At 53.3% G+C, this 142,422-nt stretch overlaps 7 protein-coding genes across 10 annotated transcripts in view; 2 read left to right on the top strand and 5 right to left on the bottom strand.

The window, feature by feature from the left end:
• Positions 1-3,302, top strand: part of LOC100489483 (butyrophilin-like protein 10) — a 7,443-nt gene extending 4,141 nt beyond the window's left edge. Inside the window, exons 4-5 of one of the 2 annotated variants that reach the window (XM_002940978.5) lie at positions 1,167-1,445; positions 2,936-3,302. In XM_002940978.5, the coding sequence (XP_002941024.2) occupies positions 1,167-1,445; positions 2,936-2,970 (314 nt within the window). In that variant the 3' untranslated portion in view covers positions 2,971-3,302. Of the gene's footprint in view, positions 1-1,166; positions 1,509-2,935 lie in introns of both variants that reach the window. The other variant, XM_018090145.2, reaches the window with a different exon arrangement.
• A 20,888-nt stretch (positions 3,303-24,190) lies between these two features.
• Positions 24,191-28,599, top strand: LOC116408735. The gene is made up of 2 exons (XM_031896421.1): positions 24,191-24,984; positions 27,360-28,599. The coding sequence occupies exons 1-2, from the start codon at positions 24,853-24,855 to the stop codon at positions 27,570-27,572; spliced, it is 345 nt and encodes a 114-aa protein (XP_031752281.1). The 5' UTR covers positions 24,191-24,852; the 3' UTR covers positions 27,573-28,599.
• LOC100489320 (butyrophilin-like protein 10) lies at positions 27,982-45,355 on the bottom strand. Its single transcript, XM_031896420.1, has 6 exons — positions 45,272-45,355; positions 34,755-34,792; positions 32,912-32,957; positions 31,553-31,885; positions 30,893-31,171; positions 27,982-29,374 (listed from the first exon to the last, which is right to left on the bottom strand). Exons 2-6 carry the CDS (start codon positions 34,767-34,769, stop codon positions 29,343-29,345), a joined length of 705 nt encoding a protein of 234 aa, XP_031752280.1. The 5' UTR covers positions 34,770-34,792; positions 45,272-45,355; the 3' UTR covers positions 27,982-29,342.
• Positions 45,356-47,127: 1,772 nt separating this feature from the next.
• pwp2 (PWP2, small subunit processome component) lies at positions 47,128-60,146 on the bottom strand. 2 transcript variants are annotated; one of them, XM_031895711.1, is made up of 21 exons: positions 59,699-60,146; positions 59,453-59,565; positions 58,818-58,912; positions 56,961-57,060; positions 56,730-56,873; positions 56,317-56,452; positions 56,019-56,218; positions 55,807-55,950; positions 55,337-55,407; positions 54,367-54,503; positions 52,830-52,978; positions 52,536-52,683; positions 51,228-51,378; positions 50,926-51,106; positions 50,699-50,846; positions 50,496-50,604; positions 50,317-50,382; positions 50,014-50,232; positions 49,628-49,778; positions 49,314-49,388; positions 47,128-47,765 (listed from the first exon to the last, which is right to left on the bottom strand). In XM_031895711.1, exons 1-21 carry the CDS (start codon positions 59,714-59,716, stop codon positions 47,639-47,641), a joined length of 2,682 nt encoding a protein of 893 aa, XP_031751571.1. In that variant the 5' UTR covers positions 59,717-60,146; the 3' UTR covers positions 47,128-47,638.
• A 4,971-nt stretch (positions 60,147-65,117) lies between these two features.
• Positions 65,118-85,599, bottom strand: trappc10 (trafficking protein particle complex 10). Its single transcript, XM_002940976.5, has 23 exons — positions 85,350-85,599; positions 82,740-82,821; positions 82,280-82,415; positions 76,496-76,692; positions 76,221-76,416; positions 75,743-75,854; positions 75,358-75,605; positions 74,594-74,740; positions 73,908-74,022; positions 73,639-73,715; positions 73,477-73,568; positions 72,846-72,986; positions 71,534-71,646; positions 70,909-71,423; positions 70,554-70,695; positions 70,310-70,468; positions 69,436-69,644; positions 69,258-69,358; positions 68,953-69,070; positions 68,649-68,819; positions 68,309-68,486; positions 67,614-67,805; positions 65,118-67,199 (listed from the first exon to the last, which is right to left on the bottom strand). Exons 1-23 carry the CDS (start codon positions 85,435-85,437, stop codon positions 66,958-66,960), a joined length of 3,771 nt encoding a protein of 1,256 aa, XP_002941022.2. The 5' UTR covers positions 85,438-85,599; the 3' UTR covers positions 65,118-66,957.
• A 5,104-nt stretch (positions 85,600-90,703) lies between these two features.
• On the bottom strand, positions 90,704-101,611 carry agpat3 (1-acylglycerol-3-phosphate O-acyltransferase 3; the record flags this gene model as incomplete). The annotated part of the gene is given in 9 exon segments (NM_001008118.1): positions 90,704-92,119; positions 92,395-92,593; positions 92,728-92,803; positions 92,931-93,033; positions 93,497-93,650; positions 94,185-94,346; positions 94,422-94,591; positions 96,647-96,872; positions 101,601-101,611. Coding segments are annotated over 8 exon segments (1,131 nt in total). The 5' UTR covers positions 96,825-96,872; positions 101,601-101,611.
• Positions 101,612-114,263: 12,652 nt separating this feature from the next.
• Positions 114,264-128,748, bottom strand: pdxk (pyridoxal kina). 2 transcript variants are annotated; one of them, NM_001079245.1, is given in 15 exon segments: positions 114,264-115,164; positions 115,404-115,487; positions 115,587-115,985; positions 116,016-118,181; positions 118,467-119,288; positions 120,086-120,152; positions 121,903-122,039; positions 122,861-122,972; positions 123,089-123,134; positions 123,242-123,327; positions 123,820-123,866; positions 124,949-125,032; positions 126,282-126,386; positions 127,317-127,371; positions 128,426-128,676. In NM_001079245.1, coding segments are annotated over 11 exon segments (951 nt in total). In that variant the 5' UTR covers positions 128,525-128,676; the 3' UTR covers positions 114,264-115,164; positions 115,404-115,487; positions 115,587-115,985; positions 116,016-118,181; positions 118,467-119,175.
• Between the last annotated feature and the right edge of the window lie 13,674 nt (positions 128,749-142,422).

The raw sequence follows: 142,422 nt of genomic DNA, 5'->3' as shown, positions 1-142,422 counted from the left end.
TTCCCTTAGACAGTACAGTATGGGGGTACAGCTTATTGTGTGCCCAGAACATTCCTTCTCTGTATATTTGTATTTATACATATGGGTAGGGGGTGCCATAGTGTTTCCCTTAGACAGTACAGTATGGGGGTACAGCTTATTGTGTGCCCAGAACATTCCTTCTCTGTATATTTGTATTTATACATATGGGTAGGGGGTGCCATAGTGTTTCCCTTAGACAGTACAGTATGGGGGTACAGCTTATTGTGTGCCCAGAACATTCCTTCTCTGTATATTTGTATTTATACATATGGGTAGGGGGTGCCATAGTGTTTCCCTTAGACAGTACAGTATGGGGGTACAGCTTATTGTGTGCCCAGAACATTCCTGTCTGTATATTTGTATTTATACATATGGGTAGGGGGTGCCATAGTGTTTCCCTTAGACAGTACAGTATGGGGGTACAGCTTATTGTGTGCCCAGAACATTCCCTCTCTGTATATTTGTATTTATACATATGGGTAGGAGGTGCCATAGTGTTTCCCTTAGACAGTACAGTATGGGGGTACAGCTTATTGTGTGCCCAGAGCATTCCTTCTCTGTATATTTGTATTTATACATATGGGTAGGGGGTGCCATAGTGTTTCCCATAGACAGTACAGTATGGGGGTACAGCTTATTGTGTGCCCAGAGCATTCCTTCTCTGTATATTTGTATTTATACATATGGGTAGGGGGTGCCATAGTGTTTCCCTTAGACAGTACAGTATGGGGGTACAGCTTATTGTGTGCCCAGAACATTCCATCTCTGTATATTTGTGTTTATACATATCGGTAGGAGGTGCCATAGTGTTTCCCTTAGACAGTACCGTATGGGGGTACAGCTTATTGTGTGCCCAGAACATTCCCTCTCTGTATATTTGTATTTATACATATGGGTAGGAGGTGCCATAGTGTTTCCCTTAGACAGTACAGTATGGGGGTACAGCTTATTGTGTGCCCAGAACATTCCCTCTCTGTATATTTGTATTTATACATATGGGTAGGGGGTGCCATAGTGTTTCCCTTAGACAGTACAGTATGGGGGTACAGCTTATTGTGTGCCCAGAACATTCCTTCTCTGTATATTTGTATTTATACTTATGGGTAGGAGGTGCCATAGTGTTCTCTTCTCATTGGATCCCACAGAGGAGGAGGAGCCTCCCGTAGTGATGGATACAGAAGATGACGCTGCGGTTGCGCGCTGCCATTCTGCCGGTTGGTACAAGGTTCCCATAGTAACCTGGTATAACCGCAGGGAGGAGGAGATAAGTGAGAATGCCACCATTATGGTTCTGGAGGAGAAGGAGGACGGGAGTCACCGTATTTCTTCGACTCTGAGCGGAGTGAAAAGCCACGAGATCTATCACTGCCACATCCGAGACGCAAAGAAAGCTCGCCGGGCCCGGACGGTGCACAGAAAGCTCAGTAAGATTTGGCCCCGGGGTCCTGCACTCATCAACCTCACTGGCGACTTGTCATAGCTTTATAGTAAGGACTGTCTGCAGAGCATTACTAACAGGCTCCTCCCCCGCAGAGCATTACTAACAGGCTCCTCCCCTGCAGAGCATTACTAACAGGCTCCTCCCCTGCAGAGCATTACTAACTAGCTTTGTATTATTTACTGCCTGCTCAGTCTTACGTATTAGGCTCCTCCCCTGCAGAGCTTTGTATTATTTAATGCTTGCGCAGTCTTACTTATTAGGCTCCTCCCCTGCAGAGCTTTGTATTATTTAATGCCTGCGCAGTCTTACTTATTAGGCTCCTCCCCTGCAGAGCTTTGTATTATTTAATGCCTGCTCAGTCTTACTTATTAGGCTCCTCCCCTGCAGAGCTTTGTATTATTTAATGCCTGCGCAGTCTTACTTATTAGGCTCCTCCCCTGCAGAGCTTTGTATTATTTAATGCTTGCGCAGTCTTACTTATTAGGCTTCTCCCCTGCAGAGCTTTGTATTATTTAATGCCTGCGCAGTCTTACTTATTAGGCTCCTCCCCTGCAGAGCTTTGTATTATTTAATGCCTGCTCAGTCTTACTTATTAGGCTCCTCCCCTGCAGAGCTTTGTATTATTTAGTGCCTGCTCAGTCTTACTTATTAGGCTCCTCCCCTGCAGAGCTTTGTATTATTGACTTTTTGCAGAGCCTTATTTATAAGGCTCCTCCCGTAGCAGAGCTTTATATTATTTGTTGCCTGTAGAGCATTACACATTAGGACCCTTCCCTGCATAAATTCATATTTTGTACAGCCTGTGATTTTACCCATGAAGCTCCTCCCCTGCGTAGCTTTATATTATATTCAATCCCCACAGCTTTACTTATTAGGCCCCTCCCCTGGTCCTCTGCTTATCTTTATATTTAGTGCTGCAAGCAGAGTGTTGCACATGTGGCTCCTCCCCTGCAAATCTTTATGTTACACACTACATTCAGCACATGACACATTTAGCTCCACCCCTGCAGATCCTTATGTTACACACTATATGGAACACATGACACATGAAGCTCCTCCCCTGCAGATCATGTCAGGGATATGAGGATTATCCTTATATTTCCTGTAGGTTCCAACCTTTTTAGAACACAGTCCTGCTCCTCCTATTAATAAGATTGGCCGCGGGTATCATTATTACTGATTGGAAGCCATTAGGGCTCCTCCCCTGCAGATCTTTATGTTACACAATAGATGCATCACATGACACATGAAGCTCCTCCCCTGCAGATCATGTCAGGGATACCCATGACTTTATATGAAGATTATCCTTATATTTTCTGATGACACAGCGGGTATCATTATTACTGATTGGAAGCCATTACGGCCTGCGTGTAGGAGCTGCCATTGGATATACGAATAGCGGGACTCACTGCTGGGTCTCTGTAGATTTCCACCAATCAGCATCTGACGTGTCACTTCTCTGTTTTCTTCCAGAAAAAGGGGCGCTGAGAGACCACGGCGAATTCTAAATTCCCATTGGAAGTTCTGAGACCCTGGAGCCCAAAGGACAAATATAATAATAGTGTCTCCTCGAGCGAATCACAGCCCTGCCCCACTGCGGGCCCTTCAGCCTTCTGATTGGCCACTTACCTGCCCCTCAGCGCACTGGCCGGGAATGAGTTAATGTAAGGCGGAAATGGCAGCGCTGTATCATTACTTATAGTGGGTTCAACCCTGTTGCTTTTATTCATTGCCAAAATATCACTCTATGTGGGACTCCTGAGCGAGGGGCGGAGCCTCTGAAATGTATGATCTCTGGGCAACCAATAAAAGCAATGGGGGTTGTACCCTCTTAAGCGCCGCTGTTTCCTTCCCACATTGTTGGATTGTGATCCTGTGACCAACTGAACTCTGGGTAATTGGGAATGGAATGTGCTGGGCGCGGCCGCCATATGTGAGAATTCCGCAGGGTCGTTAGAAATCCCGTAAATTCCATCACTTAACGATATAAAGCGGGAATTAGTGTGTGATCGCTTTGCCTTTAACCTACAGTAAAATATTGTGCCCAGAACATTCCCTCTCTGTATATTTGTATTTATACATATGGGTAGGGGGTGCCATAGTGTTTCCCTTAGACAGTACAGTATGGGGGTACAGCTTATTGTGTGCCCAGAACATTCCTTCTCTGTATATTTGTATTTATACATATGGGTAGGGGGTGCCATAGTGTTTCCCTTAGACAGTACAGTATGGGGGTACAGCTTATTGTGTGCCCAGAACATTCCTTCTCTGTATATTTGTATTTATACATATGGGTAGGGGGTGCCATAGTGTTTCCCTTAGACAGTACAGTATGGGGGTACAGCTTATTGTGTGCCCAGAACATTCCCTCTCTGTATATTTGTATTTATACATATGGGTAGGGGGTGCCATAGTGTTTCCCTTAGACAGTACAGTATGGGGGTACAGCTTATTGTGTGCCCAGAACATTCCTTCTCTGTATATTTGTATTTATACATATGGGTAGGGGGTGCCATAGTGTTTCCCTTAGACAGTACAGTATGGGGGTACAGCTTATTGTGTGCCCAGAACATTCGTTCTCTGTATATTTGTATTTATACATATGGGTAGGGGGTGCCATAGTGTTTCCCTTAGACAGTACAGTATGGGGGTACAGCTTATTGTGTGCCCAGAACATTCCTTCTCTGTATATTTGTATTTATACATATGGGTAGGGGGTGCCATAGTGTTTCCCTTAGACAGTACAGTATGGGGGTACAGCTTATTGTGTGCCCAGAACATTCCTTCTCTGTATATTTGTATTTATACATATGGGTAGGGGGTGCCATAGTGTTTCCCTTAGACAGTACAGTATGGGGGTACAGCTTATTGTGTGCCCAGAACATTCCTTCTCTGTATATTTGTATTTATACATATGGGTAGGGGGTGCCATAGTGTTTCCCTTAGACAGTACAGTATGGGGGTACAGCTTATTGTGTGCCCAGAACATTCCTTCTCTGTATATTTGTATTTATACATATGGGTAGGGGGTGCCATAGTGTTTCCCTTAGACAGTACAGTATGGGGGTACAGCTTATTGTGTGCCCAGAACATTCCTTCTCTGTATATTTGTATTTATACATATGGGGAGGGGGTGCCATAGTGTTTCCCTTAGACAGTACAGTATGGGGGTACAGCTTATTGTGTGCCCAGAACATTCCCTCTCTGTATATTTGTATTTATACATATGGGTAGGGGGTGCCATAGTATTTCCCTTAGACAGTACAGTATGGGGGTACAGCTTATTGTGTGCCCAGAACATTCCTTCTCTGTATATTTGTATTTATACATATGGGAGGGAGGTGCCATAGTGTTTCCCTTAGACAGTACAGTATGGGGGTACAGCTTATTGTGTGCCCAGAACATTCCTTCTCTGTATATTTGTATTTATACATATGGGTAGGAGGTGCCATAGTGTTTCCCTTAGACAGTACAGTATGGGGGTACAGCTTATTGTGTGCCCAGAACATTCCTTCTCTGTATATTTGTATTTATACATATGGGGAGGGGGTGCCATAGTGTTTCCCTTAGACAGTACAGTATAGGGGTACAGCTTATTGTGTGCCCAGAACATTCCCTCTCTGTATATTTGTATTTATACATATGGGTAGGGGGTGCCATAGTGTTTCCCTTAGACAGTACAGTATAGGGGTACAGCTTATTGTGTGCCCAGAACATTCCCTCTCTGTATATTTGTATTTATACATATGGGTAGGAGGTGCCATAGTATTTCCCTTAGACAGTACAGTATGGGGGTACAGCTTATTGTGTGCCCAGAACATTCCTTCTCTGTATATTTGTATTTATACATATGGGAGGGAGGTGCCATAGTGTTTCCCTTAGACAGTACAGTATGGGGGTACAGCTTATTGTGTGCCCAGAACATTCCTTCTCTGTATATTTGTATTTATACATATGGGTAGGAGGTGCCATAGTGTTTCCCTTAGACAGTACAGTATGGGGGTACAGCTTATTGTGTGCCCAGAACATTCCTTCTCTGTATATTTGTATTTATACATATGGGTAGGAGGTGCCATAGTGTTTCCCTTAGACAGTACAGTATGGGGGTACAGCTTATTGTGTGCCCAGAACATTCCTTCTCTGTATATTTGTATTTATACATATGGGTAGGGGGTGCCATAGTGTTTCCCTTAGACAGTACAGTATGGGGGTACAGCTTATTGTGTGCCCAGAACATTCCCTCTCTGTATATTTGTATTTATACATATGGGTAGGGGGTGCCATAGTGTTTCCCTTAGACAGTACAGTATGGGGGTACAGCTTATTTTATTAGTTGCTAAGGTATATAAACTTGGCAACCACACAGCAGAATAACACTGACACGACCTGCATCCCACACTGACCTTCCCCTTTAATACACCCCCCCCCCCAGTGCTCAGAACATTAGGCTGAAGGGTCTTTCCCTTTAGTTCCCGGGGCCCCGGGGCCCTCGCTGTGAGAGAGAAATGAAAGTACAAGCAGAGCGGTGAGTGACGCACGGGGGGCAGCATGTGATTTCCAGTCAGTCTGTGCCCCTCGGGGCGACCCCCTCCTCCCTGAGAGATAAGCCCCCCCCCCAGTCTTCACTTCCTCCCCCCCCCCCCCACTGTGGTCACACCCTGAGGCGCTGATACCATGAGGGAGCACTTTCCTGGAACCCTCTGAGTGCGGCACTTCCACCGGACATAGCAACCGCTGGGTGATACATAGCAACCACTGGGTGATACATAGCAACCACTGGGTGATACATAGCAACCACTGGGTGATACATAGCAACCACTGGGTGATAGCTGTGTGATACATAGCAACCACTGGGTGATACATAGCAACCACTGGGTGATAACTGGGTGATACATAGCAACCACTGTGTGATAACTGTGTGATACATAGCAACCACTGGGTGATACATAGCAACCACTGTGTGATACACAGCAACCACTGTGTGATACATAGCAACTACTGGGTGATAACTGTGTGATACATAGCAACCACTGGGTGATAACTGTGTGATACATAGCAACCACTGGGTGATACATAGCAACCACTGGGTGATACATAGCAACCACTGGGTGATACATAGCAACCACTGGGTGATAACTGTGTGATACATAGCAACCACTGGGTGATACATAGCAACCACTGGGTGATAACTGTGTGATACATAGCAACCACTGGGTGATACATAGCAACCACTGGGTGATACATAGCAACCACTGGGTGATAGCTGTGTGATACATAGCAACCGCTGGGTGATACATAGCAACCACTGGGTGATAGCTGTGTGATACATAGCAACCACTGGGTGATACATAGCAACCACTGGGTGATAACTGTGTGATACATAGCAACCACTGGGTGATACAGAGCAACCACTGGGTGATACATAGCAACCACTGGGTGATACATAGCAACCACTGGGTGATAACTGTGGGATACATAGCAACCACTGGGTGATACATAGCAACCACTAGGGGATACATAGCACTGGGTGATGCATAGCAACACCTGTGTGACACATAGCAACAAGCTACTAGATATAGTAATTTCCCCCTAGAAACACAGTTATAAACTGTGAAGATACACTCAGGGTCTCTGCCCAAACCAATATGCACCCTGACCGGCCAACAAATAATTACCCTTAATCCCATCACCCATCAGGTTGTACAGAGACAGGACAAGCCTAATATTAATATTAATTAATACCCCCCCATCCATATAATGAGCCTCCCATTATTGGTGCCTGACATTCCTGCTGATTGGCTCTGGTGCCCCCCCGTGACTCCCATTACAGGGGCTCATTAGTGGTGCCGAAAGGAACGTGGTGTTTCTGGGTTTGGTTGGGCCGGACCCTCTGAGTCACTTACATTGCCCCGCGGCTACAGTGGCTACTTACTGAGCCCTAGGGATGCACCCAATACGCTATTTCAGGACAGACCTTCATTTGAAAAATGCAAAAAGGGACAAAAATTAATTGACCACGCCCATTTTTGCGACCACGCCCCCTATATACCACTTTTATTGTACAAAGATTGGCAGGTTATATAAAGTTTCAACCCATTTCTGGGGGTTTTGGGGCCTTGTTTTATGTGTTATTACAGTTTTGCTAATGAAGGTGAAGTTGCCCTTTAATCTGTTAGTCTCCTTTCCCCCAAGAGACCTGTTTAGCTTATTAGTTACAATTGTATCTCAGTGCAGGGGGGGCTTGTTAACTTTCTGGGTTCTGCCAAAAGCTACTTTTTTCATTAAGTTTGAGAAACATTGTATCTTTTTTAGCGTTTGTCATTTTTGCCTTTTTGTGAATTTGTTTTCGGGACACACGGGACAGATTCGCTCATCCTGCACCTGAGCAGATATACCCCCCCACCTTCCCACTCAGGCCTGGATACATTATATAGTAGCACAGGTTGAAAAAAGACTCTAATTGAATGTGACCAATAATCTCCCCAGGAAGATGCTCGGTTCATTCCAGTGGGGGGGGGGGGGGGAACTGTAGGGGAGGGAATGGGTTAATCAGCAGCTGATAGTGGGCTCAGTGCATCACCGGTGGGATTGTGTCGCACACTCAGCCGCATCATCGTCACAACCACAACCTGAGCCACAAGTTTCATTTCTATTGAGTTTCAGAGTCAGACTCTTCCCCCTGCCGGGGGCCCCGGGCCCTAATCATCGGGCCCTTCATTCCTGGACATGCACAGTTCCCAGGTGTTATTTCTCCTGCAGAGGATCCCATTGGCCGGCCCTCCAGGGGGATACATGGAGCACAGCGCCCCCAGTCTGCCACCCACAGGACTGGCACAGGTATGGCACGGGCACAGGTATGGCACAGGCATGGGCATCAGCCTGTATAGAGGGGTCTGCCTGCCTCAGGGGATCATGGGAAGGGCACGTAGATAGAAGGGTAGGGGCAGAGGTGTTGGTAGTGGGTATTGGCGCAGACTCCCAGCAGAGGCGGCCATGCTTGGGACCTAGGGATCCACTATGGAAAGAGAGCAGTGCGGGTCTGATTCCCAGTACAATAGACCCCCCCTCCCACTAACTATATATGTGCCCCACTCATCCCCCTATAACAGCCAAAGCCGACTGCATTGTGATACCCCCCCCCCCCCCCCATGTATCAATGGGGAAACTACGGTTCCGACTGCTCGAAGTAATGGAACGGCTTTAGTAAATGGGGCAAATTGATAAATATGGGAACATTTTTTAGACAAATAGATTCTTTTTCAGTCGGTGGATAAATTGTTTCTTTGGGCCTAAATCTGCCCCATAGTCTCAGCAGCTGCCCCACCCTCGCCGTGCCGGGCACAATGGCACCTATATATATATTTCCTCCACAGACAGAGGGCAGTTATTTATTTACCCCACAGACAGAGGGCAGTTATTTATTTACCCCACAGACAGAGGGCAGTTATTTATTTACCCCGAGGGCCAATACAATGAGGGGCCTATTTATAACACGTATATATCAGTGCAATTGCCCCACTGGGGCCACAGAAATAACTGGTTTTGCAGAATTCACTCATTTCACTTACAAATTATTCTGCTCTCAGAAACAAATATATTTACCCCCCCGCCAACTGCAGGAAACTCCCCCAGAGGCGCCATTATATAGTGTAAGAATATTAATCCCCTTATTGCCCCCCATAGGCGCCATTATATAGTGTAAGAATATTAATCCCCTTATTGCCCCCCATAGGCACCATTATACAGTGTAAGAATATTAATCCCCTTATTGCCCCCCATAGGCACCATTATACAGTGTAAGAATATTAATCCCCTTATTGCCCCCCCATAGGCACCATTATATAGTGTAAGAATATTAATCCCCTTATTGCCCCCCATAGGCACCATTATACAGTGTAAGAATATTAATCCCCTTATTGCCCCCCCATAGGCACCATTATATAGTGTAAGAATATTAATTCCCTTATTGCCCCCCCCCCATAGGCGCCATTATATAGTGTAAGAATATTAATCCCTTTATTGCCCCCCCAGGGCAGATGACAGAACCCTGGGGGGGGGGGAGAATTAACATGCACTTTAGTAAATAGCAGGACAATTTGTACTTTCAAAGGGGAAGAAATGTGAAAATCCACTAAAATAAATATCTTTTAACGTCGAAAATGTCACTCTTTTTTAATAAATAGAAAAAATATTGACACGGGGGATAAAAAGGGGGATTTTCTACCTGTTTTTGTAATTTAACTCTTACATTTCCCTTATTGGCTGGAATGGGGGGCACATTACTGGGGTAAGTGGGGGGGTTAATAAGGGAATTAGAGACACGGATTAAACTGTGGTTTTGCCAAAAGCAATAAAATGCTGTGAGTTTCCCTTTAAATAGCATTTCAGGGTTTATTTGACCTTTAATGAGTGAATTTCATGTGTTTGAGAAAAGGAAAAAGATTCTATCTGGTTAGTAAATAAGGTGAGTTTCCATGGGGGAATCTGATAGACTCGCTGGGGGGATAAATGCCCCCCCCCCCCCCGATACCATCTCTGTCTCACACCTCCCACAGAGAGTGACGGGGCAAATAATCTGCTTCCCTGAGGCCCCACTCAGCCGGTAACTCAGGTTCCACTGCAATAGCAACACTCACTGGTACCATTGGGTCTGTACTGTCATGTGACCCAGAACCCTCAGCCCCAGGGAATAAAGGGGAAAGGCTGGCCCAGTTGGGATTGGTTACACTGGGGAAGGGGCAGTTAAGGGGGGGTCACTATATATAAATATATAAGGGGGGGCAGTAATGAAATAGAGAAAGTACAGGGAAGAGCGACTAAGCTGATAAAGGGAATGGGCTCAGTTATGGGGAAAGGCTGGCCCAGTTGGGATTGGTTACACTGGGGAAGGGGCAGTTAAGGGGGGGTCACTATATATAAATATATAAGGGGGGGCAGTAATGAAATAGAGAAAGTACAGGGAAGAGCGACTAAGCTGATAAAGGGAATGGGCTCAGTTATGGGGAAAGGCTGGCCCAGTTGGGATTGGTTACACTGGGGAAGGGGCAGTTAAGGGGGGGTCACTATATATAAATATATAAGGGGGGGCAGTAATGAAATAGAGAAAGTACAGGGAAGAGCGACTAAGCTGATAAAGGGAATGGGCTCAGTTATGGGGAAAGGCTGGCCCAGTTGGGATTGGTTACACTGGGGGGGGGGGCAGTTAAGGGGGGGTCACTATATATAAATATATAAGGGGGGGCAGTAATGAAATAGAGAAAGTACAGGGAAGAGCGACTAAGCTGATAAAGGGAATGGGCTCAGTTATGGGGAAAGGCTGGCCCAGTTGGGATTGGTTACACTGGGGGGGGGGGGGTCACTATATATAAATATATAAGGGGGGGCAGTAATGAAATAGAGAAAGTACAGGGAAGAGCGACTAAGCTGATAAAGGGAATGGGCTCAGTTATGGGGAAAGGCTGGCCCAGTTGGGATTGGTTACACTGGGGGGGGGGGGGCAGTTAAGGGGGGGGTCACTATATATAAATATATAAGGGGGGGCAGTAATGAAATAGAGAAAGTACAGGGAAGAGCGACTAAGCTGATAAAGGGAATGGGCTCAGTTATGGGGAAAGGCTGGCCCAGTTGGGATTGGTTACACTGGGGGGGGGGGGGGGCAGTTAAGGGGGGGTCACTATATAAAAATATATAAGGGGGGGTCACTATATATAAATATATAAGGGGGGGGCAGTAATGAAATAGAGAAAGTACAGGGAAGAGCGACTAAGCTGATAAAGGGAATGGGCTCAGTTATGGGGAAAGGCTGGCCCAGTTGGGATTGGTTACACTGGGGAAGGGGCAGTTAAGGGGGGGTCACTATATATAAATATATAAGGGGGGGGGGCAGTAATGAAATAGAGAAAGTACAGGGAAGAGCGACTAAGCTGATAAAGGGAATGGGCTCAGTTATGGGGAAAGGCTGGCCCAGTTGGGATTGGTTACACTGGGGGGGGGGGGCAGTTAAGGGGGGGGGTCACTATATATAAATATATAAGGGGGGGTCACTATATAATATAAATATATAAGGGGGGGGTAAGGGCCACACACAGTTTTATCCCCATATTTAATCCCATTTGCTTGGAACCCACAGACCAAGGGCTGTTAGTAAGTTCTGACCCAGGTTCTGTGAATCTCCATTCTGGGCTGAGAGACAGTACAAGGCTAATGGCCGGGGTATTAATATTGCCCCTCTGTCTCTCTCCCTGTATATTGGGGACCTACCTAGTGAGAGCAGAGCTGCACCCCCAAATCCTCACTCCCCCAAGAGGCACAGAAGTAACAGGTCACAGTTTTCCCAGAACAATAGGAAATAATGACGGATATAAGATATTCCCTTCTAGTTGGGGGGGGTTGGGGGGGGGCAGGTTCTTCTGTCTGAGAATGATAAATCTGAGTCTCACCTGAAATATACGGGGGAAATGCACTGATCCCACACTGCGGTGTTACTGTGCCCCCTGCTGGTCACTATGTGCATTACCACTGCTGAGCCCCTCGCCCCATTGGCTGTACAAACCCCCTGTCTGACTTCTGTATTGTATTAATGGATATAACAGCAAAATGTACCAGCGCTTTACTAGGGAAGGGAATGGGGAGGACGGAACTGCACTGTGACTGCTAATATCCTTATCATTTACAGTAGGGGGTACAGTATCCCTTATAATACATGAGTGATACTCAGAGTTCCCTGTATAACTCAGCCTGCAGCCTTGTGCCTTTATATGGGGGGCACAGAACCCCTCAGTGACTGCTAATATCCTTATCATTTACAGTAGGGGGTACATTATCCCTTATAATAGAGTTCCCTGTATAACTCAGCCTGTAGCCCCCCAATGAGGTGCCTGTGGGCGGAGCCTGTAGCACACACAGTAGGTGACCGCATTGGGTCTGTAGGTATTTCCTGTGTGAACCTAAAGCTTTATGTGGCTTAACCCTCGCAGTGCCAGCGGGGAGTTCTGAGAGGCAGAGGAGGGTCTGAGAGCAGAATTATAAAGGAGAGATAACACAAAGTATATGAAGAAATCCCCTTTTCCACAATACAGCAAAGACAGATCACAAGGTTCAAGAGGCTGATATCCTTAAGGAATGGGCTAACTCCTGTACTCACTCCCCTTGGGGGTTATTCAGCCTCTGTCAGCAGAGGACCCACCAGTAGCGTTAGTATTAGGCAGAGAGAACATTTGGAAAAGATAAAAGGCTTTAGTAGTTTTACACAAACCAATCCCGACCCAGAATATCAGGGGATCTACATTTAACCCCCAACCCCAAGGGGCTTAATACAGACACGTCTACTTGCCATTACCTGCTGGTACCCTAACCTATTGTTTCTCCTACTCCCATGTAACTGGAGGAGTCCCAAGCCGGACTTGGATTTCTTACTATTGAGTGCTATTCTGATACCTACTGGGAGCTGCTATCTTGCTCCCTTCCCATTGTTCTGCTGATCGGCTGCTGGGGGCGAGGGGGGGGGGGGGGATATCACTCCAACTTGCAGCGCAGCAGTAAAGTGAGACTGAAGATTATCAGAGCACAGGTCACATGGCTGTGGCACCCTGGGAAATGAAGAATATGGCTAGCCCCATGGGAAAAACAGATTACAATGCAGGATTCTGCAGATGTGCCAGTGTAATTACCATGAAAAATGGATAAGGAGCATATTAACCCCAGATGTGCCAGTGTAATTACTATGGAAAATGGATAAGGAGCATATTAACCCCAGATGTGCCAGTGTAATTACCATGAAAAATGGATAAGGAGCATATTAACCCCAGATGTGCCAGTGTAATTACCATGAAAAATGGATAAGGAGGATATTAACCCCAGATGTGCCAGTGTAATTACCATGAAAAATGGATAAGGAGCATATTAACCCCAGATGTGCCAGTGTAATTACCATGAAAAAGGGATAAGGAGCATATTAACCCCAGATGTGCCAGTGTAATTACTATGAAAAATGGATAAGGAGCATCTTAACCCCAGATGTGCCAGTGTAATTACTATGGAAAATGGAAAAGGAGGATATTAACCCCAGATGTGCCAGTGTAATTACTATGGAAAATGGATAAGGAGCATATTAACCCCAGATGTGCCAGTATAATTACTATGGAAAATGGATAAGGAGCATATTAACCCCAGATGTGCCAGTGTAATTACTATGGAAAATGGATAAGGAGCATATTAACCCCAGATGTGCCAGTGTAATTACTATGGAAAATGGATAAGGAGCATATTAACCCCAGATGTGCCAGTATAATTACTATGAAAAATGGATAAGGAGCATATTAACCCCAGATGTGCCAGTGTAATTACTATGGAAAATGGATAAGGAGCATATTAACCCCAGATGTGCCAGTGTAATTACTATGGAAAATGGATAAGGAGCATATTACCCCCAGATGTGCCAGTATAATTACTATGGAAAATGGATAAGGAGCATATTAACCCCAAATGTGCCAGTGTAATTACTATGGAAAATGGATAAGGAGCATATTAACCCCAGATGTGCCAGTATAATTACTATGGAAAATGGATAAGGAGCATATTAACCCCACATGTGCCAGTATAATTACTATGGAAAATGGATAAGGAGCATATTAACCCCAGATGTGCCAGTGTAATTACTATGGAAAATGGATAAGGAGCATATTAACCCCAGATGTGCAAGTGTAATTACTATGGAAAATGGAAAAGGAGGATATTAACCCCAGATGTGCCAGTATAATTACTATGGAAAATGGAAAAGGAGGATATTAACTCCAGATGTGCCAGTATAATTACTATGGAAAATGGATAAGGAGCATATTAACCCCAGATGCGCCAGTATAATTACTACAGGAAAATGGATAAGGAGCATATTAACCCCAGATGTGCCAGTTTAATTACTATGGAAAATGGATAAGGAGCATATTAACCCCAGATGTGCCAGTGTAATTACTACAGGAAATGGATAGCCAGCATATAAAATACATACATGTCAGTATAATCACAAAGATCATGCCCAGTGAGCTGATATTTACTGTGACAGAAGCTCCAGTTGGTTCCTGTCACAAAGCAAAGCCCAGTGCTTTTTATCTCTTATATCTCTTAAGGGGTGCCTGGCAGTCCTGCATTCACTCTGGGCCAGCCCCCACTGTCTGGGAGTGGCAGAATGGCATAGGGAGGGCGGAGCTGTTGCCCTGCATCTTCTTTCCCCTCCCACAGCTTTCTAGGCCACTCCCTTTTTTCTTGCAGTGCAAGTTCTGTTAGAGCCGCGTGGGGATTGGATAGACTGGAGGGTAAAGGTTGAACTTCCTCCCCAGCCCATCCAATCCCCACACAGCTCTACCGGGACTTAAACTTCCTGAGAAAACAAGTGGCTGAGATCCTGTGTGAGGGGGAAGGAGATGCAGGAACCACAGCTCCGCCCTCCCCACGGCATTCTGGGAGGTGCATTAAATTCCAGGGGGGGCAAATGAATCACCTTAATTATTTTAAAATAGAGATGCACCGAATCTCGCTGATAAAGGCCAAACCCTGTCCGGATCCCAAACTGAATCCTGGATTCGCTGCATCCCTACTTTATAACACTCATTTTTTTTGGTGTTACTGTTCCTTTAACAGACAAAATGTCATTTTTCAGATCAGAATTATGGCTTTAGTAGTACAGAGAGGGTATTTGCTATTTTGCTTGGGGCGACTAAGGGGGCTGAGACCCCCATGGTAACAACATAGGATACAAAGTAGTGTAGGTAACAGGAGCAGCCATTGGATCAACGTGGTACCAATAAGCCCACCAACCTCTTGGTACATTATCTGCCCCTACAGACAGATATGGGGAAACTGCGCCCCCCAAAGAGACTCCCAGACACCCCCATATATACAGGTTACACCCATGTGTTACTGGGCCAATGTTGCCAATGGGCAAGTTATGGGAGAGGGGGGTGATGGGTGTAAAGGTTTCCCCTTAATGTAACAGTGTGAGGGGCAACAGATACCCCTAGGGAGGTCCCTTATACAGACACCAGTACCTGAGTACCCCTAAATGTCTGTTGCGGGGGGGAGGGTCACCCCATATTTTGCACTCAGGTCTGTGGTTGGCCGACACCAAGAGTTGAACCCCTGATAGTCACTTTGTATCCACCCTCTGATAGAGACTCATTGCCAGCCAATGTGATTGGACCATCGTTGGAGCCCTTCCCTGGTGGGACTATTGCCCCATGTTCCATATTGTTCTATAGAATGAAGGGGGGAGGGAGGAGCCAATGGGAACAGACTGTACATAGGTGGGGGCCCATATGATACCACTTTTGCCTAAAAGCCACCCTTTTGGTACTGAGAGTCTTACTCTGACCCATAGACTTTGTTGGGATCACGTGTAGACCAGTTGGCTTCTCTCTGGAGGTTCCTCGTGCCCCAGTAGGTTATGGAAGCCATTAGTAGCAGAGCCCGGGTGGGGCAGGTTCCTTCTACATCTGCTACAATCATAGCGGCTTATTTATTATAGTGTGTAAGCCAACATTACTGGTTGCCCATAGCAACATCACATCTTTATTTGTTAATAGGTGCTAATTGCTGATTGGTTGCTATGGTCAACATTACCGGTGATATTGGCTTACACATTAGACTAAATATGTCCCTCAGTGCCAGATAAAGATGGTAGAAACACCTGTAGGGCCTGTTGGTGTCACTGCTAGACCCCCATCATGGCCGCCCAGTCCTTACGCCCCCCCCCCCATCATGGCCGCCCAGTCCTTACGCCCCCCCCATCATGGCCGCCCAGTCCATTCCCACTTCCCACTGGTGTGAAACCACTCGGCCCACCAGTTGTGTTTGTGCTTCTGTCTCAGCCTTTCGCCCACTCTTCTCATATCGAGACCAATTTGCCGTGACGCACTGTGTGGTTTGGTGGGAGGTGGAGTCCAACCCTGCAGCCAACAGAACCAACAGGGGCGGAGAGGCTCATTCGGGTCTGAGCTTCTTGTGCATCATGGTACCAGCGCTACTGGTCTGCAGCCTCCTCTCAGGTATGTTGGTGCCCCCCAGAATACTATCCCATGCTGTGTGCCTGAGCCCCCCAATACTCCTGCCCCGATGGTTGGGGGTTTATTATACAATATATTTGTGGCCCCCAATGTTCCACTTTATATACTAATAACATTCCTATATCATAAGTCTTGTTGTTGGGGGGGTTTCCGAGGGCCGTTTAGTGTACCGGGGTCAGCGACCCCCATTGGAAAGCTGGAAAGAGGCAGAAGAGGAAGGCGAATAATTCAAAAATGTAATGAAGACCAATTGCACAGTTGCTGGGAATGGGCCATTCTATGATATACTAAATATTAACTTAAAGCTGAACCCCCCCTTAAATGACTGCAGAGCCCCTGTATGGGAGTTATAGGCTGGGGGGGCACGCTTGGTAGAAACTGTGGGGTACAATGGAATTTCTCTTACTTTTCCTTCTCCATTGGGGTGTATGTTGCCCCCCCAAACTGTAGGGTTTATATCATGTTACCCCCCCCCCCTGCAATGAATGATTGTGTTTCCGCCTACTTTGTGCTTCCAAAAATGATACTTTGACCCCAATTATAACCCCCCCCCCAGTAAAAGCCAATGATTTACCCCGGCCCAGGAGCCAGAAGAACAGTTAGTAAATGGGAAAGGGGCAAAACTCGGGGGAAATAACGTGAATTTCAATTAAATTCAGAATATTCTTATTGGACGAATCGCGCAAAATAGCAAATCTGGCGGGAAAATCCTCCAAATCCGATTTATAGCGAGTATTTGTAAAAGATTCACTGTTAGTATGAGAGCGACAGAGACAATTTGCAATTGGTCTTCATTTTTTATTATTTGTAGCTTTTCAGTTATTCAGCTTTTTGTTCAGCAGCTCTCCAGTTTGGAGTTTCAGCAGCTATCTGGTTGCTAGGGTTCAATCTAACCTGGCAACCAGGCAGGGGTTTGAACGGGAGACTGGTATATGAATAGGGGAGGGGCTGAATAGAAAGATAAGGAATAAAAAGTAACAGTAACAATAAAACTGGAGCCTCACAGAGCAATAGGGTTTGGCTGCCGGGGTCAGTGACCCCCATTTGGAAGCTGCAAAGAGAAGAAGAAGAAGGGAAATAGATCAAAAACTATAAGGAAAAAATAATGAAGACCAACTGAAAAGTTGCTTAGAATGGGGGGGGGGGGGGGGGGGTATGTATTGAAGGGAATTGTCTTGAACGCTCAGGAATCTTCTCCATAACCCAATTCTCTAGGAGGGGTTTTTGGAAATGTTCTGGGGGCTATTTATCAGGTTCTGTAAAAATAAAGGGCAAATATCTTGGTGTTTTTTTTGCACTAAATGGTAAATAGGTCCCTTTCTATTGCCCCCACCCCATGGGTCCCATTGCGCCCAGTCTGAGTGGCACATATCCAGCTTTGCCCATAACTGGTAGGGAGGGGGGGAGATTGTGGCCCCGGGGGGCCAGTAATTGCACGCAGAGAAATCAATGAGAAATGAATGGGTTAATAAGGCAGTGGGTTGTGATTGGCTGCTCCTAAGGCTGAGAGATTTGGGTCAGAGCCGGGGGGGGGGGGGGCAGTTTCCTGTGGGTAAGTGGCGCAAGGTTTATTATACTGTAGTTTCCTGCTTTATACTGAGATATTGCCCCCCCCCCGGCGTATTCACACCCAGATCTCTCTTCCTGTTTGTGCCGATACAGCTCTTATTTATTCTCTGCTGCGTGGCCCCCCCAGAATCCCTATACCCTGGTACCCCAGTTCCATGAGAGTATCAGATGTTACATTCAGGGACCCCCACACCGATAGAACCCAATGAGGAACCTACAGGCACAGTAGTGGGGCATGTAGGGCAGCTCTTGGGCAGTGGGGTTATGCTGTGTTGCCCCCCCAGAATCCCTATACCCTGGTACCACAGTTTCATGAGAGTATCGCTAGTTACATTCAGGGACCCCCACACTGATAGAACCAAATGTGGAACCTACAGGCACAGTAGCTCTTGGGCAGTGGGGTTATGCTGTGTTGCCCCCCCAGAATCCCTATACCCTGGTACCACAGTTCCATGAGAGTATCGCTAGTTACATTCAGGGACCCCCACAACGATAGAACCCAATGAGGAACCTACAGGCACAGTAATGGGGCATGTTGGGCAGCTCTTGGGCAGTGGGGTTACGCTGTGTGGCCCCCCCAGAATCCCTATACCCTGGTACCCCAGTTCCATGAGAGTATCGCTAGTTACATTCAGGGACCCCCACACCGATAGAACTCAATGTGGAACCTACAGGCACAGTAGCTCTTGGGCAGTGGGGTTACACTGTGTGGCCCCTGAGCCCCCCGACACTCCTACCTGCAGGGGGTCTGAACTGCAGTTGCCAGAATGGGAATCATGGGGGGCTGGAAAGGGCATTACAAGCTATAGGGGGGCTGTGGCACAAGGGGGAGCAGGCATTTCAGCCAGGATCAGATTGGGCCCCTGCAGCGGGTGTGGAGGCCACCGTAGAGGTCCCTTGTGGGGTGTAGGGGCCCCTGGGGTGGCAGCCATGGTGGGCCCTAAACCCCCCAAGCCCAACCCCCATGGAGGCAGGTTCTTTTATTGGTTTAAACGGGACATGTTATAAAGGATAAAGGTAAAAAAATAATTTTGTAGGCAATTATGAATAATATCCGGTGCTGGTTTCCCTTTGGGCTAAACATTAACCCTATCTGTAACAATGGCCCCTTTATTGGAGCTCCCTATAGATCCTCTCAGGTCCCTGTCTGGGTTTCACATGAGGGGTGGGCGTGTCCTAACGGTCCCTGCCAGACAGGGCCGGGCCAAGGTATTTTGGCACCCTAGGCAAGGGCTTCAATTAGCGCCCCCCCCCAACCCAACCCACATAACAATTTCCCACCTTACCATTATATGGTTTCAAATTTTTTTTTCTCTTTTTTTCAGCATTTTAGATAATACAATTGCCCCCCCATCTGTACCCGTGCCAGCAGCAGCCAACCCGTCATATTGCCCCCATCTGTACCCATGCCAGCACCCAACATATTGCCCCATCTGTACCTGTGCCAGCACCCAACATACTGCCCCATCTGTACCTGTGCCAGCACCCAACATATTGCCCCATCTGTACCTGTGCCAGCACCCAACATATTGCCCCATCTGTACCTGTGCCAGCACCCAACATATTGCCCCATCTGTACCTGTGCCAGCACCCAACATATTGCCCCATCTGTACCCATGCCAGCACCCAACATATTGCCCCATCTGTACCTGTGCCAGCACTCAACATATTGCCCCATCTGTACCTGTGCCAGCACCCAACATATTGCCCCATCTGTACCCATGCCAGCACCCAACATATTGCCCCATCTGTACCTGTGCCAGCACCCAACATATTGCCCCATCTGTACCTGTGCCAGCACCCAACATATTGCCCCATCTGTACCTGTGCCAGCACCCAACATATTGCCCCATCTGTACCTGTGCCAGCAGCAGCCAGTCCCTCATATTGCCCAATTTGCCCCCAATCTGTATATTTGATAGCAGGCAGCCAATCCAAATTGCATCCAAAATCTGTATATTTTGCCCCCAATTCATATGTACCTGTGCCAGCAGCAGCAGCAGCAGCAAGAATTGCCCCCTTTCTGTACCAGCAGCTTGCAGCATCCCAGCCAGTTCTTGCTCGGGCCTCAGGTTTTCCCCACGCAGCGCGGTGCTGCCCCAGAGCTTCTGCCTCTCAGCACTTCTGTCCCCTTGTTTAAATGACTCGCGTGCGTAAGGACGCGTCACTGCCTACTACGCATGCACAGAGCGCCAAAGTCGACACAGAGGTGAGCGCCAGTAAGGAGAGGGGTGGGTCCCGAGAGTCACACATCTTGCCAGAGGGGGGTTGGGGGCGGCGGTTTATTAAAGGAAAAGCTAACAAAAAATACTACTAATACTACTTTAAAGTGCGCCCCCCAGTGATTGCGCCCTAGGCAGCCGCCTACTCTGCCTACCCCTAGTTCCAGCCCTGCTGCCAAAAGCACAGTAGCCAATCATAGCCCTGCAGTCACACAAGGACAGGCTTCAGTTCCCTATCAGGTCAGCCTAGGTGCAGGTAAATTAGCCCTTCTATTACCACCCATATATCACCCAGGATGAGACTGTACCCCCCAGGGGTGAGCCCTCGCTGGATATGGACGCCGGGTAGTTGTGTTACTGTAACTCTCAATAAATGGGCGCCATTGGTTTTTAACATTGAACCATGAGCTGTTTATTTACACAGCCACTTAGGGGTAATTACAGCACAGAGTAGGTAGGTAGTAGCATCTCACAGAACGGGCAGTACTCACGACAAATGGTCACAATGACTCTCTCCCCACAGGGCACAATGGGTTAACTCCCAGCTTTCAGGTTATGGCTCCCAGTGGAACCTGGGTGATCCCTATAGAACCCTAGGTCTGTACACTGTTACCCCTACTCTGGGCAGTATTATACCCGGGGTAATAATCCCTCTGCAATTCCTTGTCGGAGCCAGAAGCTGCTCACTAGCCCTGCCTGTCTATCACTCCTACTGTGACCTATAACAGGAGCTGCCTATTCTGCCCGGGCCTACCTACACCCAGGTTCCACAGTATCTCCCCAACTGCTTGCTCAGGCAGAGACTTCACAAAATGGCCTCCAGCCTCATGGCTGCTCAGCCTTTAATTACCACTGCACAGTGCCACCTACTGGCCAAACTGTAGAACTACAAAAGGTCATGCTATGACCCAGGAACAGGGACTTACTTCCCATTACATTAAGGACCCTTTATAGCTGTCCAAATACTAGGGGACCACAGAGTGAGAAAAGGTACAATTTACCTGTTCCCTACACAGGTTATTTATGGTGGGAGGGGCGCTGTGCATCATGGGTAATATAGAAACATTAAGTTAACATGGTTTGCTTATCCCACAGGGGCAGTTGCAGTTGGGGTGGTGCAGGAGCCCCCAAGCCTCTCCCTGTCGGTGGGTGAGACGGCGCTCATGGCCTGTACCATACAAGGTGCCCCCAGTAACTGGATCCAATTTATTTACTGGAAACTGAATGGTTCTGATGGCCCATTGCAGAATGACTCCAGGATCAGCATCACTCGGGGCCCCGGGGGCCACTCCAGCTCCCTCCTCATCCTCTCAGTGAGGCCCAAGGACAGTGGGACGTATGTGTGTGAGGCGCTGGGATTGGCCCAAGGGAAACAAGTGTTATACTCAGGGACTGGGACCCCCCTGCTTATCAGCAATGGTGAGACCCCTTACATTTCTCTATTTAGCTGGAATTCTGCAGCCGTAAGGTGATGTGATGAAAGTTACCCCTCCCATGGGGCAGAATGGTGGGGGGGGGGGGGGCAGTGTGAGCATAAAGACCCCCGGGGTACAGGACTAGAAACCATAAGGTATTTCCAATTATATCAGTATTTCACCCCTTTTCACCCCCATATTTGACCTCTATTACAGGTCCAAAGAGTCGTTTCCAGTTGTTCTGAGTGCAGATTTCCTGGGGGGGGGCAATAGAAATGGGGGTGTCGGTGCCGACTGTGATAATCCAGTGAGGTGTCAGTGACCCCAGGGGATACAGTACCGGGCACAGGGTCAGATTGGGGGGTGCATGGCCCACAGGGGCCCCCCAAGGAACCCCCGCCATGGGTTTAGTTCCCCTATAGCTGCCCCCGAGTGGCCGGCATTGTGACCGGTGGGCTACTGGCCCCTAACAGGAAACCCAGCCCATCAGCTGCAGCTCTTCCTTTATGGGGGGGTTCCCATATATATGGGGATGATTGACCCCCATAACTATACAATACATTTTAGCCAGAAGAACAAAACAGTTTGTGTGTTTATTCCCAGTGGCCCCTGTATTGCACCTAAGGGAGGAGCCCGGGGGGCAACTGGTGTGTGAGGCCCAGAGCTTTTACCCCCCGGAGCTGAACATTTCCTGGAACTTCTCAGCAGGGGCAAATCCAGCCCAAGAGACCCGGAATGAGACCCGGAATGAGACCCGGAATGAGACCCGGAATGAGACCCGGAATGAGACCCAGAATGAGACCCGGAATGAGACCCGGAATGAGACCCTGAAGGAGAACCCGGATGGAACCTACACCAAGACTTCCATTGTGACTATTACTGAGGGGCTGTGGGGCACCGAGGTGATCTGCCAAGTGCAACACGTGACTCTCCCCAGGCCCCTCCCACTGCGCCTGTATCTCCCCAGTAAGTAAGGGAGGTGCCCCGCCAAGTGCAACACATGACTCTCCCCAGGCCCCTCCCACTGCGCCTGTATCTCCCCAGTAAGGGAGGTGCCCCGCCAAGGGGATTTGCAACAGCCCCTAAGCTCAGGGGAGTGGCTTGCTGGGTATTAGGGAAGTGGCTTGCTGGGTATAAGGGGAGTGGCTTGCTGGGTATAAGGGGAGTGGCTTGCTGGGTATAAGGGGAGTGGCTTGCTAGGTATAAGGGGAGTGGCTTGCTAGGTATAAGGGGAGTGGCTTGCTGGGTATAAGAGGAGTGGCTTGCTGGGTATAAGGGGAGGGGCTTGCTGGGTATAAGGGGAGTGGCTTGCTAGGTATAAGGGGAGTGGCTTGCTGGGTATAAGATCCCATAGGGCAGGTGTGTGTCTGTACAGGTGGGGGCGACACGGGAAGGGAACTAAGTATCCAGTTGCGCAGGCTGGTGCCCTGCTGTATGGTGCCCGGGGCAGAGGGGGCACAGGGGGTGAGTTGTGCCACAGCCAAGGGGCAAGTAGTAGAGATGCCCGGGAGCCGGGGGAACCGAGTGAGTTGAATCAGTGGGAGGAAATGACTGGGATTCCTTCTGTTTATTCTCTGTACAGATCCAAAGTGGTACCAGTACCAGTACCTGTATTCTCTGCTCTCCCTCCTCCCACTGTCCATTGTGGGTCTCCTGTGCTGGAAGGGCCCCTGGAGAAGCTGCTGGAAAGGTAGGTTACTGGGCCCCGGCAGGACCTGCTGGAAAGGTAAGTTACTGGGCCCCGGCAGAACCTGCTGGAAAGGTAAGTTACTGGGCCCCGGCAGGACCTGCTGGAAAGGTAGGTTACTGGGCCCCGGCAGAACCTGCTGGAAAGGTAAGTTACTGGGCCCCGGCAGAACCTGCTGGAAAGGTAAGTTACTGGGCCCCGGCAGGACCTGCTGAAAAGGTAGGTTACTGGGCCCCGCAGGACCTGCTGAAAAGGTAGGTTACTGGGCCCCGGCAGAACCTGCTGGAAAGGTAAGTTACTGGGCCCCTGGCGAACCTGCTGGAAAGGTAAGTTACTGGGCCCCGGCTGGCTGGCTGCTGAAAGGTAAGTTACTGGGCCCCGGCAGGACCTGCTGGAAAGGTAGGTTACTGGGCCCGGCAGAACCTGCTGGAAAGGTAAGTTACTGGGCCCTGGCAGAACCTGCCTGAGAGGTAAGTTACTGGGCCCGGCAGAACCTGCTGGAAAGGTAAGTTACTGGGCCCTGGCAGAACCTGCTGGAAAGGTAAGTTACTGGGCCCCGGCAGAACCTGCTGGAAAGGTAAGTTACTGGGCCCCGGCAGAACCTGCTGGAAAGGTAAGTTACTGGGCCCTGGCAGAACCTGCCTGAGAGGTAAGTTACTGGGCCCGGCAGAACCTGCTGGAAAGGTAGGTTACTGGGCCCGGCAAAACCTGCTGGAAAGGTAAGTTACTGGGCCCGGCAGAACCTGCTGGAAAGGTAAGTTACTGGGCCCGGCAGAACCTGCTGGAAAGGTAAGTTACTGGGCCCCGGCAGAACCTGCTGGAAAGTAAAGTTACTGGGCCCCGGCAGAACCTGCTGGAAAGGTAAGTTACTGGGCCCCGGCAGAACCTGCTGGAAAGGTAAGTTACTGGGCCCGGCAGAACCTGCTGGAAAGATAAGTTACTGGGCCCCGGCAGAACCTGCTGGAAAGGTAAGTTACTGGGCCCCGGCAGAACCTGCTGGAAAGGTAAGTTACTGGGCCCCGGCAGAACCTGCTGGAAAGGTAAGTTACTGGGCCCTGGCAGAACCTGCTGGAAAGGTAAGTTACTGGGCCCCGGCAGAACCTGCTGGAAAGGTAAGTTACTGGGCCCGGCAGAACCTGCTGGAAAGGTAAGTTACTGGGCCCCGGCAAAACCTGCTGGAAAGGTAAGTTACTGGGCCCCGGCAGAACTGCCCAACCCACAGATCCCAGGGGTATCGGGATGATCTGCCCCTCATTAATGTACATGTAACACTGGGGGGGGGCATCTCCCCCTGCTCCCATAGATTCTAATGCCCCTTATCAACCTCCCAGCATCACATGAGCAAAACTAGGCTCAAATGGCCCCCACTCCATGATGTGTATAGGAATTACCCCTGTCTGGGGCACTAAGGGAATAACTAATAAGTGGTGGGAGGAGCCTAATGTCTATGGATTTGGGCAAAGGAGACACTAAAATGCCAATAACTGAACGTTCTCCCCCTGCAGCCCCTGAAGCCCCCGAGGAGACCCCGCACGGTGCCGGCGCAGGGAGCAGGTCCAACCCAAATGTACAGGTGGGTATTTCAGAACCCGGCACAGAACTGGCACAGGCGGAAGTATGGGGGGGGGGGGACCTACCTATCAAGTTCTCTCTCCCATAGAGGGAAAGGCCAAGATCTGACTGATCTGTTCAATCCAACATTGGATCTCCTACACCAGGTCTGTCCAACTTCTGTGGTACCGAGGGACGGAATTTTTCCAACCTACGTGGTGGAGGGCCGATAATGGAAGCCAGTTTTGACCACTCCCCTTTTTGAAACCACACCCACTTGAAACCACACCTGTGTTATCACATGACCATACCCATATTAATGGTTGCAGTACAGCAAAAACCTGCCATACTCTGCCTGCCCTATGCTGCCTGTGTGTGTGCCATACTCTGCCTGCCCTATGCTGCCTGTGTGTGCCATACTCTGCCTGCCCTACCCTGCCTGTGTGTGCCATACTCTGCCTGCCCTACCCTGCCTGTGTGTGCCATACTCTGCCTGCCCTATGCTGCCTGTGTGTGCCATACTCTGCCTGCCCTACCCTGCCTGTGTGTGCCATACTCTGCCTGCCCTACCCTGCCTGTGTGTGCCATACTCTGCCTTCCCTACCCTGCCTGTGTGTGCCATACTCTGCCTGCCCTATGCTGCCTGTGTGTGCCATACTCTGCCTGCCCTACCCTGCCTGTGTGTGCCATACTCTGCCTGCCCTACCCTGCCTGTGTGTGCCATACTCTGCCTGCCCTACCCTGCCTGTGTGTGCCATACTCTGCCTGCCCTACCCTGCCTGTGTGTGCCATACTCTGCCTGCCCTACCCTGCCTGTGTGTGCCATACTCTGCCTTCCCTACCCTGCCTGTGTGTGCCATACTCTGCCTTCCCTACCCTGCCTGTGTGGGCCATACTCTGCCTGCCCTACCCTGCCTGTGTGTGCCATACTCTGCCTGCCCTACCCTGCCTGTGTGTGCCATACTCTGCCTGCCCTACCCTGCCTGTGTGTGCCATACTCTGCCTTCCCTACCCTGCCTGTGTGTGCCATACTCTGCCTTCCCTACCCTGCCTGTGTGGGCCATACTCTGCCTGCCCTACCCTGCCTGTGTGGGCCATACTCTGCCTGCCCTACCCTGCCTGTGTGTGCCATACTCTGCCTGCCCTACCCTGCCTGTGTGTGCCATACTCTGCCTTCCCTATGCTGCCTGTGTGTGCCATACTCTGCCTGCCCTACCCTGCCTGTGTGTGCCATACTCTGCCTGCCCTACCCTGCCTGTGTGTGCCATACTCTGCCTTCCCTACCCTGCCTGTGTGTGCCATACTCTGCCTTCCCTACCCTGCCTGTGTGGGCCATACTCTGCCTGCCCTACCCTGCCTGTGTGGGCCATACTCTGCCTGCCCTACCCTGCCTGTGTGTGCCATACTCTGCCTGCCCTACCCTGCCTGTGTGGTGCCATACTCTGCCTTCCCTATGCTGCCTGTGTGTGCCATACTCAGCCTGCCCTACCCTGCCTGTGTGTGCCATACTCTGCCTGCCCTACCCTGCCTGTGTGTGCCATACTCTGCCTTCCCTACCCTGCCTGTGTGTGCCATACTCTGCCTTCCCTACCCTGCCTGTGTGTGCCATACTCTGCCTGCCCTACCCTGCCTGTGTGTGCCATACTCTGCTTGCCCTATGCTGCCTGTGTGTATGGCACACACAGGCAGCCTACAGTGACACAATGCTGGCACTGCTCCTACAGTCTGCACAATAACTATATATTAAAAAACTTTTTAATTGCAGTACCACCTCAGTATATGTTCTTTTTGTAGTGTGCAGGGATTATTTGTGGGTTTCTACTGCTCCTACAGTCTGTCTGAGGTGTGAACAGGGGAACAATGTGGGTGATTACAGTCTGAGCCTGAGGTGGGAACCCTGCAGGGGTAGAACAATGCAGAGATTAAAAGGTGGAACAACACAGGGGATTACATGTTTAAACAATACAGGGGGATTACAGCCTGAATCTGAGGTGGAACCATGCAGGGGGGCAGTTAATCTCAGTACTGATACCATTTAAAGCTTACACAAGAGTAAGCCATCAAAGCAGCCAGACAGGTGGGGGGCCACACAGAGGGGGGTCGAGGGCTGCATGTGGCCCGCGGGCCGCCAGTTCGACAGCACTGTCCTACACCATCCAATCACATTACAGAGCCACATCCCATGAGAAGGGAATCTCGGCTGCTCAACCAATCATGGCAGTATATTAGGGACAGGGGCAGTTACACTAATGTCTGTACAGAACAATTACCTTGGCACCTCCCTGACTGGCGCCTGTAGGAATGCACCACAGTGCCCCCTGCTGGCTGGGTCAGTAACACTGAGACACTATAGGGGCCTCATTCCTAATCTAATCTCTCTCTCTCGTTCCTCAGCAGGACACAGAAGATGGCGCCAGTCTTCATTATGCCACCATTGTGCCCAAAGCTGCCAACGCTGGAAAATCTCACCAACCGAGACGCACGGAAGAGATTGAGTATGCCCCACTGAAAGGGGCACGGAGCCCTCTGCCCAGATCTGCCACCGCCCGTACTGAGGAGCCTGAGTTGTTCTATGCCAGTCTCAGACTGTCGCCATCCCAGTGCAACTAGCACTGCCCTAACTGCCCCTGGCACTCAGTATCCAGCCCAGGGGGTCCCGGGGGCACATACAGGGGGCAGTTAGTACACGGGGGGCGTAATACAGATTTGGCCCAACACTGACCAACAATAACTTGCGTTTCTGTTTGAGCAAAAACTAAGATTTGTGTGAAGCTGAATGTGCCCTGTGCCGGTGCAGCGCCCCCTGGTGTAAATGCCCAGTCATTGCATAGAGAGAGTATTACAGCCTTTGCACTTTAAAGGGGAAATAAACCCACACACAAAACCTAATCCCTCTTTGAAATCTTTTATTCGCTTGTGCGACGGTCGGGAACTCCTACGGCGGGAAGGTTCTTGCACCACAGGTTGAGTTTATATATAAATCCCCCCCCCGGTTCCGCTCAATGACACAGTAACGATGAGCAGGTTATTATTATTTTATTATTATTAACATTTATTTCTAAAGGTTCTCAAGCATTTTACCTCCTTAGCACAATGGATCAGTTATTTTTGTTTATATCTAAAAAAGCTTTATTTTATTATTACAACAGAAATGATTTCTTATCCCATTCAGTTTGGCCGACACGGGGCCCCCGGGGGCCACAGCAAGCCCAGCCAAACCCGGGACCCCGTATCCATATAGTCGGCCATTTGCAGAATCCATCAGGGTGGGCTCAGGGGTTCAGTCGATCCCTATTGGAAAGAGAGAACAGAGCCCCCTTTCCCTACATTCCCGTAACCTACAGACACAAGATCATTGGTGTTTATACCCCACAACTTGCAGTATTTGCCCACTTGGAACTGTGAGCTTTAAACTATGTGAAATTCAAAATCAACAACTTTCATTGGCTGATATTTAGCGCCTGCCAAACCAATGAACAAACAACAGCAAAATAACGTGTGTGTATTATTACCTTCACTCCTATTCAGCACATAACTTGCGTGATTAAAGGGGAAGGAAAGGTACAAACTCAGAAAGGTCAATGGAAATACAGCCCTAAGCCCTCACAGAGAGTCCTCTGTCAAAAGAAACACAGGATTTCTTGTCTCTTTGTTTTCCTGTGCCAGAGACACGCAGCTCTCTGCTCTCTCTGCTAATGCTAAGGACTCCCCCCCCCCTTAGGAATGTGGATCTGACCCAATCAGCAGGAAGCTTCCTCACAGGAGCGAGGCATTATGGGAACTTTCTTTTCCTGTTTGGCTTCAGATCATCTGAATGGGAGAAATATGCCTGCAGCTTGGGATTAACTCTTTATTAGCCTTTCCTTCCCCTTCAAAATCAAGGACAATATTACTCCCCTTATTCATCCTGTATGGTTATTGCAAAAAAACATTGTATGTTACTATTGCATAGTAAAGCTGCCGCACCCCCTTAATCACCCCCCAGGAATTGACTTTGGCTCTTGGCTACTGGGCATGCTCAGTTCTTCCCAGCTCAGGTCACCAAACACGCCCCCCAGTCTAGCAGCCAATGAAGAGACGGCATTGCTGTTTCCATAGAAACTCAGCTCTAGCCATCAACTCCTATCTTTTCCTCCTAACCTTCTCTCCTGAGCTCAGCTCAAACAAAGCAGTTCTGCCTGTGTAAGCCCGAATTCTTGATGACATGTAAGCTGAATAAGGGTCTGTGTGTAGGCTGTTTGCAGATATAAATGTAAGTGATGATTGTAGGAAAATATAAGCTTTACTTCCCCTTTAACTGATATTAACACCACAATCCAAACTAAAGAAGCTAAAAGCTGACAATCCCGGTGGAAACGTAAGACTTCTCACTGCCGGAGATCACAGTTCATCATCAACATCGACAGCTTTATCTGAAAGAGACAGAGAGACACCATGTTATCCCGACAGTCTCGCTCCCAGGTGTCTCTCCCCATACCCCCAGCCAATGGGTCTGCCCCCATCTGCCCCACTTATCATACTTTTTGCCCAACTCTTACCCCCATGCGAGGCCATTTGTTAGAAAGGATTTTTTTCAATCTGACCCAGGGGGAAACGTGGCTGAAATTTCTGACCCAATTCCTGACCCAAGGGGATCTGTCTGGGGATCGAGGGCAACAAGGCCCAGCAAGGAGCTCTGCCCTAGAGGGACCGCCCTTGGGACCCCTTGGAGGAGGTTTAGTCAGATTGTAGGACTGACTGTGTCAGGGGCAGTTCTAGTAACGTGGGAAGGGGCAAATCTACAGAGAGCAGCCCAGGGCCGGGGCAGGGAGCGGCCAGATACCTGGGGAGGCATACAGCTGCCCTTGCTTGACCCGCCCCCGAGGATCCGCACCTAAGGCAGCAGAAGCCCCAGGGTCAGCTGTGAAGCAGCCTGTGCTCCACCCAAGGACTGACGGCTGGAGCGAGGGCCCCCCAAGGACTGACGGCTGGAGCGAGGGCCCCCCCAAGGATTGACGGCTGGAGCGAAGGCTCCCCAAGGACTGACGGCTGGAGCGAGGGCCCCCCAAGGACTGACGGCTGGAGCGAGGGCCCCCCGAGGACTGACGGCTGGAGCGAGGGCCCCCCAAGAACTGACGGCTGGAGCGAGGGCCCCCCAAGGACTGACAGCTGGAGCGAGGGCCCCCCAAGGACTGACAGCTGGAGGGAGGGCCCCCTGAGGCATCACTGGCCTAAAGTGCAAGGAGCGCGGTACTGACGGGATTCAGGCCTAGAACATTACTCCCAGAACACTTCCCACTGGAGGGATCCAGACCACTAGCCTTAAAGGGCTAGTTGCTCCTGGTCTCCCACGAGGCCATTAGTGCCCCGGCCAACAGTTACCTACCATGGGGGTGTCACCCCGTGACTGTATCTGACTGCTTATAAAACTGCCTCATTGTATTAACCCTGTGGTGTCCTTCAATGAAACCCCTTTTGTTTGTTTACAAGAACCTCAGGCCACCATCTTGTCTCTACAGAGAGGTGCAGTTACACAACACCTTCCCTCTCCTCTTACCCTGGGCTTAGCTGGGACCCACGTTCTCCCATCACTCGCTGGAAAGGCCAAGGTAGGGTTACATTTGTGTGAGGGGGGTATTGGCACGTTGATGTGGCCCTTGACCAACCCAGTGGATGATGCAACTGTTGTCCCTGAGGCCAAAGATCAGATAAGCCCTGATTGGCCCAGCAGGTAGGTGGCCATGGCCAGATCTGGCTGTAAATTGCCCCATTCATGTATGGGCTGTCCCAGTGTCCGGGGACCCCGTGTCCATTCAGCTCTACTCTATTAGCCCCCCCAGATTCCAGTCAAGGAGGCCAACAGGGTAGAGTCTCCCCCTGTAACGTACTGCCCTCCAGCCTCAGGGCCCCCCAGCAGACCAAGCAAACAGCCAATAACACGGCCCCATTACCTGACTCCACGGCCCTGGCGGATCGTTTCAGCCCCCCCTCCTTCACGTGGCAGAAGTAATGGTGGTTGGGCTCATACGGGAAACTCAGCACCGACTCCACCACCTTCCTCCCATCCCCCGCGTCGGTGACGGTGAGACTTCCATAGGTGGAGAGATCTGTCATTTCCCTGTCGTGCCATTCAACCCGGGGGTCTCTGTACACCCCCGAACTCACGCACTTCAGCCTCTTCTCCCCATCGATGGAAACAACAGTAACGGTCGGATCTTCTGCATTTAACCCTGAAAGTTACATAGTCACATAGTTACATAGGGTTGAATAAAGACCAGAGTCCATCAGGTTCAACCCTTCCAAGCAAACCCCACACCCTATACTTTATCATTAACCTTCTGTGCGGTACTGTATCAGTAGATCCCATCCACTGCCATCCCAGCATCTAGGTTTCCGCTCACCTCCTCATAAAAGGCGACTAAATGAGTCAGATCTGTTACCCATAAACCCCCTGTGGCACAAACTAATAGTATTGTGAACTGCAATGTATTCAAGTACCCTATCCCTTATTACCCCTTCCAGAAGCTTTCCTACTACTGATGTCAGACTAACAGGCCTATAGTTTCAGGCTGAGAAAGTGAGAGCCAATCATTAGCTGTGTCTCCACTTACTGTCTATGGAGAGCAGGATTTCCTTGGATCCTCTGGACTTCTGATTGGCTGCCTGGCAGATATAGGTTCCCTCATCATCAGTGGTCACATTGGTCAGGATCAGATCCAATGTCCCTTTGGGCCTGTGAGTCCGACCTTTGTACAGTGGGTTCTGATACTCGGAGAGGTCCCGCCCATCCCTGTAGCTGTGCACCACCAGATGCTCGGCGCCGCCGGCAATATCCGCCACTTTCAGCCACGTCACGACCACATCCTGGGAGCCGGTGACAAAGGGAAAGTCACATGGGAGCTGGGCGGAGCCATACAGGTAGGTGGCCACTCTCACTGACTCACCTGCGTAAGGAGACAAGAGAAATGTTCAGTAGCCTTCAATGTGGCCCCCCATTGGCACTAATGATTGGGGCCCCCAGTCACTCAGGATGGCGGCCCACTTGTCTCTGTAACTGTCAGTTCCTGGGTTAGATTTGCCCCAAGACGATGTAAGAGAAGTAGAAAAGGACAGAATGTTACAGGCCTGGGGGGGGGGGTATAAGGCTAATACCACACCAGGGGGCAGATTTATCCAAGTTTAAAAGTAGAGGTCACCCCAAAAAAATTCATCCACTTTCAAGGCGGCCCAGACCCGACCCCCCACAGGGTGCCCCCCCGATCCTCGGGTCTCCCTCCCCCAACGCACTGCAGGTAACGGGCCAATGGGGGGGTGTAGGGGCCCCCGAGGCAGAAGCCCCGCACCCCCAGTCCGACCCCGCCCACTTTCTATGCACCCCTATGGGATTTAGGAATAAACTGAAAGTGGGCGGGGTTTTCTGAGCTCTAATTGGCCCCTTGGAGTCATTCCCAAACCCCCCTGATTGGGGCAAATCCACACTGTGTGCGCAATGTCATTAAAGGAGAACTAAACCCTACAAATGAATAGGGCTAAAAAGGCCATGTTTTATATACTGTACTTACTGCACCGGCCTCAAGAAACAAATAAAACGGGGCCCTCACCCCCAGGAGAGTAGGACGTTTAATAAGGAGATGAAACCATACAAGGAATAAAACAGAATAAAGGATATAGACGAGGATAAAGGGCCAATGGGGAGACAGAATGGGGACATACTGGGAATAAATTCAGCAAATCAGTGGTGACATAAGATCAGGATAAAACTGAACTGAGAAACTGCCCCCCCCCCCCCTATAATTAGAGAAGGAAAAGCCCCAGATGTGGGCAGATTATGGGAATGGATCGGGGCTATAAGGGGACACCAAAGGATCCATTTCCCTTTCTACTGGGGGGGTCCCTGCTCTGTAACCGATGCCCTGAGGGGGGGGGCAGGTTCCCCTAATAATGTTATTAAAATAGAAAAGGAACTTTACCCCCAAGCGCTGGAGAGTACAGGATACACAGGGCAATCACACACACCTGGAAGGAAAGGAACAGTCAGTACATCTCTCTCCACCAATAAAAAGACACAAAAGAGGTCACATGTCCCTCAGTATCTTCTCCTGGGAGCCCAGCCCTGTCTCTAAGTACAATAATCTGCAGGACTGGAGCTGAACCCCCAGTGTCACCCGCCGTACCCCCCAGTGTCACCCGCCATACCCCCGAGTGTCACCCGCCGTACCCCCGAGTGTCACCCGCCGTACCCCCGAGTGTCACCTGCCGTACCCCCGAGTGTCACCGTGCTGTACCCCCCAATGTCACCCGCCGTACCCCCCAGTGTCACCGTGCCATACCCCCAAGCATCACCATGCAGTACCCCTGTCACCATGCAGTACCCCCAGTGTCACCCGCCGTACCCCCCAATGTCACCCGCCGTACCCCCCAGTGTCACCCGCCGTACCCCCCAATGTCACCCGCCGTACCCCCCAATGTCACCGTGCTGTACCCCCCAATGTCACCGTGCTGTACCCCCAGTGTCACCGTGCCATACCCCCAGTGTCACCCGCCGTACCCCCCAGTGTCACCGTGCTGTACCCCCCAGTGTCACCCGCCGTACCCCCCAGTGTCACCGTGCTGTACCCCCCAGTGTCACCCGCCGTACCCCCCAATGTCACCCGCCGTACCCCCCAATGTCACCGTGCTGTACCCCCCAATGTCACCGTGCTGTACCCCCAGTGTCACCGTGCCATACCCCCAGTGTCACCCGCCGTACCCCCAGTGTCACCGTGCTGTACCCCCCAGTGTCACCCGCCGTACCCCCCAGTGTCACCTGCCGTACCCCCCAGTGTCACCCGCCGTACCCCCCAGTGTCACCGTGCTGTACCCCCCAGTGTCACCTGCCGTACCCCCCAGTGTCAACCGCCGTACCCCCCAGTGTCACCCGCCGTACCCCCCAGTGTCACCGTGCTGTACCCCCCAGTGTCACCTGCCGTACCCCCAGTGTCACCGTGCCATACCCCCAGTGTCACCCGCCGTACCCCCAGTGTCACCGTGCTGTACCCCCAGTGTCACCCGCCGTACCCCCAGTGTCACCCGCCGTACCCCCCAGTGTCACCGTGCCATACCCCCAAGCATCACCATGCAGTACCCCTGTCACCGTGCCATACCCCCCAGTGTTACCTTGTTGAACCCCCAGTCACCGCATCGTACCCCCAGTGTCACCTTGTTGAACCCCCAGTCACCGCGTCGTACCCACAGTGTCACCTTGTTGAACCCCCAGTCACCGCATCGTACCCACAGTGTCACCTTGTTGAACCCCCAGTCACCGCATCGTACCCCCAGTGTCACCTTGTTGAACCCCCAGTCACCGCATCGTACCCACAGTGTCACCGTGCAGGTGTGTAACTATTTGTGACGCTGAGGGGGTGACCCCATGATGAGCTGGTACAGTGTGTGGGGGGCCCCTGGGGGGGACAGGGTGCAGATTGGGACAGTATCAGCACAAACCAATGTACCAACCCACAGCGCAGTGGGCGGGGCTTCCCTACACGGGGGACGTAGGGCTGGATTTACCCAATGGTATAAAGAGAGTCACTATAAAAACCAAACCAGCCCGGGGTACTTGGGGGGGGGGGCCAAGGCCAAGGGGCAACAAGGGACACCTGGGGGCACAGGAACAATGGCAATGTCCCACTCTGGGGCAAAGGGGCACCAACCTAGGGTAAATATTCTCCAATTCTTGCCACTGGGGGGGCCTAACAAACTGGTATCTCCCATTACCTTCTACTTTACTTCTCCTTTAACCCCCAGTTTAGATATTTTGCCCGTTACACTTACCCGGATCAGCGTCATCTTCTCCCACGGGGGGGGGGGTCCTGCCGAATAGAAACAGATTGGGGAGTCAGCGAGACGCACGGCTGTAATACTGATTATATGGTATATGGGGGGGGCATGTAGCACATTGGGGGGTTAATGGGAGAGACGGGCCCCGGGCATTTATACACTGACAGCTCCCGGTATGGCGCAATCTGCCCCCCCCCCCCAAACCTGCGTCTGTCACTGTAACCCCTTATTGTCTGAGCATGAAAGCCTGGCCAAACTGCCCCCAAAGTAACCAATAATGGGCATGGGGCAGAATATGGGGCAATAAGTACCTCAGTACTGGCACTCACTATCTATATCTGTAACCTTGTTATGGGCTAAGGGGGCCCAGCCTGAAGGCCAGTTAGGGGGGGATTTGGGGTGAGTGCTTATTTGTGCCCTGGGTACCCCTGGAACTATAGCGGGGTGACTGTTACCCCAATGTTTCTATATATCTGTAACCTTGTTATGGGCTAAGGGGGCCCAGCCTGAAGGCCAGTTAGGGGGGGATTTGGGGTGAGTGCTTATTTGTGCCCTGGGTACCCCTGGAACTATAGCGGGGTGACTGTTACCCCAATGTTTCTATATATCTGTAACCTTGTTATGGGCTAAGGGGGCCCAGCCTGAAGGCCAGTTAGGGGGGGATTTGGGGTGAGTGCTTATTTGTGCCCTGGGTACCCCTGGAACTATAGCGGGGTGACTGTTACCCCAATGTTTCTATATATCTGTAACCTTGTTATGGGCTAAGGGGGCCCAGCCTGAAGGCCAGTTAGGGGGGGATTTGGGGTGAGTGCTTATTTGTGCCCTGGGTACCCCTGGAACTGCCTGCTAAAGGTACCTGCTGTATCTCTCACCTTCCCACCCAGGGTTCTACTCACCAGGTCGTTAGACTGAATCAAGCAGGAACTGCCCCAGATGCTAGAACCCCGCTCGGTGCTGCTACTCTGGATGGAAATGTGTTTCTAAGTGATCTATAAAGTCTAGAGATTCCTTTCACTTTCCATTTACTGGAAATGACACAGCTTTGCACTCGTTACTCTCACTATACTCACACTGACACTCACACTAATACTCACACTGATACTCACACTGATACTCACACTAATACTCACACTGACACTCACACTAATACTCACACTGATACTCACACTAATACTCACACTGATACTCACACTGATACTCACACTAATACTCACACTGATACTCACACTAATACTCACACTGATACTCACACTGATACTCACACTAATACTCACACTAATACTCACACTAATACTCACACTGACACTCACACGAATACTCACACTGATACTCACACTAATACTCACACTGATACTCACACTGATACTCACACTGATACTCACACTGATACTCACTGATACTCACTGATACTCACACTGATACTCACACTGATACTCACACTGATACTCACACTAATACTCACACTGATACTCACACTGATACTCACACTGATACTCACACTAATACTCACACTGATACTCACACTGATACTCACACTGATACTCACACTAATACTCACACTGATACTCACACTGATACTCACACTGATACTCACACTGATACTCACACTAATACTCACACTGATACTCACACTAATACTCACACTGATACTCACACTAATACTCACACTAATACTCACACTGATACTCACACTGATACTCACACTGATACTCACACTGATACTCACACTAATACTCACACTAATACTCACACTGATACTCACACTGATACTCACTGATACTCACACTAATACTCACACTGATACTCACACTAATACTCACACTGATACTCACACTGATACTCACACTGATACTCACACTGATACTCACACTGATACTCACACTGATACTCACACTGATACTCACACTAATACTCACACTGATACTCACACTGATACTCACACTAATACTCACACTGATACTCACACTGATACTCACACTGATACTCACACTGATACTCACACTAATACTCACACTGATACTCACACTAATACTCACACTGATACTCACACTAATACTCACACTAATACTCACACTAATACTCACACTGATACTCACACTGATACTCACACTGATACTCACACTAATACTCACACTAATACTCACACTGATACTCACACTGATACTCACTGATACTCACACTAATACTCACACTGATACTCACACTAATACTCACACTGATACTCACACTAATACTCACACTGATACTCACACTGATACTCACACTGATACTCACACTGATACTCACACTAATACTCACACTGATACTCACACTGATACTCACTGATACTCACACTAATACTCACACTGATACTCACACTAATACTCACACTAATACTCACACTGATACTCACACTGATACTCACACTGATACTCACACTGATACTCACACTAATACTCACACTAATACTCACACTGATACTCACACTGATACTCACACTGATACTCACACTGATACTCACACTATAGATAAGGTACAACACAGCCCTGTACTTTCCCCCTGGGACTGACCAAGCACAGAGTTCAGGGGTCCCTTTGCTCACTGCACCCACATACCCCCCTGTTTGCCCCTGTGAGACGGAGCACTGGGAGTGGGGGGGGGTGCAGGGGCAGATACACCCTCACGATGCCCATAGCAACACCTACATAATATTAACATTAAAAAACACAACTTTTGCCCCTGGGTTCCTGCCCCGCTTGCCCCTATTGCCCCCATTGGCACACACAGCCTTATATAATGTAACCGCGGCACCAAAGGCAGCTCCGCCCTCAATGGCCAAGACCCACCCCCTCCATGTAGTACCATCATCCTGCCATTGTATCACTGCCCGACTAGCCGGCCGGCGCCTGAGTAACAAGAAGCCAAACTAAAGTCGCCCGTACGCGTTTTCTCTCTCTAACGACCAATTTTTTCAAATTGTTTTTATTGTTTTTCCATTTACCAACAAGAAAACACAATTCGCACAAGGAACATTCCGCCGGTTATTCCAATTCACCGTGAGTTAAAGTTCCGCTGAACCAGTTACTGTACAATGAGCTTCAGGCAGAACCAATCAGCAGCCGTTCCTCGTTCCTCAGGGGTTGGTCAGTTTCCCATTGGAGTTGATTGTTGGGCCTGAGAAGCTCCATACGAGGGGCAGGTAGAGGGGCAGGTAGAGGGGCAGTTTGTACCCAGCCAAGGTTCTCCCAGTGCCCAGAGTTCACTCCCGTCCAATTGGGTTTCTCGCTTAGCTCTGTGTATAACTCTGAATATGAGAATTCTTCTTATTGGACACGGACATTCCAAGGTAAGAGTTTGATCTCCACCATAAGAGCGGTGGTAGATAAGACATCAGGGTTGTGGTGTCCATGGATACGGGAGGATGAAGGGGGGCACAATGTAGCTCCGCCCCACCTGCTCTGCCCCAACTTGAGTGGGTTTTGTTCCCGTAACCGTTAAACATTATAAAGAGTGGGGGGGGGAGGGGACCAAAGGGTTTTGAAGGCCACAGAAGGTCCAGTAGACTCTGCTTGAAGTTCCTACAGATCCCCGAGAGCATCAGAAGCGGGGGGTTCCGGCTCCACTAGGCGAGTGTGGGGTTCCGGATCCACTAGGCGAGTGTGGGGTTCCGGCTCCACTAGGCGAGTGTGGGGTTCCGGCTCCACTAGGCGAGTGTGGGGTTCCGGATCCACTAGGCGAGTGTGGGGTTCCGGCTCCACTAGGCGAGTGGGGGGTTCCGGCTCCACTAGGCGAGTGTGGGGTTCCGGATCCACTAGGCGAGCGTGGGGTTCCGGCACCACTAGGCGAGCGCGGGGTTCCGGATCCACTAGGCGAGCGCGGGGTTCCGGATCCACTAGGCGAGCGCGGGGTTCCGGCTCCACTAGGCGAGCGCGGGGTTCCGGCTCCACTAGGCGAGCGCGGGGTTCCGGATCCACTAGGCGAGCGTGGGGTTCCGGATCCACTAGGCGAGTGGGGGGTTCCGGCTCCACTAGGCGAGCGCGGGGTTCCGGCTCCACTAGGCGAGTGGGGGGTTCCGGCTCCACTAGGCGAGTGTGGGGTTCCGGATCCACTAGGCGAGCGTGGGGTTCCGGCTCCACTAGGCGAGTGGGGGGTTCCGGCTCCACTAGGCGAGCGTGGGGTTCCGGCTCCACTAGGCGAGCGTGGGGTTCCGGATCCACTAGGCGAGCGTGGGGTTCCGGATCCACTAGGCGAGCGCGGGGTTCCGGCGCCACTAGGCGAGCGCGGGGTTCCGGATCCACTAGGCGAGCGCGGGGTTCCGGATCCACTAGGCGAGCGCGGGGTTCCGGCTCCACTAGGCGAGCGCGGGGTTCTGGCTCCACTAGGCGAGCGCGGGGTTCCGGATCCACTAGGCGAGCGTGGGGTTCCGGATCCACTAGGCGAGTGGGGGGTTCCGGATCCACTAGGCGAGTGTGGGGTTCCGGATCCACTAGGCAAGCGTGGGGTTCCGGATCCACTAGGCGAGTGTGGGGTTCCGGATCCACTAGGCGAGCGTGGGGTTCCGGATCCACTAGGCGAGCGTGGGGTTCCGGATCCACTAGGCGAGCGTGGGGTTCAGGATGGAGTCAGGTTCCCCTCCAGCCATTTTAGGGTTGAGGGAAGAGGTAAGTCCTGTGTCTTTTACCCCTGTGGGCCGTTCCATCTGCAACGTTTACTGTGTTTCCATTAGGAGCCCAGTAATTACTGTACATTCCGTGCCTGTATACATATATACTGTATGTAACCCATTTGCCTCTGTATGTGCCCCCCCCATACCCAGGCGAAAATATTTCCCTCCAGGCGCAACTGCCCCAAAGTGCAACTCAGTGGGCCTCTGTGTGTAACTGGGTGTAAGGGATTGGCACCTCCGCCCCTAGGGAACCCCATTTGGCACAGAGGCCCCCCAGTGTGACTCTCCCACTCGGTTTGGACAGTACAGACGGTACACACAGCAGAGACAGGCAGGGGTGGGCAGAGACAGGCAGGGATGGGCAGAGACAGGCAGGGGTGGGCAGAGACAGGCAGGGGTGGGCAGAGACAGGCAGGGGTGGGCAGAGACAGGCAGGGGTGGGCAGAGACAGGCAGGGGCAAGAAGAGACAGGCAGGGGTGGACAGAGACAGGCAGGGGCAAGAAGAGACAGGCAGGGGCAAGAAGAGACAGGCAGGGGTGGGCAGAGACAGGCAGGGGCAAGAAGAGACAGGCAGGGGTGGGCAGAGACAGGCAGGGGTGGGCAGAGACAGGCAGGGGCAAGAAGAGACAGGCAGGAGTGGACAGAGACAGGCAGGGGCAAGAAGAGACAGGCAGGGGCAAGAAGAGACAGGCAGGGGTGGGCAGAGACAGGCAGGGGCAAGAAGAGACAGGCAGGGGTGGACAGAGACAGGCAGGGGCAAGAAGAGACAGGCAGGGGTGGGCAGAGACAGGCAGGGATGGGCAGAGACAGGCAGGGGTGGGCAGAGACAGGCAGGGGTGGGCAGAGACAGGCAGGGGTGGACAGAGACAAGCAGGGGTGGACAGAGACAGGCAGGGGTGGACAGAGACAGGCAGGGGTGGACAGAGACAGGCAGGGGCAAGAAGAGACAGGCAGGGGTGGGCAGAGACAGGCAGGGATGGGCAGAGACAGGCAGGGGTGGGCAGAGACAGGCAGGGGTGGGCAGAGACAGGCAGGGGCAAGAAGAGACAGGCAGGGGTGGGCAGAGACAGGCAGGGATGGGCAGAGACAGGCAGGGGTGGGCAGAGACAGGCAGGGGTGGGCAGAGACAGGCAGGGGCAAGAAGAGACAGGCAGGGGTGGGCAGAGACAGGCAGGGATGGGCAGAGACAGGGAGGGGTGGACAGAGACAGGCAGGGGTGGGCAGAGACAGGTAGGGGCAAGAAGAGACAGGCAGGGGTGGACAGAGACAGGCAGGGGTGGGCAGAGACAGGCAGGGGTGGACAGAGACAGGCAGGGGTGGGCAGAGACAGGCAGGGGTGGGCAGAGACAGGCAGGGGTGGACAGAGACAGGCAGGGGCAAGAAGAGACAGGCAGGGGTGGGCAGAGACAGGCAGGGGTGGGCAGAGACAGGCAGGGGCAAGAAGAGACAGGCAGGGGTGGACAGAGACAGGCAGGGGTGGGCAGAGACAGACAGGGGTGGACAGAGACAGGCAGGGGCAAGAAGAGACAGGCAGGGGTGGGCAGAGACAGGCAGGGGTGGGCAGAGACAGGCAGGGGTGGACAGAGACAGGCAGGGGTGGACAGAGACAAGCAGGGGTGGACAGAGACAAGCAGGGGTGGACAGAGACAGGCAGGGGTGGGCAGAGACAGGCAGGGGTGGACAGAGACAAGCAGGGGTGGGCAGAGACAGGCAGGGGTGGGCAGAGACAGGCAGGGGTGGGCAGAGACAGGCAGGGGTGGACAGAGACAGGCAGGGGTGGGCAGAGACAGGCAGGGGTGGGCAGAGACAGGCAGGGGCAAGAAGAGACAGGCAGGGGTGGGCAGAGATAGGCAGGGGTGGGCAGAGACAGGCAGGGGTGGACAGAGACAGGCAGGGGTGGACAGAGACAAGCAGGGGTGGACAGAGACAAGCAGGGGTGGACAGAGACAGGCAGGGGTGGGCAGAGACAGGCAGGGGTGGACAGAGACAGGCAGGGGCAAGAAGAGACAGGCAGGGGTGGGCAGAGACAGGCAGGGGTGGACAGAGACAGGCAGGGGCAAGAAGAGACAGGCAGGGGTGGACAGAGACAGGCAGGGGTGGGCAGAGACAGGCAGGGGTGGACAGAGACAGGCAGGGGCAAGAAGAGACAGGCAGGGGTGGGCAGAGACAGGCAGGGGTGGGCAGAGACAGGCAGGGGTGGACAGAGACAAGCAGGGGTGGACAGAGACAGGCAGGGGTGGACAGAGACAGGCAGGGGTGGGCAGAGACAGGCAGGGGTGGACAGAGACAAGCAGGGGTGGGCAGAGACAGGCAGGGGTGGGCAGAGACAGGCAGGGGTGGACAGAGACAGGCAGGGGTGGGCAGAGACAGGCAGGGGTGGGCAGAGACAGGCAGGGGTGGACAGAGACAGGCAGGGGTGGGCAGAGACAGGCAGGGGTGGGCAGAGACAGGCAGGGGTGGGCAGAGACAGGCAGGGGTGGGCAGAGACAGGCAGGGGTGGACAGAGACAGGCAGGGGTGGGCAGAGACAGGCAGGGGTGGGCAGAGACAGGCAGGGGCAAGAAGAGACAGGCAGGGGCAGGAAAAGACAGGCAGGGGTGGGTAGAGACAGGCAGGGGTGGGCAGAGACAGGCAGGGGCAAGAAGAGATAGGCAGGGGCAGGAAAAGACAGGCAGGGGTGGCACTGTGACATTCAGGCAAAGTCCCAGTTCCGGGGGGGGGGGGCTGTAGGAAAGGGAGCAACAATGTGGCACCCACAGCTGCACCCATGAGATAAGGGCTACTGGGTGCCAGTAAGAGGGAGGGGCATAAATAAGAGAAGACAAACACGGCGAAATAGTATAAAATGGCTGTAACCTGATAAGTGGGTTGGTGAGCGCACAGTGAGGGTGGGGGTACGTACAGTATATACCCCCCCACCCACACATACGTACAGTATATACCCCCCCACCCACACATACGTACAGTATATACCCCCCCACCCACACATACGTACAGTATATACCCCCCCACCCACACATACGTACAGTATATACCCCCCCACCCACACATACGTACAGTATATACCCCCCCACCCACACATACGTACAGTATATACCCCCCCCCACCCACACATACGTACAGTATATACCCCCCCACCCACACATACATACAGTATATACCCCCCCACCCACACATACATACAGTATATACCCCCCGCCCACACATACATACAGTATATACCCCCCCACCCACACATACATACAGTATATACCCCCCACCCCACACATACATACAGTATATACCCCCCCACCCACACATACATACATACAGTATATACCCCCCCACCCACACATACGTACAGTATATACCCCCCCACCCACACATACGTACAGTATATACCCCCCCACCCACACATACATACAGTATATACCCCCCGCCCACACATACATACAGTATATACCCCCCCACCCACACATACGTACAGTATATACCCCCACCCACACATACGTACAGTATATACCCCCCCACCCACACATACGTACAGTATATACCCCCCCACCCACACATACGTACAGTATATACCCCCCCACCCACACATACGTACAGTATATACCCCCCACCCACACATACATACAGTATATACCCCCCCACCCACACATACAGTACAGTATATACCCCCCCACCCACACATACGTACAGTATATACCCCCCCACCCACACATACGTACAGTATATACCCCCCCACCCACACATACGTACAGTATATACCCCCCCACCCACACATACGTACAGTATATACCCCCCACCCACACATACGTACAGTATATACCCCCCCACCCACACATACGTACAGTATATACCCCCCACCCACACATACGTACAGTATATACCCCCCCACCCACACATACGTACAGTATATACCCCCCACCCACACATACGTACAGTATATACCCCCCCACCCACACATACATACAGTATATACCCCCCCAGCTCACCAGGGTGGCTGTGCCACAGGGTACAACAGGAGCAGTTCCCTTTGTGCCCCCCCCCCCTTTCACTTTCATTTCTCAGTCTCTGCTGCGCGAATAGAAACTGTGGGACCCAATGTTAACCCTCTCAGTGCCGGCTGCTTCTCAGGCTGAGACAATATCTCTGTATATGTATATATGTGCGAATGCACCACCAGCCTCGGGGATCCCTTCCCTACCCATAAGGGCTCAGTGCCCCCCCATATCCTGCGCCCCATCCTGTGCTATTTCCTGTATCAGCCCCCCCATACAAGAGAAGGTCAATAACTATTATTGTTAAAGGTGAAATCCCATCAGTCCCTGCCCCAGTGAGCTTACAATCTAAGGTCCCTATCCCATTCCCATCAGTCCCTGCCCCAGTGAGCTTACAATCTAAGGTCCCTATCCCATTCCCATCAGTCCCTGCCCCAGTGAGCTTACAATCTAAGGTCCCTATCCCATTCCCATCAGTCCCTGCCCCAGTGAGCTTACAATCTAAGGGCCCTATCCCATTCCCATCAGTCCCTGCCCCAGTGAGCTTACAATCTAAGGGCCCTATCCCATTCCCATCAGTCCCTGCCCCAGTGAGCTTACAATCTAAGGTCCCTATCCCATTCCCATCAGTCCCTGCCCCAGGGAGCTTACAATCTAAGGGCCCTATCCCATTCCCATCAGTCCCTGCCCCAGTGAGCTTACAATCTAAGGTCCCTATCACATTCCCATCAGCCCCTGCCCCAGTGAGCTTACAATCTAAGGTCCCTATCCCATTCCCATCAGCCCCTGCCCCAGTGAGCTTACAATCTAATGTCCCTATCCCATTCCCATCAGTCCCTGCCCCAGTGAGCTTACAATCTAAGGGCCCTATCCCATTCCCATCAGTCCCTGCCCCAGGGAGCTTACAATCTAAGGTCCCTATCCCATTCCCATCAGTCCCTGCCCCAGTGAGCTTACAATCTAAGGTCCCTATCCCATTCCCATCAGTCCCTGCCCCAGTGAGCTTACAATCTAAGGTCCCTATCTCATTCCCATCAGTCCCTGCCCCAGTGAGCTTACAATCTACTGTCCCTATCCCATTAGTCCCTGCCCCAGTGAGCTTACAGTCTAAGGTTCCTATCACACCCCATATGTATTTGGGGTGCTTGAGAAAACCAGGGTACCCACACAGGCTCGGGGGGAACATACAAACTCCTTGCAGACAGAGCCCCGGCTGGGATTGAACTCAGGACCCCAGCGCTGCCAGGCAAAACTGCTACCCATCCTATTACAAAGAGAGAATCCCCCAAATTATGACACAGTAGGGTGCAGTCCTACCACACATGGGGTATTTGCCACACAGAGCACTACACCCCCATAGCCACCCCATCTTGCTCATACACTGCCCCCTCCAAAACCCCAACGTAAGGAGGCCAAGCGATTGGGGTAAAACAGGGGGTATATGGGCCGTCGGGCCGAGGACCCCACCAACGAGCCGACACGGTCCCCGATCTGATGGAAAGATCAAACCTGCCCGATTGAGCGGTGACCAATGTTAGGCCGGGGGTGCCCATACGGGGGCAGATAAGCTGCCAAATTGGTCAGAAGGGCCCAATGTGCCCGTGTAAGGCTGCCGAATTGGTCAGAAGGGCCCAATGTGCCCGTGTAAGGCTGCCAAATTGGTCAGAAGGGCCCAATGTGCCCGTGTAAGGCTGCCGCGACTCCCTGACAGTCACACAGTAAAGCCCCAGCTCCCCAAGTACAAACACAGGGAATTGACCCCTTTAAAGGGCAGTAACTGTCCCAGGAGCACCCCCCCTGCCCTCACTCTCCCTACTGAGGGGTCCCAGCCCTGGGGGGTGGGGGAATGCCCAGTCCCACCCAAATGTATCCCCCAAACTTACAGAGCCCGACGTTTCCTCTCTCACTGCCAGTAACTGCCAGTAACCTGTGTTTCATTTTCTGCCCAGCAACTGCTGACACTCACACGCTCCTTTTTCCCTTTGGTCAAATTAAAGTGTTTACTTTATGCTGTAAAAACAACCAATCCCAGCAGGGAAAGCGCCATTACAGGCACAGTTATTTACCCTACATGCCAGACTATTAACCCCTCAGGTACTATTACCCCCTACATGCCAAGTTTTAACCCCTTAAATGCTGTTACCCCTCATATGCCAGACTATTAACCCCTCAGATACTGTTACCCTATGGGCACAGAACCCCTCAGTGACTGCTAATATCCTTATCATTTACAGTAGGGGGTACATTATCCCTTATAATACATGAGTGATACTCAGAGTTCCCTGTATAACTCAGCCTGCAGCCTTGTGCCTTTATATGGGGGGCACAGAACCCCTCAGTGACTGCTAATATCCTTATCATTTACAGTAGGGGGTACATTATCCCTTATAATACATGAGTGATACTCAGAGTTCCCTGTATAACTCAGCCTGCAGCCTTGTGCCTTTATATGGGGGGCACAGAACCCCTCAGTGACTGCTAATATCCTTATCATTTACAGTAGGGGGTACAGTATCCCTTATAATACATGAGTGATACTCAGAGTTCCCTGTATAACTCAGCCTGCAGCCTTGTGCCTTTATATGGGGGGCACAGAACCCCTCAGTGACTGCTAATATCCTTATCATTTACAGTAGGGGGTACATTATCCCTTATAATACATGAGTGATACTCAGAGTTCCCTGTATAACTCAGCCTGCAGCCTTGTGCCTTTATATGGGGGGCACAGAACCCCTCAGTGACTGCTAATATCCTTATCATTTACAGTAGGGGGTACATTATCCCTTATAATACATGAGTGATACTCAGAGTTCCCTGTATAACTCAGCCTGCAGCCTTGTGTCTTTATATGGGGGGCACAGAACCCCTCAGTGACTGCTAATATCCTTATCATTTACAGTAGGGGGTACATTATCCCTTATAATACATGAGTGATACTCAGAGTTCCCTGTATAACTCAGCCTGCAGCCTTGTGCCTTTATATGGGGGGCACAGAACCCCTCAGTGACTGCTAATATCCTTATCATTTACAGTAGGGGGTACATTATCCCTTATAATACATGAGTGATACTCAGAGTTCCCTGTATAACTCAGCCTGCAGCCTTGTGCCTTTATATGGGGGGCACAGAACCCCTCAGTGACTGCTAATATCCTTATCATTTACAGTAGGGGGTACATTATCCCTTATAATACATGAGTGATACTCAGAGTTCCCTGTATAACTCAGCCTGCAGCCTTGTGCCTTTATATGGGGGGCACAGAACCCCTCAGTATCCTGCCTCTCCCCCTGCTCATTACTAAGGAGACACGGGGCAGATTGTTGCCCCTGGAGCTCTTCAGTTTGTAGTACAGGTGCTGCTGGTTAGGGGGCGCTCTATACACATAGTTCTGTTCCCAAGTATATTCTGGGCCCAGTCCAGCAGCACAAGAAGACTTGGGCCCAGTTTCTATGTAAGGTTCATGGTGCTGATTTATTAACACAGGTGCTAAAAAGTGCAGTTGCCAATGGCAACCAAGTAGCTGTGCAGTTTACTACAATCTGAAAACAATGAGAAAAGACATGATTGGCTGCTACTGGCACATTAGCCCCTAGATTCACTAATCAGCCCCAATCTTGTACCCCCCCCCCACCACCACCAATAGGGGCCTCTCATCTTACTGACCCCGCCCCCTGCAGCACCATTATAAATAGAATAACTGCCCCCCAAAACCAAGGAAGTATCTGAGACAATTGCTCGGCCCGGGAGTTGGTACAAACGTTTATTTGGGAAGGTGAAACAGTTTGGGTCGGTACTGACCCGGCGCCATGATACAGAACCAGCGCCATTGTTGGAAGGAGGTGGAACATGGGGAGATGTATGTCGGCCAATCCGGGAAAAGAATCCTTGCACCTCCCACTGTCCATGTCTTGCTGGGGGGGCGGAGCTGAGTGCAGGGAGGTGGGTGGGGGGGTGCAGAACCCCCATTTATAACAGGAGAATAATAACTGAACCCAGAGTCTTCGCTCCCCGGCGCTTTCCCATTGGCCAAGTTCTTTGTGATTTATTTACAGTGGGAGAAATGGCGCAGTCACAGGATACACAACATCTGCCCCGGGTATCTGATCCAGCCCAATGCCCCAGTCATGGGCACAAGGGGCAACAAACAGTTTGTGTGACAGGGGGGCCTTCCAGCCGCGGAGTCACAATATACCCCTGCAGGTCTCACCGGCTACTCTCGGTACAGTACTGGCTCACTCCATGTTGCCCCCCTCACTGCTCCGCCCCCTCCAGGCTCCCACTCACTGACTCCGCCTCCGACTCCTCTGCCCCCCGCTTCATACCCCGCTGCCTGGAGAGACACAGCGCAAACTTCATGTTGTAGCGATTCCACTCGCAGCTGCGGGGGAGAGACAGTGTCAGTCACACAGAGACAGAGAGAGACAGTGTCAGTCACACAGAGAGAGAGACAGTGTCAGTCACACAGAGAGAGAGAGAGAGAGACAGTGTCAGTCACACAGAGAGAGAGACAGTGTCAGTCACACAGAGAGAGAGAGAGACGGTGTCAGTCACACAGAGAGAGAGAGAGACGGTGTCAGTCACACAGAGAGAGAGAGAGACGGTGTCAGTCACACAGAGAGAGAGAGAGACGGTGTCAGTCACACAGAGAGAGAGAGAGACGGTGTCAGTCACACAGAGAGAGAGAGACGGTGTCAGTCACACAGAGAGAGAGAGACGGTGTCAGTCACACAGAGAGAGAGAGACGGTGTCAGTCACACAGAGAGAGAGACGGTGTCAGTCACACAGAGAGAGAGAGACGGTGTCAGTCACACAGAGAGAGAGAGACGGTGTCAGTCACACAGAGAGAGAGACAGTGTCAGTCACACAGAGAGAGAGACAGTGTCAGTCACACAGAGAGAGAGAGACGGTGTCAGTCACACAGAGAGAGAGAGACGGTGTCAGTCACACAGAGAGAGAGAGAGACGGTGTCAGTCACACAGAGAGAGAGACGGTGTCAGTCACACAGAGAGAGAGACGGTGTCAGTCACACAGAGAGAGAGAGACAGTGTCAGTCACACAGAGAGAGAGAGACAGTGTCAGTCACACAGAGAGAGAGAGACAGTGTCAGTCACACAGAGAGAGAGAGACAGTGTCAGTCACACAGAGAGAGAGAGACGGTGTCAGTCACACAGAGAGAGAGACAGTGTCAGTCACACAGAGAGAGAGACAGTGTCAGTCACAGAGAGAGAGAGACGGTGTCAGTCACACAGAGAGAGAGACGGTGTCAGTCACACAGAGAGAGAGAGACGGTGTCAGTCACACAGAGAGAGAGACAGTGTCAGTCACACAGAGAGAGAGACAGTGTCAGTCACACAGAGAGAGAGACGGTGTCAGTCACACAGAGAGAGAGACGGTGTCAGTCACACAGAGAGAGAGACGGTGTCAGTCACACAGAGAGAGAGACAGTGTCAGTCACACAGAGAGAGAGACAGTGTCAGTCACACAGAGAGAGAGACGGGGTCAGTCACACAGAGAGAGAGACGGTGTCAGTCACACAGAGAGAGAGACAGTGTCAGTCACACAGAGAGAGAGACAGTGTCAGTCACACAGAGAGAGAGACGGGGTCAGTCACACAGAGAGAGAGACGGTGTCAGTCACACAGAGAGAGAGAGACAGTGTCAGTCACACAGAGAGAGAGACGGTGTCAGTCACACAGAGAGAGAGAGACAGTGTCAGTCACACAGAGAGAGAGACAGTGTCAGTCACACAGAGAGAGAGACAGTGTCAGTCACACAGAGAGAGAGAGACAGTGTCAGTCACACAGAGAGAGAGACGGTGTCAGTCACACAGAGAGAGAGAGAGACAGTGTCAGTCACACAGAGAGAGAGACAGTGTCAGTCACACAGAGAGAGAGACCGTTAGGGCTGGGTGTGACAGTCAGACTCACAGTTTGGAGATCTCAGACAAGTGACCCTGGAGACTCTTCTGTAGGGAATGGACAGCCGGAAGCACCGACACGGAACTGGGGGGATAAACAGCCAAGTGAGTCAGGGAGACCCCCCCAGTCACAACTTACCTGCCCCCCCCTATGCTACTACATTTAACCTATTACCTGCCCCTATCCCGCACTTAGCCCTTTTTGCCCATCCCTACCCCGCAATTAACTCTCTCTGCCCATTCCTTCACCACGACTAACCCTCACACCCCCCCTGCCCTGGTCAGAATGCCCCCGTTTCCCGTCCCTACAGGTTGGCCGCTCACCGGGATTTCATGCTGTGCCCGTGTAGCAGGAGCAGCTGGTGGGCCCACATCAGGTAGAACTGGAGGTGCCGGGATCGCTCGATCTGCGTTGCCAAAAACACTAGAAGTCTCTGTACGTACAGCTCCGGGAGTGAGGAGCAAAGCACTGCAACTGGGGGGGGGGGGGCAAACACAGCATTACACAGGGACTCTAACACCCCCAGGCACATACTAACACCCAGACATGCTCCTATGCCCCAATGCCCCAATGCCCCCAGGCATGTAGAACAGATTTTGTGTGTGCAGGGGTTAGAGATGGGGCAGATGGGGGCACCAAGGGCTTGTGAGTAACTGGGGGCAGGGGGTACATGTGGGGGGACAGGGGGGTACACGTGGGGTGCACTTACTATCAGCACAAGGCACGCTCTCCAGCGCCTCCCGCAGAAGTGACTCCTCATTGAGTCTCATCGCCATGACGATGGCGCGCGTCCATTCTGCCCCGCGGAGCGCTCTCCGCACCCCCCCAGCCGTCACCTCCTCGTCCAGGTCGAAGGGGTCGAACACGGCGCTGGAATCCAGTGAGAAGATCAGGAGCCCCTCTGTGGAGGTGGCGGCCCAGCTACGCCCTGTGGGGTAGAAAAGGGGCGGGGCTCAATAGGTACTGCCCCCCAAACCTGCCTGCTACAGCTACTGAGCCCCAAATTACTCACCGGTGGGGGAGAAGTGCAGAGACGAGACGCGGATCTCAGGCTTGAAGTGGCGCGAACTCATGTCACCTGCGCGAAATGCGTCTAAATCAGCACCAATATGGCCGCCTCGTACAGACAACTGACTGCCACCCATAATACCCAAACCCCCCTACCCCAGGGCTGCCAGTGTGGCCACAAACCTCGGTGCACCCCCGGGAGGCTCAAACTGACCCCCCCCTCTTCTCCTGTCCCTTCATCGATCAGCGCCACGCTCCCGAATTCCGTCATCTTCCGACGGTCCAGAAATTCCTGGGAAACAGAAAATGAATGACGAGTAGAACAAAGAGCCTCGGGGTACAAGGAACCCCCCATTCCCCCCCATTGGTCCCTCCAGCGCCCCCACCTCCATGGCATCCAGAGAGTGGTTGCACGAGATCTCAAACTTCTTCGCCAGAATCTGCTCCCCGACGTGGTACAGGCAGACGTAGCGAGATGCCCCCCCGGCCAGCAGGGCCTGCCCGTCAGCGGTGTAACAAAGCGCCGTGAATGCCCTGGGGGGCAAGATAATAAGGGTCACAGTATGTGGCACCGGGGCACATAGGGGGCAGAACTAGGGGTGCGGATACTTACTTGCCCTTTGAAGAATGTTTGGCCGTCACCTTGTCCAGCTCCTTGCGCCCCAACTTCAGGTCGTGTCGCCCCTCGATGGATCCCGTTTGTGTCCCTTTCTCAGATTCCCAAAATGTGATCTGACCGTCCATAGAGGCCACGGCGATCTCCCTGCCATCCGGGCGGAACGTGACGGCGAGGGCTGTGGGGCGAGAAACCAGGATGAGACACTGGGGAGCTGGCACTGGTACTGGGGAGCTGGCACTGGTACTGGCATTGGGGCACTGGGGAAACCAAGGCCAAACAAGCGCTGCCCAACTCACCATCTGAAGTCAGGTTGAGAGTCTCGGTGGTCCTCCAGCTGTCCACCATGTCCCACAGCCTGACAGTCTTATCCCAGGAAGCCGTGGCCAGCACAGAACGCCAAGGGTTAAATGCCACACAGCTGATTGGCCCCTCGTGCCCGGAGAGGACCTGTGAGTAGTAAAATAGAACTCAGTTGCCAGGGCAACGAATGTGTTCAGAAAGGGAATGGGGTCCTAGTGCTAAGGGAAGGGGTATCGGGAGGTATCAGGCTGTATTGGGAGGTATGGGGGGGGGGGGAGTATCTGGGGTATCGGGAGGTATGGGGGGAGTACCTGGGGTATCAGGTATCAGGCTGTATCGGGAGGTATGGGGGGGGGGGGGGAGTATCTGGGGTATCGGGAGGTATGGGGGGAGTACCTGGGGTATCAGGCTGTATCGGGAGGTATGGGGGGGGGGGGGGGGAAGTATCTGGGGTATCGGGAGGTATGGGAGGGAGTATCTGAGGTATCCGGGGTATGGGGGGGGGAATATCTGGGGTATTGGGAGGTATCAGGCAATGTAAGGAGGTATGGGGGGAGTATCAGGCTGTATTGGGAGGTATCAGGCAGTATAAGGAGGTATGGGGGGAGTATCTGAGGTATCAGGGGTATGGGGGGGGGAATATCTGGGGTATTGGGAGGTATCAGGCAATGTAAGGAGGTATGGGGGAGTATCAGGCTGTATGGGGGGAGTATCAGGCTGTATTGGGAGGTATCAGGCAGTATAAGGAGGTATGGGGGAGTATCTGAGGTATCAGGCTGTATCGGGAGGTATGGGGGGGGGGGGGGAGTATCTGGGGTATCGGGAGGTATGGGGGAGGGGGGGGAGTATCTGGGGTATCGGGAGGTATGGGGGGAGTACCTGGGGTATCAGGCTGTATCGGGAGGTATGGGAGGGAGTATCTGAGGTATCCGGGGTATGGGGGGGGGGGAATATCTGGGGTATTGGGAGGTATCAGGCAATGTAAGGAGGTATGGGGGGAGTATCAGGCTGTATTGGGAGGTATCAGGCAGTATAAGGAGGTATGGGGGGAGTATCTGAGGTATCAGGGGTATGGGGGGGGGAATATCTGGGGTATTGGGAGGTATCAGGCAATGTAAGGAGGTATGGGGGGAGTATCAGGCTGTATTGGGAGGTATCAGGCAGTATAAGGAGGTATGGGGGGAGTATCAGGCTGTATGGGGGGAGTATCAGGCTGTATTGGGAGGTATCAGGCAGTATAAGGAGGTATGGGGGGAGTGTCTGGGGTATCAGGGGGTATGGGGGGGTACCTAAGAGATACTCACATCGAGGAGCCGCCCAGTCTGCATGCTCCACACATAGACCTCGTAGGAGTCCTGCGCCCCCGCGCACACGATCTCCCCGCTCCCATCCACGGCGAGGCACGAGAACTGCGCGGGTTTGGGGGATGTGAATGTGCGGAAGTTGCGGTACCTGCGGAGACAGGGAATTTACCCTCCTCAGTAACAGGGGGCGCTGGGGTGAGGGGGGGGGGGCAAAGCAGGGCATTTGGTTCAGTCCCAGGATGGTGGCTCCTCCCCTTGCGCTGGGCAGGTTGGGGGCAGGAAGGGAGCGGGTACCTGAGCAAGCTGAACGCTCTGACGGTGCCATCCAATGAGGCGCTGAGTATGACCTGCCCGCTGCTGGCGAATGTAACGGCTGTAACGCTGCTCGTATGATCCGTAAACGTCACGAAACAAAATCCGCTGCTCGTGTCCCAAACCTTTACCTGCAGGGATGGCGAGAAATGGCACCTTATACCGACACCCTATGCTGGCACCCGCGGGGCGAGGCCCAGGCACCCCATGCTGGCACCCGCGGGGCGAGGCCCAGGCACCCCATGCTGGCACCCGCGGGGCGAGGCCCAGGCACCCCATGCTGGCACCCGCGGGGCGAGGCCCAGGCACCCCATGCTGGCACCCGCGGGGCGAGGCCCAGGCACCCCATGCTGGCACCCGCGGGGCGAGGCCCAGGCACCCCATGCTGGCACCCGCGGGGCGAGGCCCAGGCACCCCATGCTGGCACCCGCGGGGCGAGGCCCAGGCACCCCATGCTGGCACCCGCGGGGCGAGGCCCAGGCACCCCATGCTGGCACCCGCGGGGCGAGGCCCAGGCACCCCATGCTGGCACCCGCGGGGCGAGGCCCAGGCACCCCATGCTGGCACCCGCGGGGCGAGGCCCAGGCACCCCATGCTGGCACCCGCGGGGCGAGGCCCAGGCACCCCATGCTGGCACCCGCGGGCGAGGCCCAGGCACCCCATGCTGGCACCCGCGGGGCGAGGCCCAGGCACCCCATGCTGGCACCCCGCGGGCGAGGCCCAGGCACCCCATGCTGGCACCCGCGGGGCGAGGCCCAGGCACCCCATGCTGGCACCCGCGGGGCGAGGCCCAGGCACCCCATGCTGGCACCCGCGGGGCGAGGCCCAGGCACCCCATGCTGGCACCCGCGGGGCGAGGCCCAGGCACCCGCGGGGCGAGGCCCAGGCACCCGCGGGGCGAGGCCCAGGCACCCGCGGGGCGAGGCCCAGGCACCCCATGCTGGCACCCGCGGGGCGAGGCCCAGGCACCCCATGCTGGCACCCGCGGGGCGAGGCCCAGGCACCCCATGCTGGCACCCGCGGGGCGAGGCCCAGGCACCCCATGCTGGCACCCGCGGGGCGAGGCCCAGGCACCCCATGCTGGCACCCGCGGGGCGAGGCCCAGGCACCCCATGCTGGCACCCGCGGGGCGAGGCCCAGGCACCCCATGCTGGCACCCGCGGGGCGAGGCCCAGGCACCCCATGCTGGCACCCGCGGGGCGAGGCCCAGGCACCCCATGCTGGCACCCGCGGGGCGAGGCCCAGGCACCCCATGCTGCACCCGCGGGGCGAGGCCCAGGCACCCCATGCTGGCACCCGCGGGGCGAGGCCCAGGCACCCCATGCTGGCACCCGCGGGGCGAGGCCCAGGCACCCCATGCTGGCACCCGCGGGGCGAGGCCCAGGCACCCCATGCTGGCACCCGCGGGGCGAGGCCCAGGCACCCCATGCTGGCACCCGCGGGGCGAGGCCCAGGCACCCCATGCTGGCAGCCGCGGGGCGAGGCCCCTTATACACAGATTCACTCATTTCCCACTCACCTTCCCATCGTCCCCCCCAGTCACAATGTGCTGCCCGTCGGGGGAGTAACTCAGGGCCCCCATGTTGTTGAAATGCCCCTGCTGCTTCAGCACGTACGACTCACTCTGCCACTCCCACACCAGCAACTGCCCCAAACCTGCAGGCAAAGGAACGGGGTGAAATCATGGGGCAATGGCCCGGTACCAGTGGGTTGAGAGGAAATATGGAAAAAAAGTCCTAGAGGGGGAGCCCAGCTGGGGGGGGGGGGGGGAAGGTGATAGAGGGGGAGCCCAGCTGGAGGGGGGGGGGAGGTGCCAGAGGGGGAGCCCAGCTGGGGGGGGGGGAGGTGATAGAGGGGGAGCCCAGCTGGAGGGGGGGGGGAGGTGCAAGAGGGGGAGCCCAGCTTGGGGGGGGAAGGTGATAGAGCGGGAGCCCAGCTGGGGGGGGAAGGTGATAGAGGGGGAGCCCAGCTGGAGGGGGGGGGGAGGTGCCAGAGGGGGAGAGCCAAGCTGGAGGGGGGGGGGAAAGGTGTCAGAGGGGGAGAGCCCAGCTGGGGGGGGGGGGGAAGGTGATAGAGGGGGAGCCCAGCTGGAGGGGGGGGGGAGGTGCCAGAGGGGGAGAGCCAAGCTGGAGGGGGGGGGGAAAGGTGTCAGAGGGGGAGAGCCCAGCTGGGGGGGGGGGGGGGGGGGAAGGTGATAGAGGGGGAGCCCAGCTGGAGGGGGGGGGGGGAGGTGCCAGAGGGGGAGAGCCAAGCTGGAGGGGGGGGGGAAAGGTGCCAGAGGGGGAGAGCCCAACTGGGGGGGGAAGGTGATAGAGGAATTGGGGGGGGGGGGCAGCTCAGGGGGAAGGTGCCAGAGGGGGAGCCCAGACAGGGAGTTTAGGGTTAAGGCACAGTTAGGCCTGGGGTAACAGTAAGGGGGGACCAGAGGGGAGAGACTGGCACCAGTATAAGGGGAATTCGGGTTCTGCTGGAGGTTCTGTTGGACTCACCGCTGCAGCCAAACGCAATCCAGTCCCCGGTGCAGTTGATGCTGATGGTGGAAACTCTCTGGTCTGAAATACTAAGAAAGGCTCGGGGGGGTTACCAGGGGGAGGGTCAATAGATGAACTTACTATCTGCCCCCCCCAAATACAATGGTACATTCTCTCTCTTACAAACCTTACCCCCCCCCAGTATCACAGAACTGCCTGCCCCCCCAGTCCCCAAAACCAACAAGCAGCTGGGGCGGGAAGTGCTCCAAATTATCAAGATGGGAGGGGCTTCGGAGGTCACTTTTACACCAATCAGAATGCCGGCTGCTAGATGGGGGGGGGGGGCAGTATTTATTTGGGAGAGAGGGGCTGCCAACACTGCGGCCCCCCAGCACATTGCCCAGTGGCCATGATAGCGGTGTAGCAGCCCCCTAACACTGCTGTGGGGGTACAAGCCCCCCCCCGTCCCGTAAGGAACCCCCCAATACCTTAGTGAGTGGATGAGGCTCAGCTCCGGCAGCTCATGGATATGGAACATTCCGGAGGAGAATCCGGTGACCAGGATGTTGAGTTTCTTGTGGAACGCGGCGGCCGTGAGTGCGGTAAAATCTCCCTCTTTGTTAAAGAAGTGCCTGGGGGGGGGCACAGAGAGTGAGTTGGGGTCTCAGAGAAGCCCTAATTGCCCCCCCCCGGCACTTACCTGCTGCTCTTGCGGTAGCGCACTCTGCCCACGCTCTCCTCGGGGGCGGGGTTTGCGGTTCCGCGGATCTCCTCTGCTCTGGGTTCCTCTGCGCCCCCCGACTCTCGGGCTTTCTTGTCGGGGTCCCGGGGCAGCAGCTGGGCGAGTTCCGTGTCGCACCCCCACACGCAGAGGGTGGCGTCAGCGCTGATTGTGTATAACTGTGGGGCAACAGGCGCGGTTATAGAGCAACACCTCATCCAATCACAGAGCCTGTAACTCAGGCTCCTCCCCCAGGTGTAGGAACTGCCATACTCACATCCAAACTGCCCTCCTGGAAGAAACAAGCCACGATGGCATCCTTGTGCCCCCCCAGGGAGTAGTAAATGAGATTCTGCCACCGCTCTGCCCCAAACACCCAGGTGGACATGTCCTTACTCCCCACAGCAAAGCATCTTGGGAAAAGAGAGAAAAAGAGATTTCATTGGTCTTTATAGAGTCCTCTATGCACAATCACTAAGCCTGGGCAGGGACTGCCCCCTGATTGGTTGATTTCCCTCCTATCAGCTTCCATTTGCTGGAACATAGGAGCTGCTTTACTGCAATGCTGTAACGTTTGTAACCAGAGATGGAGATTCTTCATTACCAACAGTCAAAGGGGTAACATTGGCCTTTCCCTCTGAGCCCATTACCCCACTGAGGGGCATCAGGGAGTCGCACTTTCCCACTTACTTGGAGTCGTCCGTCCAGTCGATACACGTGGTCTCGTCGTAGGGTCCGTAAAACGTTTTATCCAGGACGAAGGCGTTAAATTCCCGGCGCTTCCCCGGCGCGTGATACAGCATCGCCACATTGCCCTTAGTGAGCAGGAACTTCCTGCCAGGAACAAGCAATGGGGGTCAGGCAGGGGCAGTTGCACCCGTACGGGGGGCACTGTATGAATATAGATACCCCCCCAGTTACCTGCCGTCCGGGGAGAAGCTCACTGACTGCACCGGCTGCTGGAAACTGAACTGGTTCAGCACCGACTTGGTGGCAAAACTAATGAGCAGAGCGGCTCCTTCTGTGGGGCAAGAAAGCAGGAAGATGAGATGGGGCAAATAGCAAAGGGGCGGGGCTTGGGGCAAGAGAGGAGCAGAATAGGGAGATATTAATGCAGAGATATCAATGGGCAGGAAGGGGACAGAGGGGCAGATAACAGTATCAGGGGGAAGGGGCAGGATGGGGAGGGGACAGAGGGGCAGATAACAGTATCAGGGGGAAGGGGCAGGATGGGGAGGGGACAGAGGGGCAGATAACTGTATCAGGGGGAAGGGGCAGGATGGGGAAGGGGACACAGGGGCAGATAACAGTATCAGGGGGAAGGGGCAGGATGGGGAGGGGACAGAGGGGCAGATAACAGTATCAGGGGGAAGGGGCAGGATGGGGAAGGGGACACAGGGGCAGATAACAGTATCAGGGGGAAGGGGCAGGATGGGGAGGGGACAGAGGGGCAGATAACAGTATCAGGGGGAAGAGGCAGGATGGGGAGGGGACAGAGGGGCAGATAACAGTATCAGGGGGAAGGGGCAGGATGGGGAGGGGACAGAGGGGCAGATAACAGTATCAGGGGGAAGGTGCAGGATGGGGAGAGGACAGAGGGGCAGATAACAGTATCAGGGGCAGGACGGGGAGGGGACAGAGGGGCAGATAACAGTATCAGGGGCAGGATGGGGAGGGGACAGAGGGGCAGATAACAGTATCAGGGGGAAGGTGCAGGATGGGGAGGGGACAGAGGGGCAGATAACAGTATAAAGGGGAAGGTGCAGGATGGGGACAGAGGGGCAGATAACAGTATAAAGGGGAAGGTGCAGGATGGGAGGGGACAGAGGGGCAGATAACAGTATAAAGGGGAAGGTGCAGGATGGGGACAGAGGGGCAGATAACAGTATAAAGGGGAAGGTGCAGGATGGGGAGGGGGACAGAGGGGCAGATAACAGTATCAGGGGCAGGATGGGGAGGGGACAGAGGGGCAGATAACAGTATCAGGGGCAGGATGGGGAGGGGACAGAGGGGCAGATAACAGTATAAAGGGGAAGGTGCAGGATGGGGAGGGGACAGAGGGGCAGATAACAGTATCAGGGGCAGGATGGGGAGGGGACAGAGGGGCAGATAACAGTATCAGGGGCAGGATGGGGAGGGGACAGAGGGGCAGATAACAGTATCAGGGGCAGGATGGGGAGGGGACGGAGGGGACAGAGGGGCAGATAACAGTATAAAGGGGAAGGTGCAGGATGGGGATGGGGAGGGGGACAGAGGGGCAGAAAACAGTATCAGGGGCAGGATGGGGAGGGGACGGAGGGGACGGAGGGGACAGAGGGGCAGATAACAGTATAAAGGGGAAGGTGCAGGATGGGGAGGGGGACAGAGGGGCAGATAACAGTATCAGGTGCAGGATGGGGAGGGGACAGAGGGGCAGATAACAGTATAAAGGGGAAGGGGCAGGATGGGGAGGGGACAGAGGGGCAGATAACAGTATCAGGGGGAAGGGGCAGGATGGGGAGGGGACAGAGGGGCAGATAACAGTATGGAATTTTTTCCATTCACAATGACTTGTACAAAAGGTCTTTCTGAAGTTAAATACTCCGGGAAGTTGCCCCAATCAGCATCATCTGTTTAGCGTAACCAGCGTAACCAACACCCCCCCATGAGATCCCTGAGCCCACGCTGGTTATGTTACTGTGTGGGAATTGCCCTATGGGGGGGGCAGATATAAGGGTGAGAGGGCAGTGAAGGTGCAGAGGATGAGACCACCATTCCCAGAGTGTCCCTAACAGTTACCTTCATCCACCAGTATCCCCAGCGACCCGTCCGGTGAGAGAGCGACGCAGGTGATGTTACAGCGAGTGGCCAGGGGCAGGGTCTCGCCATTGTTACTAACGGAGGGAAGGAAGAGAGTTACAAGCAATTCTGGGTTATTTATTGTTCCTGGGTCAGACTGTACCAACTGAACTCAGAGGAAGGGGCCCAGTACCCCCGCACCCCTGGGGGCAACAGGCTGGGGGGCAATAGGCTGGGGGGGCAACAGGCTGGGGGGGCAACAGGCTGGGGGGGCAATAGGCTGGGGGGGCAATAGGCTGGGGGGGCAACAGGCTGGGGGGGGCAACAGGCTGGGGGGGGCAACAGGCTGGGGGGGGCAACAGGCTGGGGGGGGGCAACAGGCTGGGGGGGGCAACAGGCTGGGGGGGGCAACAGGCTGGGGGGGGGCAACAGGCTGGGGGGGGGCAATAGGCTGGGGGGGGGCAATAGGCTGGGGGGGGCGTCAATAGGCTGGGGGGGCGTCAATAGGCTGGGGGGGCAACAGGCTGGGGGGGCATTAGGCTGGGGGGGGCAACAGGCTGGGGGGGGCATTAGGCTGGGGGGGCAACAGGCTGGGGGGCAATAGGACACACACATGTAGCCCAGTCACTACCTACTTCTTCAGGTGGAAGATGCTGAGTCGGTTGCCCACTGGGCTAATCAGGGAATTCCCATCGGGAGTGAAGCTCAGGTTCCCACGGCGATAGAAGGTGCCCAGGAGGTTGCTGAACTGCAATGGGGAGAGAGACAGAGCAGGTTAGAGAGAAGGCGGGATTAGCCCCCAGTCAGTAAGTGGCCCTGGGGCGGAGCCTCCGGTAGGTACCGGGCAGAATCATTACAGTTATCAGGGGCCCATTCGTTACCTTGTAGGAATACTTCATGGCCGGACTTCAGCTCCCCAGCAACACATGGGAACCGCATGGGAATAACTTCCGGAAACACAAGTGACACGCACCGGCTTCAACCCGGAACTGATTCGGACTTTCTCTCTGGAACGCACAGCCACTTCCGGGAGGTTTGGATTTGGCGGGATTTGGGCGCAGTTAGTCACCGGCAGCGCTTCTATTATCGCCCCTAAAGAATTTCCCGTCAGGCTTTTCCCTCAGCCCCAAATCCCTCATACTTGGCCCCTGGCTCCACAGAAGGGCCACACACCGTGCTTTGTGTTAGTGTTCCTACTAGTTCTGTGGGGAAATGGAGGCGCTGGACTAGGGCACCGAGTGTGTAGCGGAATGATATAGAGAAAGCAACACTGAGTAATCAGGCTCTCAGGAAGATCAAATTTGCCTTTTATTAATTTGCTCTGAAAGTATCGGCGCTTTAAAACTCCGCTTGGAGAGATTGAGCTGCGTGTTTAGGCAGTTATCGTGCGAATGGGCCAATCAGAGCAGAGTGTTGAAATAATAGGCCAATCAGAGCAGATTATTGAGAGAATGGACCAATCGGAAGAAAATGTCGAAAGAATGGACAAATCAGAACAAACCATAGCGAGAAAGGACCAATCAGAGGAAGCGTTTGTGGATGACGGGCTCGTGTGGTGCAGATAAACACGCGTGTTCCGTTAGACAGACGCAGGGTTGCCAGTTTTTCCACCAAATTGGGCTACTAATATAAAGCCCTGGCGGGTTTCCAAAGTACTATTTTTTGAAGCCTTGGCAGGTTTGTAGTTTGGAAACTAGCCAAAGTTTTTTCCTCTAGTAAACCTGCCGTGCCTGTCCCACTGCATGCTGGGTAATGTAGTTTGTATCTAACAATTAGCCTACAGCTAGGATTAATATAAAACTACAATACCCAGAATGCATTTGGACAGTATAGACAGAGGCTCCCATTTCTATTCTGTTCAGCCCCAACCTGTCTGCCCTGCTCCCTGCTCTATAGGGTATGGGATTGTACCATTACAATTGGGTGGGGGGGCTGCCATTGGTTACTTTCTGCAGTTGATCCTTAAGCTATAACTCAGAATCCCTTGGGTCTTGGGAGTTGTAGTACAACACACCCATATGTATATCATATCTGGGGTTAATGCAACATTCTGAATCCATTTCTGTAGGGACTTCCCAGCTGGACTGGGCACAGAGGGAATTATCAGCCATCCCAGTAACTGGGCACAGAGGGAATTATCAGCCATCCCAGTAACTGGGCCCAGAGGGAATTATCAGCCATCCCAGTAACTGGGCCCAGAGGGAATTATCAGCCATCCCAGTAACTGGGCCCAGAGGGAATTACCAGCCATCCCAGTAACTGGGCCCAGAGGGAATTATCAGCCATCCCAGTAACTGGGCACAGAGGGAATTATCTGCCATCCCAGTAACTGGGCACAGAGGGAATTATCAGCCATCCCAGTAACTGGGCACAGAGGGAATTATCAGCCATCCCAGTAACTGGGCACAGAGGGAATTATCAGCCATCCCAGTAACTGGGCACAGAGGGAATTATCAGCCATCCCAGTAACTGGGCACAGAGGAATTATATCAGCCATCCCAGTAACTGGGCCAGAGGAATTATCAGCCATCCCAGTAACTGGGCACAGAGGGAATTACCAGCCATCCCAGTAACTGGGCACAGAGGGAATTATCAGCCATCCCAGTAACTGGGCACAGAGGGAATTATCAGCCATCCCAGTAACTGGGCACAGAGGGAATTACAGCCATCCCAGTAACTGGGCCCAGAGGGAATTACAGCCATCCCAGTAACTGGGCCCAGAGGCCATCCCAGTAACTGGGCACAGAGGGAATTATCAGCCATCCCAGTAACTGGGCACAGAGGGAATTATCAGCCATCCCAGTAACTGGGGCACAGAGGGAATTACCAGCCATCCCAGTAACTGGGCACAGAGGGAATTATCAGCCATCCAGTAACTGGGCACGAGGGAATTATCAGCCATCCCAGTAACTGGGCACAGAGGGAATTATCAGCCATCCCAGTAACTGGGCACAGAGGGAATTATCAGCCATCCCAGTAACTGGGCACAGAGGGAATTACCAGCCATCCCAGTAACTGGGCACAGAGGGAATTATCAGCCATCCCAGTAACTGGGCACAGAGGGAATTATCAGCCATCCCAGTAACTGGGCACAGAGGGAATTATCAGCCATCCCAGTAACTGGGCACAGAGGGAATTATCAGCCATCCCAGTAACTGGGCACAGAGGGTATTACCAGCCATCCCAGTAACTGGGCCCAGAGGGAATTATCAGCCATCCCAGTAACTGGGCCCAGAGGGAATTATCAGCCATCCCAGTAACTGGGCACAGAGGGAATTATCAGCCATCCCAGTAACTGGGCCCAGAGGGAATTACCAGCCATCCCAGTAACTGGGCACAGAGGGAATTATCAGCCATCCCAGTAACTGGGCCCAGAGGGAATTACCAGCCATCCCAGTAACTGGGCCCAGAGGAATTATCAGCCATCCCAGTAACTGGGCACAGAGGGAATTATCAGCCATCCAGTAACTGGGCCCAGAGGGAATTATCAGCCATCCCAGTAACTGGGCACAGAGGGAATTATCAGCCATCCCAGTAACTGGGCCCAGAGGGAATTATCAGCCATCCCAGTAACTGGGCCCAGAGGGAATTATCAGCCATCCCAGTAACTGGGCACAGAGGGAATTATCAGCCATCCCAGTAACTGGGCACAGAGGGAATTATCAGCCATCCCAGTAACTGGGCACAGAGGGAATTATCAGCCATCCCAGTAACTGGGCACAGAGGGAATTACCAGCCATCCCAGTAACTGGGCCCAGAGGGAATTACCAGCCATCCCAGTAACTGGGCACAGAGGGAATTATCAGCCATCCCAGTAACTGGGCACAGAGGGAATTATCAGCCATCCCAGTAACTGGGCACAGAGGGAATTATCAGCCATCCCAGTAACTGGGCCCAGAGGGAATTATCAGCCATCCCAGTAACTGGGCACAGAGGGAATTATCAGCCATCCCAGTAACTGGGCACAGAGGGAATTATCAGCCATCCCAGTAACTGGGCACAGAGGGAATTATCAGCCATCCCAGTAACTGGGGAGGGGGCGCAGGGCTTGGGGAGTGATTATACACTTTAATAAGGCAGGTTTCCCATTTATACTTTTATTTTTTAGAAAAGGGCATTTCCCATGTTAGTAAGAAACGGCAAATCTCCTGTCACTAAGAAATCAGTGACGCTCAGCAGATAAGGCATTTAGGATATTGCCGTAAGGCAAGGTGCAGGCATTAGAGGGAGGAGCTAAACTCATTACATCCATCAGAGAATCGGGTATTAAAAAGGGATAGTTGACCTTTAAACTAACTGTTAATAAGTTGTAGACTGATATTTTGAGACAATTTGCAATTGGTCTTCATTTTGTTTTCATTTTATTTGGTTTTTCAGTTATTTGGCTTCTTTGCTCAGCGGCTCCCCGTTCGGTATTACCCCAGTAACCAGCAGCGGGTAAAGGAGAGATGGGAATATAAATAGCAGAAAGGGAAGGAATGAAAAGTAACAATAACACTGGAGGGCGGCCAGGCTTCCCCTGCGTATAACGGTAACTTTGCTAAGGAGAAATGGCCCCTTTATTGGGGGTCCCTATAGATCAGGGGTTCCCAACCTTCCTAATGCCGTGACCCTTTAATACAGTTCCTCATGTTGTGGTGACCCCCAACCATAAAATTATTCCTAAGACCAACGAAAATATGTGTTTTCCCATGGTCTTAGGTGACCCCTGTGAAAGGGTCGTTCCACCCCCAAAGGGGTCCCGACCCACAGGTTGAGAACCACTGATATAGATCCTCTCAGGTCCCTGTCTGGGTTTCAAATGAGGGGTGGGCGTGTCCTAACGGTCCCTGCCAGAAGCACAGTAGAAGGGGGAGAGCCAATCACAGCCCTGCAGTCACACAAGCACAGACAGGCTTCAGTTCCCTATCAGGTCAGCCTAGCTGCTGATTGGTTCCTATCCTACAGAGCCGCCTGGGAAAGGAAGCGGCAGGAAGTGGGGCAGATGGGCGGGGCTAGAGGGGGTTTTGGAGAAATTTCCAATAAATGACTCCTTTTTAAAGCACATTCCTTCTATTATTATTATTAACATTCTATATTTAGATGATGGGGGTATATTGGGGTATAATGGGGCAGTCAGTCTGCAAACAAGTCTCTTTCCCATTGGCCCAAAGATAGGTTTATAGGGGGCACATATAGTGCCCATAGCGGTACCCTGGCTTTGTACATACAAACTAATGTAATGATGGAGTGATATAAAATATAATGGTTTGAGTATAAACTCATGTTCCTATGGCTGGGGGGGGCATTAATGTGTCCCCCACTGATGCCTATGAGGACCCAATGGCCACCAATAACCCTCCCACAGTGTAGGTGGCACATAGGATAGCACCGCCTTTTTGTAAGGTCGCCCAAAATCATGGGGCCACGGGGAGATGGGGGTCTTGCATTTTATGGATAGAACATCACAACCCTAGGTCTGATACCTGAATAAATTCACATTCTTTCTTGGTAATACGGGTATAGGATCCATTATCCGGAAAGACCCACATTATGGGAAGCCCATAGACTCCATTATAAGCAAATAATTCACATAATTGACAGTTTTTGGCAAATCGGCTCCCTCCGAGTGAGAGAGGGGCGTGTACATAAGGGGTCAAGTAAGTGCCGATAAAGGTCAAGTTTCTGCCCAATCAGCTTCTGTCGGTCATAAACGGTCTAACGATTATCTAACGATAACATTTCCGTTCCAACCTGTTGAACAGACCTGTGGCCCCTGACTGAATACCGAGTAGCAGACAGACCGCCGTCGCCCTGTAATACCAACTGAACTTCCTGACCCCTCCCACGAGGAACTTCCTGATCTATAAGTCAATAACTTCCCACCCTGTCGCTGGGGGGACTTGCCCATCAGGGTTTTCTACCCCTATTGATCCTCCTTTTGCCCCAATCACCCTTGGAGAGAAGCCTGTGCTCATTGGTGCTGTGACCGTGGGGAGGAGCCACACTCTGAGCTGGAAGCCATGTTGGTCACTTGGGCACCTATGAGTTTATACATTAGTCTGGTCAAACACAGGCCAATAAAACCTACCAACGTTGGCCCTTCAGAACCAGGTATCTATCAGGCAGGTTTAATAACCCAATCGGGTGAGGAGCTCATTGGTGCATGGATTTAGTCCTCCGTGGGCCCCTTAGCATCATCCGATCATTGGCCACTGGATTGTACATTTTCTTCCATTATAAAATTAGGGAGGAGTTCCCCTTTAAGGGGCGGGAGTTCAGTCATCCTGTGGGCGGAGTCAAAGACAGACGGACACAGAGTCTCTGTTAAAATGTGTATTTCTTGTAACTCTGAATAGAAGCGGCACCTTAATTTAACATTTCTCCCACAGGGTATATTACAGAGAAGGGGGCTGGGGGGGGTAAGGGACAGAGGGGTTAAATCAGGGGCGGGGCCTCCCCATAGCAGCAGGCAGATATCACAATGGGCAGCGCTGTAGTGTTACTAGCTAGGGGGCCACTGGGGGGCAGCGCTCACAAGACCAGAGAGAGTGGGACAGTCCCCTGGGGCTGAGAGATGTGGGGGGGTAACTCTGTAACCCCAAACTCACACGCGTGTATAATATATTGGTGCAAAAACCACCCCACAAAACAGGGGCCAACGTGAGTCTTTGTTGTATTTACCCCAGGCACAGAGAGCAGAGTAGGGTGCCCCTGGGGCCAAGGGATGGGGCATTACACCCACAATCACCCCCAGTTCTCACTATCCCTTCTGTAAACGTAACGCCAGAGACTCCAGGATTATCTGAGATAAAAAGAAGTTTGTTGCCTGGGGCGGAGCTTCTGCCCATTGGTCTCCCGGGTCTGCAGAGCTTCTGCCCATTGGTCTCCCGGGTCTGCAGAGCTTCTGCCCATTGGTCTCCCGGGTCTGCAGAGCTTCTGCCCATTGGTCTCCCGGGTCTGCAGAGCTTCTGCCCACTGGTCTCCCGGGTCTGCAGAGCTTCTGCCCACTGGTCTCCCGGGTCTGCAGAGCTTCTTCCAACTGGTCTCCCGGGTCTGCAGAGCTTCTGCCCATTGGTCTCCCGGGTCTGCAGAGCTTCTTCCCACTGGTCTCCCGGGTCTGCAGAGCTTCTTCCCACTGGTCTCCCGGGTCTGCAGAGCTTCTTCCCACTGGTCTCCCGGGTCTGCAGAGCTTCTTCCCACTGGTCTCCCGGGTCTGCAGAGCTTCTTCCCACTGGTCTCCCGGGTCTGCAGAGCCTCTGCCCATTGAAACCCAGGTCTGCAGAGCTTTTTTTATTGAGCTTTGTACCTATTTCTCACCCCCAGGAGGAGCATCTGCGGAGCTTCCATTGCTTTCCCACTGCAGAACCTCCCCATTCACCACCCCCTTCCCCGGAATTGTAACGCTGGCAGAAGTGCCCCCCACCCTGGCACTATAAGCAGAGAAGCTCCTTGTCCCTGTATATAAGTCTCTGTAAACATCCAATACTGAAATACTTTGGGTCGCAGTGGGACCGCCCAAAACCCGAGTGGCACCATGTGGTGCTCCTGCTGCCTCCGTGCAACTCCCAGTATTGCCCCTGGCACCTCAGCCGGAACAGCAATGGAGGGAGCACCAAATGTTGCCCAGGGCACTTATCTAACACTGTGGCCCTTCATACGGGCACCATGAGGTGCTACAGCACTAAGGTGCCACAGGGCAATTTCACAGGGCAGCTGTGGGAGGGGGGAAACACCAGTGGGGGCAGAGAGAGAGTGGAAGGGAGGCCATTGGCAGATGGAGGCAAGGAAATACAGGCCAGTTAGTCCAGTCACAGAGCCAATAAGAAGATGGCAGAAGGGGGTAGGGGCAGAAAGAAGCAAGATGCTCCCGGCACCACCTCCCTCCCCCACCCGGCACATAATTCCAGTTTTTTCCATTGGGAATCCCGCCTGTAAGTCTGCTATGTATGAGTCCATGGATAATATGCTCCTTAACGAGCTACAGATTGACCCCGCCTCCCACTCATCACCTGCCCAATCAGGAGCACATGCAGAGCAGAGTCTATGATCTCCGTCGGGACCATGTGTCATCACCCGTCCCCTCGCCCTCTGTGTCCAAGCCCCGCCCCCAACTATACATACATAATACAGGTTTGGCTCCGCCCCGAGGGGCGCAGGGTCATGTGACGTTCACTTCCAGCACATGGTCGTCTGTGCTGGGTACAACGAGGATCTGCCGGCCTAAACTGCCGTTACTGATCTGCCCCGGGTGAAAGGGCTGCAGCCGTGGCATTGGGAGTCCCTTGTGTTCCACACTGGCGCCCGTGGCCCCCGGAGAGATAAGGCCTCTGCTCTGTGCCCGGCCGCTGCCCAACTCACACGGATCCTCCACCGACACCGAGTCGTTCTCTATCCAGCTGTCTGTGGCACAAAGCGAGAGGTAAGTGCGCTGGGGGGTCAGTGTACTCATGCCCCTAAGGGGTGGGGAATCGGTGTATTAATAATGCCCCTAAGGGGTGGGGAATCGGTGTACTAATGCCCCTAGGTCAGGGCAGTAATTAGATCTGAGCTCAGGTGGAAAGGCTCCTCAGTGCTGCCTGTATTATTAGGGGTTGGGGCATTTGAGCTGTTAGCTTGGGGCAGATAGGACAATCCACCTGTCACTCAAAGCTGGGGGCAAATCACAGGGTTAGAAAGCAAACTCTGCAAGGGGAATGGGCGGATCTGTGCCGAGTCCAAACAGAACACAGATGTGTTTGTATACCCAGAATCCTGCTCGGTCAGGGGGGCATATATACATATATACAGATATACGGGGGGGGGGGGGAGACTCACCTGCATCCAGTTGCTGGGAGTGCGAGTGGTGAGGCAGGTAGCGGAAGAGCCGCACGTCGGGGTAGGGCAGGAAACCCGCAAACAGGGGCATCACCTCCATATGTAACGTGTGGCACGCGCCCTCCTTCACTGGCATCATCACTACCCCCGAGCTGCGCCCACAAACTGCCCAGTTACTGCCCCCGTCTGCAACTGCAAAGGGACCAACGAAAGGTAAGTGTCTGTGTCACCCAACAAGCACCCCCACCAGCAGAGAGAGAGAGGGGGGGGGGTTAGAGAGAGAATTAGAGAAAGAGGGTTAGAGAATTAGAGAAAGAGGGTTAGAGAGAGAATTAGAGAAAGAGGGTTAGAGAATTAGAGAAAGAGAGGGTTAGAGAGAGAATTAGAGGGTTATAGAGAGGGGGAAAGGGGGGTAAAAGAGAATGAGAGAGATGGGGTTAGAGAGCGAATTAGAGAACGAGAGGGTTAGAGAGAGGGGGGGTTAGAGTGAGAATGAGAGAGAGGAGGTTAGAGAGAGAGGATTAGAGAAAGGATGAGAGTGAGAGGAAGAGACAGCACACACAAGCTCTGAGAGAGGGAGATCAGAGAGCTTGGGGTAAGTGAGCTGTAAGTGCCCCACTGAGGTGTCAGTTTTCCCACTAGTGGCCAAGCCAGGGGCAGTCTAGTTGCCCCGGCAGGGCAGAGGGACCCCTCACCCTGATAGAAGAGCTGAGCGCTGCTGTATCCGTTACAGTCGGTGAGCGTCTCCTCCTTGTCGTTCTCGAGAGAGTCGCACAGGCGCGTGATACAGACTTCCAGCGAGCAGAGAGCGCCCGTCTTACAGAACTGAGCGTCTGGGGGCGGCGAGATCTCCGCGCGCACCGTGTACAGGGTCTGTGGGGAACGGAGGGTTAATATATAAACAGCTACATATGGTATATACAGCACCTACCTGGGGCAACACAGGCCCATGTAATGCACACACGGGGCAACAAGGCCCATTTAAAGCACACCAGGGCAATACAGAAGGGGTAACTGCACGTGGCTGTAACTCACATAAAAGTGCTCCAAGTGGAAGAGGTAGGTGAAGGGCTGTAGGTGGCCGCAGGGGTTGGGTGAGGGCACGGGGTAGAAGCTGACAGAGAAGTGACAGGGGAGAGATGGGGGCAGATCCGGGCACCACGTGACTTCCCAGATGAAGAACAGGCACTGCTGGCTCTGGAGATCCTGGAAGTGGGAGAGACAAACAATCATGTACAGGGGGTCCCTTGGGGGGATCTGTGCCCCCAACGAATCACCCCCATATTATATACATTTACTGCAAGGATCTGGGTGTATGAGCCACAGAGGGGCGCGTTACCTGGGAACCCGCTCGGTGCAGGGGGCGGAACTTCAAGTCGCGGGTGGAGCTGAGACTGCTCTCCGACAGCTGGAACTGGAACTCACACGTGTTCTCCACACAAACCTGAATGTATTTCCTGGGGGTGAGAGCCGGGGGCACAAACACACACATAGTAAGGATATTGCACCTCTCATTTGCCCCATAGACTTGAGCCGAGGGAAATGTGACATTAGGGCCACACTCTTGGGGCCACATTCACAGTGGGTTCTGCGCACAGAGAGGGGCAGCACCCATGGGTGGGGGGGGGGGGGGGTTCTACTCACCGGGTGCCAGAGGAGAGCAGGGTGTGCTGAGCCCTCAGGGGCAGCTGGAAGGACAGACTGATGATGGTGGAGTAGATGGACCAGGGGCAGTCGACCGTAACCTGCAGACAAACATGGGCAACATGAATCCCCCCCAATCCTGCCCCTCTGCCCCGGGGTAACTGGGAGCCTCACCCACCCGCTGTTCTGTAGTGTTGCTGCTGAGTGCGTCCGGCTGGTCCCGCCCCCTGCGGGGCAACTCTCCATTCAGCAGGTGCCCGGCTTCTGGCAGCAGACACACCACGTCCAGCTCGAACTCCAGGATGTGATAGGGGGGCGTGGGGGGCAGGCAGATACTCGTTACCTTCTCCGACCGCTGAATGCTGAGCGACCTCTCACTCGCTTCCCCTGGGGAAAGAGTCCCTTGTGAGTGTGGCCCTCGCTATAACCCGGCCTCTACAGGGGAGGCCCCACGGCCTGACCCGGCCTCTACAGGGGAGGCCCCACGGCCTGACCCGGCCTCTACAGGGGAGGCCCCACGGCCTGACCCGGCCTCTACAGGGGAGGCCCCACGGCCTGACCCGGCCTCTACAGGGGAGGCCCCACGGCCTGACCCGGCCTCTACAGGGGAGGCCCCACGGCCTGACCCGGCCTCTACAGGGGAGGCCCCACGGCCTGACCCGGCCTCTACAGGGGAGGCCCCACGGCCTGACCCGGCCTCTACAGGGGAGGCCCCACGGCCTGACCCGGCCTCTACAGGGGAGGCCCCACGGCCTGACCCGGCCTCTACAGGGGAGGCCCCACGGCCTGACCGCGCCTCTACAGGGGGTCCTACGGCCTAACCGCGCCTCTACAGGGGGTGCTACGGCCTAACCGCGCCTCTACAGGGGGCCCTACGGCATTACCTCTACTAATGGCCAATTACATGAACCCATGCCCGGCGACCCCCACAAATTAAAAAGAGGGAGCTGCTTTTAGGGTGCCCCAGACACAAAGACCCCACCCATTCCAATTAGCTAAGGGGGGGCACTTGTTCTAGAATACTAAAGGCCATAACACAGAAGGGCACTCACCCTGGCTGTTCCTGTAGATGGCGGCAGTGGTGCCCGCGCCCAGTAGGATGGGCATACTCTCGGTGTTGCTCAGCTGCAGGGTGTCGCCAGTCTTTATAGTGTAATGCCCGGTGGTGACTGTGAACTTGACGCTCTGTGGGATCCCGGCCAGGAGGCATTCTGGGAATGAGAGGGAGGAGCCACATCATGCTGCTGTAGGCAGAGCTATAGGACATGTACTTACAGACCTGTATGTGCCACTCACCGCTCTGGGGCTCCACCTTCAACTGAGGGTCCTGGGTATATACATCGTACTGCACAATGGGGTAAATATGGGGCAGCTTCAGTTGCACCTCTCCGATAGATGCCACCAACTGGCGCAGGGTGTAGGTGCCCGACTCTTGTGCCTAAACAGGGACACAATCATTATACAGCACCTACTGCCACCCCAGGTGCCCTGGCACCCAAATAAGTCACCCATCAATGGGAGAGGCAGACTGCATGTCCTATAGCTCCCTTGGTTGCCCCAATATCACCCAACAGTGGGAGGGAGCTCCCTATTCTTTGTTTCCTTAGAAGTCATGCATTGCCCTATAGTGGGAGGAGCAAACAGCTGGTACCTGGGTATGAAAGGTCAGGTGGTTGAGGCCAGGTTGCAGGGTGACATTGTGGCACTTCAGGGTGTTGGCCCCCTCCTTCACAGTGACGCTGGTCTGTCTGTCCAGCGATGATGATGACTGGGAGTCTGGGGGGCGGAGCAGCACGTGCACATTCCGACAGATGACCCCCGCGCTTACTAGCCCGCCCTCTGATGGGCTCTTCTCATGCATCTCGGAGAGTTCTGGAGTCGGCGACGTCCCTCTGGCCCCTAGAGGCCCCTCCGCCTGGAAGAAGATGGTTCCGCTGGCCGGTTTGTGCCTGGTTAGCCACTCGGCCGTCTTCCGGTAGCTGTTCCTGTCCAGGTTGTAGTGGAAGTGGCCGGAGATGTGGTCGAGCTGCAGCGGCTCCGGCATCAGGCTGAGCAGGGTCAGTTCCATGGTCAGGGACCCCCCCACGTGCACCACCGCATTGGGGGGCTCGAAGCTGAGAGAGGTGAGCTGTGCGAACGAGCCCAGGGGGAGGCAGACCAGCGACTCTGTGGGGGGAAAGGCAGGAGGGCACGTTATGGCGGCAGGGGGAGGAGCTAGGTGCCACATGCTGGGGGCCCCGGGGGGTGGAGTGAGAGGGACCAGGAGTGGCCCTTACCTGTGCTGCCGCTGTTCTTCGCTGCGAACTTGAGAATTTCTTGGCAGAAAAGCTGTCGCTCTTCCTGAGAGAGATTCACATCAGCCGCCAGCAGACTGCAAGTCCTGAGGTATCTGGGGGGGGGGCTGAGGAATCAACAGATAAAGAGGCGCAAATACTGGGGGGCAGTCTGTCGCGGACAGTGGGAGGGGGCGGAGCTTCATTTGTTCTACATACCCACAATGCACTGGGAGGGTCCTATCTCTCATCTTAGAACTCCCTTCTGTCTGTATCACTCTGTGACCCCCCTGCCTCTGTGTCTCGGAGTCCCCTTTTATTATTATCCTCCTCTGGGAATACAGCCCTGACATAGCAGCGCTACCAGCCCCTGCCCCAGTGAGCTTACAATCTAAGGTCCCTATCCCATTCCCATCAGTCCCTGCCCCAGTGAGCTTACACTCTAATGTCCCTATCCCATTCCCATCAGTCCCTGCCCCAGTGAGCTTACAATCTAAGGTCCCTATCCCATTCCCATCAGTCCCTGCCCCAGTGAGCTTACAATCTAAGGTCCCTATCCCATTCCCATCAGTCCCTGCCCCAGTGAGCTTACACTCTAATGTCCCTATCCCATTCCCATCAGTCCCTGCCCCAGTGAGCTTACAATCTAAGGTCCCTATCCCATTCCCATCAGCCCCTGCCCCAGTGAGCTTACACTCTAAGGTCCCTATCACATTCCCATCAGTCCCTGCCCCAGTGAGCTTACAATCTAAGGTCCCTATCCCATTCCCATCAGTCCCTGCCCCAGTGAGCTTACAATCTAAGGTCCCTATCCAACTCCCATCAGTCCCTGCCCCAGTGAGCTTACAATCTAAGGTCCCTATCCCATTCCCATCAGTCCCTGCCCCAGTGAGCTTACAATCTAAGGTCCCTATCCCATTCCCATCAGTCCCTGCCCCAGTGAGCTTACAATCTAAGGTCCCTATCACATTCCCATCAGCCCCTGCCCCAGTGAGCTTACAATCTAAGGTCCCTATCCCATTCCCATCAGCCCCTGCCCCAGTGAGCTTACAATCTAAGGTCCCTATCCCATTCCCATCATTCCCTGCCCCAGTGAGCTTACAATCTAAGGTCCCTATGACATTCCCATCAGCCCCTGCCCCAGTGAGCTTACAATCTAAGGTCCCTATCCCATTCCCATCAGCCCCTGCCCCAGTGAGCTTACAATCTAAGGTCCCTATCCCATTCCCATCAGCCCCTGCCCCAGTGAGCTTACAATATAAGGCCCCTATCAAATTCCCATAAGTCCCTGCGGGAAATGACACAGGAAGGATACGGCTCAGTTTGCCCAAGTTGCCTCTGACACTCGGCCAGCTGCTTGCGAGTGTGGGTGAGGGGCAGTTCCCAGCCCTCAGACTGGTACATGCTCAGGGCGCTCTGTAGGAACGGCTCAGCTTTCTGCGGGCAGCTCTTCTTCCTGCACAGACAAACAGAGGCACTAAGCAAGGGATGCTGGGAAAAACCTTGGGGCAAATATCGGTGCCAGTCATGGAAGCACAGAGCTATGGTATCAAACATGGAGAATGAGCTACTTGCCCACGCTGTTGCCATGTCTGATTCCCATGGCAACCAGTGTTCTACCCAACTCACTCTGCTTCTTTTTAGCTCTCTCCTCAAAATTCTACCCAAAAACCTGTTTACCCACAGGTCATGACAACGATGGAGGAAACAAGTTAGCCAAGGACAAGGTGGGCATGGGATACGGGCATGTGGGAGGGGCAAGTGATATGATTGGCAGATATACAGGCAGGACAAGGTGGGCATGGGATATGGGCATGTGGGAGGGGCAAGTGATACGATTGGCAGATATACAGGCAGGACAAGGTGGGCATGGGATATGGGCATGTGGGAGGGGCAAGAGATACGATTGGCAGATATACAGGCAGAACAAGAGGGGAGCCAATTACATGTAGAAGTCGGCCAGGTCCTTGCCAACCAGCTTGGCAGAGCGACTTCTCCCGATGCTGTTGTACATCTCTATGGTTGCGTGGCACAGCTCCTGGGGGGGCAGAGAACAGTGTCAGAGTGGGCAGAACCATGGGCTCGGGGTCTCAGGGGTCCCCACTCACCAGATAGTGCTTCTCAAAGGCTTCCTCAGAGGACAGCGCCTCCTGCAGCTTCTTATAGGGGCTATGGGCCGTGTTGGCTGGAAAGGCAAGGGAACAAATCAGAACCACACAGGGGGCTTCAGTCTGATACAAGTGGGCTATAGGGGGGCTTCAGTCTGGTACAAGTGGGCTATAGGGGGGCTTCAGTCTGGTACAAGTGAGCTATAGGGGGGCTTCAGTCTGGTACAAGTGGGCTATAGGGGGGGCTTCAGTAGAGCCCCGCCCCTTACCTGTCTCCGCCCTCTCTGCTCCAAGTCCGGCCAACAAGTCCACCGTCCGTTGAAGATCTTCAGAGCAGGGGCCCTTCTCACATACCAACCCACACAGCGACCCGAGGGACTGGAGCTGTGACACAAACACTGAGATATCAAACCCAGAGCAGAAATGTCTGGAGATCTGGCAGCAGGAGGGCACACTGGGACCCGAAGGACTGGCAGTAGGAGGGCACACTGGGACCCGAAGGACTGGCAGCAGGAGGGCACACTGGGACCCGAAGGACTGGCAGCAGGAGGGCACACTGGGACCCGAAGGACTGGCAGCAGGAGGGCACACTGGGGTCCGAAGGACTGGCAGCAGGAGGGCACACTGGGGTCCGAAGGACTGGCAGCAGGAGGGCACACTGGGACCAGAAGGACTGGCAGCAGGAGGGCACACTGGGACCAGAAGGACTGGCAGCAGGAGGGCACACTGGGACCAGAAGGACTGGCAGCAGGAGGGCACACTGGGACCAGAAGGACTGGCAGCAGGAGGGGCAATAGGATGGGGGATATGTTATAGGGAGACATTAGGGCTACAGGAGCAGGAAGTGAGTGGGTGCCAGTGGCCAATCCGTATACACAACTGTGCTTGTTTGCACCAATGACAGGAGGGGGCAGATGCCAATAGGGTTGGTCAGTGAGTCTCGCACACATCGCACCTTCTCGGTGGCGTAACTCCACAAGCCCACGGTGTGGCACACGTTGGCCTCTATCTGAGCACGCTCACAGCACCCCTCAATTCTCTGCAGCACCTCCAGGCAGCTCAGGAACACCCAGCAGTCCAGCGCCCCGGGAGGAACGGACACCTACGGGGAAGGAGGAAAGAAAAGACTCACAGCCGCTTCTACCCCTGTATCTGCCCCGACTGATATCTCTAGTTCCATATATTATATATATATATATATATATATATATATATATATGCTGCCTGCCCCGGCTGCTATCTCTAGTCCCATATATATATGCTGCCTACCCCGACTGCTATCTCTAGTCCCATATATATATATGCTGCCTGCCCAGACTGCTATCTCTAGTCCCATATATATATGCTGCCTGCCCCGACTGATATCGCTAGTCCCATATATATGCTGCCTGCCCCGACTGATATCTCTAGTCCCATATATATATGCTGCCTACCCCGACTGCTATCTCTAGTCCCATATATATATATGCTGCCTGCCCCGACTGCTATCTCTAGTCCCATATATATATGCTGCCTGCCCCGACTGATATCGCTAGTCCCATATATATGCTGCCTGCTGCAACTGATTGAAGGGATTCAGAGTGAGGTATGAGATGTCCCACCCCTTACTGTACCCCCACTTCTGATGTACCCCCTGTCCTTTAAACCCATCCCTCACACCCCCACTCTCTTATAACCATGAGAATAGGTAAGTACGCCATAAGCACATCCCTCACTTACTTCCAGCAGTTTCAGCTCCTGAACACAGTTGTGCAGTAACTCCAGCGCTCGATTGGCCACTTCCCACGGGCGCTGCAGGAAGAGCAGCAGGGTGCACTGGCGGGAGAAGAGGTAACTGCGCAGTTCCAGGAGGTTGGCCTGGCGCCTCTGGATCAGGTCTCGCTTCTCCATGTCGATGGGTTTGCGCAGGGCCAGGCCGTCCCAACTCCTCACTGGCTGGCAAAATGAGCTCAGCCAATTGGCCCCGTCTGGAACAGTAAGGGCACAGTAAGTTGCACCTACCCTGCGCCTTATAGCATCATCCCCCATATCAGTACCGCCCCACCCTGGGCATCAATCCCTCTCATACAGGAACTGGGGCCTTCCCCCACGCAATGGGACTTACCTCCAGCACCGAAGTTAAGTACATACTGGGAAAAGAGGGCGTCCAGCTCATCGTACTGAACCAAAGCATCCTCAAACTGCTGCAGCATCTCAAACACAAACGCCAGCTCCTCCTGGGGGGAGAAAGGGGCAAGAGCAGTGGGACTCCAGCTCCACAGGGAACCATAGCCCCACCCTGCTACTGACCATGGGAAAGAGAGCAGCCCAGGAGCAGGAAGTACAGAGAATCAGAGCTCTGTACCTGGGTAAGTACTGGGGGGAGATTGGATTCACTTACCCAGGGGGAGGTTCCTGCCTGACCATGGGAAAGAGAGCAGCCCAGGAGCAGGAAGTACAGAGAATCAGAGCTCTGTACCTGGGTAAGTACTGGGGGGAGATTGGATTCACTTACCCAGGGGGAGGTTCCTGTCTGACCATGGGAAAGAGAGCAGCCCAGGAGCAGGAAGTACAGAGAACCAAGCAGGCACTGTGCCCGTTACCTGGACCATGAAGTAGTCGCAGAAGCTCCAGCCCGGCTCGGTTCTCTTCTCTCTCAGAGTCCTCATCTCATCTTCAAAGTGGCCCAGGTTTCGGGTGAAGGACGTGAGGAGCAGAGTGCGCAGTTTGGCTAAAAACAGAGACCAGGACTCCTGGGAGCGAGACGTGTCCTTCAACGGGTCCACCAGCACCATGCACCTGTGTGTGTTAGAGAGATGTGCTGCTTACCTGCCCCCAGCACCCTAAATACCCCCCCCCCCGTGCCCCCGTCACTCACCTATCGCTCTGCTTGTTACAGAAGTCGCTGCGGATCTTGTCGGCAATGGATGTCCGGGGAAGAATGTTGGTTTTATTCTTTTTCTTTGCTTCGCTTTCCACCACCACAATCAGCCAATCGGTGGTGCTGTGAGCGCGCAGGGCGTTCTGCCATTTGGTGATGTCATCTTTCGTGGCGGCTTTATAGACTTCCGTGTCCTGGGCAGACGACAGGGATGTGAGTGGCCAAACTCACCGTTTCAAGCCCCGCATTCCCCGGGCCCGGGAGCAGCCGCGTTCAGCAATAAAGGCAAATAACATGATCTTTGCTTTCAGGATCCGTTATTGATCGGTGCCGCCTGTAATGGCTGCCACTCAGGGGAATGACTCAGCGGTGCCGGCCTGTGTGACAAGCGCAGCAAGGAATCTCTTCCCCTCGGCCTGCTCCCCGGCGGTGCCCCCATGCTGAGTCGCTCAGGATATCATGGGGAATACCATACAGCATATAGACTATACACCACCAGTATTTGCTTCATTGCTGGTACAACATCCCATTCTGCCTGCCAAACAGTGGCAAAGATAAGCCCCTAGCCCCCCCCCCCCAGGCCAAGGCAGCAGCTTATTGGCCCTTGTGGGAAAACCAACTGATGTCTGTCCAAATTCTTGACGGCCAGATCTTGCCCAACACATGGGTGGCTCAGCCGGGCACATTAATGTGAATATAATAAGACACACACAGGGTGGGCAAACTGGCACAATGCCCCCACATTGCCCCGGGAAACCACTGTGTGACTCTCCGTGTGGCTAATTATTCCTGAGACTCCCTGGGGGTTAATTGTACAGGTACGTGCCCCCCACATCTGCCTCCAGCCCCCGGGGCACAATAACCAACAGCCATTAAACCAGCCAGCAATATCAGCTTATTGGTTGGATCAAACCAAACATGAATGTACCCCCCCATACTGCTGTGAGACAGCCCAAGTTCCCGAGAGACGGCCCAAGTTCCCGAGAGACGGCCCAAGTTCCCGAGAGACGGCCCAAGTTCCCGAGAGACGGCCCAAGTTCCCGAGAGACGGCCCAAGTTCCCGAGAGACGGCCCAAGTTCCCGAGAGACGGCCCAAGTTCCCGAGAGACGGCCCAAGTTCCCGAGAGACGGCCCAAGTTCCTGACAGCCCAAGTTCCAAAGAGATGGCCCAAGTTCCTAAGAGATGGCCCAAGAAACCAAACCATCCCAATCAGCACCACCATACACCTCCCATAATCCCTAGCAGCTCTGGTACACACACTGCGTTACAGGCATTACTAATAAAGTGACAGATACAGAGACAGCATGGCCAAGAGACAGTTATAGAGAGTGAGAGACAGTGGGAGAGGAGCCAGGAGAAGTGACAGTTCAGAGGGAGATAAAAATGTAGGGACAGAGACAGATTCATTTGGACACACAAACTAAATAGAGAGAGAGTAACAGAGACAAACAGAAGCCACAGTACCTGCAAAAGCCCCTGTGTGTTCTGCCTCCCCCCAAACCCAATGTGCCGTACCTCCCCCCGGGCCCCCCCCCTGTGCCTCGCCTCCCCCCGAGTGCCTGCCCCCGAGTCCAATGTGCCAAGCCATGACGTGCCGCGGGCCCAGGAAGTGCAGAGCCTCAGACGTCAGTGAGACACACACAGGGGAAGCTTGGGAATAAGGAGGCACAGGGGGCCGAGACGGGGCAGAGAGTCAATCGAGGGCAGGAAACCCCAGAGCTGGGGGTCAGTTCTGCATAAACAGAGCGGCTTCCCCAAGGAACGGCAGAGACTCCTTCCCCAACAGCACTGGGAATCCTCATCTACTGAAGCCACAGTAACCCCCACCCTCATCAGTGGGAATTCTACACTAACCCCTTACACTGCCCCCACCTACATTCCTCCCACTGCCGGCCTGCTGCTCCCCCTAGGTTCCTCCCACTACTGGCTGGTCACTACTAAGCAGCAGTCCTGCCCTGCTTTATGGCTGAGATTCTAGCTATCTGTATAACAGAGCATTCTGTCACAGTGGCACAGATCCTATCTGATCCCCCCCATTGTAAGCAGCAGTCCTGCCCTGCTTTATGGCTGAGATTCTAGCTATCTGTATAACAGAGCATTCTGTCACAGTGGCACAGATCCTATCTGATCCCCCCATTGTAAGCAGCAGTCCTGCCCTGCTTTATGGCTGAGATTCTAGCTATCTGTATAACAGAGCATTCTGTCACAGTGGCACAGATCCTATCTGATCCCCCCATTGTAAGCAGCAGTCCTGCCCTGCTTTATGGCTGAGATTCTAGCTATCTGTATAACAGAGCATTCTGTCACAGTGGCACAGATCCTATCTGATCCCCCCATTGTAAGCAGCAGTCCTGCCCTGCTTTATGGCTGAGATTCTAGCTATCTGTATAACAGAGCATTCTGTCACAGTGGCACAGATCCTATCTGATCCCCCCATTGTAAGCAGCAGTCCTGCCCTGCTTTATGGCTGAGATTCTAGCTATCTGTATAACAGAGCATTCTGTCACAGTGGCACAGATCCTATCTGATCCCCCCATTGTAAGCAGCAGTCCTGCCCTGCTTTATGGCTGAGATTCTAGCTATCTGTATAACAGAGCATTCTGTCACAGTGGCACAGATCCTATCTGATCCCCCCATTGTAAGCAGCAGTCCTGCCCTGCTTTATGGCTGAGATTCTAGCTATCTGTATAACAGAGCATTCTGTCACAGTGGCACAGATCCTATCTGATCCCCCCCCATTGTAAGCAGCAGTCCTGCCCTGCTTTATGGCTGAGATTCTAGCTATCTGTATAACAGAGCATTCTGTCACAGTGGCACAGATCCTATCTGATCCCCCCCCCATTGTAAGCAGCAGTCCTGCCCTGCTTTATGGCTGAGATTCTAGCTATCTGTATAACAGAGCATTCTGTCACAGTGGCACAGATCCTATCTGATCCCCCCATTGTAAGCAGCAGTCCTGCCCTGCTTTATGGCTGAGATTCTAGCTATCTGTATAACAGAGCATTCTGTCACAGTGGCACAGATCCTACCTGATCCCCCCATTGTAAGCAGCAGTCCTGCCCTGCTTTATGGCAGGAGAAAATCAAATTATCTAACCAGACAGAGGGGATGAGATTGTAGACAGAAATGGTAAAGGACGGGGAGCACAATCCCTGCTCAAAAGCGAACAATTGGTCCCATAATCCCCACTGGGCACTGCCCCCTACAGACATTAACCCTCAATTAAACAGACCCCAGAAGTTCCACTCTATCCATACGGCGCACACTGAGGCTCCAGGGACGGCTGGATGAGATTGGATGGGACCGTATAACAGTTTTCCTTATTACACAGATTAATAACTTGTTCATCACGTTGATTATATTCATTAGGACCTGCATATTTGTAATAACATACTATATATATCTCTACACTATATAACAATCATTACCAATCAAAACTCTGCTTAGACTAATTCAAGGGGGGGGGTTCACCTTTAAGTTAACTTTTAGTATATTATAGAATTGCCAATTCCTAACAACTTTGCAATTGGTTATTTTTTTTTTATAGTTTTGGAATTGTTTGCCTTCCTTTCCTGCCTCTTTCCAGCTTTCAAATGGGGGTCACCGACCCCAGCAGTGAGAAAACTTTTGCTTTGTGAGCTTACAATTTTATTGCTATTGTTACTTTTTATTCCTTATATTTATATTCAGTTCCCCCACTAATCATATTCCAGCATCTCTTTCAACCCACTGCCTGGTTGCTAAGGTAAACAAGACCCTAGCTACCATGTCGCTGCTGAAATTCCAAACTGGAGAGCTGCGAAAAAATAAAAAAGCTAAATCACTAAATCACCCCCCAAAAAATTAAATAAAACCAGCTGCAAATTGTCTCAGAATATCTCTGTCACACTAAAGGCTCATTCCTACCATATGTAATAAATGGCACTAAGTTTGCCCAGGAGCAGTAACCCATAGCAACAGGATGTTTGCTTTCAAACAGGTGACCACTAAATCTTAGCTCCTGCTGACTGGTTGCTATGGGTTACTGCTCCTGGGCAAACTTAGTGCCGTTTATTACATAACCACAAAAGCACTTTATTACATAAGAAAGAGCCAATCATTAGTGTTCCTTTACTTACCTGACAAGGAAAGCAACCAATGAGCTTCTGATACACAAAGTCAGAAGTTTCCCCTACCCAAATACTACAATCCTGATCAGGTCTGTATCTGAGATTCATTTCACCCTCCCTCCCTGAAAACATGACCTTATGGGACAGGTAAAGAGCAACTAACCTGATGGGAAGGTTCTAGAAGGCACAACTGCCCTTGTGGTTTCCATAATACTGTACAGTTCTGTACCCCAGGGGTGGTAACAAACCATTCAGCTTTGTCCCATGTGGGTACAGACATATGGAAGACACCCACTGGTATGTGCCCAACTCATACTAATATATGTAACTGGATGCCAACATGGATACCCCTTACAGCATGTCACGGGTATGGAACACATCAACAGTTACTGTACAGCGGGCTCCCACAGGCACGGCGCCCACCCACAGGCAGGATGCCCACAGCTACGGCAGGCTCCCACAGGCACGATGCCCACCCACAGCTACGGCAGGCTCCCACAGGCACGATGCCCACCCACAGCTACGGCAGGCTCCCACAGGCACGATGCCCACTTACAGCTACGGCAGGCTCCCACAGGCACAATGCCCACCCACAGCTACAGCAGGCTCCCACAGGCACCATGCCCACCCACAGCTACGGCAGGCTCCCACAGGCACGATGCCCACCCACAGCTACGACAGGCTCCCACAGGCACGATGCCCACCCACAGCTACGGCAGGCTCCCACAGGCACCATGCCCACCCACAGCTACGGCAGGCTCCCACAGGCACCATGCCCACCCACAGCTACGGCAGGCTCCCACAGGCACCATGCCCACCCACAGCTACGGCAGGCTCCCACAGGCACGATGCCCACCCACGGCTACGGCAGGCTCCCACAGGCACGATGCCCACCCACGGCTACGGCAGGCTCCCACAGGCACGATGCCCACCCACAGCTACGGCAGGCTCCCACAGGCATGATGCCCACCCACAGCTACGGCAGGCTCCCACAGGCACCATGCCCACCCACAGCTACGGCAGGCTCCCACAGGCACCATGCCCACCCACAGCTACGGCAGGCTCCCACAGGCACGATGCCCACCCACGGCTACGGCAGGCTCCCACAGGCACGATGCCCACCCACGGCTACGGCAGGCTCCCACAGGCACGATGCCCACCCACAGCTACGGCAGGCTCCCACAGGCATGATGCCCACCCACAGCTACGGCAGGCTCCCACAGGCACGATGCCCACCCACAGCTACGGCAGGCTCCCACAGGCACGATGCCCACCCACAGCTACGGCAGGCTCCCACAGGCACGATGCCCACCCACGGCTACGGCAGGCTCCCACAGGCATGATGCCCACGGCTACGGCAGGCTCCCACAGGCACACTGGGAAACAAAGCAGTTGCCTGTGTATGATGTTTAAGGCTGTACCCAGCTTGTGGATTAACAGTGCCACAGAGGGCTGCCAGCCTTTCACACACACAAGTACCACCTACTTACACACAAAAGGACCCTCATTAGGCCACTAAGCAGCAGCATGGCAGCGCCTATGTACCATGCATCCCACGAAGGAACAGAAGTTATACCGACCCAATACCATTAACCCCACCGTTACTGCTGACAAGTACTCATGTGCCACCACGGAGGTGCCCCCCCCCAGCCAAGAGCCGGTGGTACTCACACAGCAGTCTGTCCAGTAGATGTGGAGGAAGGGGAAGGTGAGCAAGGCCTTGTTGCCCTCTTTCGGGAGAAGTTCTTCCTTAAATTGTACAAAGTGAGACTCCAAGTGAATCATCTTTGGGGCACGACCATAAGCCCTGAACAAAGAGAGAAAAGGAGAGATAAGTAGAGGGTCCCCCCTTAGTGACTCACGGGGGGCATCAAGCGGAGGCTGGGGCTCTGTAGGGGGGCCTGGGACTGATGAACATTTCTAATCACATTTTATTTAGTTAGAAACATGAAGCTACTGAAGCGGGGAGTTCTAGTGATGGGCTACTAGTGGGCAAATAAATTAGGGGGGGTAGATGGGTACATAGCATTAAACACTGCTGCAGTACTGATAGTAAAGGTACAGAACATCAGAAAAAGAGGGGCAAAAAATAATGGGGGGTAATGGGGGGCACCAGGAGTAAGTGTCTCACCTTCTCCATTCCATTGGCTCCCGGGGCAGCTGCTGCGTCAGGATGGGGAAAACTGCATAGAATACATTCTGGTCTCCTGCCCCTGTAAAACAACATTGTATATGGGTAATGAGTACACACAGAAATACTAATATATACACTCACACTCATATATACCGCCATTCCTCATACTCCGCACTCACTCACTGTTCCTGAGCAGGAATAATGGAACCATTATTAGACCCTGAGCTCTGCGGTGAGAACCTGCCCACACAACTAGTAGTGTTAACTTACCCTTGAACTGCTCATTCACATACAAGGACAAGTCCCTTTTGCACATATGTCATGGGTTGCGCAGGGGCTGCCATGCTTTCTGATGATCAAATCAAATATCATTTACAGCCCCCCCAGCAGATGCAGCGGTGGAACTAATCCTCTCCTATAAATGTATTACAGAATCCGGAGCAAGTCAAAGCCCTCCTCCCAGAAAAAAAAAAAGACCAATCGGGTTCCCCCAGATAATTTCCATGTAGCTGCCGGTTCAACCCAAAGACAGAGGGGCACAGTCCCTGGACGAACAGGGGCCCATAATTATTTTCTCAATGGCGTCCATCCCTTTCTGAAATGTATTCACTGGTAAAGTTCATCACATCTTTTCAGGCCCTCTACTCTTTCAAACTACTTGGTTGCTAGGGTAACAAAGCCCTAGTGACAAGATAGAAACTTGAAATTCCAAGCCTGAGAGATGCAGAACAATAACGTGTCATTGTTTCCAAACCACAATAAATAAAAAATGAAGACTAAGTGCAAACTGTATGCTAACGCCACCGACTCCATCTTTTTAAGGGGAACTCTCTCACCATATTGTGGATACATCCCCGTGGGGCAACGCCAATAATAAAGGCAAAGTGAAAATAGTGATTTCCTTCCAGCAGAGTGAAATGAGCAATGGAAGAAGGGGAGGAAGGTAATCAATAGGGTTGCAATATAACGGATCTATAGGGGTGTCTCGAGGCAACCTAGAGGAGAACAGACACTCTGCCCATAACAATAAGCAGTGGGCATTGCAGGGAATCCCTGGGCAGAAAAATATTAATATGGAATCCCCCCCCCCTGTACTCAGGGACACCCACCCCACTGGCTTATAATGATAGTTCTCATTCACTGGGTGGGGATTTACATCCTTCTCTGGTTCAACTTCCCCTTTAACCAATTCTCTGGGGACTCTCTTTGCATTTGGAAAAGTATAATGTGTGCAAGTCTGTATATAGGAGAAGTAGGGGTGTATTTTCACTGGAGCAGGAGTAGAGGTATATACACAGGTATAAATGTGGGAAGGTTTGGGGTGTATATGTATATATATATAGCAGGATGGGGTATGTGAGAGTGGGGAGGGAAAATACACTCATTGAGGCAGGGTAAGTGGAAGGGGTCGAGGTATAAACAAGTGAAGCAGAAGGGGTAAGTGGGAGGGGTTGGGGTATAAACAAGTGGAGGCAGGAGAGGTATATGGGAGGGGTCAGTATATACCCCAGGGGTACATAGAGACAAGTGGAGCAGGAGAGGTATGTGGGAGGGGTCAGTATATACCCCAGGGGTACATAGACACAAGTGGAGCAGGAGAGGTATGTGGGAGGGGTCAGTATATACCCCAGGGGTACATAGAGACAAGTGGAGCAGGAGGGGTATGTGGGAGGGGTCAGTATATACCCCAGGGGTACATAGAGACAAGTGGAGCAGGAGGGGTATGTGGGAGGGGTCAGTATATACCCCAGGGGTACATAGAGACAAGTGGAGCAGGAGGGGTATGTGGGAGGGGTCAGTATATACCCCAGGGGTACATAGACACAAGTGGAGCAGGAGGGGTATGTGGGAGGGGTCAGTATATACCCCAGGGGTACATAGACACAAGTGGAGCAGGAGGGGTATGTGGGAGGGGTCAGTATATACCCCAGGGGTACATAGACACAAGTGTAGGCAGGAGGGGTATGTGGGAGGAGTCAGTATATACCCCAGGGGTACATAGACACAAGTGGAGCAGGAGGGGTATGTGGGAGGGGTCAGTATATACCCCAGGGGTACATAGACACAAGTGGAGCAGGAGAGGTATGTGGGAGGGGTCAGTATATACCCCAGGGGTACATAGACACAAGTGGAGCAGGAGGGGTATGTGGGAGGGGTCAGTATATACCCCAGGGGTACATAGACACAAGTGGAGCAGGAGGGGTATGTGGGAGGGGTCAGTATATACCCCAGGGGTACATAGACACAAGTGGAGCAGGAGGGGTATGTGGGAGGAGTCAGTATATACCCCAGGGGTACATAGAGACAAGTGGAGGCAGGAGGGGTATGTGGGAGGAGTCAGTATATACCCCAGGGGTACATAGACACAAGTGGAGCAGGAGAGGTATGTGGGAGGGGCCATGATGGGGGCGGTGTATGTGGGAGGAGTCACCAGGCACTGGATACACAGGGGTTACAGGAACACTGAGTGAGCGACCCCAGGGGAACAAGTAGCTGCTCAGGCCCCACAGGTGGGAAGGTTGAGCCCAGGGGCCGGTAGAAGGGTCTCAGGGGGCAGTTGGGTCACAACACGCAGCGCAGAGCGCACTGACAGGCGCTAAACCTTACACGTGACTATGGGCTTGTTCTCCATGGTGCAAACCACCACCGGCTCCCCGTCTCCGTTCCCGGTGTCTCCAGGCCCCGCCCCTTCCATGGGCACCGGTCACCGCTCCATCCCGGGTTATCCGCAGGCAGCTCACTCTCACTTCCGCCTTCCTACCCACCTGACACCGCCACTTCCGGAGAAGCTCCCCTACCGCCATTGGGTAGAACCTGACAAGCTGGGGGGGCGGGATGTCATGTTGACCCGCAATAGGTGAGAGAGAAAAAGGGCGTGGTTGTAACGACTTAATCGTTTTATAGGCCTGCTGGAAAAACGTCATCGCCAGCGCGGCCATATTTGTATTGGGCAATAGCTTGTGCTATAAACGTCGTAGGTTTCAGAGAGAGGGAAGCCAATTGCTGACGCTGCTACACACTTGGGAGGGAAAACCATACACTGACTGGCAGGATTACTCTTCCCTCCGTATGGGAGGAGCCAGTCACCGACTGACTGATTGGCCACCGGAGAGGGAGGAGCTAGTCACTGACTGACAGAAATTATACCCCTGTGAGGGAGGAGCTAGTCACTGACTGACAGGAATTATACCCCTGTGAGGGAGGAGCTAGTGACTGACTGACAGGAATTATACCCCTGTGAGGGAGGAGCTAGTCACTGACTGACAGGAATTATACCCCTGTGAGGGAGGAGCTAGTGACTGACTGACAGGAATTATACCCCTGTGAGGGAGGAGCTAGTCACTGACTGACAGGAATTATACCCCTGTGAGGGAGGAGCTAGTGACTGACTGACAGGAATTATACCCCTGTGAGGGAGGAGCTAGTCACTGACTGACAGGAATTATACCCCTGTGAGGGAGGAGCTAGTGACTGACTGACAGGAATTATACCCCTGTGAGGGAGGAGCTAGTCACTGACTGACAGGAATTATACCCCTGTGAGGGAGGAGCTAGTCACTGACTGACAGGAAGTATACCCCTGTGAGGGAGGAGCTAGTCACTGACTGACAGGAAGTATACCCCTGTGAGGGAGGAGCTAGTGACTGGCAGGTAAAGTCCTGTAGGAGTTAATTTATAGACCAGCCCTCACCCTGATATTTTATTCTGCCCCATGTAAGGGCCACACTGCAATATCATTAATATCAATAAGGCATTGGTTCTCCCAGAAAGAGAAAGGTAATATTTCTCAAACAGGCACCTTGTAAAAGGTTAGGGCCCCTCTGGAGTCGGGACCAATCATATTGCTGCTTTAAGCCCAGCGGGGGAGGTGCCAAGGCTTTACCTGCAGTTACACCCCCTATAGGCAGGGGGAAATGAGATCTCATCATCAGCATAGGAAGGGGTTCCTTACTGTAAGGGCAGTCAGGTTATGGGGTTCCCTACCAAGAGAGGGGGAATGAGTGATACATTGGGGGTGGGGGGGAAATGAGATCTCATCATCAGCATAGGAAGGGGCTCCTTACTGTAAGGGCAGTCAGGTTATGGGGTTCCCTACCAAGAGAGGGGGAATGGGTGATACATTGGGGGTGGGGAGGAAAGGGGATCTCACCATCAGCATAGGAAGGGGTTCCTTACTGTAAGGGCAGTCAGGTTATGGGGTTCCCTACCCAGAGAGGGGGAATGAGTGATACATTGGGGGTGGGGAGGAAAGGGGATCTCACCATCAGCATAGGAAGGGGTTCCTTACTGTAAGGGCAGTCAGGTTATGGGGTTCCCTACCCAGAGAGGGGGAATTAGTGATACATTGGGGGTGGGGAGGAAAGGGGATCTCACCATCAGCATAGGAAGGGGTTCCTTACTGTAAGGGCAGTCAGGTTATGGGATTCCCTACCCAGAGAGGGGGAATGAGTGATACATTGGGGGTGGGGGGGAAAGGGGATCTCACCATCAGCATAGGAAGGGGTTCCTTACTGTAAGGGCAGTCAGGTTATGGGATTCCCTACCCAGAGAGGGGGAATGAGTGATACATTGGGGGTGGGGGGGAAAGGGGATCTCACCATCAGCATAGGAAGGGGTTCCTTACTGTAAGGGCAGTCAGGTTATGGGATTCCCTACCAAGAGAGGGGGAATGAGTGATACATTGGGGGTGGGGAGGAAAGGGGATCTCCCCATCAGCATAGGAAGGGGTTCCTTACTGTAAGGGCAGTCAGGTTATGGGATTCCCTACCCAGAGAGGGGGAATGAGTGATACATTGGGGGTGGGGGGGAAAGGGGATCTCACCATCAGCATAGGAAGGGGTTCCTTACTGTAAGGGCAGTCAGGTTATGGGATTCCCTACCAAGAGAGGGGGAATGAGTGATACATCGGGGGGTGGGGAGGAAAGGGGATCTCACCATCAGCATAGGAAGGGGTTCCTTACTGTAAGGGCAGTCAGGTTATGGGGTTCCCTACCCAGAGAGGGGGAATGAGTGATACATTGGGGGTGGGGAGGAAAGGCGATCTCACCATCAGCATAGGAAGGGGGTTCCTTACTGTAAGGGCAGTTGGGTATTATTTAGTAACTTTGCCCCCCGGTAGGCGCTAAAGTCAAGTGAATCAAGGGTAACTAAGCCATTGTGGCGACTGCAGGACAGGACTGGAGGGCACATTTGTTTCCTGACCCCACAGAGGGCAATGAAATGGCTACCTTGGTGCACATTCCATGCGAATCCTTAGTGAAGAGATGAAGTACCCCGGGGGCACGCTCACACTCACTACACACAGCAATATAGGGGCGGGTACATCCGCCAATAGAACAACCCCGCCCTAGGGGCCCCCCTGCCGCTCTTGTGCCTGTAGGTGGTTCCTGTTGCTCCAGCTGAGGGGTAAGTGGCAACCCATGCCCCGCCCCTCTCTGTGGCCCCGCCCCTAAGCCCATTCAGGAGTCGCACACTGCAGTTCATCTCATGTATTATTTATTACTCCTAGTCGGTTGTTACAGGGGTGAAAAAATGGGCAGAAATGTGTGAAATGAAAGCAGAGCTACCCCCCCCCCCCATGTGTAATGTCATATACACATCCACACAAACAGCGGGGCCCCCAACTCACACACTGGGGTGACCCCCCCCCATGTGTAATGCCATATACACATCCACACAAACAGCGGGGCCCCCAACTCACACACTGGGGTGACCCCCCCCCCATGTGTAATGCCATATACACATCCACACAAACAGCGGGGGCCCCCAACTCACACACTGGGGTGACCCCCCCCCCATGTGTAATGCCATATACACATCCACACAAACAGCGGGGCCCCAACTCACACACTGGGGTGACCCCCCCCCCATGTGTAATGCCATATACACATCCACACAAACAGCGGGGCCCCCAACTCACACACTGGGGTGACCCCCCCCATGTGTAATGCCATATACACATCCACACAAAACAGCGGGGCCCCAACTCACACACTGGGGTGACCCCCCCCCCATGTGTAATGCCATATACACATCCACACAAACAGCGGGGCCCCCAACTCACACACTGGGGTGACCCCCCCCCCATGTGTAATGCCATATACACATCCACACAAACAGCGGGGCCCCAACTCACACACTGGGGTGACCCCCCCCCCCATGTGTAATGCCATATACACATCCACACAAACAGCGGGGCCCCCAACTCACACACTGGGGTGACCCCCCCCCCCATGTGTAATGCCATATACACATCCACACAAACAGCGGGGCCCCCAACTCACACACTGGGGTGACCCCCCCCCCCATGTGTAATGCCATATACACATCCACACAAACAGCGGGGCCCCCAACTCACACACTGGGGTGGACCCCCCCCCATTGTAATGCCATATACACATTCCACACAAACAGCCCCAACACTGGGGTGACCCCCCCCCCATGTGTAATGCCATATACACATCCACACAAACAGCGGGGCCCCAACTCACACACTGGGGTGACCCCCCCCCATGTGTAATGCCATATACACATCCACACAAAACAGCGGGGCCCCCAACTCACACACTGGGGTGACCCCCCCCCATGTGTAATGCAATATACAATCCACACAAACAGCGGGGCCCCCAACTCACACACTGGGGTGACCCCCCCCCCATGTGTAATGCCATATACACATCCACACAAACAGCGGGGCCCCCAACTCACACACTGGGGTGACCCCCCCCCCATGTGTAATGCCATATACACATCCACACAAACAGCGGGGCCCCCAACTCACACACTGGGGTGACCCCCCCCCCATGTGTAATGCCATATACACATCCACACAAACAGCGGGGCCCCAACTCACACACTGGGGTGACCCCCCCCCATGTGTAATGCCATATACACATCCACACAAACAGTGGGGCCCCCAACTCACACACTGGGGTGACCCCCCCCCCATGTGCCCCACAGTACAGCACCCCACCCCCCAAGCAGCTCTATCCACATAATGTCTGCGGCTTCAGGGGCCACAGTATCAGCAGCAGAATGGACGAATCTGGGGTAGGGGCTGTACTATGGGCCCCCCAGGCTTCAACCCGGGGAACAGACTGGGAGGGGGGGGCACACCCCAGTCTGGAACCCTATGAGGGCCCTTGTGCGACTAATAACTCACATGCTGAGGGGAACATGAAACAGGACAGGTACCATAATATGTACTAATACTGATACTGACCCCCGGGGGGCGTCACTCACACACGTACATACAGCATTAACTGCAGCGCCCACTCCCACTACCCCCAGTGGGGGCACCATTTTCCCCCGGTGCATACACACTCATGCAACCAATACCCAGCTCTCAGTGGGGCACCATTCCCCCCCGGTGCATACACACTCGTGCAACCAATACCCAGCTCTCAGTGGGGCACCATTCCCCCCCCCCCGGTGCATACACACTCGTGCAACCAATACCCAGCTCTCAGTGGGGCACCATTCCCCCCCGGTGCATACACACTCGTGCAACCAATACCCAGCTCTCAGTGGGGCACCATTCCCCCCCCCGGTGCATAAACACTCGTGCAACCAATACCCAGCTCTCAGTGGGGCACCATTTCCCCCCCCCCCCGGTGCATACACACTCGTGCAACCAATACCCAGCTCTCAGTGGGGCACCATTCCCCCCCCGGTGCATACACACTCGTGCAACCAATACCCAGCTCTCAGTGGGGCACCATCCCCCCCGGCGCATACACACCCATGCAACCAATACCCAGCCCTGGGCAGTTGCACCAATGGGAGGATGAGCAATGCACCAACCCCCAAACAGCAGGACGAAGACAAACAGTGCAGGAAAGTACCCAGCCGTGGGGCAAATACACACGGGGCCACATCTACCAGAGAATGACGAGAGGTTTGTTCCATGATTAGTGAGAGAATATTCTGTTCCCGAGAGATGTGGCCCTCGCACACACACATACACACACACACACACACACACACACACACACACACACACACACACACACACACGTGTAAGCCCACAGGACGAGCCCCACACCAGTCCCTATGGGAGGGGGATACGCCGTGATAATTAGCACATGATGATGTCCGACACCTCAATCTAAAGCTTCCGTTCTCCTCAGGCAGAGGCAACATCTAACCCTACAGGGGCCACATAACTCATAAGGGGGCCACGTGGCAGGTCTCTGGGAATGCCCCCCCCCACACTTGGTTGTACCCCCTGTGTTCCCTTTCCAAAGGATTAGAGGAGGTGGCCCAGGTGTGGGAGGGGCTATACCTGCAGGTAGCTACCATTGGCTATTTGTTTCTAATGGGTTTCCTATAACAATCATAGTTTGCACACATGCCCCCCCCCCCCCATCAGTACCCTGTGCCCATACATGTTAGAGCCCCCCCCACCGTGCTACAGTGCCATGTTCCTGGCCTCACCCTCCCGAGTGAATATAAGCCCGCCTCCCACTCAGCGAATACTAAAGTATGGGGGGGGGGACACTGGTGCAATCCGTGCACCCCCTTCCCCGTGTGTGCGTATGAGCTTGCCCTGTGTAGTACCTAGTCATGTGACTGTGTAGCAATAGGGGGGTCCCATGACTCAGAGCCAGTGTGGGTGAGATTTGGGGGGGGGGGGGGTGCCTATTTGTTCTCCTAGACAGTCCTGGAAGCCCAGTTTGTGGGTCCATTGGGATGAGCACCCCACATTCTTGGAATAGTTGCTAAGGTGGGGGCAATATAAGGGAAAGGGGCGGGGCCTAACCAAATGTTGTACCTCAGAAAAGCCCGACGCCCCTGGTATTATGTGTGAGCACAAATAGAGCGCTTGCACACTCCTCTGCGGCTCTAGCACTCTATCCCGCCGCAGTCCCAGCATGCTTTGCTCCATGCAGAGGAGAGCGGATTGGTACGGATTACATTCATGCAGAGGAAATGCTGGGCGGCCCGGAGGGCTCCTGTGGCCCCAATGTTGCCCAGAGGATCTCAGAAGGTGGGGGGTCTGGCTCAGAGAGGTGCGCGGCCGGGTTATTCTATGGCTGGAGCCCCCTGGGTGCTGCGCAGCGGGAGTGGTTACAGGGCATTATGGGATGTGCGGCATGAAGTGGAATTAATACGGTCACTGGTGTTGCGGGCAGTAAGCAGGTTTGCTTGCGCCTATGTAATGGCGGGATCCTATTGGCTCTTAATGTCACTGTGTGGGCGGCGGCCCCCGATGAGCTTCCTCCTCCTCAGTTCATGTTAGTAAGAAATAAAAAGATAAAGTCCAGGACGTCCCAGCGTTTTCCTGCGGCTAAATCGACTTCTTCACCTCGTGGTTCCCATAACTTGATCCCCGCTCGATCTCCGTCACACCTATCAGGCGCCGCACTGCGAATGAGGCTGTGGGGGGAGGAGCAAAATAGGCAAATGAATGGCCATTTACACAATCAGGAGCAATTGTTCCTGCACTATGGATAAATACCCCACCCTGGGTAACGGTGACTGCCCCCTAGACTTACCTGCCTTTCTATTGGGCAGGCAGCTTCCCTGTAGGGAAAATGCACCCCCAACTCAATGGCCAGACACTCTCTCATGGGCAAAGCATTAGCAGACATTGGGTTGCATACATCAGCCACTTGCCACCCCACACAGGGCAAATGCCCGGGGTACCTCACCTGTCCACATAAAGCCCATGAAGGAAAGGATCAGAAGGGGAGATCCGCTGGCAAAGATCCCGATGGCGAATGAGAAAAGAGGGGATAAGAGAAGCGTAGCCCAGAATAAAAAGTTCAGTAGGGTCCAAGGCCGCCTGGGGGGCACAATCTGGGTTCCTGGGAAGGTCCCCTCCTGAATGTACTGCTCCTGCAAAGCATCCTGGGAGAGAGAAGGGCTGTCAGTGTAAATATGGACACACAATGCAACACTTAATGGGGGGCAGATATTCCCGAGCAGTGCCAAGGCTACCCCATTACAGCAGCATTGGGGGGGGGGGGGGGGGGGGTCCATACCTTCTCCTGGTACAGCTTGTGCAGCCAATCAGCTGCCTTTTGCTCATCCTCGGGAATCTCCTCCAAGGGGAAGCGCCTGGAAAGCAAAGATGGAACCTGATTAGGAAAGAGAACAACATGGCTCCCTACCAGCTGTATCCTGCCCCCTCCAGCAGGGGGCACTTTTAACCCCTCCACCACCGCCACCACCCATGAGATCTTACCTTACACACATATCAGCCTCATACTTCTTCCCATACAGAATTCCCAGCAGGGACGGATTCTTATTCCCACGGAAATTTAACGTTACGTCGTACACCGCCGAGACTGCAAGGGAATACAGTAACATGAATGGGGAGAGGGGGGACCCCCAAAACCTCTTTGTACCTCATGTGGGGCAGCCCTTCAGCCACTGTTTGAACTCACATCTTCTATATTATTACCCTGAGCTCTCTAATGGGGGGCAATCACCCCAGCCGTGTAATATAAAGTGACCCTAAATCTCTTATTGATTACTGTTCCCTCCTGTGCTCCCCCCATGCCACTGCCCAAGCTCCCTCCCTGCCCCGACATTGGGTTTCCTTGGGGAGCAGCACTTGTGATGGGAAAAGCACTGAACAGAGATACAGTTTCAGTTACTGCTCAGGACACCAGGGGGCGCAAGAGGCAAGTAGTGAAGTCTGAAGGACACTGGGGGGGCAGAGAAGGGCAAGCAGAAGGGGACAATGAGACGTTACAGTTCATGTTATGTTGCATGGAATGCACTGTGGGGGGGAGTGGGGGCACTTACCTGTTCCCCTCAGACACTGGACTGCAGTAGTGAAGCCTCTGGTACGAGGCAAGAGATGATGTTTGAGGCGGGCGAGGCCTTTCTTATCCGCCACCTCCATGCTGATTTTGTGCTTGGTCTCTGTGAATCGGGTGCCCTCGCAGTACAGCAGGAACTGAAGCGCAGGGATACAAAGAGCGCAATAAATATGGGTGGGGGGGGGCAAGAGAAGGAACAAGTGGGACTGAAGGGAGTGTCTGTAACAGATTGTAAGCTCTTTTGGGCAGGGCCCTCTTCACCCCTTGTATCGGTTATTGATTGCTTTATATGTTACTCTGTATGTCCAATGTATGTAACCCACTTATTGTACAGCGCTGCGGAATATGTTGGTGCTTTATAAATAAATGTTAATGTAATGTAACAGTTTCTATTATTCTCTGAGAGATTGGGCAATAAGGGAAGAGACAGCAGAGAGGGGACTGGGCAGTAAGGGAAGAGACAGCAGAGAGGGGACTGGGCAGTAAGGGAAGAGACAGCAGAGAGGGGACTGGGCAGTAAGGGAAGAGACAGCAGAGAGGGGACTGGGCAGTAAGGGAAGAGACAGCAGAGAGGGGATTGGGCACCAAACTGGCTTCCACCACAGAAATGGGTCAGTGAGTGACACAGATCTAACATGGCTGCATCCCCCTATACTGCCCGCGTCACTCACCCACATGTACTCTGGGTAGTCCCTGAGGTTCCGGAGCCCCTGGATCACCATGTCCCTGTCCTCTTCCCACTTCCGCTTGCAGAATACGATTTCCAGGAAGTACCAGGTCCAGCCAATCAGCGGCACCATCAGCAGCTCCTTCTTTGCCAGTACCTTGGAGCTCTGCAGAGGGCAAATAGCGTTAGGCAAGATGGCGGCGAGTAGGGGGGCTGCAAGCTCTAGTTGCACACAACTCACCCCCAGGACGCCGTAGCGCTCGCACATAGTCCAGCCGCACAGGAAGTCGATTTCGTAGTTGTGATTGAGGATGATGATCACGTGCTCCTTCCCAAAGTGGTCGATGGTCTCCTGGTCAGTGAAGAGGGTGCACTGGGTGCCGGACCACCACTCCAACAGCATCACCAGCTCTGCGGGCACAAGGGGAGACATTATATTTCCACATACTCACTGGGAATAGACTATTTGATATCTAGGTACGGGGGTGAGGGAGAGCCCCCCCCCCCCCATCACAGGGGACATGGCACGGCCCAGTCATGTGTTTACATACCAGAATAACAATGGCCGCCCCCACGGACAGACTTTAGCCACGCCCTTTAGAATAAGGCAGGCCTGACATTGGGTGCAGACATTTATATAACTAAGGGTTAAAGTCATGCTGCTCTTGGACTGTACCATTCCTGTGACCCCGGGGGAGGGGGCAGGACCGGAGCCTAATGGCATATCATTTATTATACGAGACAGCGGATCTCTCGGATCCTTCCCCACACACAGAACCTGATCCTTTCCCTCTCAATAATTCAGAGCATTGTTGGAAAGCAGTGGGAGTTGCACTGAATAATGCAGGTTATTATTAACTATTCATTGCCTGACAGGGGGCTCCGTGTAACGGCACGGGGGGCTCAGCTCAAGGGAAATATAGTAACTGCCATTCCTTACTAGCCAATAGCTGCACAGCTGATCAGAGCTAGATCTGGGGTGAGCAGCCTATTGGCTACCCATTACAGGGCATCCTGAGACTTTGCCCTTTGCATCACCACCATAAAGCACTGGCACTGTGCCAGGATCTGTAGTGCAGAATGTGCTGCTACAAGATGGGGACTGCTTTATGGTACCAGGGCATATGGGGGGCTTGGGGGGCTACCCAGGCTGATGGCGCTCGGGTTTGGAAAGCTCTGAATTAACAGACTCACGCCCACAAATTAAGATGACAATGAGCAAATCATAAAGATCCAAACTGTGTGGTCTAATTGATTGCTGAAATTGGTACCAACACAATGTTGCTCGGGGGCGGGACAATACTTAGGCCTTATAAAAGAAGTGGACATAATGCTGCTCGGGGGCGGGACAATACACAGGCCTTGCATACGTTTTTGATACAGTGCTGCTCAGGGGCACAGTGATCCTCAGATCTTACACGAGGGTGCAGGACTTAAAAGAGAAGCATTATGTCCACTTATATCAAATAAGGCCTGAGTATTGGGTATCCACATTTCATGTAAGTAAGGCCTAAGTATTGTCCCGCCCCTGAGCAGCATTGCATCAAAAGCTTATGTTAGGCCTCAGTATTTTCCTGCCCCTGAGCAGCATTATGTCCACATTTCATGTAAGTAAGGCCTAAGTATTGTCCCGCCACCGAAAAATGTTATCCATATGTTTTATAAGGCCTGAGTATTTCCCTGCCCCCAAGCAACATTTTATTCATATCTTCCATCCCACAGTGGATACAATATTGCTCAGGGGGTGGGACAATACTTAGGCCTAACTTACATGAAATGTGGACATAATGCTGCTCAGGGGCGGGACAATACTGAGGCCTAACATAAGCTTTTGATGCAATGCTGCTCAGGGGCAGGACAATACTGAGGCCTAACATAAGCTTTTGATGCAATGCTGCTCAGGGGCGGGACAACACTGAGGCCTAACATAAGCTTTTGATGCAATGCTGCTCAGGGGCAGGACAATACTCAGGCTTTATTTGATATAAGTGGACATAATGCTGCTCAGGGGTGGGACAATACTCAGGCTTTATTTGATATAAGTGGACATAATGCTGCTCAGGGGTGGGACAATACTGAGGCCTAACATAAGCTTTTGATGCAATGCTGCTCAGGGGTGGGACAATACTCAGGCTTTATTTGATATAAGTGGACATAATGCTGCTCAGGGGCGGGACAATACGGAGGCCTAAAATAAGCTTTTGATGCATTGCTGCTCAGGGGCGGGACAATACTCATGCCTAAAATAAGCTTTTGATGCATTGCTGCAGGGACGGGATGATACTCAGATCCTATATGAGGGTGCAGTGATAGTGTATAAGGAAACTGCTATGGCTGCTCCCACCCACGGGTACAAATACAAATATAGAAAAGTTCTGTGCACATGATACGCTCCGCAGGGGCGGGGCAAGTAATTAGTATTCAGAATAGCAGGTGCAGATCAGTCCCTCACGGCAGAATACTCACGGCTCCATAGCAGGTAGGACATACGGCAGTTCACCCTGCGGTACAGCGGCTTGTTGATGCCCCATAGAGGCAGGGTGCAGAGCTGCAGGAAGTTGATTATCAGGCCGCTCACAACAAACACAAAGCCAATGAGGAGGTGCACCACAAACTGAGTCTTCAGGAACCCCCAGAACCCCATCCTGCTGATCAGAAGCGCTTGCACGGACCCTCACTTAGTGCCACCGTCCTGAAACAGAACCACAACAGCCAATCACAATGCAGAAAATGGCACAGTCCCACAGTCGCCGGGGGGAGGGGACACAGTCCCACAGTCGCCGGGGGGAGGGGACACAGTCCCACAGTCGCCGGGGGGAGGGGACACAGTCCCACAGTCGCCGGGGGGAGGGGACACAGTCCCACAGTCGCCGGGGGGAGGGGACACAGTCCCACAGTCGCCGGGGGGAGGGGACACAGTCCCACAGTCGCCGGGGGGAGGGGACACAGTCCCACAGTAATGGGACACACAGGACATTTCTGGATTTCATCAAGCAAAAATATAAAGAATTGCAAAAACACACAGGAAGTGGAAGTAAGGGAAACCGTGCTAACGAGGAGGAGGGGGAAGCTCCCGCTGGGAAGGGGCAGGAAAGGAAGGGGAGGGAAGGGATAGGATAGGAAGGGGCAGGAAAGGAAGGGGTGGGAAGGGATAGGATAGGAAGGGGCAGGAAAGGAAGGGGTGGGAAGGGATAGGATAGGAAGGGGCAGGAAAGGAAGGGGTGGGAAGGGATAGGATAGGAAGGGGCAGGAAAGGAAGGACGTATGAAGAGAAACTTGCAAGTAAGTAACAGGAAGAAGGAAGTGAGGGAAGCATTTGGGGGAGGGGCATTCTGCCAGACCCAACCATGGCACTCACATACAGATACACATACAATGACATACAATCCTGCTCTGTAGCAAACACACAGCTGCACAGCCGTCCCAAACGCTACCTACCTACCCTGCCTGAGTACCAGTGCCCCAGTCCTGCCCCCCAGTACCCAGCACTCACCAGTACAGATAGTAGAGGGGTGCCAGTGCCACAGTCCTGCCCCCAGTACAGATAGTAGAGGAGTGCCAGTGCCCCAGTCCTGCCCCCCAGTACAGATAGTAGAGGAGTGCCAGTGCCCCAGTCCTGCCCCCCCAGTACAGATAGTAGAGGAGTGCCAGTGCCCCAGTCCTGCCCCCCAGTACTCACCAGTACAGATAGTAGAGGAGTGCCAGTGCCCCAGTCCTGCCCCCCCCAGTACTCACCAGTACAGATAGTAGAGGAGTGCCAGGGCAAAGAGAGTGGCACACACGCCAGAGAAGAGACAGATGGAAGACTGATTAGTCAACATGCTGGGAGAGAACTGGGAGGTCTCCTCCTCACCAACACAGGGGGGCAGCTGTTGCTTCGGGGGGGGGCACAGAATGGGTGGCAGCAATGGGTGGCAGCTGAGGATCCAGCCAAGGCAGGAGGGCCCCTTCCCTAGAGCAGCGCTGATGTGAATCTGATCCACGTGGGCCCCGGCCGTCCCCCCTGTGCACTTCCTCTTGCCCCTGGAGGGGGTATATTTCCGTTCTGCACTATTTGCCCTGGTTATATGTGGCTGTTCTTCCGCGCGGGGTCCCGCTGGTCGCTCTGGGGGCTCCCACACACTCACACAGCAGGTGAGGCCACTGCTAATCCCACAAAATCCATAGGGATTAGGATTGAGCCGAGGGAGGAAACTGCGCTGTCAGCACAAAGCGCGTGAGGAGGGCAGTTGCTCAGGTACAAACATCCCCCGCCCCCCTAGCAACTGCCGTTGGCCAATGGTAGCAGTGATCCCCTAACCACACCAAGGAAGGGGCCACTCACCCCCCCCCCCGCAGAGTTACAGGGGCAGAGTCCAGAGACATACCATAAAACTATGGCACATAGGGGGCTGTTCCTGCTGAATTGTGCTTGGTACAGGGGAATCCCTATGTGCCATAGTTTTATGGTATCTCTCTGTACAGGCTATGAGCAAACTTAGGGGGCTGTTCCTGCTGAATTGTGCTTAGTACGGGGGAATCCCTATGTGCCATAGTTTTATGGAATCTCTCTGTACAGGCTATGAGCAAACTTAGGGGCTGTTCCTGCTGAATTGTGCTTAGTACAGGGGAATCCCTATGTGCCATAGTTTTATGGAATCTCTCTGTACAGGCTATGAGCAAACTTAGGGGGCTGTTCCTGCTGAATTGTGCTTAGTACAGGGGAATCCCTATGTGCCATAGTTTTATGGTATCTCTCTGTACAGGCTATGAGCAAACTTAGGGGGCTGTTCCTGCTGAATTGTGCTTAGTACAGGGGAATCCCTATGTGCCATAGTTTTATGGTATCTCTCTGTACAGGCTATGAGCAAACTTAGGGGGCTGTTCCTGCTGAATTGTGCTTAGTACAGGGGAATCCCTAAGTTTGCTCATAGCCTGTACAGAGAGATACCATAAAACTATGGCACATAGGGATTCCCCTGTACCAAGCACAATTCAGCAGGAACAGCCCCCTAAGTTTGCTCATAGCCTGTACAGAGGGATACCATAAAACTATGGCACATAGGGATTCCCCTGTACTAAGCACAATTCAGCAGGAACAGCCCCCTAAGTTTGCTCATAGCCTGTACAGAGATACCATAAAACTATGGCACATAGGGATTCCCCTGTACTAAGCACAATTGAGCAGGAACAGCCCCCTAGGTTTGCTCATAGCCTGTACAGAGAGATACCATAAAACTATGGCACATAGGGATTCCCCTGTACTAAGCACAATTCAGCAGGAACAGCCCCATAAGTTTGCTCATAGTCTGTACAGAGAGATACCATAAAACTATGGCACATAGGGATTCCCCTGTACTAAGCACAATTCAGCAGGAACAGCCCCCTAAGTTTGCCCATAGCCTGTACAGAGAGATACCATAAAACTATGGCACATAGGGATTCCCCTGTACTAAGCACAATTCAGCAGGAACAGCCCCCAGTTTATGATGAAGGAGAGAATGTGACACAAGGAGGAAGAGGCCGGTGAGTGAGTTGCTGGCAGATAAAGGCGGCAGGGAGTAGAAGAGACAGAGGAATATTAGCCGCTCTCAGATACTAATACACAGGATTTAGCTAATCAGCTTACAGGCCAAAGACTCCCAGCTCCCCTCCCCCTGGGTGGGACACAGTAGGTACCTGTATTGTGTATCAGACACTTCTCCGGCCCCAGATGAGAGCCCCCCCCCGTATTATATTCCCAGCCGGCAGGTTACTATATACGGGTATCAGACAGGAGCCCCCCCCCCCGTATTATATTCCCAGCCGGCAGGTTACTATATACAGGTATCAGACAGGAGCCCCCCCCCGTATTATATTCCCAGCCGGCAGGTTACTATATACGGGTATCAGGCACTCTGGCACCTCCTGCCTGCCCGGCTACACTGGCACCCCCGCCTGCCCACTACACTGGCACCCCCGCCTGCCCACTACACTGGCACCCCCGCCTGCCCACTACACTGGCACCCCCGCCTGCCCACTACACTGGCACCCCCGCCTGCCCACTACACTGGCACCCCCGCCTGCCCACTACACTGGCACCCCCCGCTGCCCACTACACTGGCACCCCCGCCTGCCCACTACACTGGCACCAATCCCTGCAAAAACAGTATCTACCTGTGGAAGTGGTGACGTTGCACACTCGTCCTTACACGCCCAGCCACACCAGCCCTCACTCACTCACTGAGACCCCCAGAGCCCACCAGCTGCCCTGTTCCGCCCCCCGTTGTACAGCAGCACCAACCCCCCCAGGTACAAGCTCCTACAGGCCCAGCACCCATTCCCCGACATACAGGCCCAGCACCCATTCCCCGACATACAGGCCCAGCACCCATTCCCCGACATACAGGCCCAGCACCCATTCCCCGACATACAGGCCCAGCACCCATTGGCCAAAATAGAGCCCCACTGAACCAACACCCCATTCTCCCCTGTGCACCCACCTCTCCCCCATTCCCCTGTGCACCCACCTCTCCCATTCTCCCCTGTGCACCAACCTCTCCGCCATACCCCAGTCTCCTCTGTGCACCCACCTCTCCCCCATACCCTATTAGTACCACCTCCCCCGCATACCCTATTATTACCACCTCCCCCCATACCTATTTATTACCTCACTCTCCCCATACCTATTATTACCCACCTCTCCCATACCCTATTATTACCCACCTCCCCCGCCATACCCTATTATACCACCTCTCCCATACCCTATTATTACCACCTCTCCATACCTATATTACACCTCTGCCTCCCCCATACCCTATTATTACCCCACCTCCCCCCATACCTATTATTACCCACCTCCCCCCCTACCTATTATTACCCACCTCCCCCCATACCTATTATTACCCACCTCACCCCCATACCCTATTATTACCCCACCTCCCCCCATACCCTATTATTACCCACTCTCCCCTCATACCCTATTATTACCCACCTCCCCCCCATACCCTATTATTACCCACCTCCCCCCATACCTATTATTACCCACCTCCCCCCCATACCCTATTATTACCCACACTCCCCCCATACCCTATTATTACCCACCTCCCCCCCCATACCCTATTATTACCCTCACCTCCCCATACCCTATTATTACCCCCTCCCCCATAACCCCTATTATTACCGCACCTCCCCCATACCCTATTATTACCCACCTCCCCCCCATACCCTATTAATTACCACCTCGGTAGCCCCCATACCCTATTATTACCCCACCTCCCCATACCCTATTAGCACACACACACACATTTTCATTCTCAGGGTAAATTCCCAGATAAAGGTTGCCATGGAGGCGAGTTGCCCCAGACACAGTACGGACAGGGGGCAAGGATAGCCTGAGAGACATCCCCCCGCAGCCGCACAGCGCTCCCTCACCCACAGCTCCAGTCCCCATGCCTCTCACCTGCAGATCAAGGGCCCAAATGAAATTGGCAAAGGATGAGCTGAAGTCCCACCCCCAGTTGCCGGGATTGACCCGGAAGTTCCGCCTTCCCCAACCCCTAAAAGCAGCACGTTGCACTCCCACCAATAGCAAACATCCTCCACTCTAAGGGCCCCGCCCACCTCGCAAACACGCCCAAACCCAAGCAGCAGCTTAAGCCACTCCCTATTGTGCCTGTCATAACTATCATGTGACCCTGCCTGCTCCAGCTGACGTGAGGCAAGTGTGAGAGGGAAGCGGGGATTGGCTGACTGTCCGTACGCACTATGAGAGGCCCTTAGCAACCAGACGTTTCCAGTGACGCGTCACACTGGGTAAGAGGAAGGGCATGTGACCTGCAGTAACTTCCGGTATCGCCTTCTTTTCGTCCGAGGCAAGGTCACGGCCGGGGGGCTGCTGTATAGCGCCCCTTATACAGTGTGTGTGGGGGGGCTCAGTACGGGCCCCTGAGTCAGTGTGTGGGGGGGGGCTCAGTAACGGGCCCCTGAGTCAGTGTGTGTGGGGGGGGGCTCAGTACGGGCCCCTGAGTCAGTGTGTGTGGGGGGGGGCTCAGTACGGGCCCTGAGTCAGTGTGTGGTGTGGGGGGGGGCTCAGTAGGGCCCCTGAGTCAGTGTGTGGGGGGGGGGGCTCAGTACGGGCCCCTGAGTCAGTGTGTGTGTGGGGGGGGGGGGGCTCAGTACGGGCCCCTGAGTCAGTGTGTGGGGGGGCTCAGTACGGGCCCCTGAGTCAGTGTGTGGGGGGGGGCTCAGTACGGGCCCCTGAGTCAGTGTGGTGGGGGGGCTCAGTAGGGCCCTGAGTCAGTGTGTGGGGGGGGGGCTCAGTACGGGCCCCTGAGTCAGTGTGTGTGGGGGGGGGGCTCAGTACGGGCCCCTGAGTCAGTGTGTGGGGGGGGGGGGCTCAGTACGGGCCCCTGAGTCAGTGTGTGGGGGGGGGGCTCAGTACGGGCCCCTGAGTCAGTGTGTGTGGGGGGGGGGGGCTCAGTCGGGCCCCTGAGTCAGTGTGTGGGGTGGGGGGGCTCAGTACGGGCCCCTGAGTCAGTGTGTGTGTGGGGGGGGGCTCAGTACGGGCCCCTGAGTCAGTGTGTGGGGGGGGGGCTCAGTACGGGCCCTGAGTCAGTGTGTGTGGGGGGGGGCTCAGTACGGGCCCTGAGTCAGTGTGTGGGGGGGGGGCTCAGTACGGGCCCCTGAGTCAGTGTGTGGGGGGGGGCTCAGTAAGGGCCCCTGAGTCAGTGTGTGGGGGGGGGTCTCAGTACGGGCCCCCTGAGTTAGTGTGGTGGGGGGGGGGGGGCTCAGTACGGGCCCCTGATCCAGTCGTGTGGGGGGGGGGCTCAGTATGGGCCCTGAGTCAGTGTGTGGTGGGGGGGGGCTCAGTACGGGCCCCTGAGTCAGTGTGTGTGGGGGGGGCTCAGTACGGGCCCCTGAGTTAGTTGTGTGTGGGGGGGGCTCATCACGGCCCCTGAGTTAGTGTGTGGGGGGGGGGGTGGGCTCAGTACGGGCCCCTGAGTCAGTGTGTGGGGGGGGGGCTCAGTACACGGGCCCTCTGAGTCAGTGTGTGGGGGGGGGCTCAGTACGGGCCCTGAGTAGGTGTGTGGGGGGGGGGGCCCTCAGTACGGGCCGCTGAGTCAGTGTGTGGGGGGAGGGGCTCAGTACGGGCCCCTGAAGTCAGTTGTGTGGGGGGGGGGCTCAGTACGGGCCCCCTGATTCAGTGGTGTGGGGGGGGCTCAGTACGGGCCCTGAGTTTAGTGTGTGGGGGGGGGGGGCTCAGTACGGGCCCCTGAGTCAGTGTGTGTGGGGAGGGGCTCAGTACGGGCGCCCTGAGTCAGTGTTGTGGGGGGCTGCAGTTGCGGGCCCGCTTAGTTAGTGTGTGGGGGGGCCAGTATGGGCCCCTGAGCTTAGTGTGTGGGGGGGGTCAGTATTGGCCCTGCGTTTAGTGGTGTGGGGAGGGGGGCTTCAGTAACGGGCCCCTGGAGTTTAGTGTGTGGGGGGGGGGCTCAGTACGGGCCCCTGAGTCAGTGTGTGGGGGGGGGGGCTCAGTACGGGCCCCTGAGTCAGTGTGTGGGGGGCTCAGTACGGGCCCTGAGTCAGTGTGTGGGGGGGCTCAGTACGGGCCCCTGAGTCAGTGTGTGGGGGGGGGGCTGCAGTACGGGCCCCTGAGTCAGTGTGTGTGGGGGGGGGGCTCAGTACGGGCCCCTGAGTCAGTGTGGTGGGGGGGGGCTCAGTACGGGACCCTGAGTCAGTGTGTGGGGGGGGGCTTGCAGTACGGGCCCCTGAGTCAGTGTGTGTGGGGGGGGGCTCAGTACGGTTCCCCTGAGTCAGTGGTGTGTGGGGGGGGGGCTCAGTACGGGCCCTGAGTCAGTGTGTGGGGGGGGCTCAGTACGGGCCCCTGAGTCAAGTGTGTGGGTGGGGGGGGCTCAGTACGGGCCCCTGAGTCAGTGTGTGGGGGGGGGGCTCAGTACGGGCCCCTGAGTATGTGGTGTGGGAAAGGGGGGGCTCAGTAACGGGCACCCTGGAGTCGTGTGTGGGGGGCTCAGTACGGGCTGCACCTCCCCGCTTATGATGTAACATGATATGTTAATTTGTATGCCCGTAGTACGGAACCACGCTACATGCCGTTATGGCTTCCATGTGGCCCTGCATGTCGTCTGCGCAGCCCCGCTCCTTAGCCGCCCTTGTCCCCTCAGGTACCGGCCTCTGTGTCAGGCCGCCTGCCCCCTTGCCCCACCGGCTGTTCTCCAAACTGACCCCCAGTGGTGGGACACTGACCCCAACCCTGTGGCTCCTACTGGGCTCCCCCTTAAATCCCACTGTGTGTTTTGTAACGCCGACCCAATCTGATTCCCCTCTATTCCCGCAACCAGATCCCCCCTTATCCACCGTGTGTTTTGTACCGACCCAATCTGATTCCCCTCTATCCCAACCCAGATCCCCCCCCCTTATCCGCATGGGTGTGTTTGTACGACCACAATCTGGATTCCGCTCTATCCCCCAACCAGATCCCCCCCCTTATCCCACTGTGTGTTTGTAGCCGACCAATCTGAATTCCCCTCTTCCCCAACCCAGATCCCCCCCCCTTATCCTCACTGTGTGTTTGTACCGCCCAATCTGATTCCGCCTCTAATCCCCAACCCAGATCCCAGTCCCTTTATACCACTGTGTGTTGGTACGCGACCCAATCTGATTCCCCTCTATCCCGCCAACCCAGATCCCCCCATCCGACGAGTGTTTGTACCCGGCACAATCTGATTCCCTATCCGCCCAACCCAGATCCCCCTTTATCCCACTGTGTGTTTGTACGCGCCCAAATCTGAATTCCCTCTATCCTCCAACCCAGATGCCCCTTATCCACCGTGTGTTTGTACCGACCCAATCTGATTCCCTCTATCCCAACCCGATCCCATTCCCTTAATCCCACTGTGGTTGTTTGTACGACCGAATCTGAATTCCCCTCTATCCCCCACCCAGATCCCCCCCTATCGCCACTGTGTGTTTGTACCGACCCAAATCTGATTCCCCTCTATCCCACCAACCCAGATCCCCCCCCCTATCCCACTGGTGTGTTTGTACCGACCAATCTGATTCCCCTCTATCCCCAACCCAGATCCCCCCCCCTTATCCCACTGGTGTGTTTGTACTCGACCCAATCTGATTCGGCCTCTATCCCTCCAACCCCGATCCCCCCCCCCTTATCCCACTGTTGTGTTTGACCGACCAATCTGCTTCCCCTCTATCCCCAAACCCAGATCCGCCCCCTTATCCCACTGTGTGTTTGTAACCTCGACCCAATCTGATTCCCTCTATCCCCAACCCAGATCCCCCGCTCATCCCGACGAGTGTTGTACGGACCCAGTATCTGATTCCTCTATCCCCGCAACCCAGTATCCCCGCTTATCCCACTGTGTTGTTTGTACCGACCAATCTGATTCCCCTCTATCCCCCAACCCATGATCCCCCCCCCTTTATCCCAGCTATGTGTTTGTACGCGACCGCCAATGTGATTCCCCTCTATCCCCCAACCCAGATCCCCCCTTAATCCACTGTGTGTTTTGTAACCTGACCAGCAATCGTGATTCCCTCTATCCCCCAACTCCAGTCCCCCCTTATCCCACTGGTGTGTTTGTACCGACCCAATCTGATTCCCTGCTATCCTCCCCAACCAGGATCCCCCCCTTATCCCACCTGTGTGGCTCTTGTACCGACCAGCAATCTGATTCCCCCGTCTATCCCGCCAAACCCAGACCGCCCCTTACTCTCACTGTGCTGTTTGTACCGACCCAATCTGATTCCCTCTATCCCCCAACCGCAGAATACCCCTTTCCCACTGTGTGTTTTGTACGCGCGGCCAATCTGATTCCCCTCTATCCCCCAACCCAGACCCCCCCCTTATCCCACTGTGTGTTTGTACCGACCCAATCTGATTCCCCTCTATCCCCCAACCCAGATCCCCCTTAATCCCACTGTGTGTTTGTACCGACCCAATTTGTTCTGGAAAAAATTTGTTTCCCCCCCCTCTATCCCCAACCCAGATTCCCCCCATCCCGACGAGTGTTTGTACGCGACGCCAACTCCTGATTCCCTGCTATCCCCAACCCAGATCCCCCCCCTTATCCCACTGTGTGTTTGTACCTAGACCCAATCTGATTCCCCTCTATCCCCCAACCCAGATCCCCCCCCCTTATCCCACTGTGTGTTTGTACCTAGACCCAATCTGATTCCCCTCTATCCCCCAACCCAGATTCCCCCCCCTTATCCCACTGTGTGTTTTTGTTACTGACCCAATCTGATTCCCCTCTATCCCCCAACCCAGATCCCCCCTTATCCCACTGTGTGTTTGTACTGACCCAATCTGATTCCCCTCTATCCCCCAACCCAGATCCCCCCATCATCGCCGACGAGTGTTTGTACCGACCCAATCTGATTCCCCTCTATCCCCCAACCCAGATGCCCCCCCTTATCCCACTGTGTGTTTGTACCGACCCAATCTGATTCCCCTCTATCCTCCAACCCAGATCCCCCTTATCCCACTGTGTGTTTTGTACCGACCCAATCTGATTCCCCTCTATCCCCCAACCCAGATTCCCCCCCATACCGACGAGTGTTTGTACCGACCCAATCTGATTCCCCTCTAATCCTCCAACCCAGATCCCCCCCCAATCCCGACGAGTGTTTGTACCGACCCAATCTGATTCCCCTCTATCCTCCAACCCAGATCCCCCTTATCCCACTGTGTTGGTTGGTACTGACCCAATCTGATTCCCCTCTATCCTCCAACCCAGATCCCCCCCCATCCCGACGAGTGTTTGTACCGACCCAATCTGATTCCCCTCTATCCTCCAACCCAGATCCCCCCTTATCCCACTGTGTGGTTTGTACCGACCCAATCTGATTCCCCTCTATCCCCAACCCAGATCCCCCCCATTTCGCCGACGAGTGTTTGTACCGACCCAATCTGATTCCCCTCTATGCCTCCAACCCAGATCCCCCCTTATCCCACTGTGTGTTTGTACCGACGCCAATCTGATTCCCCTCTATCTTCCAACCCAGATCCCCCCCCATACCCGACGAGTGTTTGTACCGACCCAATCTGATTCCCCTCTATCCCCAACCCAGATCCCCGCCCATCCCGACGAGTGTTTGTACCGACCCAATCTGATTCCCCTCTATCCCCCAACCCAGATCCCCCGCCCCTTATCCCACTGTGTGTTTGTTCCGACCCAATCTGATTCCCCTCTATCCCCCAACCCAGATCCCCCCCCATCCCGACGAGGTGTTTGGTACCGACCCAATCTGATTCCCCTCTAATCCCCAACCCAGATCCCCCCATCCCGACGAGTGTTGTACCGACCCAATCTGATTCCCCTCTAGTCCCCCAACCCAGAGCGTCCCCAACCCGACGAGTGTTTGTACCGACCCAATCTGATTCCCCTCTATCCCCCAACCCAGATCCCCTACCCTTATCCCACTGTGTGTTTGTACCGACCCAATCTGATTCCCCTCTATCCCCAACCCAGATCCCCCCCTCCGACGAGTGTTTGTACCGACCCAATCTGATTCCCCTCTATCCCCCAACCCAGATCCCCCCCCCCTTATCCCACTGTTGTGTTTGTACCGACCCAATCTGATTCCCCTCTATCCCCCAACCCAGATCCCCCCCTTATCCACTGTGTGTTTGTACCGACCCAATCTGATTCCCCTCTATCCCACAACCCAGATCCCCTCCCTTATCCCACTGTGTGTTTGTACTGACCCAATCTGATTCCCCTCTATCCAGCCAACCCAGATCCCCCCTTATCCCACTGTGTGTTTTTGGTACAGACCCAATCTGATTCCCCTCTATCTTGGTTGTATTGCCCCCCATCCCGACGAGTGTTTGTACCGACCCAATCTGATTCCCCTCTATCCCCCAACCCAGACCCCCCCATCCCGACGAGTGTTGTACCGACCCAATCTGATTCCCCTCTATCCCCCCGAACCCAGATCCCCCCTTATCCCACTGTGTGTTTGTAACGACCCAATCTGATTCCCCTCTATCCCCCAACCCAGGACCCCCCCTTATCCCACTGTGTGTTTGTACCGACCCAATCTGATTCCCCTCTATCCCCCACCCAGATCCCCCCCTTATCCCACTGTGTGTTTGTACCGACCCAATCTGATTCCCTCTATCCCCCAACCCAGATCCCCCCCTTATCCCACTGTGTGTTTGTACTGACCCAATCTGATTCCCCTCTTATCCCCCACCCAGATCCCCCCCTTATCCACTGTGTGTTTGTTACTGACCCAATCTGATTCCCCTCTATCCCCCAACCCAGACCCCACCCCTTATCCCACTGTGTGTTTGTACCGACCCAATCTGATTTCCCCCCCCTGCCTATCCCCCAACCCAGATGCCCCCCCTTATCCCACTGTGGTGTTTGTACCGACCCAATCTGATTCCCCTCTATCCCCAACTCCAGTGTTTGTACACTGCTACTGTGTGTTTGTACCGACCCAATCTGATTCCCTCTATCCCCAACCCAGATCCCCCCCCCTTATCCCACTGTGTGTTTGTACCGACCCAATCTGATTCCCCTCTATCCCCCAACCCAGATCCCCCCCCCTTTATCCCACTGTGTGTTTGTACCGACCCAATCTGATTCCCCTCTATCCCTCCAACCAGATCCCCCCCCTTATCCCACTGTGTGTTTGTACTGACCCAATCTGATTCCCCTCTATCCTCCAACCCAGAATCCCCCCTTATCCCACTGTGTGTTTGTGCCGACCCAATCTGATTCCCCTCTATCCTCCGCCAACCCAGATCCCTCCCCCATCCCCCGACGATGCGGTCTCTGCTCACCCTGGCGACCGACCCAATCTGATTCCCCTCTATCCCCCAACCCAGACCCCCCCCCCATCATCCAGAGCGCAGAGTTGTTTGCGACCCAATCTGATTCCCCTCTATCCCCCAACCCAGACCCCCCGCCTTATCCCACTGTGTGTTTTGGTACCGACCCAATCTGATTCCCCTCTATCCCCCAACCCAGGATCCCCCTTATCCCACTGTGTGTTTGTACCGACCCAATCTGATTCCCCTCTATCCCCCAACCCAGACCCCCCTTATCCCACTGTGTGTTTGTACCGACCCAATCTGATTCCCCTCTATTCCCCAACCCAGATCCCCCCCTTATCCCACTGTGTGTTTGTACCGACCCAATCTGATTCCCCTCTATCCCCAGCCCAGATCCGCCCCTTATCCCACTGTGTGTTTTGTACTAGGACCCAATCTGATTCCCCCTCTATCCCCCAACCCAGATCCCCCCCTTATCCCACTGTGTGTTTGTACCGACCCAATCTGATTCCCCTCTATCCCCCAATCCAGATCCCCCCCTTATCCCACTGTGTGTTTGTACTGACCCAATCTGATTCCCCTCTATCCCCAACCCAGATCCCCCCTTATCCCACTGTGTGTTTGTACCGACCCAATCTGATTCCCCTCTATCCCCCAACCCAGATCCCCCCCTTATCCCACTGTGTGTTTGTACCGACCCAATCTGATTCCCCTCTATCCCACTGTGTGTTTGTACCGACCCAATCTGATTCCCCTCTATCCTCCAACCCAGATCCCCCCCTTATCCCACTGTGTGTTTGTACCGACCCAATCTGATTCCCCTCTATCCCCCAACCCAGATCCCCCCTTATCCCACTGTGTGTTTGTATGACCCAATCTGATTCCCCTCTATCCCCCAACCCAGATCCCCCCCTTATCCCACTGTGTGTTTGTACCGACCCAATCTGATTCCCCTCTATCCCCCAACCCAGATCCCCCCCTTATCCCACTGTGTTGTGTTACCGACCCAATCTGATTCCCCTCTATCCCCCAACCAAGATCCCCCCCTATATCCCACTGTGTGTTTGTACCGACCCAATCTGATTCCCCTCTATCCCATAACCCAGATTCCCCCCCTTATCCCACTGTGTGTTTGTACCGACCCAATCTGATTCCCCTCTATCCCCCAACCCAGATCCCCCCCTTATCCCACTGTGTGTTTGTACCGACCCAATCTGATTCCCCTCTATCCCCCAATCCAGATCCCCCCCTTATCCCACTGTGTGTTTGTACTGACCCAATCTGATTCCCCTCTATCTCCAACCCAGATCCCCCCTTATCCCACTGTGTGTTTGTACTGACCCAATCTGTTCCCCTCTATCCCCCAACCCAGATCCCCCCCTTATCCCACTGTGTGTTTGTACCGACCCAATCTGATTCCCCTCTATCCTCCAACCCAGATCCCCCCCCCTTTATCCCACTGTGTGTTTGTACCGACCCAATCTGATTCCCCTCTATCCCCCAACCCAGAGCCCCTCCCCCTTATCCCACTGTGTGTTTGTACCGACCCAATCTGATCCCCTCTATCCTCCAACCCAGATCCCCCCCCTTATCCCACTGTGTGTTTGTACCGACCCAATCTGATTCCCCTCTATCCCCCAACCCAGATCCCCCCTTTATCCACTGTGTGTTTGTACCGACCCAATCTGATTCCCCTCTATCCCATAACCCAGATCCCCCCTTATCCCACTGTGTGTTTGTACCGACCCAATCTGATTCCCCTCTATCCCCCAACCCAGATCCCCCCCTTTCCCACTGTGTGTTTGTACCGACCCAATCTGATTCCCCTCTATCCCCCAATCCAGATCCCCCCTTATCCCACTGTGTGTTTGTACTGACCCAATCTGATTCCCCTCTATCCTCCAACCCAGATCCCCCTTATCCCACTGTGTGTTTGTTACCGACCCAATCTGATTCCCCTCTATCCCCCAACCCAGATCCCCCCTTATCCCACTGTGTGTTTGTACCGACCCAATCTGATTCCCCTCTATCCTTCCAACCCAGATCCCCCCTTAATCCCACTGTGGTACCGACCCAATCTGATTCCCCTCTATCCCCAACCCAGACCCCCCCCCTTATCCCACGTGTGTTTGTACCGACCCAATCTGATTCCCCTCTATCCTCCAACCCAGATCCCCCCCCCTTATCCCACTGTGTGTTTGTACCGACCCAATCTGATTCCCCTCTATCCCCCAACCCAGATCCCCCCCTTATCCCACTGTGTGTTTGTACCGACCCAATCTGATTCCCCTCTATCCCCCAACCCAGATCCCCCCCTTATCCCACTGTGTGTTTGTACCGACCCAATCTGATTCCCCCTCTATCCTCCAACCCAGGATCCCCCCTTATCCCACTGTGTGTTTTGTACCGACCCAATCTGGATTCCCCTCTATCCCCCAACCCAGATCCCCCCTTATCCACTGTGTGGTTTGTACTGACCCAATCTGATTCCCCTCTATCCCCCAACCAGATCCCCCCCCTTATCCCACTGTGTGTTTGTACCGACCCAATCTGATTCCCCTCTATCCCCAACCCAGATCCCCCCTTATCCCACTGTGTGTTTGTACCGACCCAATCTGATTCCCCTCTATCCCCCAACCCAGATCCCCCCCTTATCCCACTGTGTGTTTGTACCGACCCAATCTGATTCCCCTCTATCCCATAACCCAGATCCCCCCCTTATCCCACTGTGTGTTTGTACCGACCCAAATCTGATTCCCTCTATCCCCCAACCAGATCCCCCCCTTATCCCACTGTGTTGTTGTACCGACCCAATCTGATTCCCCTCTATCCCCCAATCCAGATCCCCCCTTATCCCACTGTGTGTTTGTACCGACCCAATCTGATTCCCCTCTATCCCCCAACCCAGATCCCCCCCATCCCGCCGAGTGTTTGTACCGACCCAGTGGGAGGAGTTATCCATGGAATCCAAACCAAGTGCTAATTAATATTAATCATTGTTACTGATCCAATTAGAAGTGTCGGGCTCTGTATATAGACTGGCTCTGGGCCCACAGGCTGTAGGTGGCACAGACTGGGTGGGAATCGGCCAATCGCTGGTCAGGACAGTGTGTGAGCCTTGGGGCCAAGGATTCCCTGCACCCTCTCTGGGATGGAAGGGGCGGAGCCATTGCTGGAATCACCTGAGCCTCCTGGACTTTACCCACAGCGGCCGGTTCCACTGGGTCCTGCCTGCAGGGGGGCAATAAATACTCACTCAAGGGCAAGTGTCCCACCCTAATCCCTAGTACTGGTGCCGCTATCAGCAGCGACATTTATCTACAGATACCTGCCCCCCCCCCCCCCCCCCAGATACCTGCCCAAGGTTCTGATAAGGTTCCGGAGTCAGGAGAGGCAGTGACAGGTCCACAGGGGCGGAGCTAAATGTGTCAGGCACTTCCCTTGGCCACTAATAGCCCCAACTATTAGCCACTCATTCCCCCCATAACCTGACTGCCCTTACAGTAAGGAACCCCTTCCTATGCTGATGGTGAGATCCCCTTTCCCCCCCACCCCCAATGTATCACTCATTCCCCCTCTCTGGGTAGGGAATCCCATAACCTGACTGCCCTTACAGTAAGGAACCCCTTCCTATGCTGATGGTGAGATCCCCTTTCCCCCCCACCCCCAATGTATCACTCATTCCCCCTCTCTTGGTAGGGAACCCCATAACCTGACTGCCCTTACAGTAAGGAACCCCTTCCTATGCTGATGGTGAGATCCCCTTTCCCCCCCACCCCCAATGTATCACTCATTCCCCCTCTCTTGGTAGGGAACCCCATAACCTGACTGCCCTTACAGTAAGGAACCCCTTCCTATGCTGATGGTGAGATCCCCTTTCCCCCCCACCCCCAATGTATCACTCATTCCCCCTCTCTGGGTAGGGAATCCCATAACCTGACTGCCCTTACAGTAAGGAACCCCTTCCTATGCTGATGGTGAGATCCCCTTTCCTCCCCACCCCCAATGTATCACTCATTCCCCCTCTCTTGGTAGGGAACCCATAACCTGACTGCCCTTACAGTAAGGAACCCCTTCCTATGCTGATGGTGAGATCCCCTTTCCTTCCCACCCCCAATGTATCACTCATTCCCCCTCTCTTGGTAGGGAATCCATAACCTGACTGCCCTTACAGTAAGGAACCCCTTCCTATGCTGATAGTGAGATCCACTTTCCTCCCCACCCCCAATGTATCACTCATTCCCCCTCTCTGGGTAGGGAACCCCATAACCTGACTGCCCTTACAGTAAGGAACCCCTTCCTATGCTGATGGTGAGATCCCTTTCCTCCCCACCCCCAATGTATCACTCATTCCACCTCTCTTGGTAGGGAATCCCATAACCTGACTGCCCTTACAGTAAGGAACCCCTTCCTATGCTGATGGTGAGATCCCCTTTCCTCCCCACCCCCAATGTATCACTCATTCCCCCTCTCTCTGGGTAGGGAATCCCATAACCTGACTGCCCTTACAGTAAGGAACCCCTTCCTATGCTGATGGTGAGATCCCCTTTCCTCCCCACCCCCAATGTATCACTCATTCCCCCTCTCTCTGGGTAGGGAATCCCATAACCTGACTGCCCTTACAGTAAGGAACCCCTTCCTATGCTGATGGTGAGATCTCCTCCCCCCACCCCCAATGTATCACTCATTCCCCCTCTCTCTGGGTAGGGAACCCCATAACCTGACTGCCCTTACAGTAAGGAACCCCTTCCTATGCTGATGGTGAGATCCCCTTTCCCCCCCCACCCCCAATGTATCACTCATTCCCCTCTCTTGGTAGGGAACCCCATAACCTGACTGCCCTTACAGTAAGGAACCCCTTCCTATGCTGATGGTGAGATCCCCTTTCCTCCCCACCCCCAATGTATCACTCATTCCCCCTCTCTGGGTAGGGAACCCCATAACCTGACTGCCCTTACAGTAAGGAACCCCTTCCTATGCTGATGGTGAGATCCCCTTTCCTCCCCACCCCCAATGTATCACTCATTCCCCCTCTCTCTGGGTAGGGAATCCCATAACCTGACTGCCCTTACAGTAAGGAACCCCTTCCTATGCTGATGGTGAGATCTCCTCCCCCCACCCCCAATCTATCACTCATTCCCCCTCTCTTGGTAGGGAACCCCATAACCTGACTGCCCTTACAGTAAGGAACCCCTACATCCCTGTAACTCCTCCCACTGCCCCTCCCCATCACTCCATTTGCTCCATATAAGCCCATCTGTACCCCAGTTGCCCCATTACGGCGGAACAAAGAGGCGGGGCAGCAGCAGATCACAGATAATTTATTAGACGCTCTGAGAGCCAATTATTTCCATCTGATCACAGTTAGTAGAATAAAATAAAAATTTACCCCGTGGGGTTGAAGCACATGGAACAAACAGGGCCCGTTAGCAGCGTTGGACTAGTAGTAGCCACAGGGTTGGGAGGCGGGTGTCAGTACGGGCCGCTCTATACAGTAACATGGGGAATGGGCTCCAGGTACAGTCCCATATGTGCCCCAGGGGCAGCTCAATTGCCCCCCAGTACCAATAAAACCTGCACGTAGCAGCTACAGATCCCCCGCTGTGTGTGGCATCAGCCTAAATCCTGGGGGGTATGTGGGGTGTTCACTCTCCCTTGGCACCACCCACCCGTGATGCAGCCCAACCAGTTCTATGCCAGGATCCAGTATGGCCGCCATCGGGCCCAGTGCCCCCCCAGAAAGTGCTGAAGGTTCGAACATTATCATTGGGTTTAGTGTTCCCATTGTGACCAAACTGAAACAGGCCGGCCCAATAAGCAGCTGTGGCAACGAGCCCTCTAACAGTGCTTGCCCCACTGTGTCTCGGGGGCCCTAACGATTGGGTGAATGGGGGGGGAGTTAGAATGCGTGCTGATACAGCAATATCTGCCCCCAGGCTGGAGGTACCGGGGTGGGTCGGACCCAAAACCTCTGCCACAAGGTATTTCACTTACACCAGTGCCCATCTGCATGTGGTTGGCATGGCTACATGGTACCAGTCAGTACTCTCACTGGCAGAACCAGAACTTACTGGACTCCATTGTAGAACGATGAAGGAAACTACTAGATGATCTGGGCCCTTTCTACTGTAGGTGCCGCCATGTTGGAATTGGGAGCATATTGCCTAGGCGGGAAGTGCTATTAGTTAGTACTCCAGTACAGTGATCCCGTGAGGAGCAGTAGATCACCGTCGGTGCTTCCTGTGAGGAGCAGTAGATCATTGTCGGTGCTTCCCGTGAGAAGCAGTAGATCACTGTTCCTGCTTCCCGTGAGGAGCAGTAGATCACTGTTCCTGCTTCCCATGAGGAGCAGTAGATCACTGTTCCTGCTTCCCGTGAGGAGCAGTAGATCACTGTTCTTGCTTCCCGTGAGGAGCAGTAGATCACTGTTCTTGCTTCCCGTGAGGAGCAGTAGATCACCGTCGGTGCTTCCCGTGAGGAGCAGTAGATCACCGTCGGTGCTTCCCGTGAGGAGCAGTAGATCACCGTCGGTGCTTCACGTGAGGAGCAGTAGATCATTGTCGGTGCTTCCCGTGAGGAGCAGTAGATCACTGTTCTTGCTTCCCGTGAGGAGCAGTAGATCACTGTTCTTGCTTCCCATGAGGAGCAGATCACCGTTGGTGCTTCCCATGAGGAGCAGTAGATCACCGTTCTTGCTTCTCATGAGGAGCAGATCACCGTTCTTGCTTCCCGTGAGGAGCAGTAGATCACTGTTCTTGCTTCCCATGAGGAGCAGTAGATCACTGTTCTTGCTTCCCGTGAGGAGCAGTAGATCACTGTTCTTGCTTCCCATGAGGAGCAGTAGATCACCGTTGGTGCTTCCCGTGAGGAGCAGTAGATCACTGTTCTTGCTTCCCATGAGGAGCAGTAGATCACTGTTCTTGCTTCCCATGAGGAGCAGTAGATCACCGTTCTTGCTTCCCATGAGGAGCAGTAGATCACCGTTCTTGCTTCCCATGAGGAGCAGTAGATCGCCGTTCTTGCTTCTCATGAGGAGCAGATCACTGTTCTTGCTTCCCATGAGGAGCAGTAGATCACTGTTCTTGCTTCCCGTGAGGAGCAGTAGATCACTGTCGGTGCTTCCCATGAGGAGCAGTAGATCACTGTCAGTGCTTCCCATGAGGAGCAGTAGATCACCGTTCTTTCTTCCCATGAGGAGCAGTAGATCACCGTTCTTGCTTCCCATGAGGAGCAGTAGATCACCGTTCTTGCTTCCCGTGAGGAGCAGTAGATCACCGTTCTTGCTTCCCGTGAGGAGCAGTAGATCACCGTTCTTGCTTCCCATGAGGAGCAGTAGATCACCGTCGGTGCTTCCCATGAGGAGCAGTAGATCACTGTTCTTGCTTCCCATGAGGAGCAGTAGATCACTGTTCTTGCTTCCCATGAGGAGCAGTAGATCACCGTTGGTACTTCCCATGAGGAGCAGTAGATCACCATTCTTGCTTCTCATGAGGAGCAGATCACTGTTCTTGCTTCCCGTGAGGAGCAGTAGATCACTGTCGGTGCTTCCCATGAGGAGCAGTAGATCACCGTCAGTGCTTCCCATGAGGAGCAGTAGATCACCGTCAGTGCTTCCCATGAGGAGCAGTAGATCACCGTCAGTGCTTCCCATGAGGAGCAGTAGATCACCGTTCTTGCTTCCCATGAGGAGCAGTAGATCACCATCAAGTGGTTGTGCTGCTATTAGTTGGAGTGGGGCTGTATCAACTGAGCGAGAACCAATGGAGAGCATGTAGTGGCATCCAGCTGAGCCAATAAGAATAAGCAGCCTATCCAGCTGCCCACGGGAGGGTGGCACGGGGTGCCCATTCCTACTCACTTGGCAGCAATGAGGTTGCGCATCTCTCCTGCGCTCCTTCCATGGGCAGCACCAGAGGGTACATGGCTCTTGGGGAGCAGAGGGTCCCCCTGTTTGGGGGTTCAGGCCCCCCTACTGGCATTGGGCAAACACCACAACGGACTCCTGCTCCTTATTATTCCCATCATCCCCTTTCCTGTAGTGCCGACATATTCTGTAGCGCTTTCATGAGACATTCAATCTCTGCTCCAGGGGAGCTTACACTCTAATGTGACACCCTTGTGCCACGTATCAGCTGACCCATCTGTATGTAAGGGGGGGGGTAGGAGGAACCCACGCGGGCACATGGGGGGGGACATACAGACACTTTGCAGATGGCGCCATGTTGGAATCAAACTGGGAACGACCCGCTGAGCCTCGGTATAACATTTACGGCGTTGGGGCGGCCGTTAACGAGACAATAAAAGTCGACGACTCTGTACCTTCAGGCAGCAGCTTATTGGCCAATATATGGGGGCCGCTATCTCCCTAGGCCCAGTAATATCATTCGATCATTGGCCTAAATGACTGGATCGTACCAATTTGGCCCACTTGGGACCTTGCTAGATGAGCTTTTCTTACAGTACCCAGCAACCAATCAGATTTTTGCATAGGTCGCAGTGGGAGGAGTTATAGCTGTTAGTATGAGGGCCAGTTATTTGGTTAATGGGTCCCACAATCCCAGACCCCGATTGCTCCTCCCACAGCGCCATACACACTTCCTGTTGCAGCACAGTACCGGGGTACAGCACTTCCTGTAGGAATATTCATGCCCCTTGCCCAGGGCCTACATTACTGTCTCTGGGCGATACCCGGGGGCCCTTTGGGCTCGGTGTGGGGGGACACAAACCAGGTAGACAATACAAACACGAGGGTCTCACAGTTACCAATAACGGGGGGGACGTAAGACATTGGCACCAGGAACACGGACTCGACGACACACGTTGTTGGCAATTGGTTAAGTACCGGCAATGGGTTGGCTCCTTAGCTCCGCCCCCTGAGCTTTAGCGCAGACGGGATAGGCCGATATTAATCAAGCATTGGACACAAGATCGGACCTGGAGACGCCTGTGCGTGGTCTGGCAAGGGGTGGGGCAAGGGGTGGGGCAAGGGGAAGTTACCCCCCTGCCTTGTGCTCATCATTCTAATCTTTGGGGGAGGGGCGTTACAGTTGGTCCCTGGGAGACCTGGGCCTCACCCCGTGGGAGTCTGGGACAGAGACCATGGGCTAATTAACTCACAATTAAATCACACTCACACACTTAAAGGCACCATGAGACATGGAGTCTGTCCCTCCCACTGCAGGGTCACATAGAGAAGGAATATGGCCCCTCCCACTGCAGGGTCACATAGAGAAGGAATATGGCCCCTCCCACTGCAGGGTCACATAAAGAGAAGGAATATGGCCCCTCCCACTGCAGGGTCACATAGAGAAGGAATATGGCCCCTCCCACTGCAGGGTCACATAGAGAAGGAATATGGCCCCTCCCACTGCAGGGTCACATAGAGAAGGAATATGGCCCCTCCCACTGCAGGGTCACATAAAGAGAAGGAATATGGCCCCTCCCACTGCAGGGTGACATACAGCAGAAAGCTATTGGCCAATAAGTCTGCCTCTCCCACTGCAGGGTGACATACAGCAGAAAGCTATTGGCTAATAAGTCTGCCCCTCCCACTGCAGGGTGACATACAGCAGAAAGCTATTGGATAGTAAGTTTGCCCCTCCCACTGCAGGGTGACAAACACATGGAAGCAATAGAGACAAAAGCGGGGTTCTCCCACAAAGGGGCGACATAGCAGCTATGGGCAAGGGGTCTGCCCTCCAACAGCCCCAGGAGACAGATCCTTCCTGTTGCACAAAGCTCACACTCACAGGAAGTGCATCACAGGAAGTACCTCACCAAGAATAAGGAGAGCAGAAAAGAACTCTGGGATAGCGAGTGTCATTAATGCAGCTCCATGGTGCGTGTTACTCAGACGGGGGGGCAATTGGAACCCCAAGCCCCCAGGCCTGTACTTGCCCCCAGACAGGGCAGAAGTGGCACGGGGTGTATATTAACCGTCTTCCTGCAAATGGCAGCGAGGGGCAAACCCTGGTGGGGGGGTACATGTCCCAGGTCTCAGCGATGATTGGTTTGTGACTTGTCATTGGGGGGCACAGTGCTCACAGTTGGGGGGGCTCCATGCCCGTCGCTGGTAGAGAGAGAAGGGGGGTATTTGGCACAAACACTGGCGGCATCTACCCCTCATTGCCCCCCGGGCCGTTCCGGTCTCCATGTTGCCCTGTTTGTGCGTTAGTTGTGCGGAAGGGGGGTCTCTACGTTGGTCCCGGGGGTCTCCCTATAAATCTGCGCCGGTCACAACCAGTTCCGGAGACTCAATGTCCTTCCGGCTCTGAACCATCCGGATCTCCAGCTGCGCGTATGTCGGCTTCACGCCGGGACCGGCCAGGGCTGGGGGGGCACAATAAAGCTCCTGTAACGTCAATGGGATCAGGGGCCCCACAGCGCCCCCCAGTGTGCCTATAGGGCAGTGATCCCCAACCCCTTGGCCTAGTGTGCCTATAGGGCAGTGATCCCCAACCCCTTGGCCTAGTGTGCCTATAGGGCAGTGATCCCCAACCCCTTGGCCTAGTGTGCCTATAGGGCAGTGATCCCCCAACCCCTTGGGTGTTGCTCTCAGGGGCCTCAAAGCAGGGGCTTATTTTGGAATTTCTGGTTAGGGGGCAAGTTTTGGTTGGATAAAACCAAGTATAATGGCAAACAGTGCCCCCTGTAGGCTGCCAGTGCCCATAGGGGCTATTAAGTTGGCTCCCCAGGAACCTGTTTCGTGCTTGTGTTGCTCCCCAACACTTTTCCAATTTAAATGTGGCTTACGTATATAAAAGGTTGGGGATCCCTGCTATAGGGGAACCATAGCCCCTCCCGCTGTCACTCCTCCCACAATGTGTTAGTGTTCTATGTGGCTCCTCCCACTGCAAAACCAACTGAGCTTCTCCCACAATGCTTTAGTGTTCTATGTGGCTCCTCCCACTGCAAAATACATGTATGGCCTTTTCTCTATGTCATACAACTTGTCACAGCTCCTCCCACTGAGCTAACCAGCCAATGACCTCTTGCAGCTTAAAATGAGTGTATTTTTTTCAGTGAGCAACAAAAATAGGGTTCCTTATAGCTCCTCCCCCCGGACTACAGCCAATCCTGCTGAGCCCCTTTAGCCCCTCCCCCATCTCAGGGACAGAGAGACTCACCCTTGGCGCTGCGGATAGTTCTCTGCAGGATGTGGTGCATGGCAGAGACCGTCTTCTCACAGGCGAGCTGGAACGGAGAGGGGCCGGTCACTTGGGAACTGAGACCCCCAAACCCTCCCCCTCCAACAGCACCTCCCTCCCTTCTATCAATCAGAATCTCCTGCCCCTCCTCCATGTCTCCTCCCACTGCCCATCCATCTCCTCTATGTCTCCTCCCACTGCCCATCCATCTCCTCTATGTCTCCTCCCACTGCCCATCCATCTCCTCTATGTCTCCTCCCACTGCCCATCCATCTCCTCTATGTCTCCTCCCACTGCCCATCCATCTCCTCTATGTCTCCTCCCACTGCCCATCCATCTCCTCTATGTCTCCTCCCACCCTTCTGCTCTATGTCTCCTCCAACCCCTCTCCTCTATGTCTCCTCCCACCCCTCTCCTCTATGTCTCCTCCCACTGCCCATCCATCTCCTCTATGTCTCCTCCCACTGCCCATCCATCTCCTCTATGTCTCCTCCCACTGCCCACCCCTCTCCTCTATGTCTCCTCCCACCCCTCTGCTCTATGTCTCCTCCCACCCTTCTGCTCTATGTCTCCTCCCACCCCTCTCCTCTATGTCTCCTCCCACCCCTCTCCTCTATGTCTCCTCCCACCCCTCTGCTCTATGTCTCCTCCCACCCTTCTGCTCTATGTCTCCTCCCACCCCTCTCCTCTATGTCTCCTCCCACCCCTCTCCTCTATGTCTCCTCCCACCCCTCTCCTCTATGTCTCCTCCCACCCTTCTGCTCTATGTCTCCTCCCACCCTTCTGCTCTATGTCTCCTCCAACCCCTCTCCTCTATGTCTCCTCCCACCCCTCTCCTCTATGTCTCCTCCCACTGCCCATCCATCTCCTCTATGTCTCCTCCCACTGCCCATCCATCTCCTCTATGTCTCCTCCCACTGCCCATCCATCTCCTCTATGTCTCCCCTCCTCCACCCTCTCCTCTATGTCTCCCACCCCTCTCCTCTATGTCTCCTCCCACTCCTCTCCTCTATGTCTCCTCCCACCCCTTTCCTCTATGTCTCCTCCCACCCTTCTGCTCTATGTCTCCTCCCACCCCTCTCCTCTATGTCTCCTCCCACCCCTTTCCTCTATGTCTCCTCCCACCCTTCTGCTCTATGTCTCCTCCCACCCCTCTCCTCTATGTCTCCTCCCACCCCTCTCCTCTATGTCTCCTCCCACCCCTCTCCTCTATGTCTCCTCCCACCCTTCTGCTCTATGTCTCCTCCCACCCCTCTCCTCTATGTCTCCTCCCACCCCTCTCCTCTATGTCTCCTCCCACCCTTCTGCTCTATGTCTCCTCCCACCCCTCTCCTCTATGTCTCCTCCCACCCCTCTCCTCTATGTCTCCTCCCACCCTTCTGCTCTATGTCTCCTCCCACCCCTCTGCTCTATGTCTCCTCCCACCCATCTCCTCTATGTCTCCTCCCACCCCTCTCCCTATGTCTCCTCCCACCCCTCTCCCCTATGTCTCCTCCCACCCCTCTGCTCTATGTCTCCTCCCACCCCTCTCCTCTATGTCTCCTCCCACCCTTCTGCTCTATGTCTCCTCCCACCCATCTCCTCTATGTCTCCTCCCACCCCTCTCCCCTATGTCTCCTCCCACCACCCATCCTTCTCCTCTATGTCTCCTCCCTGTTGTCACTTTCTCCTCCCTCTCAGCCCCACCCCCTCTCCCCAAGCACCAGTGCCCAAGTACATGTTCCCTGAGCAGTAGTGAGGGGTTAATAATAAAAGCTTTGCCCTGGAGTCGGGCAGTTGGCATTTGTGACACTCACTTTGAAGTCATTGGGGTGGTGATGGGTCCAGGCCAGGAGCATGGCAGCAAAGAGGTCCCCGGTGCCCACGAACACGGCCTCCACGCGGGGCAACTCCAGGCTGATTCTCTGCGTGTGGATTCGCCCCTGTGCGTCCACTAAAGGGGGGAGAGAAGGGGGAATGAGACCTCCCAGAGTAGGGATGCACCAAAGCCCGGATTTGGCCAAATCAGCCTTTATATGAAGGATCCGGTTCCGGATTCGGCCAAATCAGCCTTTATATGAAGGATCCGGTTCCGGATTTGGCCAAATCAGCCTTTATATGAAGGATCCGGTTCCGGATTTGGCCAAATCAGCCTTTATATGAAGGATCCGGTTCCGGATTCGGCCAAATCAGCCTTTATATGAAGGATCCGGTTCCGGATTTGGCCAAATCAACCTTTATATGAAGGATCCGGTTCCGGATTTGGTCTCCGCGTGCTGTGCCAGTAAGGGTTAAAGTTCCCGGCTGCAGGGAGCTGTATCAGGGTTGCACGGGGGGGGGATGGAGCTGCACTAACATGGCCTCCCGTAACCCCGGGGCAAATGGTTTAACCTCAAGTGAACTCCCCCCCTCCCCTCCCGGTGCTGATCCACATTAATAAGTGACTGTTTTAGTTCCCTGCCCCCCTCCTCCTCCCAATCCCTGTGCTGCTCCTACCAGCTAATGACCGGCCTATCAGCTTCCAGGCATCGCTGTGCCCGCCCCCAGAGCGGCTACGGAACAGAACTCTAGCAACGAGGGTTCCTGACCACGTGCAGAGGTTCCATTCCAATGGGACAGGATTTCTCTAGCCCATGTGATTAAACGAGCCAATCAGTAATTACTAGCGATTCTGCACGGCTGCATGGGAGGCGGCGCAGGCTGCAGCATATACTATAGCTGGGGTTATATACTATAAGTGGGGTTTGGGCTCCGGCGTTAGAACCCAGGCCTCACCCTTCCTCTGGCTCCCCAGCGTCACAAGATAGTCTGCCCCACGGGATGCTGGGAGTTCCGAGCTGGTGATAACCACAGTGTCAGGCCCAAGCGAGTGCAACTTATCCATCACCTGGAAAAGACAAAGGAAGGGGGGGGGGGGGTATGATTAAATGCCCCAGGCCAGGGTACATGGGGGCAGAGGAGATAAAGATGCCCCTGAGGGGGGCAATAGGGGCAGAAGCTCACCTGCACTGCCTCCATCTTTGTGCGAATCTTCAGGCCGGTCAGCAGCCTTGGGAAGGACAAAGAAAGAGACCAACTGCATGAGAGACAGCTCCATTTAACCCATACATGCCCGGCTGGATGTTCTTTAGGCTCCTCCCCCAAAAATGCACTTACTCAGCCTCAAACTGATTGGGGGTGATGATGTTGGCGACCGGGACCACCAGATCTCTATATACCGGGAGCAGTTCCTCCGGAACGTACTGGGGAAACAAGGGAAGCACATGGGTGAGCGAGAGGGGGCAGGAAGGCAGATATAGGGGCAGTGTTTGGGGCATATAACCCTTCTATCCCAGCAAGGGGTGTGGCTTCCCCTGTGGGTGGGGCTTAGATCTGACCCACAGGGGGCACTGAACTCCTACACAGCAATTCCATCCGTTCTGCCCTTCCACTTGCTGATCTGGGGCAAATCCTGATTGGTCGCTTAGTGGGACGCAGCATCACAAGCAGTGTGAGTTCTGGCATTGTGATTGGTTGGGCATAGTACCACAAGTTCATTTGATTGGTTGGCACAAATACCGTAGTGCCCAGCGGTGCCAGTACAGCTCTGGGTACATTTCATTTATTCTGATCCAAAACCCAGTGAGCCCCCCCTATAGAATGCTAAAGCTTGGGCCCTATCCCATCAGACTCGGGGCCCCCTGGGCATTATCTGGGCCATACCAAGTGTCGGGGGAGAGGGGGACTGATCTTACCATGGATCCCTCTCCGTTCCATTTGTCTCCCAGAACTGGATCACAAACTGGGGAGGAAAGAGCAGAATTTGGGTTATTTCCCCACTAAGCAGAAATGAAAAGGTTCTGAACTCATCCCCCACCCCCCAGGTACAAAGTGGGAGCCCCCTCTACTCCCCAGGTACAAAGTGGGAGCCCCCCCCACCCCCCAGGTACAAAGTGGGAGCCCCCTCTACTCCCCAGGTACAAAGTGGGAGCCCCCCCCACCCCCCAGGTACAAAGTGGGAGCCCCCTCTACTTCCCAGGTACAAAGTGGGAGCCCCCCCCACCCCCCAGGTACAAAGTGGGAGCCCCCTCCACCCCCCAGGTACAAAGTGGGAGCCCCCCCCACCCCCCAGGTACAAAGTGGGAGCCCCCCCCACCCCCCAGGTACAAAGTGGGAGCCCCCCCCACCCCCCAGGTACAAAGTGGGAGCCCCCTCTACTCCCCAGGTACAAAGTGGGAGCCCTCCCCACCCCCCAGGTACAAAGTGGGAGCCCCCTCTACTTCCCAGGTACAAAGTGGGAGCCCCCTCCACCCCCCAGGTACAAAGTGGGAGCCCCCCCCACCCCCCAGGTACAAAGTGGGAGCCCCCTCCACCCCCCAGGTACAAAGTGGGAGCCCCCCCCACCCCCCAGGTACAAAGTGGGAGCCCCCTCTACTCCCCAGGTACAAAGTGGGAGCCCCCCCCACCCCCCAGGTACAAAGTGGGAGCCCCCTCTACTCCCCAGGTACAAGGTGGAAACCCCCCTCCCCACCCCCCAGGTACAAGGTGGGAGCCCCCCTCCCCACCCCCCAGGTACAAGGTGGGAGCCCCCCTCCCCACCCCCCAGGTACAAGGTGGGAGCCCCCCTCCCCACCCCCTAGGTACAAGGTGGGAGCCCCCCTCCCCACCCCCCAGGTACAAGGTGGGAGCCCCCTCCACCCCCCAGGTACAAGGCGGGAGCCCCCTCCACCCCCCAGGTACAAGGCGGGAGCCCCCTCCACCCCCCAGGTACAAGGTGGGAGCCCCCTCCACCCCCCAGGTACAAGGTGGGAAAAGGTCAAGAGATACCCCCATGTGTCTGCCCCTCCCACTTACTGCCCCATCATATAAGTGCCCCAGTCTCACCATACACAAGATGAGGGTTTTGCCGTTTGAGTTCCTGGATGATATCCACAACCCGAGCCAGGAAGGAGGCGTCTCTGTTGTACCCTGCAGTGTGGGGAACGGAGGGGGGTGTAGGGCAACAGTGATCCCAAAATTAGCCCCATGCCCCAAACCCACACACTATAATGATTCCCAGGCACAATGACCATGGGAAAGAGAGCAGCCCAGGAGCAGGAAGTACAGAGAATCAGAGCTCTGTACCTGGGTAAGTACTGGGGGGAGATTGGATTCACTTACCATGGGGGGGGTTCCTGCCTGACCATGGGAAAGAGAGCAGCCCAGGAGCAGGAAGTACAGAGAATCAGATCTCTGTACCTGGGTAAGTACTGGGGGGAGATTGGATTCACTTACTCAGGGGGAGGTTCCTGTCTGACCATGGGAAAGAGAGCAGCCCAGGAGCAGGAAGTACAGAGAATCAGAGCTCTGTACTGGGGGGAGATTGGATTCACTTACCCAGGGGGGAGGTTCCTGCCTGACCATGGGAAAGAGAGCAGCCCAGGAGCAGGAAGTACAGAGAATCAGAGCTATGTACCTGGGTAAGTACTGGGGGGAGATTGGATTCACTTACCCAGGGGGAGGTTCCTGCCTGAACATGGGAAAGAGAACAGCCCAGGAGCAGGAAGTACAGAGAATCAGAGCTCTGTACCTGGGTAAGTACTGGGGGGGAGATTGGATTCACTTACCCAGGGGGGGGGTTCCTGCCTGACCATGGGAAAGAGAGCAGCCCAGGAGCAGGAAGTACAGAGAATCAGAGCTCTGTACCTGGGTAAGTACTGGGGGGGAAGGGGGGGATTGGATCAGGGAGACCCAGTATAGTGTGACAGCCTGTGGGGCTGCAATGCATGTAAATACTGTGTTACTTAGTTCTTATAGTCAGTTGCTATGTCAGTGGTCTCTGGCGCCACCTGCCTACTGGGGCCGGTACTGCTGGGTACTATTCGCACTATTGTTGCTGGGGACCCACCTGGGCTGCTCTCTGATCCCCAATCCCAGTTACTCAACCAGTGACTACGGGCACCTCCCCCGGGGCATGAAATGCTGAGCACAAAGCACCCCCCCCCTTGGCACACATGGGCACTGTGGGGAGTGATTACACTAGTGGGGGTCATTTACCAACACTGGGCAAATTTGCCCATGGGCAGTAACCCATGGCAACCAATCCAATTGTTGCATTCGTTGTTCTATGTGCATCATAAAAGCCAATTACTGACTGATTGCTTTGGGTTATTGCCCACGGGCAGCAAGACACACAGACAGGAAGCGGAGTCAGCGTCACTTCCTGTGGGCACGTTACCAGTCAGCACATAGTCGTAGCGAGTGACTCCATTCAGTTTCAGGCCCTCATAGAGTTCCTGCAGCTCCTCGGCATTCAGCACCTGCCCCTTCCAGTGGTTGTAACCTGCGGGGGGAGGGGAGAGAGAGGCAGTTGGGTATGAGGGGCAGAAAGCAAGGGGAGGGTACAGAGGGGTTGTGCAAGGGAATAGTGCCCTTCTATGCAGCATGGGAAGGGTTAATATTGAGTGGCAGGTAAATAGCTACAGTCTGGGCTCCAGCGCTATGGGAACCAGAAGGTTAGTTCCCCTTTAATTAATGTTATAGAACGGCCTCTTTTCAGCAACCTTTCAATTGGTCTTCATTTCCACTTCTGTCTCTTTCTGGGGGAATATGAGAAGCCCCTCCCCCCCAAAGAAAAGAGGGGGAGGAGCCTTTGTGTATTGGAAAAACATGATGTAGGGAAATGACGGAAGGTACCAACCATCACTCACAGTATGTACCTGGTTGCCATAGCTACGGAGTCCTGGGGTAACAGCAAGGTGGGAATAAAATAGCAATATTGCTGCCCCAGGTGGGGGTAGAATGTCACTATTACTGCCTCAAGGCAGGGGTAGAATGGAAATATTACTGGCCCAGGGTGGGCCACACAGAGATCTAATGGGTGGGTAGGTGGGTATGTAGAGGGGTGGGTAGTTAGGTGGGTGGGTAAGTAGGCGGGTTAGTGGGTAGGTATGTGAGTGGGTAGGTGGGTGGGTATGTGGGTATGTAGGGGGGTGGGTAAATATGAGGGTATTAGGCGGGAGGGTAAGTAGGCAGGTGAGTGGGTAGCTATGTGAGTAGGTAGGTAGGTGGGTGGGTAAGTAGGTGGGTGGGTAGTTAGGTGGGTAGGTAGGATAGGCAGGTAGGTGGGTGGGTAGGTAGGTGGGGTAGGCAGGCGGGTGGGTAGGTGGGTGGGCTAGGTGGGTGGGTAGGTAGGTAGGTGGGGTAGGCAGGCGGGTGGGTAGGTGGGTGGGTAGGTGGGTGGGTTAGTAGGTAGGTAGGTAGGACACTGTACCTGTATGATTAGAGAACTGCACAGAGTTTACTGTATCAACTTCAAACCCCAGAACCTGAACAGAGAGAGGGAGGTTAGTGGCACCAATGTCTCCCCCCCACCTGCCCCCCAGTATCCCAGCCCCCCTTACATTACTCACACCTGCCCCCCAGTATCCCAGCCCCCCCTTACATTACTCACACCTGCCCCCCAGTATCCCAGCCCCCCCCTTACATTACTCACACCTGCCCCCCCAGTATCCCAGCCCCCCCCTTACATTACTCACACCTGCCCCCCAGTATCCCAGCCCCCCCCTTACATTACTCACACCTGCCCCCCCAGTATCCCAGCCCCCCCCTTACATTACTCACACCTGCCCCCCAGTATCCCAGCCCCCCCTTACATTACTCCACCTGCCCCCACAGTATCCCAGCCCCCCCTTACATTAATCACACCTGCCCCCCAGTATCCCAGCCCCCCCTTACATTACTCACACCTGCCCCCCAGTATCCCAGCCCCCCCTTACATTACTCACACCTGCCCCCCAGTATCCCAGCCCCCCCTTACATTACTCACACCTGCCCCCCCAGTATCCCAGCCCCCCCCCTTACATTACTCACACCTGCCCCCCCAGTATCCCCCCCCCTTATATTACTCACACTGCCCCCCCAGTATCCCAGCCCCCCCCTTACATTACTCACACCTTGCCCCCAGTATCCCAGCCCCCCCCCTTACATTACTCACACCTGCCCCCCCAGTATCCCAGCCCCCCCCCTTACATTACTCACACCTGCCCCCCAGTATCCCAGCCCCCCCTTACATTACTCACACCTGCCCCCCCAGTATCCCAGCCCCCCCCTTACATTACTCACACCTGCCCCCCAGTATCCCCCCCCCCCTTATATTACTCACACCTGCCCCCCCAGTATCCCAGCCCCCCCCTTACATTACTCACACCTGCCCCCCAGTATCCCAGCCCCCCCCCCTTATATTACTCACACCTGCCCCCCCAGTATCCCAGCCCCCCCTTACATTACTCACACCTGCCCCCCAGTATCCCAGCCCCCCCCCTTACATTACTCACACCTGCCCCCCAGGATGCCCTTGATGCCCATTGGAGCCCCACTTACCTGCAGGGGGAAGGAGGCGGCCTTGTTGCCCACATACCCCCGCACCACGTGACTCTGGATGGAAAAGACCCGGCACTCGGGGCTCCCGGGCAGCTCCATGGGGGCAGATCACGGAGATACCCAGCCAGGCACAGCCGGGGCAGCTAATCTGACCGGGGGGAGGGGCCTGGGGCGGGACCGTCTGTGAGTGACGGGCGGGGGCGGGGAATGACTGTGACTAATAAAGGGCAGTGGAGAGACGGCGGCGCTACAGTTGCGGTGACGGAGTTACTAGCGCTCGGAGCGCAGTGAGGAGGGAGTCACGCTTTACGCTATTAGTGACTGACAGGGGGCGGAGGGACGTCAGCACGAACTTATAGGCATTGAAAGAGCTTGTCATGGGCGGAGTCTGTTGTAACGGGAGGCGGGAAATGGCCAGGTGACTGACAGGAGGCGGAGAGAGGGACGGCTGCATGGTGTGAGGGAATCGTGACTGAGGGGCGGGGCTCAAGTTGACTGGAGGGGCGGGGCATTGGGGATGACTGACAGGAGCTGTGTGTGGAGATTGTGTCAGAATAGACGGGCGGGGCCACTGTGTAACTGACAGGAGCAGGGGGTGGGCTTATATTCTGGGGGAGGGGCTTAACTTGGTCAGCTTTGAGTTAACTTTTAGTGTGATGTAATATTCTGTGTCAGATGGAATTAGTCTTTATTTTTTATTATTTGTTTTATTATTTGTTCAGCAGCTCTCCCGTTTGGGATTTCAGTCGCTACCTGGTTACTAGGGTCTAAATTACCTTAGCAACCAGGGAGGGGTTGGAATGAGAGACTGGAATATGAAAAGGTGAAGGACTGAATAGAAAGATAATGAAAGGTACCGGCACTGTGGGTCCATTGGTTGGGCCGGGGGGAAGGGGCCGGCTGTAATGGCACAATATTACTCTGATGCCTCCTGAGGGGCAAGTTACACACAGTCTGCCTATTGCCAGAGGGGGGAGTGGGGCAAACGTCTCAGTGGGTGGGCAAATGAACCTGCCCCCGACCCATAAAGGATAAGTGGGATGGCGCCCCAAATCCTCCCGACCGACAGGTTCTGGGCCCCCCCACATACCTACAGCCGACCCCCCTGTATAACATCTGCCCCCCCACATACCTACAGCCGACCCCCCCGTATAACATCTGCCCCCCCCCACATACCTACAGCCAACCCCCCCGTATAACATCTGCCCCCCCCACATACCTACAGCCAACCCCCCCGTATAACATCTGCCCCCCCCACATACCTACAGCCAACCCCCCCGTATAACATCTGCCCCCCCACATACCTACAGCCAACCCCCCTGTATAACATCTGCCCCCCCCACATACCTACAGCCGACCCCCCGTATAACATCTGCCCCCCCCACATACCTACAGCCGACCCCCCGTATAACATCTGCCCCCCCCACATACCTACAGCCGACCCCCCCGTATAACATCTGCCCCTTCAGTGATACCATTTGGGTTTATGGGCTCACAGCTTGGGTGTCACTGACTGTACCTGGTGCAGAAGAGCAGGAACAGCGCCTCCTGTCTGTAGATTAAATATAGTTACATAGTTACATAGGGTTGAAAAAAGACCATTGTCCATCAAGTTCAACCCATCCGAGTAAACCCAGCACACCCAACCCACACCTACCAATCTATACACTCACATACATAAACTATATATATACAACCACTAGTACTAACTGTAGATATTAGTATCACAATAGCCTTGGATATTCTGCTTGTTCAAGAACTCCTCCAGGCCCCTCTTATAGGCACTAACAGAATCTGCCATTACCCCATCACTAGGGGCATTCCCCAACCCCCTCACTGCCCTCCCCGTGAGGAACCCCCTACCCAACATCCCCCGGCAGGGCATTCCCCAACCCCCTCACTGCCCTCACCGTGAGGAACCCCCTACCCAACATCCCCCGGCAGGGCATTCCCCAACCCCCTCACTGCCCTCACCGTGAGGAACCCCCTACCCAACATCCCCCGGCAGGGCATTCCCCAACCCCCTCACTGCCCTCACCGTGAGGAACCCCCTACCCAACATCCCCCGGCAGGGCATTCCCCAACCCCCTCACTGCCCTCACCGTGAGGAACCCCCTACCCAACATCCCCCGGCAGGGCATTCCCCAACCCCCTCACTGCCCTCACCGTGAGGAACCCCCTACCCAACATCCCCCGGCAGGGCATTCCCCAACCCCCTCACTGCCCTCACCGTGAGGAACCCCCTACCCAACATCCCCCGGCAGGGCATTCCCCAACCCCCTCACTGCCCTCACCGTGAGGAACCCCTTACCCAACATCCCCCGGCAGGGCATTCCCCAACCCCCTCACTGCCCTCACCGTGAGGAACCCCCTACCCAACATCCCCCGGCAGGGCATTCCCCAACCCCCTCACTGCCCTCACCGTGAGGAACCCCCTACCCAACATCCCCCGGCAGGGCATTCCCCAACCCCCTCACTGCCCTCACCGTGAGGAACCCCCTACGCTGCTTCAAATGGAAGCTCTGTTCCTCTAATCTATAGGGGGGGCCTCTGGTGCGTTGATTGTTTTTATGGGAAAAAAGAACATCCCCCAACTGCCTATAATCCCCCCTAATGTACTTGTACAGAGTAATCATGTCCCCTCGCAAGCGCCTCTTTTCCAGAGAAAACAACCCCAACCCTGACAGTCTCACCTCATAGCTTAACCCTTCCATCCCCTTAACCAGTTTAGTTGCAGTCTCTGCACTCTCTCCAGCTCATTAATATCCTTCTTAAGGACTGGAGCCCAAAACTGCACTGCATACTCACTGTAACTGCCCCCCCATACTCACTGTTACTGCCCCCCCATACTCACTGTTACTGCCCCCCCCCATACTCACTGTTACTGCCCCCCATACTCACTGTTACTGCCCCCCCCCATACTCACTGTTACTGCCCCCCATACTCACTGTCACTGCCCCCCATACTCACTGTTACTGCCCCCCATACTCACTGTTACTGCCCCCATACTCACTGTTACTGCCCCCCCATACTCACTGTCACTGCCCCCCATACTCACTGTTACTGCCCCATACTCACTGTTACTGCCCCCCATACTCACTGTTACTGCCCCCCCATACTCACTGTTACTGCCCCCATACTCACTGTTACTGCCCCCATACTCAAGGTGAGGCCTTACCAGGGACCTATAAAGCGGCAAAATGATGTTCTCATCCCTTGAGTCAATGCCCTGTTTATACAAGACAGCACTTTATTTGCTTTAGTAGCCACAGAATGACACTGCCTGGAATTAGACAACTTGTTATCAACAAAAACCCCCAGATCCTTCTCCATTAAGGATCCCCCCAACACACTACCATTCAGTAGATAGTTTGCGTTTATATTATTCCTACCAAAGTGCATAACTTTGCACTTATCAACATTGAACCTCATTTTCCAGTTTGCTGCCCAGTTTTCCAATTTTGTCAAATTGCTCTGCAAAGCGGCACATCCTGCATGGAACTTATAGTTTTGCACAATTTAGTGTCATCAGCAAAAATAGAAACAGTACTGTCTATGCCCCCCTCCAGGTCATTAATAAACAAGTTAAAAAGCAAAGGCCCAAGGACTGACCCCTGCGGTACCCACTAACCACACTGGCCCAATTAGAAAATGTTCCATTTACCCCACTCTTTGTACTCTATCCTTCAGCCAGTTCTCTATCCAATTACAAATATTATGTTCTAGGCCAATATTCCTCAATTTGATCATTAACCTTCTGTGAGGTACTGTATCAAACGCTTTAGCAAAGTCCAAGTAGATCCCATCCACTGCCATTCCAGCATCAAGGTTCCTGCTCACCTCCTCATAAAAGGCAACTAAATTAGTCTGGCAAGATCTGTTACCCATAAACCCATGTGGCACAAACTAATAGTATTGTGAACTGCAATGTATTCAACTATCCTATCCCTTATTACCCCTTCCAGAAGCTTTCCTACTACTGATGTCAGACTAACAGGCCTATAGTTTTCAGGCTGAGAACGAGATCCCTGTTTAAATAACGGCACCACATTAGCAATCCGCCAGTCTCTCGGCACCATGCCAAACCTCAACGAATCCTGAAAAATTATGTGAAGAGGCTTGGCAATCACAGCGCTCAGCTCATTTAATACCCCGGGATGAATCCCATCCGGCCCTGGACCTTTGTTTACCTTTACATGTTCCAGTCGCTATTGAATTCCCCCCCGAGTGACCCATGCGTCAGTAGCTAAATTACTAGAACTGGGCATATTACAAGGGAAGCCTTCATTATCTGGCTCCTCAGATGTATAGACAGATGGAAAATAAGAGTTCAAAATTTCAGCTTTTTCCCCGTTCTCATCAACCAACGTACCCCCCCGTGATAATAAAGTTCCCACCCCTTCTTGCTTACTTTATTGCAAAGTGTTTGGGGCAAATAACAACAGCAGCAACGTTTCAGGTCACATAAGGCCTTTTATCAAGCTAATTGGCAATTACACACAGCCCCTTGTATCCCCTGTGCTCCCTCTAGTGGAGATGTTCCTACATTACAACAATGTATCAAACAGCAGTGGAGCTGAGTAGACACTCATGTGTTACAATTAAGTGATCAATGTGTATCTTTAAGTGTTAGTTGAACTGCAACACAATACCCTTATACGTTTTAAAAAACATGAAAATGAAATTAAAAACAAAGGCCAGGACAAGAGGAGAATAAGGGAGAAAGAGAGAAAAGATTGTTTTATCTAAAGATTGGTCTTAAGTCATATTCTTTATTCAGCCCTAAAGGACTTAATGTTCCCAGTTTACGTACCCAGTAAGCCTCTCTATATAGTAATTCCTTTAGTCTATTTCCTCCTCTTGGGCTCAACTATTCCAACAACTTGAGCTTTCAGCTGATTCACTCTGTGTCCGTATTCAATAAAATCATCTGTTTTTCCTGCGTTAATTCCTGACTTATGTTCTCTTATCCGTTCGCGAACCATTCTCGTCGTTTGCCCAACATATGCCAGCCCACACGGGCATTTGCCCAACATATGCCAGCCCACACGGGCATTTGCCCAACATATGCCAGCCCACACGGGCATTTGCCCAACATATGCCAGCCCACACGGGCATTTGCCCAACATATGCCAGCCCACACGGGCATTTGCCCAACATATGCCAGCCCACACGGGCATTTGCCCAACATATGCCAGCCCACACGGGCATTTGCCCAACATATGCCAGCCCACACGGGCATTTGCCCAACATATGCCAGCCCACACGGGCATTTGCCCAACATATGCCAGCCCACACGGGCATTAGCCCAACATATGCCAGCCCACACGGGCATTTGCCCAACATATGCCAGCCCACATGGGCATTTGCCCAACATATGCCAGCCCACATGGGTATTTGCCCAACATATGCCAGCCCACACGGGCATTTGATGACATATACTGCGTAGGTTGAGCAACATGAGAATCTCCCATGTAACCTGACTGCATGACCTTTCCTAGGGGGATATATCCCCTCTCCTACTTGTACATTTGAGCAGCAATTGCAATTGTAACATGGAAAAGTGCCTTGTTTCCTTCTCATATCATCTCTATGTACACTGTTAAGGTCCCCATACACTATAAGATCCGCTCGCTTGGCGATGTCGCCAAGCGAGCGGATCTTTACCCGATATCCCTACCTACGGGTGGGCGATATCGGGTAGCAAGCTGCTTAAAAAAAAAATAATCCAATTGTTTGGCCCTGGGGCCAAACGATCGGATTACATTTGCGGCCATGGGCAGTCGGTTCGGGGACCCATCAATGAGCTGATGCGGCCCCCGATCCGACTGGATTTTCTAACCTGGCCGATCGATATCTGGCCAATTTCAGGCCAGATATCGGTCAGCCAGGCCGCTCGTTTCTGCCCATACACGGGCCGATTAGCTGCCGAATGTGTCCAAGGGGCCCATATCAGCAGCTTCTATTGGCCCGTGTATGGGGGCCTTAAGTTCCCAAATCTGATCCTACTAAATAGTTACCCACACTCCTCCCTTTCTTGTAAGCAATGACTGGGGGCCTCTCCAACCCCTTTATATATGGCAAATTATCTCTAACCAGTGACCAGTGACTCAAGGTGTTATATTGGGTCACAAACATGTTTTTCTGCCTTCTTTGGCTGCATCTCCAGCATCTCATCTCTATTCTGAGTCTGAACCTCTCCCAGCTGTCTCTGTAACAGATCCCTCGGATTCCCCCTGTCTTTCAACTTGTTACACATTTCTTTCAGTCTTTCATCCCCCATTTGCTCAGAGGAAATGATCCTTTTAACTCTACTTAATTGAGATTTTAACTGAGGGGGATGAAAAGAATTGAAATGTAGTAAGAAGTTCCGGTCTGTGGGTTTAACATAGAGACCAGTCAGTAACCTGTCATTGCCTTTATAAACTTTTGTATCGAGAAAAGGAATTTCAATGGAAATTGAACATTCAAGGAAAATTTAATGAAAGGAAGTGAACTATTTATATCTTGTACAAAAGCTTCTAGGGTCCAACATGGCCCCGCCCATAGCGCAAAGACATCATCGATATAGCGTATCCATTTCTTACAATATTTACCATATAATGTGTTTGTATATATAAATCGTTTTTCAAATTGGTTCATATAGATGTTTGCATAGGCCGGGGCCATATTGGACCCCATCGCTGTACCTCGTACCTGTACATAGAATTCATCTTGAAATTGGAAGTAATTATTATAAAGAAGTAATGCCAAGCATTGAATCACAGACTTTTTCTGGGAACCATCCATAGAGACATCCTCTGTTAGCTCCACCGAGACATGTGGGATGGAGGTGTAGAGTCTCTCCTCATCCAGTGGGACCAACCAGAGGCCCTCAACATTACCAATATCTTCCGACAGTTTCACTATGAAATCACTGGTGTCTCTAATATAGGACTGGTGTGACAACACATAAGGTCTTATTACTTTATCTACAAAAATAGCAATTGGAGACAAAATGGAGTCTACACTGGAGATTATTGGCCTCCCTGGAGGATGCTCTAAACGTTTGTGGATCTTTGGCAAGACATAGAAGATAGGAGTGAGGGGATGGGCACATTGCAGATAAGATGCCGATTTCCCATCGATCACTTTCAGATTTAGAGCTTCCTGGATTAGTACTTTTATCTTCTTACTTATTTCAAATACTGGATTTTTATCCACCCTCAGTAAGTTGTGGAATCCATCAGTTGCCGTTTCACTTCTGAAACATAATCCTCTTTGTTCATTATCACTGAGGCCCCTCCCTTGTCTGCCGCCTTGATAATATGACAAATTAAGTATAGACCCCACCACCAAGTTTATTGGCGACATGGAAGTATTGTTGGGTGGGGCAAAAAAGAAGGGTATTATAGGGCAGAAAGAATTGAAGTTTCTCTTTTCTCGTTTCCCAAGGATAGCCTTGTATTATCACCTCCCCAAAATACACAAAGATGCTATGATTCCTCCTGGGAGACCGATCATCTCGGGAATTCATTCTTTAACCAGCAATCTTTCAGATTATGTTGATCATTATCTCCAGAATATAGTGGTCAGACAGAAATCCTATCTGCGTGACACTAGGGATCTACTAAACAGAATAAGGGATATTGAGTGGAGGGACACCTATCGCTGGATCACCTGCGATGTTCGCTCTCTATACACTAATATTCCACACAAGAGGGGCATTGATTCCATACGGAAAAAGTTGCATTCAGAAAGCAACTTACCACAAGCTTTTCAAACCTTTTTATTGGACAGTATTTTATTTATTTTGACTCATAATTATTTTAATTTTAACAATAAATTTTATTTACAGAGGCAGGGTACAGCCATGGGGAGTAAATTCGCTCCTGCGTATGTGAACTTATACATGGCTGTATGGGAGGATGATTTTATTTGGGGTTCTCCCGACTTTAGGGAACACATCATCCTATATACTAGATTTATAGACGATCTACTCTTCATTTGGAATGGCCCCCTAGAAGTGTTAGACTCTTTCATCGCACACATCAATACTAATACATTCAATCTCAAATTCACTTCAGAGGTTCACTCTAATACAATTAATTTTTTAGATTTAACTTTATTCTGCACTAACAATAAGATTGAGACAAGGCTTTACCGGAAACCGACAGACCGGAACGGTCTTTTACATGCATCCAGTAGTCATTACACCCAGTGTATTAGAAACATTCTGTCACGGTCGGTATCCCAAAACTCAGAACAGTTCCCAAGGGCGTGGTCTCGGCTCACGCTTCTGCCTATAACCGCCGCCTTTCACGTCGGGAGGAGCCCTTCGCTACTCGGATGCCGCCAGGTCTTACAGTGAGGAGCCCAAGGAAAGGGTTCTGAGCAGTCAAGGGAACCAGAACCACGCTACAGGGAGAATGGGCACAAGAAGACACAATCGGAGATCAGGCCAGGGTCAACAACGTTCAGAGAGTAAAGTACCGAATCAGAGTCCGGAAGGGTAGTCAGTAGTCAGGCCGGGGTCAACAACAATAGGGCAGCGTGGTACCAACAGAATCTGGAAGAGTAGTCAAAATTCAGGCAAAGGTCGGTTCAGGCAGCAGTACAGGAAGGTCAAGGACAGGCAGAGGTCAAAACAGATCAGCAAAACAGGAATAACACACCCAGGAACTCACAGGAGGAAAACCTACGTTGGGCAACCATTATGCTGCAGAAACCGCTTTAAATAATTCAAATTTGGTGCCATAGTGACGTCACACGCAGCGCCGGATGCTAGAAGCAAATGCGCATGCGCGCGCAGCCAGGGAAGGAACGCGCATGCGCCGAACGCGCGTATGGCACAGAGTTTAAAGGGCTGCACGCCGAGCGCGCGCAGCCCTAGGAACAGTCGGCGGGCGTCCCCGCAACGAAGGAGGCGGTGGGTGTCCCCGCTGCCCCACTGGACCACCAGGTAACCTTACACATTCCAAAGGGACAATTCTTGAGAGCAAAAAGAAATTGTTCTAGACCAGAGGATTTTGAGCAGGAGTGTTCCACCTTGGAAAGTAGATTTATAGAGAAGGGATATAAAAAGTCCTGGCTCCAGGAAGCCAGACATATAGTAGACAACATTAACAGAGATCACCTTATTCAGCCCCAAAGATCCAGGGTCAACAAATCCCAAAATTGCAATTTTTATACTAAGTTCAACTCGGCAGCCTATAACATTAGAAATATCATCCAACGTCATTGGAATGTAATTTTGGCCGATCCAGTGTTGAATGGACATTGTAATTCAAAACCACAAATATGTTTCAAAAAATCACAAACTCTGAGTAATATGTTGGCACCTTCCAAGGTGTGGGATCGCGAAGAACATACAAAACATTCCAATCCATTTGGTTTAAAGGGAACTTATAAGTGCGGCAAAAAAAGGTGTGCGTCTTGCGCCTTTGTCGCCCCTAAAAAATCATATGTTACAGACACATTTTTAAAAAAGGTTTTTATTAATTGTCGGTCTATTTATGTTATATATTTATTGATCTGTCCATGTCAAATGTTTTATGTTGGGAGGACAATCAGAGCAGTAGGTACAAGGATCAGTGAGCATGTACGTAACATGAGAATGGGCAAGATGAACCATGGAGTTTCTCGGCACTTTAAGCTCAAACACAACAGTGACCCTAAGGACTTAAATTTTATGGGTTTGGAGCAAATATCGGCCAATATTAGGGGCGGGGACCGTTTTATCAAACTCAGACAACGTGAGACCTATTGGATCTTTAACACCTTACAACCCCTGGGTCTCAACATTGATTTGGATTTGGCAGCCTTTTAATCTGGATTTTACGATTGGTGACAGAATATATGTAGATATTTTAGAAATTGATACTTAATTTGTGTTTTCTATTTGGATTTCCATTGATCTATACCTTATTTATTCATTGATTTATTCATTTGTCTCATTTTGCCCATATCTATGTATTCATCCATCTATTTATTTATGTAATTATTCCGTTATGGTTGCACGTGATATATAGGGGCTGATTTACTTACCCACGAACGGGTCGAATGGAGTCCGATTGCGTTTTTTTCGTACTGATCGGTATTTTGCGATTTTTTCGTATGTTTTGCGATTTTTTCGGATTCTTTACGAATTTTTCGTTACCAATACGATTTTTGCGTAAAAACGCGAGTTTTCGTATCCATTACGAAAGTTGCGTAAAAAGTTGCGCATTTTTCGCAGCGTTAAAACTTACGCGAAAAGTTGTGCATTTTTCGTAGCGTTAAGTTTAAACGCTACGAAAAATGCGCAACTTTTCGCGTAAGTTTTAACGCTACGAAAAATGCGCAACTTTTCGCGTAAGTTTTAACGCTACGAAAAATGCGCAACTTTTTACGCAACTTTCATAATGGATACGAAAAACTCGCGTTTTTACGCAAAAATCGTATTGGTAACGAAAAATTCTTAAAGAATCCGAAAAAATCGCAAAACATACGAAAAAGTCGCAAAATGTTCGTTTTCAAGTCGGAACTTTTCCAATTCGGGTGGGATTCGTGGGTTAGTAAATCAGCCCCATAGTGTTAGGTCCCCTTATTAACGGGTACTCTTTTTACCTTTCAGGTATCTTCCTCATTTAGTAGTCCACATCATAATATACAGGCTACCTGCACCATTACAAACTTTCCATTAGCGCTTATTAGGCGCGCCACAATGTTTAAATTGGGACATTGGTGATACCAGCACTGACGCGTTTCCATGGTTACCGGTTTACTTGCTCAACGGCCAGCTGCACGCGCGCCGTGCGCATGTTTACCGGTTCCCATGGTTACGTGCCTCTGCTTCCGGCGCGTCATACATGCGCTTCCGGTAACTCTCTGGTGCCGTCGGGTTATACCTTGATTGTTATGGCTATAAATATCCCTTTTAGCAATATTCTATTTTATTCGCTCCTGAGGAAGCGTGCAGGAGGCACGCGAAACGCGTTGAGCTACGATTTATTTCCTGATTGTTATCTGCTTTTACATCACTACTACTTTGTAAGTAGCCTGCAGTGCGCAGGGCTTTTTACTTTCATTAAACAGTTTTACACTATATCTGCTTCTTTTGCCTTGTATACATTGTTGAACGGAGCCCTGGATCCCTGCTCCAATCAATGTCCGGCTGGGTTTTGTCTACATGTTTACTTATGAATCGTTCTGGTGAGCAGCTATAATATATATATAGTCTTGGTTTTACACTATAGTGGTGTTTAATTAAAGCATTCACGGCAGTGGCCATTATATATATTATTTCTCATTTGATTTGCACCATATATTTTTGTTTTGTTTTACATGCGCTTCCATCAACATTCTTATACGCCTTGATAATAATACCTGGTTTATTTTTGAAACCTTGTAGGGCTTAATTGTGCCCATCACCTCTCCTATATTTCTCCTCTAATTCTTTAATCTCTCTCCACATGTTTTACAGAAGCTTCAATAAACACATTATCAGACTGGCATATATTCACTGGCAGGTTTCAACCCTAAAGTGTCCCCACAAAAAGTATTCATGTTATTCAAAGAACTTTTTTCCACAGTATTAGCAAATTGTACCTTTAACCTTAGAGTCCTGTATAAACGAAACAGTTCCAAATCCAGACGAAAACAGTCCGGTTTATTCACTAAACTGTAAGAAAGACCTTTCTGTAACACTTGTAGTTCAATATCAGAGAGTTCAACACAAGAAATATTTACCACCGCGCCCGGCGCCGTTTCGGTTGCTTCTTTTCCTTATTTCTTGTGGTGTTTACGGCCCCTCGTTTCCTTCGTTTGGTTCTGGGGCCAGTGAGTCCTGGGATCCAGTGAGTCCTGGGAGCCAGTGAGTCCTGGGATACAGTGAGTCCTGGGATCCAGTGAGTCCTGGGATCCAGTGAGTCCTGGGAGCCAGTGAGTCCTGGGAGCCAGTGAGTCCTGGGAGCCAGTGAGTCCTGGGAGCCAGTGAGTCCTGGGAGCCAGTGAGTCCTGGGATACAGTGAGTCCTGGGAGCCAGTGAGTCCTGGGAGCCAGTGAGTCCTGGGAGCCAGTGAGTCCTGGGATCCAGTGAGTCCTGGGATCCAGTGAGTCCTGGGAGCCAGTGAGTCCTGGGAGCCAGTGAGTCCTGGGATCCAGTGAGTCCTGGGATCCAGTGAGTCCTGGGAGCCAGTGAGTCCTGGGATCCAGTGAGTCCTGGGAGCCAGTGAGTCCTGGGAGCCAGTGAGTCCTGGGAGCCAGTGAGTCCTGGGAGCCAGTGAGTCCTGGGATACAGTGAGTCCTGGGAGCCAGTGAGTCCTGGGAGCCAGTGAGTCCTGGGAGCCAGTGAGTCCTGGGATCCAGTGAGTCCTGGGATCCAGTTAAAAAAGAAGAAGGAGAAGAATCCTGTGTGTCAGTCGCTCCTGACAATGGCTGCCCCTCTGCGTGCACCTGGAAACCTCTGTGCCGACCCTCTCTTATAGGGCATTCCCCTCTGGTCATTGCGCTCTGCTGCCCGAGTGTGCGCCTCACCTGCCCCATAATCCGTTGCATCGCGCTGAAACTTCTTTCTCTTGCGCGCTTGTAGCTCTGCACGGAAATTTTGCAGGTGGTCCATCAGCTTTTTTCCTCCCTCCGTAAACACAGCAGGGGACACATGGTTCCGGAGCTCCGTTTCCAGCGCTTCACTCTCCTGCATCAGGGGGAATCCGAGGGATCTGTTACAGAGACAGCTGGGAGAGGTTCAGACTCAGAATAGAGATGAGATGCTGGAGATGCAGCCAAAGAAGGCAGAAAAACATGTTTGTGACCCAATATAACACCGTGAGTAAACATGTTGCTCAAATTCTAAGGAGACACTGGTCACTGGTTAGAGATAATTTGCCATATATAAAGGGGTTGGAGAGGCCCCAGTCATTGCTTACAAGAAAGGGAGGAGTGTGGGTAACGATTTAGTAGGATCAGATTTGGGAACTAACAGTGTTACATAGAGATGATATGAGAAGGAAACAAGGCACTTTTCCATGCAGTCAGGTTACATGGGAGATTCTCGTGTTGCTCAACCTACGCAGTATATGTCATCAAATGCCCGTGTGGGCTGGCATATGTTGGGCAAATACCCGTGTGGGCTGGCATATGTTGGGCAAATACCCGTGTGGGCTGGCATATGTTGGGCAAATGCCGTGGGCTGGCATATGTTGGGCAAATGCCCGTGTGGGCTGGCATATGTTGGGCAAATGCCCGTGTGGGCTGGCATATGTTGGGCAAATACCCGTGTGGGCTGGCATATGTTGGGCAAATGCCCGTGTGGGCTGGCATATGTTGGGCAAATACCCATGTGGGCTGGCATATGTTGGGCAAATGCCCGTGTGGGCTGGCATATGTTGGGCAAATGCCCGTGTGGGCTGGCATATGTTGGGCAAATGCCCGTGTGGGCTGGCATATGTTGGGCAAATGCCCGTGTGGGCTGGCATATGTTGGGCAAATGCCCGTGTGGGCTGGCATATGTTGGGCAAATGCCCGTGTGGGCTGGCATATGTTGGGCAAACTACGAGAATGGTTCGCGAACGGATAAGAGAACATAAGTCAGCAATTAACACAGGAAAAACAGATGATTTTATTGAATACGGACACAGAGTGAATCAGCTGAAAGCTCAAGTTGTTGGAATAGTTGAGCCCAAGAGGAGGAAATAGACTAAAGGAATTACTATATAGAGAGGCTTACTGGGTACGTAAACTGGGAACGTTAAGTCCTTTAGGGCTGAATAAAGAATATGACTTAAGACCAATCTTTAGATAAAACAATCTTTTCTCTCTTTCTCCCTTATTCTCCTCTTATCCTGGCCTTTGTTTTTAATTTCATTTTCATGTTTTTTAAAATTTATAAGGGTATTGTGTTGCAGTTCAACTAACACTTAAAGATACACATTGATCACTTCATTGTAACACATGAGTGTCTACTCAGCTCCACTGCTGTTTGATACATTGTTGTAATGTAGGAACATCTCCACTAGAGGGAGCACAGGGGATACAAG

The sequence above is a fragment of the Xenopus tropicalis genome, chromosome 2, assembly GCF_000004195.4.
Source record: "Xenopus tropicalis strain Nigerian chromosome 2, UCB_Xtro_10.0, whole genome shotgun sequence".
Classification (NCBI taxonomy): Eukaryota; Metazoa; Chordata; class Amphibia; order Anura; family Pipidae; genus Xenopus; species Xenopus tropicalis.
This window is presented reverse-complemented; position numbering and strand designations above follow the sequence as displayed.

Coding starts and splice junctions, on each gene's coding strand:
- LOC116408735 (XM_031896421.1), top strand. CDS start 24,853: ATGTCTATGGATTTGGGCAAAGGAGACACTAAAATGCCAATAACTGAA. Junction 24,985..27,359: donor GGTCCAACCCAAATGTACAG/GTGGGTATTTCA, acceptor GTTCCTCAGCAG/GACACAGAAGATGGCGCCAG.
- LOC100489320 (XM_031896420.1), bottom strand. Junction 31,886..32,911: donor GTACTCTCCAGCGCTTGGGG/GTAAAGTTCCTT, acceptor CTCCTTACGCAG/GTGAGTCAGTGAGAGTGGCC. Junction 31,172..31,552: donor AATCCTGCTCTCCATAGACA/GTAAGTGGAGAC, acceptor TGTAACTTTCAG/GGTTAAATGCAGAAGATCCG.
- pwp2 (XM_031895711.1), bottom strand. Junction 50,383..50,495: donor CCTCCCGGGGGTGCACCGAG/GTTTGTGGCCAC, acceptor CATTTCGCGCAG/GTGACATGAGTTCGCGCCAC. Junction 50,233..50,316: donor TCTGCACTTCTCCCCCACCG/GTGAGTAATTTG, acceptor TCTACCCCACAG/GGCGTAGCTGGGCCGCCACC.
- trappc10 (XM_002940976.5), bottom strand. CDS start 85,437: ATGGAAGGGGCGGGGCCTGGAGACACCGGGAACGGAGACGGGGAGCCG. Junction 75,855..76,220: donor GCGACTACTTCATGGTCCAG/GTAACGGGCACA, acceptor TTCTCCCCCCAG/GAGGAGCTGGCGTTTGTGTT. Junction 71,424..71,533: donor GAAGAACAGCGGCAGCACAG/GTAAGGGCCACT, acceptor TTCCCCCCACAG/AGTCGCTGGTCTGCCTCCCC.
- pdxk (XM_031896148.1), bottom strand. CDS start 128,524: ATGGAGCTGCCCGGGAGCCCCGAGTGCCGGGTCTTTTCCATCCAGAGT. Junction 120,153..121,902: donor ACCACCCCAATGACTTCAAA/GTGAGTGTCACA, acceptor TCTCCGTTCCAG/CTCGCCTGTGAGAAGACGGT. Junction 119,289..120,085: donor AACTATCCGCAGCGCCAAGG/GTGAGTCTCTCT, acceptor GTGCCCCCCCAG/CCCTGGCCGGTCCCGGCGTG.